The sequence below is a fragment of the Corapipo altera genome, unplaced genomic scaffold, assembly GCF_003945725.1.
Source record: "Corapipo altera isolate COAL_440 unplaced genomic scaffold, ASM394572v1 0, whole genome shotgun sequence".
NCBI classification, from domain to species: Eukaryota; Metazoa; Chordata; class Aves; order Passeriformes; family Pipridae; genus Corapipo; species Corapipo altera.
The window spans coordinates 75,456,040-75,574,109 of record NW_020884872.1 but is presented as its reverse complement, the minus strand read 5'-3'; the positions used below and the strand labels follow the sequence as shown (position 1 = coordinate 75,574,109).

Below are 118,070 nucleotides of genomic sequence, written 5' to 3'. Positions count from 1 at the left end.
CTATGTTTCTGCCTCATTTCATACACACCTAAGAACTTGGATTGCTATAGGTTATCTGATGCAAGACAAATACAGTGTTGTGAAGAATCATGCCCTTATTTTCTTCTCAAGAATTTTTGTTCATATTTAAAATGAACATACATGTCAACAACTATTCCTTTTTCAACATAAATCAGGTTTGCAGAAACAAATCAAACTTACAATAATTCCTCTAGCAAAACAGCACACAGTGCTTTGTTACAGGATAAACTCATTCACCACTGAGGAAAAGACTGAGTCTCAATAATGTGAGTTAGGTTGCAAGGTATCACTGAAGATGCTGGTGGCACAAAGCACAGTTGAAGACATGTCACTGGTGGAGTGCCCTAGGGACTGATACCGGGACTAATACTGTTTAACATCTTCATTAATGACCTGGATGATGGGGCATTTTTATTTTAGTTACTAATTACCACAATCTGCCTAACTCAGATCCTGGAGGGACAAGCATACCAGCAATTGAAAGAAATGCTTTTTCCATGACTTAGTATAGTGAGGCATTCTGCTTCATTTCTTTTTCTCTGAAGTGTCTGGTTAGCCTACTTCCAAAATAGAATGCAGAATCAGTTGGGTTGCAAGGTTATTTCTTTATGGCACGTTTTATACAAAGAAGGAAAAAGACATATGACTTTATGTATAGTTTCCACTAAAATGTAGCCTAGTTTATTCAGGTAGAAAAGAAACCAGTCATCCTACAGAGAGAAGAATAAAGAGAAAAGAAAGACACCAAAGGTTGATATGCAGCTCCAATTATTTATTAACAAGAGTGTGTAAATTTTGTACATGGTAAGCTTTAGTGGGACTACAGAAGGGAGCTTTACTCCTAAAATAGCTGACTCACATATTACTGAAACTGATATTTTCATTTTAAAAGCAGATGAAGAGCGAAGTGCAGAAAAACACATAAAGAAATCATAAAAAGTTTTTAAGTACTAGAAAGGAAAGCCATTAAATTATGCAGCATTTCATGGGCCACTAGCTTGTTTTACTACATCTGTGTTTTGATTGCCTGCACCTGAAAAGTGCATTTATGGCCTATTAGGAAAAGGTCCTGAAACTTGGGAGATACCTAACAGACTGTAATCCAATGCCTATGCCTGAAATATGTAGAAATGGCCCAAGTTTGACTGTCTCAATGGTTGAAATGTACACACTCCAACTTTTTACAGCATCATAATGCTCCAGGCAGTCCACTCTCCGGAAAGGTTTGTATTTTTCACATGATTAAAACCACTCTGAGAGCATCACAAAGGTATGCTGTAATGCAATAATCTAGAAATGCACTGCCTATGGAGTTACATCAATGTAGAAACAGAGTATCTGTGCCAGCCTCAGCCTTCTAAGTGAAACAGAAAGGATTAGAAAGCTTGAGGCTCTGAACTGAGGCAGAATACCAATATAGCTTTTATAAAATAAACTAAATTAACTTTTTTTTTTATTTATAAGTTCAACATAGGAACAGCTGTAAATTGGGGTCATCTACTGTTGCTGTGCTGCTCTGGATGCTCAGCACAGACACGTTAGAAAAATTAAATTTAGGATGGATAAACTGCACAGAAGATTAATTGCAACCCTTCTCCTAGAGAAACTCCATGAAAGAAATGGATGTTCCCATGTGCCACCTAGCACAGAGGTGTTGGCACTGTTAAAGACAACATGGCTGTTGAACTGAGGAGAATGTACTACCTCTGAGACAAGGTTAAGTGCCAAAGCCACATGAGGAAGTTCCCCCAGACTGGGAGATTTCAAAACAAAAGTAGTAAGAACTCTACTGCCACTGTGCAGCTACCACCCTCACAACTAATCCATGATATTCCTACTCTAGACTGGATGCTTTTGTGAATGGTGGATAAATACACCCACAGCCAAACTGAGAGAACTGGCAACACTGACCCCCCATTTTCAAGTGGCAAACAACACAGATGTGCCACTGCCACACATGATACTGAAAAACCTATCCTTCATTAGACTCACGCCTAGTCCCAGGAGCTCCACAATCACTACACAACTTGCAAGAAACTAGTAAGTCGATGCCAAAGATAAGACCAAAGATTCAAAAAGTATCAGTGCTCAGAATATCCATTCATGTTTGTCTCTCTGCCTAAAGAGTAAGATAGAGCGAAGCTGTTGTTTTGTAACAGGAGAATACTACCTGTAAGACAGATACAGATGCTAGTTCAGTGTTCTTCCATTTCCCTTTCCACGCTTTGTCTACATCATCTGCAAACATTGGAGGCTTATGAAATTAGAGCCCTCACCTAGCTCAGTAGGGCTCAGACTTTGACTGGATCTTCTACAAGTCAAACAACTACATTAGCCTACTGTAAATGTACTAAATACAATAATAATGGGAGGCTTACGAAGACCAGAGGGAACAGGGTATCTCGCAGGAAAAATGGAAGTAGAACATAAATAGGAGTGAAACATTTTCTAAGATAAAAACAAAATGAAGGAAGGTCAATGGAGAAATGGATGCTAAGATTTAAAAATAGTGATTTAAAAATCACTGATATCACTGGCAAATCTTCCACTGACAACACTGAACTGCAGTTACTTATTTAATTAGCATATCACATTACCTTACAAACTTGATATTAAACTAGGGTGAATGTGAACAGACACTATGGAAAATCAAATTAACTAGTATTAAACAATGTAAAAATGAAACTTCTCAGTAAAGCATCAAACCACATGCAAACATTAAAGTTTACCTCAGCTCCTAAACTGAGAGAAATTATTTCATCCTCAAAAGTAGAATGTGTATCAATATGAGGAGGAATTCCTGTACAAAAAAAACCCAAAAATATCAGTACAATAATAACAACAACAACAACAACAACAGTAATAGAGTGCTATTTCTGCTAGGAAGCTCTATTTCCATGGATGTCCATATGGAAAACTGGGATGTACGGTTGAACAAACAAAAGTTATCATAAAACAACAGAGTTGCCTTCCAAAAGAATTGAGAGCAATTGTCTGATTTACATGCCCGGATTAGATTGACACAGTTAACCTAAATGTCCTGTATAATCAGTGGAAATATCTAGAAGACAGGTCAGGGCATTTAAAGGCCTCACTCACCTCCTGATGACTCCAAATACTTTCCCTGCTGCAGGAAGTAGCTAAATGATTTTGCTACCCTTATAGGCAGTTTAGCCCTTAGCAATAGCAGTTATGGGACATTTGACAACTTTGGGTTTTAGTTCATCCACAACCATGTATTTCTCCCCCACTCTCTTCACATAGGAGTAATCCCAAATCCCTCTATTTGCTAAGCAAATGGCTGAGTTGAGGAATTAGGACCTACTACCACAAAGGCAGGCACTGTCAGGGTCAAGCCCTGCCTCTGCTTTGCAGTTCCTGGCAGAGCACACATCATTGCTAGGCTAAGCCCTGGGTAGTACATCTGTTGATGTGTGTCTGAGTAAACACACACTGTTAAGAACTGCCAAAAGGACAGTAATTTTTTGATTTTTTTTTTCCTTTCAGATCTTCTAATTGGAAAGAAACTGCCAATTCCTGCAGCTTGTGCTACATATTTTAACATCAAGTATTGAAACAGCAGAGTGTGTGCCACAGCAAAATCTAACCACATGGTGGGGAACGGCAGTCAGCAGTGGCGCAAGGCCAGCAGACAGCTTGGGAGAACTGCAACTACACCTTCCTCTGACTCCATAGCAGGCCCAGACAGATAGAGTGATTTCCTATTTGATCCAAACCAAAACAGTTTTATTTGTTTTTTAAAAACTCTTACCAGTGTCCTCTTTGGACACTAAAGAATTCCTGAGTTGAAAACAGTTTTTTCTAACAGTGTTGGTCAGCTCTATAAAGTATCCTTATTACATGCCAGATTTTACTTTCAGATGTAAATATTCTGAATTCCATACAAGTGTTTTATGAAGTCAGCATTTAATCTGATAGAAAATCAGTGGGACTTGAAAACCGAGGACAGATAAAGTTTGTTAGGCTCATAACTTTGCCTCTATAAAGCACTGAGGCTCTGCCTTCAGATGCACACTGCAGTCTGTGTACTTCACTGTGCAGCAGAACATCAACAGCTCTCTGCATCATTACTCACACAACTCAACTAAGAACACACTGACCTACCTGCCTGCTGTTTATACTCCATATATCCAGCACATAGAAGTAGAGTCACCTAAGCCAGCAGTGTGCCCTTGTGGCCAGGAGGGCCAATAGTATCCTGGGGTGCATCAGGAAGAGTGTGGCCAGCTGGCTGAGGGAGGTGATCCTGCCCCTCTGCTTGGCCCTAGTGAGACCACATCTGGAGTGCTGTGTCCAGTTCTGGGCTCCTCAGTACAAGAAAGACAAGGAGCTACTGGAGAGGGTCCAGTGGAGGACCATAAGGATGATCATGGGACTGGAGCATTTGTCTTATGAGGAGAGACTGCAGGAGCTGGGCCTGGTCAGTTCCAGAGAAGAGAGGACTGAAAGGGGGTCTCATCATTGCATATAAATATATCAAAGGCAGGGTCCAAGAGGATGGTGCCTGACTCTTCTTGGTGGTGCCAGTGACAGGATGAGGAGCAATGGCCATAAACTAAAACACAAGGAGCTTCACTTCAACATGTGGAAGAACTTCTTTACACTGAGGGTGGCAGAGCACTGGAACAGGCTGCTCAGGAAGGTTGAGGAATCTCCCTCTCTGGAGATATTCCTGTGTCACCTGCTCTAGGTCACCCTGCCTTCGCCGGGGGGTTGGACTGGATGACTTCTACACTAATAATTCTGTGAGCATTGAAAAGTATATGGTAACATCCAAGCATAAATCAACAACTTCAAATGTTATTCAGATCCTGAATGGAAAAAGTGTCCTCAAAAAGGAATTCATTTTAATGTGTCTTGTGTGTGGCCCCTATAGCTTAAATACCCAAAGCCATGAGTCGCTTTCTAAAGTTTCAAGTGTGATTTCCAGTGAAAATATGGCTCAGAACAAAAATACTGAAAGCATTAATCTGACTGCACTCTCTGCTCTTTCATATCCTAACAATTTGCGCTTAAGAAAGGATATTTTGCTTTGGGCTTGGTTTTCTGTTTGTTTGTTTTTAAAAAAAAACTGCTTCTATCCCCGACAGAAATCTACAATTCTAAATAGTCTCCTCTGGTGTCCCAGGCAGAAGTACATGACTGTATCAATTTAACAGACTGTCAGATACGCAAACAAATAGGATCAGCTTTTCAGACCCTTGTTGGGCAGACACTATAATAGCTGTCAGACACTAATTCTGAGAGTAAAGCCGTTGTCCTTTCTTCCTAAGGACAAATGAGATATTCAATCTAGAAAGCATGCCAGATATTTCGCCTTGATGACTGAGTTTAGCAAAAAGCACAGCATGTGATTTATTCCCTAGACGTGAGATTAGAAGCATATTTCTCTTCAGATGTCTCCAGTTTGGGAAACGTTACAGAAATACAGTAATTCCTTATTTCTAAGGTAATGGAACACTTCTTGCATCATACTTAAGAGTCCATATATCACATATACTCATTATATCACACTTATTTCCTGGAGACTGTATACACATTACAGGGAGAAAGATAAGTTTGGAGCGAAAAAATGCACTTGACTAAACAAAATATGACTATTCCCGTAACTTTTTATTTTCATGTCATGGGCCTGGACCCTGAAGCACCATCATTTTCTTTAACAGTGGTATCAAAAACTTCACTTCTAAAAACGAGCTTCCAGGTTCAGAAACCAGTATTAAGACTTTAGTTTTGATTCAAAGCATCTCTGGTCACGGAGGAAACACACTAAGCAGGCGGTTAAATCCTGTCCCTCCACCATGTCACATTTAGATGCTATACTCCTTCTGACTTTCAGTGAAATTGTACTGGTTTGGCTGGGATGGAGTTCATCTGCTCCACAGTTGCCTGTATGGTGCTATGTTTTGGATTTGTGATGAAAACAGTGTAGATAATATGTGGATGTTCTAGCTAGTTCTGAGGAATGCTTACACAGCATAAAGGTCCTTTATGGTTCTTACACTTCGCTGCCAGCAAGTCGGCTCGGGGGGCCACAAGAAGTTGGGAGGGGGCACAGCTGGGACAACCGACCCAAACTAAACAAAGGAATATTCCATATGACCATGTGACACGGTGATCAACAATAAAACTACAGTGAAGTTTACCAGGGATGTCACTACGCAGGGACTGGCTGGGCATTGACTGGCTGGTAGTGAGTAACTGTTTGGGCTTTTTTTGCATCACTTGTTTTTCTTTTTGTTTTATTTCAGTTTTTTTAACTTACTAAACTGTCTTGCTCTCAACCCATGAGTATTCACCCTTTTATCTTTCCAATTTTCTCCTCTATCTCAGTCAGGGGGAGTGAGCAAGTGGCTATGTGGTGCTTAGTTACCTACCTTACATTGTGGTTTAAACCTGGTAAAGAACTCAAAATTTTGGAAAGACAAATAAACTTACCTTGTCCAGGTTCATATTGATTTACAGTCAGTTGATCAGGTTTATGTTTGATATATCCCTGCTTTAAGCACTTCTCCAAGAATAGGTTGCAAATTTCAGGAAGACCTGGTTATACAAACAGAACTGTAAGCAAAACAGGATAGTTTTTACATTTTTATCCTTTCTTTTTACAATAAATATAACTGTAAAAGTACACAGAAACAGCTTTATATACATGTAAGTCCACTTGAATAATGATTACTAACATACATGTCAGAACTGGGGGTCTAATGTCCAAGTCCAATGTATTTAAAAGATCTCAAAATTAGAAAGGCCACTTCTCCAAGGTTCCTTACAATTAGAAATTCCAGTATCTCTACACATAAATAAAAGTACATTAAATCAGAGGTAAAGTTTTCACCAATTACAGTAAAAAAATTTCAGTCAAGAAGCAAAATTATTATGCAGAGAGTCAGAAGTTGTGCAGAGAGCTCTAAAAAAATTACTTCCTGAAAATTTGTTACTGAATTACATTGAATATGACCAAAAAACTCTGCTCAAGATAAGCTGATCTTGAAACAGGAAGGAAAGTTATAGTCCTTCAGTGAAGCTTTGGTTTCCTATTTTACCCAAGGACTTAACTGAAAAAGTCTGTTGCAGGTAACACCCACAAATGTTACTAACAGTCCTCCCATGAATCTACTGATTTTTATTTTTAGTTGTTTTCATGCAAGAAGTGTGTATGCTTTTCTCACACGTAAAATAGTCCAGCTGCAAGACTAGAAAACAATTCAAATACCAATGCTCTTATGATGGTACAGCTTCACTGTTAAAACCTAAATATAATCAGAATCTTTCAGCTAGATGCTACATCCATCCCAGTACATATGCATCACCTTAAACATGTTCAAGTTTTACAGGAATTTAACTCCCCTATTTTACTATTTTTAAATCTAAGACTGTAAGATGACTCACTTGCTTTGCTCTGACTCACAGCTTTCAACTCCAAACAAGAGTTACTAAAACCTTTTCAAAATTTCTTTCAGTCCAAAGGAAATTTTATTTTGGTATGCATCCAGCAAGCTTCAAGCTAATCGAGATAAATATATACAGCAATATACGTCACATCCCCCAAACAAATTAATATGCAATTTGTAACACATAATTGTTTCATGAAACAAAAAGCTAAAAAAGAATGACAATTACACTCCTAAAAGCCTTACTTGACTGGACCTCAACAAAGGGCAGCAACCTCTGGCTCCAAGCGATTGGAAAACAAGCTTAAAGCACTCACAATAATTTGGAATGGATCTCATTCAAAAGCACTGTTTGATGCGTACTTAAGATACAGTGAAGGCTGTCCAACTAGAATCTCACATCCATACCTCAGTGAGGCTTAAAGGTTTCACATAATGGTTCAAACATCAGTGCAAAATAAGTATGATTTAATAGGGAAGTTCTCACCTCCAGGTAAAGGTTTGTCTTTATCAACATTGTTGTTATCATAGCGAAACTCATATCCAAAATGTTTTACTCTTCTATGCTTTAAATTCTTCTGCGCTGTAAAAACACACAAGTTAAAAGTAAGATTAGACTACACAAAACAGTACAGGCAATTTGCTATGCTTCCCTATTTCTGTTAAGCCTAAACATTCTTCAATTAGCAGTCAAAACAATATATGTCACCCTTGTCCTTCATGGTACACACTTCTGCCCTATTATCTCTTGTATTTCATCAAGCATCACATTCACTGTTGTTTCGAGCCAAATGGATGGTGGGTTTGTATATGCAAGAAGTAGAGAGTACCAATTTTCTTGAGCCATGCTTAATCCATCTTTTTTCTTGTCCTGATCTCTGAACTCACTTACTTGATGAATATCCTATGGATATTTATACAAGACCAAGATCCTTCATATTCATCAATCACCACTTTACATGTTACCTAAGGTCAATATAACCCCTTGCATTGCTCCAAGGAACAAAATTTACCCTGAAACTTTGAAGCAAACGCCAAGAATTCATTTATTAAGGGATTTAACTCCACAGAACTCAAGTAAAAGCAAAAAAAGCATCCAGAATATGTGTCTCACTGAATTATTTTTTATTTAAAAGAACACACAGCTCCTCGGTCGGCCATCAAATTACAAGGGGAACCTCCACAGAACTGTCTTATGCTTGGCACAACACATAAAAAAAGACTTTAGTTAGTTTTGGATGCAGGTATGTTAATCAAGTAAATCCACTCTAGAACATCAATTCAGACCACTTGCCCCAAGGAGTCTATCACTTGCAGTATAAGACCCAATTTCTAAAATAGGAAGAACAAGTACACAATCATTTCAGACAACACATTTACCAAGACGCAGACTTCTTGTAAACTGAAACTGCAGGAAAAAACAGCATAAAAGATCTGGATTCCTATAGTTGTACCCACCACTTTGAGTATCTTCATCTCCTATCCACTTGATATTTTCCAACATCCTGCTTTCCTCCTCTGGAGAAATAATCTTTTCAATTACCATTAAGCCTGGAGGCAAGCTCGCAGGAACAGCATTTTGCAAGGAAACTAGGGTGTATGAAAAAAAAGAGAATACTGTCACTGTTTAGAGAAAATAAAACCATGTGTTCCCTGAAGGGATATTTATTTTGTATGAGAATATAGTACAGCTGTAGAAATATTTACTTTAACGACACAATATAGCCCTCATTGTGGTCTTATTTGGAAAAGGAATGATCCCTTTTTGTCATGATAACACAGGGTAAGGCTCAAGTTTTGCATCATGCAAAGCACTTCCTAAAAATTTTACTGCATAAGACCAACAAGACTCCACACTATCCAAACACAAAACCACTTGTGATTTTCCTGTCAAAATAATGGTAAGCAGAATTTCCCAGTCACTTCAAGGTTCTACCTGAATTTCATTTTAATTTTGTAGAACTTTGATGATGTATCATATCAGCAGATTGCTTCTGTAGACAGAGAATACTCTGTAATCAAATATGCACAAATATGGAGTAGCACAATGCAATCCCTAGGGGAACACAAGCGTTGATGATGTAGGGATGTTCAGTTTGCTATCCTAATAGCTAAAAATCTATTCACTGTCAGAATGTACAGACCAACACCAGGAACCCCTTTCCCTAGACATTTTAAAAGCTCATAGAAAGAGCAACAGTTCTTACAGTAAATAGCTTATAATCAGCCAAAAAAAAACCCCACAACTTGGGGGAAATGGGAAAAAAAGCCATAAAATTTATTGTGCATATTTTTCTTCTTGGAGTTGAGATACAAATTGCAAGACTAAGGTCACACAAGAAATCCAATGAACTGTTCAGAGATCTCCAGGCTCCTTAACTGCAAAACATTCACATGCAGTACTGAATGGTCAGAAAATTACTTAAATTTTTTTTTTTTGCCTCCAAGTAAAGGAGTTCAAATTATAGTATCCTATCATGAAATACAAGGAGCAAAGATTATTTTATGTCCTGAATCTTAGATTCTAGCTTTCATTCTCTGTGTCTACTTACAAAAACTAGTGGGTTTTTAGCTATATTTAGAACCCAGGAAGTAAATGCAAAGGAAAGCAATATGCAGGAAGTTAGATATACAGGAGAGCAGAAAAAACTATACCTTTTTCCACAAAATTAATATATAGAACAATGTTTTGGCCACAGTCTTCCAATGTTACTTCTTTTCCATTAAGGGCATCAAAGGCTTTCTTGGCTTCTTCTGTTGTCTCATATTTGACAAATGAATATGGTTTATTCGGTGGCATTAAGAGTGTTTCCACCTCTCCATATTCTTCTACTATCCTGAGCAGTTGGTTTCTACTCATCCCATTACCAAGACCAGCATTGGCAATAACCAGGTTCTAATTGAAAAGGAATTTTTAAAAAATTAAGAATTAGTGATTACTCTCGGTTCCTTTAAAACTAACACTCTACCAAGAGAGCAGCACCATAAAGAAAAATTAAGCCCATGAGCACTCTTTTTTGTAGTCCACATGGGATATTTACATTTCCATGACCTTGGTATGTGGCTCAGGCAACCTCTACTCGCCTAGCACACATTCTGGCAGAAAGGTTTGCAAGTTCTATCAGAAATACCCCCTCAGTTAATACATGCTTTGAATCAGCACACGTGCATCAAGTGTACTGCAGGCAAACAGTGACACTGGCACACACAACTTTGGAGGTATCTAAAACACAAAATTTTTCCAAAGACCTGTTAGCACTAACAAAAACAGATGGAAAATCCTTTAAAGACTGATTCCTTTTTTAAGACAGGTTTTCTCATCTTTGCCAAGAAGTCTCTCCAAGCATACAGATTGATATTCCCAGTCCCACCATAAGTCCTTCATACATCAGGTTCACCAAAAATAAGCAGCAACCTCTAGAAACATAGCATCTAGTTCTGCCCCAGCATTTTTATCTGAAAATTCTCTCTCTTGTTTTATAAACAGAAGGGATTTACGTCCTATCCTTAGCTAACACAGGCTACTTAAAGCATAATGCCTAATTGCTTAATTCTATGCTTTCATAGTGATTTATGTCCAAAACTACCATGGAACACCCAGTTTGTGAGGACTGTTGCTGGCTTGCCAAATATTAGAAGAAACAACAAAATAGCACTATTATTCAAGAAATATCTTTTGAAAATACATAGGCAGGCCTTTTCAAAATAAATAAACAAGTTCTTTTGACATCTGCATATCTACAAGCCATAACTGGATGCTCAATCTAATCATAGTGGTTGAAAGAAGTTTAAGACCCTTTTCAAGGGTAAATGTGACTCCAAACTGCCAGCAACAAATTGCTCAGATTAACTCCATGTAATACCTTTCCAGAAAGATTTCAGACAATCTTTTCCTTAAAAGTCTATAAATGTTCTATGACCTTTTCTGAAGGCAGCTGGGAAAGTGTTCAACTGTTTCAAATGACAGCATTTCACTTCTCTAAAAAACCACAAAACGAGGTTTAGCACTGAAGAGAAGGATTATTCAAAAAAAAAGTCATACAGTGAGTGCTGCTGTATTGCCCGTTGCAATGGCTCTGTTAACATCTGTTCCAAGCACTGCATCAGGCTGTCCATTACTGATCACCTTTTTCAAAGTTCACCTCATTATTAATTATTGTTGTTTTCTAGAATGTTATTAATGGAGAGGCCTACGTATGTGAAGGACATGCAGAGGCTCAAACCAGTGCTTTCACTTCATCTACACAGACCTACACTATGCAACAGCTGCAGCACATGCAGCAACTGATCATGTTCTTCTGACTGAGCAATCTGGAGATAATCAGAATTTTGCACAAAGCCTGAAATAATTTTCTGCATTCTTGACACAAATTTATCACTAGCACTATGATTTTGTTTCATATATCACTTATTCAAATGTTCTGCCACCAATAAGGATCTTCCTGGACCACAAAACTTCTCTTTGGATAGATTTGGATAATTTGGTACCTTGGACAGTTTGAAGGGGAACAAGTCCCAAATTACAGACCCATTTCCAAGCAACACTAGAAAAACACAGTCTTTCTTCCAAAAAGTTTACAATATATACAAGATTCCTGAGTCATTTTAACATCTGTCCATGTAGTGTGAAATCCAAGTAAAGACTAAATCAAACTTTGTTACAAAAATGTATAAAAATCTAACTGATGTTTCCACATATGAATGGGAAGAATTTGCAGGATCAGGATGAACAAGGACAGAGTAAATGATACTCCTCTACAGCGTTTCAAGCCGTTAGTATCCCTCCACAAATAACAGAGGGAAATTAGAAATTCTCTAACTTCTTCACTCTCTGTCTGCAAGTTTCTGTCATCTTTCCCTACACCAGTATCTGTGAAGTCACCTGATCTGCTATAACTCTATTGTGGGAGAAAATCAAAAAGCTGAGTAGTTTTCTGTTAGGTTAGGGAATAAAGTGGCTCATGATAAAGTTCATTAAGCATCACAAGAAAGCAGAATTCCTTCCTATCTTGTTCCCTTTTGTGCAAGGAAAGAGAAAGCTGTCCCCATTTCAACAGCAGTATGTCAGTCAATCAGTGCAAATCCCACAGAACCACAGTCTTAATTTATCTAGGTGAAGAAAATAAAGTGGAGAAGATTTCTAAAATAGATATATTTTTAATGGGAAGTTTAGATGAGACAAATTACACTTGATAAAAAAAAAAGTACAGAGGCAAGAAAGATACACAAGTTAAAAGCCTGAGGGAAAAAAAAATCACAGAGAAAGAGAAGAAAAGTTTATCTACTTCAATAACATTTCCCATGCTTCCTCCTTCTCCTCAACCCAAGGAACTACTGTTTCAGGTTAAAAAACCTCTTATCCAAAGCCCATCAAAGTCTCTCCGCGGACACTGAACTGCTGAAGTACAGTTCTGCTTTGAAATCAAAGATGCACAGAAAACCCTCAGTCTCAGGAAGTGCATTTTGGAGAACAGCATTTTAAACAAGGCATACATGAGAACAGAACAGAGATAAGCAGCATTTTTACACTACCATCAAAATCACAACTACCAGTCACCTGTGTGGCATGGGAGATGCACTCAATGCCTTCATGTCTCATCAATGTATGCTGAGCTCTGACCTGTTTCCTCAATACCTTCTTCTTCATTTTATGGACTTTCAGATGATCTCTGCTGGTTTTAGCTTCCATGCTGGTGATCTGAAAAGCAGAAGTAACAAGACATAGTAAGTGTCCTGCTTGAAAAATTAAGTACTTCAGTGTGCTCTAGAGTCTCCTGTGTCATCTCTACGACAGTAAAAGGAGTTCAGATAATTCCAGATTTTATAAATTATTTGGGGCTGACAAAACTAAGCCTGCAAAGTACGCTCTTCCTTAGTCAATTGAAGAGTTTTTCCCCGTCTCTGAAGTTCTGCTATTAAACTCTGCTTTATTAAGAGGATCTCTCCCAAAAATAAAGCCTTAAAAAGACTGTCATGATGTTTGATTTTATTTTCCAATTTTTCTCTTCCTCCTCACTCCTTTATTCACAATATCACTACAACCATTTGTGGGTTTTAACCTGTCTGCCTCTCCTGTTTTCACACAGTAGTTTCAACTTATTTCCTTCTCTCTACAGTCTCTCCAGAGTACAACATGAGAAAAAAGATATGTGTGAAACTGCCATGAGATTTGTATTAGTATTTGCTGCAACTTTGCATTGAATGAATTAGCAAAATTTTTCTTTTAAACAAACACCAGTATGCTAGTAAAATTGTTATAAAACATTAAAGTGTTGCATAGGAGCTGTGACTACGTATTCCCTGTGATTGCTGTAGCATCACCATCATCAACCTGCACAACTATTAACTGCACTGAAAGAGAAAAATCTTTAAGGGAATCAGAATGACAAAAGCACTCTGTGGAAATAACAGATTCTAGTTCTCCAAACAGGAGCAGAATAAATGCTGCCAAAAAAGACTCAGTCTTTTGCCACTCCTTTCCATTTGTTGGTTCCTCCTTCCACTGTTCTTCTTCCACTCCCAAACCCAATTTTACAGTGGTCTCAAATGAATTAAAACACTGTCAAGTCACTGGCATGGTAGGCTCCAACAATTCTATCCTGATATGGTTTCGGAGGCCTGCTGTCAAGTTTGAGACAGCACATGCATGGCCATAACAGGTTTGAACCCTGACCTCCTGGCATTGTTAAAGTTTCACACATATTTGACCACATAAAGATCACATTTATCTCTGAGTCTGACAAAAAATAAACTAATAAATTACTCAGCACCAAGATCCATCCTACCACCATTAGATACCTGACAGTTCCTAAGCTTTCTTACTCAGAGTGAATTCAAGCACAGCCGTGCTAACATGCAGTGGAGGCAAAACATATGAGAAGAAAATCTCACAAGTGACAAAACTCGGAAAGGGCAGAGTTTCAGAAAAAGGAGGAGACTACTGAAATCATTATTTCATGTGACTTCAGAAATATGAAGTGTAGAGGCTGAAAAGATCAATGGGTTATAGAATCAATCTTCATTTCTGTAAAATTATTTTTATTACAGATTTGATAGCAAATGTCTCCCATTTCCCTTCAAAGCAACAGTGCTCACTAAGGGTTTTTTGCTGATTTTATACTCTGATTAATGCTTTGGAACCAGGCAAATCTGGTTCAGATGGAAAAGTGTGGAGGAGACTATGCACATCACTCATACCAGTCAGACCACTGTCATGAAGCTCCTGCAGAACAGACTCAGCCAGAACACAAGGATTTCAAACTAAAAGGCTCAGGTCTTTCTCATAACATCTACTGGAAAACTTCATCTGATCTCTGGGGGAAGCAGTTCTGAAGTTTAGTCAGGCCTTTAGTCAGGTCCTCAAACTCCCACATTCTCCAGGCAAAAGGAGAGAAGTCATTGCCACAATATTTAACAAACTAGCAGAAAAACTGAAGCTGAAAGACTACTTCCTCATAACCTCTGAACTAAACAGCGGAACAAGGGACGGATGAGATGTGATTCAGCTGCCTAAACAGCACATAACACTGGCAGAGATGCCCTGCTCCACAATGCCCGTCCTTTCAGCTGCTGCTCAAGAAGCCGAAGACCTTCTTAACGTGCAGAGTCACCCTTGCCAGTATTGCCTCCAGCCCCTGAAGGCATCTCAAACAGTATTACCTGCATGGCTGAGACAGCAGAAGCTTCTCAGACAGCCTCAGCTTGGTCTCTGAACTGGGTCTAAATTCTCTGCCTTGTCTGTTGCATCATTACCCGAGGCTCAATTCTGCAGGCACAGAAACCAACAGTTTGCCTTGATTTCCGAGTAAAGGAATCACACTAAACTGCATGGAAGTGAGAAACTCATCTGGTAGGATCTCACACCTGTTTTACAAAGGCCAACAAAACTACAGAAGAAAAAGGGATAATCCACTGCTGCATGTATTACTCTTATCACCCCCTTTCACAAGTATTTTAAAAAAGTAGCTCCTGAAAATACACTGAAAGAGTTTGCCCTTGGAATGCGAGCTCAGGTTACAGCAGGTCACACAAATGGCCTGAAACTACTATAAAGGTAAACGTAAAGCTTTAGGCAGTGCGGGAACCTTATCTGCTGCAGAAGCCGTTTCTGAAAAGAAAAATGCTGGTGTCTGGGTGGAGCTGAGCGGCGGCCGTCGGCAGAGGGAGCGCCACGATCAGGGATAAGTTTGGGTTTATTACTCAGTTTTGGCTTGTTTTTGTGCCGTGGACACATCAACATAAACGTATACGGATGCTGCATACACATAGGCATCAAAATTCGCGAGGAAAAAAAAAACCAAAACAACAAAACAAAACCAAAAAACAACGAAATTCAGCAGCCCCGATGGGGAGTTTTAAGAGCTCCAACACGGGCCAAATACACCTGAAGGCGCTAGCACATTCCCGCGGCTTATCCCACCCCACCTGTGCCACGGACAGCCGGCACACAAACCTCCCACCGACAGCCCACAAACCCGAGGGCCCTGGGCACTCGTACAAACAACAACGATAATCGAATAACTACAGGAACGTGTCACAGAATCACAGAATGTTAAAGGCTTGGAAGGGGCCTTAAAGATCATCTAGTCCCAACACCCCCTTGTCATGGGCAGGGGCACCTCCCACTAGGCCAGGCTGTTCAAGGCCTTATCCAGCCTGGCTTTGAACACTTCCAGGGATGGGGCATCCACAACTTCTCTGGGCAATCTGTTCCAGTGCCTCAGCACCCTCACAGCAGTGTCCGTGCTGCTCTGCCCTGAGTAAACACGCGGTGGGGCTGTAAAAGCTGCAATGCAGACGCGGGGGCTGACTTGGCCTTATCCCCCTTACACCACCTCGTCCAGACGGGGTCAGAGAGAGAGAGTTGGGGCCGGGCCGCCGCGGGCTCAGCTCCCTGCACAGGGCGGTACAGCGGGGAAGGGAGCCCGCGGCAGAGGCCGCCCCCGCGGTGCCCCGCTGCTCGCCGTCCCCAGCCGGAGCAGAACGCGGCGGCCCCGACCTCGCGGTCGCGTTACCTGGCTGCAGGCGGCCATGTCGGGGCGGGCAGCCCGGCCGGCACCGCCCCCCCAACGCCGTCATGGCACCGCCCCGCCCCCGGCGGGCGGGTTCGCACCGACGGTGGGGCGACGGAGAGTGCAAACGTCTGTCCTTTATTATAGGTCGAGGAAGCCGAACTTTGAGGTTTAACGAGACCAAGTGCAGAGTTCTGCACTTGGGTCACACTGACCCTACGCAGCGCTACAGGCTGCGAGAAGAGTATATGGAAAGCTGCCCGCAGTAAAACGACTTCGGGGGTGCTGGTCGACGGAGGCTGAACATGAGCCAGCAGTGCTCCCAGGTGGCCAAGAAGGCCAGTGGCACAGTGGCTTGTATCAGCAATAGTGTGGCCAGCAGGAATAGGGAAGTCATTGTCCCCCTATAGTCAACACTGGTGAGGCCGCACCTCGAGTACTGTGTCCAGTTCTGGGCCCCTCAGTGCAAGAAAGACATTGAGGAGCTCAAGTGTGACCAGAGAAGGGCAGCAGAGGTGGTGAAGGGTCTGGAGCACAAGCCTTATGAGGAGTGTCTCAGGGAGCTGGGGTTGTTTAGCCTGTAGAAAAGGAGGCTCAGGGAGGATTTTACCACTGTCTGCAACTGCCTGAAAGGAGGTTGTAGCCAGGTGGGGTTTGGTCTCTTCTCCCAGGTAACAAGTGACAGGACAAGAGGACACAGTCTTAAGCTGTACTGGGGAGGGTTAGGTTTAGGTTGGACATTAGGAAGAATTTCTTCAGAGAAAGGGTGATTAGACAATGGAATGAACTGCCCAGGGAGGTAGTGGAGTCACCATCCCTGGAGGTGTTTAAATAAAGATTGGCCATGGTACTTTGTGCCATGGTCTAATTGACAGAGTAGTGTTCAGCCAAAGGCTGGACTCAATGATCTCAGTGGTCTTTTCCAATCTAATTGATTCTGTGATTCTTTGACAGCAGCCACTGCTCTGCACCAAGACTTCATGATGACCGCAGTGATGTTCTCCTGGGGCATGCGGCCACTGCTTAGGGGAGGAATATCCATGCCCAGAAGTCTGGGGCTCACAGCGCTGAGGGGAGCAGCTGGAGTGGCAAGGGGAAGGGCATGAGCAGTCCCCTACGACTGCCTGCCATGGACATATGCTTACTGTCACTGTGCCACCTCCTGTTCCTGCTCACTCCGTGCTGCCCAGTTCCGCTTGCCAGCAGGGCCTCTTTGTGCTACCTTTTCTCCAGGTAGAGCCAACTCCTTGTCCTCCTCCTCTCCTTCAATAGAGTCTCCCTCTGAGTCTGCACAGAACAAGTGCAATGCTTTAACCCCATGTGCAGAGGTGCACCATCCCTCAACCCCAGGCCTGCCTCTGCTCCTTCACTGACAGCAGGTTGGGGCAGAGCCTCATCCAGCATGAGGGATCCAAAACCAGCCAGTGGGAGGCACATCCACACTGCAGGTTAAAGACAGCTTCCCTCAGGCCAAGATGAACTAAAGGCAGCACCCCTCAGGCTGGGGTGCATTAAAGACAGCTTCCCTCAGGCCAAGGCGCTCCCTAGAAGAGACCATCACCTGGACAAGCCACCAGCACTGATCATGTTACCTTTGGCATGCTGCCACACTAGGGACAGAGGGAGACAAAACCATGCCCGTCCAGACAAAGCCACGTGAAGTCGAGCCTCTGGTTGTACATAAATATTTCACTGCTCCATCCTTGAGTTGGCTAGGAACCCCAGTAAGGCTGTAGAGTAAACCCACGCTATTGAGTGACCTGCCCAGCTGAAAGGGAGCAGAGCTCATGACTCCCTCTGTGAGAAAGTGGTCCCTTAAATCACAGATTCAGTGTGTAAGCCTTTCCTTCATTTTTCTTCATCATAGACTAATGGAGCCCTTAGGGGCACTACTGTGCCCCTAAACGTAGCCTTTCCCCCTTCTTTATCCAAAATACTGAAATTGAGGATTACCTATTTTTTCTATCTTCACCTGGCAAATATTCTACTTCTCGCTGTAGCTTATTACCAAAAGCCTAACTTTTTTCTAACTTTTTTTTTTCTTTCTCCATTTAAGTACCAAACTTATTTTTATTTTTCCTCCCTCAGTCTCCTCTGGGTATGTAACTTTCCTCAATATCAATTATGTGTGGGATTCCCAGGTGGGTGGTATGTAACGTGATTGATGAGCCTGTAAATCTGTAGACAAAAGCCAACTCCTCAAGTTTGTCCCAGATCCACACTCTGGAGTAATCTACCCATGGCCGTGCTTACCCAGAAAAAAACAAATAAATGAATGAACCATATGCTTCCCTTGGAGCATGTACCTTTCCCTGTGCCAGGCATACAGCTATTCTGTGTGCAGGAGGTACAAGTGCACTAAGGATGTGAGGCTGACAGGGCACTGAAGGTAGTATTTGGTCAGAAGGGTGGTTCCACTTCTGTCTTTCCTCCACAGTTTGTGGCATTACATCACTCTCTGTCTTTGACCCACACAGAGGGTAGCAAGGTCTTGTGATAGCACAGATCTTCTGCTTAAGTTTTCTTATACGTAAAGTGTGAACATTAACTGCCTACCTAATAAGAGTATAGCATATATCTTGTTAACCTTTGTGAACACTAAGCATTAGCATCATCTGTTCTTGTGAACCAAAATGAATGGGAAAGAACAACCAGGCCACATCAACATCTGCTGTCTCTATTAAAATATTCTCTGAGGCTCTCAGCCCTGGAAAACACCCAACCCTGAAAGCTACTGAAAAGATGATCCTAATGAAATCAATTTGTAATTCATTACCAATTTGTTCTGACAAGTGGAAAATACCTGCCCAAAGATTGTTTCTCTTAAGTGCCCACATTCCAGATTGTGTGGGCTCTCCATTCTTCTACTTGCATGTCCATGTGTGTTCTCTGGGCAAGAACAAACTCCCTGTGGGGTTGGGTTTTTTTAAGTATCTCTGTATGATTAGCATTGGTCAAGAATTTATCATGCATATGGCAACATCATTTCCACTGTAAATGCATCGAGATTTTGCTTCTATTAACAGCATTCTCACATAGGAAAATTCCACCACTTAAAGAGAAAACAGTTAAAGGCTGGTTAGAAGGGTTTTAATACAAACTTACTCTGGTCAAATCAGAACTATTATTCCCTCCATAATTTAGGCCCTGAAGCACTGCAGTTTTCTCCCAAGCTAGATCACATGGATACAGACTCCTTCTACAGATACCACAGTGCTTATTGACCACAAGTAAAAATACATCTCTATGTGATTAACATTATCACTGACTAACCCATGAAATAGTTCACAGAAGTGGGGATTCAAATACATTTACCTTTGATGTTAATATGATCTCTGATTTAAAGTGCTTTGGCAGAAATCTCAATATTTCTTTGTAAAAACCCAGTTTTTATGATGAATACTATTTTGGTTTTAAATGTTCTAGTTTGATATTAAGGTTTAATAGTTCTCTTAAGATGAAGTTTATATCAGAAAATCTGGCTCTATTTTTTTTCATTGATAATGAGGAAACGTCTTTTAAAGAAGAATATCACGCTCCCATTTACTCATAGGTGAAAAATAAAATGCTGCTCACTTTTCTCAGGAGCAAATTATAATATTTGCTATGCTGTTAGCTATTTTATCTTTACCACATTCCCAGGGAGAGTCAAGGTATTTGTCAGTTCCTGGGAATCAACTTCTATGATAACAAGTAAACACACTTTTGTTTCCTTCAACAAACAGGAGGTTACTGGTCCATATGTGGAAAACCAATTTTATTCCCTAGCAAACTAAGCCAAGCCATGCTTTAGCCTAATGTGATCATACTGGATTTCCATCACTTTCAAACCGAATTAAAAGAGAATCGCAAGAAGATAGTAGGATTTTCTGTATCAAATCTCTCGATTTAAGAAACTGCAGTTTAAGAATCATGACAAATAGGATATATTTCAGGATAACAGTTTGTTTCAGAAATAAGAAGAAACTTCTTAGCACAAAATCCAGCTCAAAATCATCCGCAACTAGTACTGCAGAGGAGTACCATAGTAAATGATGAGACACAAGATGAATTGTTTTAGGGTAGCATTCATGCAATAGTTAAGCACTTTGACAAATATATGTTGACCTAAATTCAAAATGTGCTACTGCTGCTGCTTGCGATAGTAAAACTCTCCATAACAAACCTCTGCAATGCCAAAGGCTTATATTTTTCAGGAAGACAGCAAGGCTGATTCTGTCATTCTGATTCTGCATTTGTGCTGTTCAATGCTAGATTTCATATTTCTTTCAAGAAAAAAAAAAACCTTAAGAAATTTTTTAGCAATTGCATGAGAATGGAAAAAGATGTGAAAAATCTAGGTCCTGGTAAAATCAGTAATAAAAAAACTCTTGTATTCTCAAGAGACTAAAAATGTCAAGTAATATCAGTACTCTTTCTGACTTCTAAGCTTTAGGCTATACCCTGTTCATACCTTCAAGCTTTTTTTCCACAAACTTAAGACTTTGGAGTACTTTCTTTTCCCCCTTTGCTTTAATAAAATCTGTAATTTTCCTGAAATCTCAAAACTCAGCATACTGTAACTTTAAGAAATACATTAAATAGCATAAGTGTCATGATAAAATTGTAAGATTTGGCAACACTGTGTTTGTGGCACAAATACATGATTATTTGCAGGTTCACTGCCCCCTTTAGAAGGTATGATGCTTTTGTAGGACAAGTTTCTTTAGTGTGACAACGCAATTTTTTTGGGGTAGGAAGATTCCAGTTCAGTACTGGGACAGCTACAGGTCCTGTCATATAGAGAACCAAACTGGTCAGTGAATGTTTAGGATTAGACAGAGGTTTGCTAAATTGACCACTTCTGCTATGCCATGAGATTGCATTAATGAAATGCAAGCCTGTCTATCAGAGCCAGGGAGGAACAACTTTAACCTCTGTTGTCAGAGACACAGCAAAGGTGTGCCTATATTGCTGGGAGCCTATATTGCTGACCATTAATATTGCACTAGGACTGGGAGCACAATCTGTAAGCTTCAATAAACAGAAAATCTTTGATCCTTTTCTGGTGAGTCCTCAGAAAATTCCTCTGAACTTTCAGGCATAAGACAGAAATTACTGTAATTACGATGTGCATGCTGCAAGTCTGAAGACATTTCATTATACATACTGCCAGTGCAAAGCATCAACTCTTGTGAGGTTCCTGCAACACGCGGACACATATGTCAAAAACTAGATAATTTCTTAATTTGATTAAGGAAGAATTTAAGAGATGTAAATTCCCTAGGCCCAACTACTGGAAAGCATAAATATCCATGAAGTTCAGATAAAAGTTCCCAGTGAAGATCCTGCCAGCTCTCAGTGAATAGTCTTCAGCCTTCAAAGTCCCACATGCCCCAATACTAAGCAAACCACACATCGCAGGAAATTGTTTTGTCCTCGGTTTTAATTTTCTAGTTTTTCTCTGGGCGTAAACAATCTTGGAGACTTGGGACTTTAAATCTTTCCAAAGCCATGCAGGCTTTGAAGAAGAGATGATAATTCTCTGCTGAATAAGAACTGTTGCTTTCACTGACCATGTGACTCTTTCTCTGCAGTTCAGGCAAAGTCTAGGGAAGATTTTTTGCCAATCTGACACACTTTTCAGGGTGTCAGAAAAGTAATATGAAGTACTGAAAGAAACATTCCAAATCAGTGAACACATGGTTTAGTTTAACCTTGAAAGCAATGTTGTTAGAAAGATTCAAACAAAATATTTCTGTTTTCTCTGACATGAAGACTGAAAATTATCAACTCTTCTTCAAAGTCTGCATGTACTTTACAGTTTCACTCTTTATGCCTGTTTTCCATAAAGAAATAGGAAATATATATTTTTTTTAATTACTGTTGGAATTATATTATACTCTTCTGGCCCTACAGTCAAAATCTTACACTAACCTGGCAAAATTCAGTTCTGTCACAAGCAATTAGGATTTGATAGGCATGCAGAAAGCGATGCGACCTTACACAGGGATCCTCCCTGATATCTACACTGGGCAGGCAGCCTGCTTTCCTGCATATCTTTGGAAACCATCATTTCTCACAGTTATAACTTCAGGGCACAAATGTATCATAAGGACAATAATGCAATATCAGGCACTAATACTGTCTACTTCATCAATCAATAAATTTTTAAGGATGTGGTGCTTGCAGCCTGGACACAATCTGTGAAGTTAAAGACATATTATTTTTTACATATAAAGAATTAAATATTTCATTTCCATCGTAAGTGAGATCCTTGGGGCCTCCAGTGAGACTGGAGAGAATATTGCAATGTATTCCTTAAACGAGAACTCCATCCTTTTGGTTCCATTCAGGCATCATCTCAGGAGGTCTTGTTAGCTGTTGCTCATGCAAAAGGTTTACCTTCTTCGTAAGAAGAATAGCTGTGCAACCCTAAGTTGAAATTTTCTACACAAAACATGGTTGGATACTTGGGTCACCCCACTTGCTGCTCTTGTAATCTGGTTTTCATTTACTTCTCTGGATCTATATGCACACTTGACATATCTGAAAAACAGAAGTTGTTAGTTTTTCAACTGAATAGGCAAACCCAAAGAAGATGCATCCTAACTTACTGAATTTTTTTTACAAACACCACTTCTCTGTGACTCAATTTGGCAATCTCGATGACATTTACATAAATATTTACCCAACTCACCAAGGTTGTGAATCTTCATGAATCATTGTTTGTGAAACACTTTGTAATCCTTGAATGAAATGTAGCACATGCATTCAGAGTATGGATCTGATGAATGGCAGAGGATAAATGAAAAGAATAGATGAAAAAATTATCACATCAGCTTTTTTCACTTGTTCAATAGTGGTTTAAAAAATTTCTCTTTTACAAATGCAAATCTTTCTTTTCCACACAGACATAGTATGGTTAGAACACATCTTGGTGAAGATTAGGACACAGTTACAGCATATTTGAGTGTGTTCACTTTTATAAAGATAAATAAGCAGGCATTGCTAGCATATAGTATTTGAAATTCATGTTTACATCACTCTATTTTACTCTTTCTATATAGAAATAGCAGTCAGAATTGTTTAAATTAAAATATTATTACATTAAATGCTCTTAACTCATACGTAGACAAAGTCCTTTATGGCAAAAGCTTTGCTTAAAGAGACGGGTGAACTAAATGAGCATACTGGCTGCTTCACTTAGCTGTCATCTCTCCAAAGGCTCTATGAGTAAGCCTGACAAACTCCATCTCTCATGTTTTCATCATCTACATGATTCTGTTAGTGTCTTCCACGTTAAACTTAATAGCATCTTTAGTCAAAGCAATACAAGTGAGGCAAAGCGTGGGACTGTAAATGAACAAAATAACAGGAAGATTGGTTTAAAAAATTATCATGAAGCTTGTGTACACACTGCTCTAGTTGCTGTGATATCACCATGAAAGCCATATAATTCACCATTGCAGGACAATCTGTATTTGATGCTTGTCCTAAGCTAGGCACAAAGAATTGACAGCTGTTCAATATTTCAAAGTAGAATGTAGATTTGAAATAGATGCTCAGACATGACAATAAAATAGTTTTTAATGTGAGGAATCAGATTTCTTAAGCAAGAAAATTATAGAAGTTAGAGTTTGGAAATATATTTTTTCACCCATCCTTCTCGTCACTGCAGCAGAATGGTTCTTTACAACATACTTCTATAGTGTTCTACAGCTCAGTTTGTAGGAATGCATTTTGGAGGTGAGGATATCTGCAAGGAAGTCAACAAAAACCTGCCAATTACACAGCACACTGTCCTAGAAATGGAATCACCACCTGCTTGAATGTGCATGGAGACCAAAGAGAGGAATCTATGACCGAATCACATAATTCAGGGTCATGCCCACTACCTGAGCACTGCTTGGAATGGGGAGGAATGAACTACAAACTCCAGATCCCACTCAGTAAATCTCAGTGCAGATATATGTGATTGTATAGAATAAACCATATGTTGTGCACTATCAAACATAAAACAGAAATGCTAACTCATGCTAACACGTGAGTATCCTCAGATGACAGGCTCCAAAAGAGCAATAATTCTTACCCATAAGCGAATCTACAGATGTTTAGTACTCTCTTTGTAGATTCTCATGGATACCCAAGAAAGCCTGTTTCCAAATATTTAATTTCTTTTAATTATGAGAAGTAAACTATAAAGTTCCATGTAGATATAGAAAAGTTCGTGGCTATGCTGGCACAGAAGTAAGAACTGTATTGGGAGCACCTGTCCAGCTGCATCCATAGTACAGTCCAGCAGCTGGAATTCAATTTACTATAAACACTTTTCATTCCAGAGCTTGCTATAGTTAGTGTATCTCTTACATGATTTCTGCTCCCACTGGCAGCCTCCAAGACTACAGATTCAAACCCTGCAATGATTCTTACTGGAGTTTTCTTCTTTTTTGGTCAGCAAGTACCTTACACCCCAAATGTGTAGAAACACTGAATGGTTTCAGTTAGAAGGGACCTTAAAAGATCACCTAGTTCAACCGCAAAGATCATGTAGCTTCCTTCCACTAGACCATGCTGCTCAGAGACCCATCCAACCTGGCCTTCCACACTTCCAGGGATGGGGCATCCATATCTTCTCAGGACAACCTGCTGCAGTTCCTCACCACCCTCACAATGAAGAATTTCTTCCTAATATTTAATCTAAATCTATCCTCTTTCAGTTTAATACCATTACCCCTCATCCTATCACTACACTCCCTGATAAAGAGGTCCTCCCCATCTTTCCTGTAGAGCCCTTTTAAGTGCTGAGAGGATGCTTTAAGGTCTCCCCAGAGCCTTCTCTTCTCTAGGCTAAACAACCTCAACTCTCTCAGCCTAATCCTCATATGGGGCATGATCCATGAGAGCAGAATGGTGACAAACTGTGCTCAGACAAGTGTTCTCCCATCTGCACCTTTACCTGAACATCCCACTAACTTGGACCATATAACACCTTCCAGAAGACTTCTGGAATTTAGCTTGATGATGTCCTACGCCTAAGGTAATTTGATCTTGATTCTGCTGTGAGCAAAAGCTGTAGCTCAGACTCACTGATGACAGCATTCTTTTGTCACCTGTTTGTTACTGGTTTTGAAAAGGCTCCATTTCACCATATACCAGTGTTTGGTCATTTCTTATAGAGGTCTAACACCAAGATCCCATACAGTTTCATAAAAACATGAGTTTCCAAATTACAAGAGTTGAGATGCCTTTTCCTATGGAGAGCAAATAGCTGTTTAAACTGAAACCTTACTCCATGTGCTCCAATAGGCAGGAATACTAGGAGAAAAGTATAACCTTTTTAATGCAAAGCTTTTCTCCACAAGCAAAAATATTTGATCATCTCAGTCAAAGTAATAAAGAAAAACAGCAGCTGGTCTTGCAGTACTTAATCCACTCTTGTTCCTTTGATATCACAAGTCTCATTATACTTAGCAGTATGCCTCCATTACAGCTATTTTCTTCTAAATGCACAGCACTGTCACCGGTTGCCTAATATACTATGGTCTCTTAAATCACACTTGGGTTGATTGAGCCCAAAGATCAAACACTAAGAAATAAAAAATAAAAATTTTCTGGTGATCTACAGGTCTCTGGAAAACTCCTGTCAGATTAAAGCCAAGGGTGTGATCCCTGATAACCTCCAGTTGACTAGAGTCCCCTCAAAAGAGGCAGGTGAGGAAGACTGAAAACAGCCTTAGAAATTTTTCATTTATGGTGAGAGTATCCTGTCTCATGCTGAGTAAAAACTAGAGAGATTGATAATCTGGACTATAGATTTTGAAAACTGAGGTAAGAAAGATCCTTATGTAAATAAGGAGATTTTTCTTATTCCTCCTTTATCTTTTTTCACTACGACTTTTTAGATTATTTCAGGAGTACTAGGATTGTTAGGATAAAATATATTTTTTTCTTGTCTGTTTTAAGTAAAAGTATACAAGTGTAGCTAAAATATTTTTGCCACCACTGTATTGTCACAAAATGAAAAATTACTTGTTAAAAAGAAAACAAAATAACACTATAAAACATTACCTAACTCCTTATGGTGCATTTAATAATGCTTGGGGGACACATTGAGAAAAGTGCTGGGTGGTGTCAAAATATGTTAGGTTCTTCACAAGGGCAGAGCACATGTCCTTGTTACAAATTCATCTTCAGCAGTAAATTGTGTAACAGCAAGAGCTTCTATCCAAAATAATGAGGGACTTGAGCTTTTGATTTTTCACCAATATCTGAGCAAGGAATGTTGCTATCTGGGTTTTTTGCTGCTTCTGTCACCTTCTTTCTAATGCTAAATTAATCATGCAGGTGACCTTGCTGGTTTTTATTAAGCACAGCAGGTTGTATGAGCTATTGCTGGAAAAGTGTGACATTGCTCAACTAGTGGGGTCCTACATCTATTTTTTCTAATGTGGTTTTCACTGTCACTTCCAAGTACGAGCTATATTTCTGCTGTCATGCACCGTTTCTCTCATTTGCCATAAATTAAAAATAATTATGCTGTTGGAAGGAAAGTAAAGCATAGTAAAATGTTCTGTAACAGCTTATAATCAAAAGACTTGGGGATATTTTATAAAATGCTGGTTTGCCTCAACTTTCCATTAGAACAATGATGCTGAACATAGGAGTCATAATAACCTGGGTAGCTTCCATCCTAAGATACTGAGTGAATGGGTACATCAAATTGAAATTTGGTAACACGTGTTTTTAAAAAATCCTGTCAAGTCTGAAATGGCACTTCATGACTACAGTATAGCCACCTGCCACTATGTGATTCCAGAGAACGGGCAGAATGCCATCTGGAAACTCCAAACCTCTTGTTCAGATCCCCTAAATTTGCCATAACAGTAAGGAAATAAGTCAATAAGTCTTTCCAGCTTACATTTTGAATTCCTTGGTATTTGTGAACAAGAGCATGTTGTCTGAGAAAGTAAGGCTACTTCTGTAGCAAGGATCCGGCTTTTCATGCTCATGATTCATCTTGCATAATTATGAATGAAATGTCTTACAAATCTCTGTTCCTAAACTTATTTTGGGAAGTGTAGCTGAACTCTGCTCCTGGAGCCCCTGAAAAGTTCCCCAACACTGGATTTGCTCTCTTCAGAGAGCTAGGGACTCCTAGCCTATAGTGGCTACTCTGGCCTAATGCTAGAGAAGTTTCTGACAGGCACAGGACCTGAGAGCAAGAATGTGTTGGGGGTGGAAATCAATTGATATAGTAATTAGAAAAACTGCTGCAATGTAGGAAACAGAAGAAAGAACTACTTTTCTAGTTGCATTGATGCATGGAATTAAACTTGTAAGATTACTTCAACATGCAAACCACGATGCAAATAAGAGCTGAGGCAATAAAGCTGAAGTCTAATACCAACTATTTTAGTTGTTCCTTTGAGCATCAGACCTTGTTTGCTCATGACCACACAGCTGTAGTGGAGGCTGCTGGGACCCCCTTTGTTCCTGCCATTTGATCAGCTCTGCAGATCACAGTATCTGCCAGCCAGGTGCATCAGGCACGCTCATGACAAGTGGAAGAGGGACTCTAGCTCTAGCTAGAAGGAGAATTAACTACCATTCTGCTTTGTCTTATAACATGAAGAGCATTTCCTAGTCATTAAATGTTTAACTCAATGACACTAAGGTTTTCACCATACTTCTTGAATGTGACAGTTGATTATGGGATCAAAATGACTGAAAAAGGAGATTCAGAAGAAATTAAACCATGTTCCTGTAACAGGCATGCAGAAAGCTATTTTCAAGTAAGGCATAGAAAATACTTTGAGAAGTAGGTTAATTAGCATTTTCAAAGGACTTCTGAAAACCCGAGACTATTGGACAATGTTGGGATGCCAATGTGGCCTGACAGCCTGCTTACATCTTCAAAGGAACATCTGGACAGATGCATGCAGCAGTATGGATGAACAAAACAGAGACTATTTGCCTACTGGCAGTAGTTACAGTACTGGACAACTTTAAATGATTCTGTGGATGCTCCAGACAACAGTCATTATTCTCTTGAGGGGGAGAGCCATATAAATATACTGACATGCTTGTGATCCTGGTTAGCAGACTTTAAACTTTGAAGATCAAAAGCCTTCAGGATATACTGCTGGGGAAGAAAGGACGCTGATCTCCTTGATAGATCGGTGGGATGGCATATGGAGGCAGAATGCTGACTCGCTGGATAATACCCTAGGTAGCCGGGACCTTAACTCCTTGGAGATGTTCCCCGCTTTCTTATAGGACCTTAACTATACTACTGTGCTGGATTCCCCTGAATCGCAGACAGGTATCGCCTTTCCTCGGCAAGCGTGGGGAGGGCGAGGGGGGAAGGTCTCGAAGTCCAGAGATGAGCGGTGCATTCTGCGCCGGGGGCCAGGTACCGCGATGGCAGGCGGCGCGCAGGGACCCAACGCGCCCGCGGACGCTCCCCGCGCACCGCCTGCTATCGGCCCCCGGCCCCTTCCCCTCCCTGCGGGGCGGGCTCGGGCCCCGCCGCAGCCTCCCCCCGCGCTCGCCGGTAGGCGGCACCGCCACCCGCCTTCCTCCGCCTCCTCCTCCTCCTCACCTTCGCCGGGCGCCGCGCCGGGTGACCCAGATCGCGGCGGCGGCAGCTCCGTGTCCCTCCCGGCGAGGCAGGACGGCTCGGGACGGCTCGGGAGGGCGGCTGCGCTGCGCCGCGGGGATGTAGCGGCGCGGAGCGGTGAGTGCGCGGCGGCAGTGGGCCCGGCGGCGGCCCCGCGGGTCGCTTAGCGACGGGAGGCGGCTCCGGGCATCGCATCGCAGCACCCTGCGCCGCTTCCCCCCCCCCCGCCTCATCTTACCTTCCCCGGCCGGCAGTGGGAGCGAAGTTTTGGCCCTTTGAATGCGGGACGCTTCCTGGGAAGACCTTGGGGCGTAAGGAAATTTGGAACCTCTGAGTGGTTTGCGTATTTAGGGTATTTTTAGCTGATTTTAAAAATTTTTAATTTAATTTTTTTTTTCTTTACTGCCCCATCCTTTGTAATTGGGCAGGAGGAGGGCGGCGCTGGGCGGCCGGCAGGCGTGCGGCTCTGCGGCTCCGCAGTGGGCTCCGCGCCCTGCCCTGCCTTGCCCCGCAGCCTGCCCTGCCCCGCAACCTGCCCTGCCCCGCAGCCCACCCTGCGCGACTCCACCGGCGTGGCTTGCCCCGCTGCACCTGCCCTGGAGTCTGTGCACCTCAGTGACACCAACATGTGCACACGATAATGATGACTTCTTTTTTTCATGGCATTCTCTTCTTCCCTGCCTCCCCTTCATCCCCCCGCATGGTCATGGTGTATTGAAGTTACGCTTGCTCCCGAGTTTAGTCCAGGATTGATGTCTGTAGTCTTTGATGTTTCCCTTTGTCCTTGCCGTTTCTGGTTTTCTTATAATTTCTTTTAAAATGGTAAAAGAGAGTAGCGAAAGTCTATGTCAGAGGGGGGGGGGCCGGGGGGGGGGGGGGGGGGGGGGCGACGCTGGAGAGGGAAGAACAACACCTTTGTCCCAATTCAGTCAACTCAACAGTCAGATCACAACAAGCTGGGGTTTTTGTGACAAAGGCATTTGAAACAAAGGAGCCATTTTTGAAGCTGGAAGAAATTTATTTTGTGGCTTGCATGCTTTAATAAATCCAGGGTTTCATTCTTTTCTTTTCTGCATCCCCATGCCCCACCATCCCACCCCTCCACTATTGTAATGTATCCTAAAATGACATAGAAGAAATAGCATCTCTAAAATCCTGCATCATCCCTATGCACTACAGCAAGCTTACGCATTGCCTTCTGTTTCAAACATTTCATTGCACGTTTTTAAAGAATGTTGTTTTGTACTGGTAGATCAATGAATAGTTGAATCAGTTGAGTGTGCTTGTGATAAAAACATCTTGTCTCCCAAAGAACAGAACAGCAAAAGACTCCTTATGTATTATAATTTGGTAGGTGTTGCATACTTACGTCTGTTTAGCAAAGTGCAAGTTCAGATGAGACTTGCTGATTCTTAGGAGACCCTGCTTTTCTCTGACTGTCTTAAAAAATGTGGGCTACCGCACTGCCAAACCAAACCAGTGGAGTCTAGAAATATCTTTTGACTTGTTCAATTCTCATAATTTGCATGTCATTTTAAGCAATCATTTCAACTAAAACAAATGCAAAACTACGTTGCTCTAGCAATTGACTTATCAAGGCTAATAGAAGCTCAGAGACAGGAAGCCTATGATTTTCAGGAGTGAAATCATGTGACAGCATCAGATGCTGTATGTGTCACTCTAAACAGAAAATGGACAGAAAATAATCCTGGGAAAGCACCAAACAATGGAAAAACTGTGCAACAGAATGAATTTGTTAACTTTCCTGCTGGTTCACTGATAATACAGTAAATCGTGTTCTGCTAGTGTAAAAACCTGCTACAGCTGAGCACATAAGAAAGTGCCTACGAATCCTTTGCCTGCTCAGCTCTTGAGACAGGGCTTTATTAACCATGGGACAGCATCATATTAGCTGCACTGACGCATGTGAACCCAAGAATTTCCTTTTATCGAACATCTTTTTGTTGCTCTTGACGAGGAATTACAACCCCTTCAGCTAAGCAGAGAACTTGTACTTGCAATTAATCTGTGATCAGCTATAAACCAATTTAAAAAAAAAATCTGTTCAGTTATACAGTTAGGGCATAAGAACTATATAGAGTCAGGTGAGCTGTATTTTTCCCAAGGGGTCATTTGAAGTCTTAGCAGAAAAATTGCAAGAAGAACAAGCTTGGGTTGCCTGGAGATCAAATCTTGTTGGATTTAATGCCCTCTGGCTCATGGGACTACTTTTTTTTTTTTTTTTTTTTAAATGAACATCTGCTCAGCCTTCTTGATTGGAAAACTTCTTTTATTTGCCATTTCTTTGAAATCCTTTGCTGGTAATGCAGGGCAAAGGACTGTGTGAAATATGTTACTCTCATTCAATGCAAACTTTGGGAAGGAGGTGTGAAGAGTAAACTCCAGAGTAAGGTTTACTGGAATACTGAGAAGGAAACCAGGTGGTAAGAAACCAAGCAGGAAAGAAGGATAAAGTAGAGAAAAATAAAATGAAAAATGAGCCTGATGTAAAGAGATGTGGATAATGTTTATGTTAGCGCAGGACTGTGGCTGTGGTTCAGGCTTAACATCCTCAGCATCCATCTAACATGATATGAGCTCGAGTATTGAGCAGTGCTATACTGTGGGATTTGCCAAGCCTGAGCCAGAGGTGGAAATGCTGCTTGTTCCTGCCAGGCAGTGGAAAGAGAAGTCTGACAGCAGAGGCTGCGGGAGCAGCTTCCCAAATCACTTCTTATGGTATGTGGGACTGCATGAGCACTCCTTTTCAAGGCAAAACAAGCATTTTGGTGGCAAACTGACCTGTTTGACTTTGCCTTGAGACAAACTATGAATATGCTTACACTAGTGATTTGGCTCACATCCAGCTTGAGTATCTGACACATTCCCTGAAAACCTTCTCCAGTTGCCTTGTGGTGGTTAAGGTCTCGGGGCAGTCTCACTACAAGAGACCCAAACTCTCCCATTGAAAATAAACCAGGACTTCCACTTTGGGAGCATTCCCATTCAGTTACTGAATCTTTCGTGAAAGACACTGGTTTCTTTAAAGTACCTCTCAGCTGTAATCGAGTGAGCAGTTCTCATCCACTTTAGCATAAAACCAGTGAAGAGCCCCACACCAGTTTTTTTAGCTTGAAGCATTTCTGGCAGTTTGTTCTGGGGTGCTGTGTCCTATTTCCCTGAAAAACGTGAGCAAACACTTCTCAGCTTTCTGTTACAGCTGAGAGGCCCTTCAAAAAGATAGTTTCTAGCATTACAGTAGGTATAGTACTTACTACATAGGAGTTAATATATATGAGTGAAACTAATCAATTGGGCATGGTGTTTTTTACATGTCCTAATCTGTCTGCAGATCCTCAGGCTGAGCACTCCATCTTGCTTCAGACGGATACAGTCACAAACATAAAAAGGAGCCTGGGGAATAGGAGAAATACAGGAGGTGCAAAGACTGGGATTGAAAACAATTGACAGTGTAAACATGTGAAATTGCAAATTGTTAGAGCAGATTTAGGAGGTGCAATATACTGTGGTCCTCATGACTATGTCTATAGGAAACTGTGTACCTGTGAGATCTCCCCTCTCTGGTGATATTGTACCTAGAATTACTTCACAGGCATTTTCAGTCCAGTTATCCCTGCCTTTTTGTTCTTCACCTCACTTCTTTTGCTTCTTGGAGCACCTGAGAATAAATAGGAGGAACTGTTTTGGGAGCACATCAACTGCAACCCAGCATTTAGTCCCAGGGACCAAATTGGAGCTACTCCAGCATCTGTATAGGGTGTTTTGTTTAAAAACAAGCAGCCTTTACCCAACCTATATGGTTTCAATTTCAAGTGCTTGGCAGGCCTTTTTTCCTTGGCAGAGGCACTTCTGTTGGTCTGTGCTCTGCACTGATGTAGCTGTACCTTCAGCAGTAGTTCTGTATTTTGCTTTTCTGGGGAAAGATACTGAGATGGAGAGATTAAAGGGCAGGACCAAACCCAAAAATATTATTTATACCAAGTCCTGTCTCCACAGCATTCTGTGTCATCCTGCTAACTCAATCATTGATGTCTTCTGATGGTACATAAGAAGGAAAGGCAGCTTCTGTAAAGAAGGCTTGTTCAGGACTGTGTGCAATCGGCTATCAGTTTCACAAACACAAGAGTTATTCCTTAGCATATGTACACCATCTGCCATGTGTGCCCATATTGTATGTCTATGTCTACCACGAGTGAACCAATAAGTTTCCTTGGACTCCAAAATCATAACACTGTTGGGGTCAGCATGTTGAGCAAGTGCTTCTGTGGCCAATTACAGATTGCACTGATAATGAACAGAAGTTTTCCGCTGTTTTTATATTCTTCTTTCTCTTTTTAGTCATCTTATATATTTGAAAAATAAAGATAAATCCCTACCTTTCATTGTCTTCCAGGATGACTTTGGTATTGAGATTTGTCCATGGTGTAGCAACACCATTTGTTACTACACTCATAATACTTGCACAATCATGTGGGTGTGCAGGTGATATGAATTGGGCGCCTTAGTACAACACTGTCCTGTGGTCATGGAAACGGTAGTCCTCCTCCATAGCTCTGGTAGGCAGTTATAAGAGCAAGTCTCTTATTCCCTCTCCCACTCTGATTTCACAAAGCCATATCCATATCAACATTGACTTGGATGTGTGCCATCAAACAGGTTGTGCCTCTGAAACACTAAGATCAGTGCGGAGTTTGTTAATTTTGGGCTTGCTAGGCCTTCATGCTGTCAGTGTTAAAGCAGCCTGAGGAGAACAGATGGGCTGAAGGAGGAAAAGAGGAGTTCTTCCTGAACCATGTGAAGAAGGGAGAGGAGTAGGAAAAGGAAAGGAATGGTGGTGCTCCCAGAAGACAACATGGAAAACAGGACATACCAGAGCGCAAATTAAGACAAGGCCACGCAATCTACTCCCTACTCTTTCATGCAGGCTACAACATTATCTCCAAGAATCTGAGACAGTCACATTCTTCTTTGAACCTCATTTGTCCTGACCAACATGTGCTGTATCATACAAGTTACTGCCTCATGGATAAGATCAATTCACGTTAATGAACTATTATATCTGCTGCAAGTATTCTGGAAACTTGTTTTATTTATTTTCTTTTAGAAGTTTTTCTATCTCTTTACACTTATGGGGTAAATGGTAGGACTATAAAAAAAAAAGTATGCTCACTTTTCTAAGAAGAGACACTGAAGGAAGAAGACTTTGTGTTGCATTTTGTTAAGAATAAACCCTTTATGGCAGTCCTGTCAATCATCCTGTCCTAGTTTGTATTTCTCCTGGCTCTGCTTTGTTTTCTTCCCCTGGGTGATGTTGTTACAGGAAGAGTTTCCAATGGTCTTCATATATCTTCTTTCTTTTTTATTTCCACGTTGTCTTCTCCTGCCTTTCCAGTTTGCTGCTATCAAATCTTTGCCAGTATTCTTTTCTGTTTGAGACTGGGCACCTAAAAGAAAGTAACCATTTGGTAGGACCAAGCAGGAAGTGGCAGAGGGAAGGAGAGCACCAGAGCACCTTGTACTTCCTTTGTCACTCACCTTTTCCCTACTTGTTGAGAAAGTACATTTTGTGCAATTACCACATAAAAATGGTTCCTGTACCATGCTTCAAAGTGTGCTTCATAGGTCTTGCTCACTAGCTGGTATAACTTCATTGACCTTCAGACCATTCTTTCCACCTTTACCTTTTGCAGATCTTCATCGCCTTTTTTCTTACTTAGTCATGTTAGTGGTGGTTGTGTTGCTGTATCCCTCCTTTCTACGAATCTCCCTGTCACCAAACTCTATCATAGCTTTCTTTCTCCAGTGCCTATAGAAGCAGCGCTTGATTTTGATACTACTTGGAGTTATCTTAAGCTACAGTAGGGTGAAGTGAGTCTTAATGCACTTTTACAGTTGTTCACAACTCTTGTTAATAGAAACTAAAATTTAGTAAGATACTTGTGAGTCTTCCAAGTTGAAGAGTCAACTGGTAGCTGCTGGTACATAGGCCTGTCTGGATAACAGATTTGGGAAGATACCCTAAAGTGATGTGGGGTTTATTTTACTATGTTGCCATTCAAAACTTTTCCTTAAAGAAGGGCTTAAATCTGTTTCAACCAAAACACGGAGTTTGCAGTATATATTGGAGAAACTTAAGAAAGATTTTCTGGTTTCCATGATAAAATAGATTATTTCTTCCCCTTCTCCTCACCCCAGACATTGGAAAAACCAGAACAATCTGCCCTGCATATGTCCTTCTGGGCAGAAAATGCATAACCAGAGATTCCAGCAAGGTCATGTACCTGGAGTTGTCCTGATTTCCTTCCTCCTGGGATGCAGAAGGTCTCACTGAGCAGCAAACAGGAGATGAAATAGTAGGCCATGAAGTTTGCAAAAAAACTACAGTGGGATTTTAGGTCCTTCTGTCCACTGATTAAGTATGTTGCTCATTTATTGTGGTCCCTCTGCAGACTGCAGGACTCCAGGCAGCTAACAGCTGGTGAATAACACTTGCTGTAGGATGCCCTTGGTTTCACAAATGTGATGCTTTGTGACATCATCTAACTGGCTTACTGCATGGGAGATCATCATTCTTGAATCCTGTGTTAGGGAACAGTTTGCCTGTAAAACTGCAGAAGGAAATGCAGAAACTCTCACTTGCCCTACTCTTGCATGACTGTCTCTCAGAGCTCTGTGGAAAAGTTGTCATTCCCATGCCAAAGTAATTTGGCACAATGTTGAGAAAATGGCACCACATGGAGTAATTTTTTGTTAGATCAGTATGAATTGTGTCTGATCTTCACCAGGTTCCTGGATAAATGAATTGCTTTATGCTCCTTTAGCCTGAAAGCTGAATTTGGCCTTAGACCTGAGACCTCTGGTGCCCTTGTCTTAACTTCTTTTTTTTTTTTTTTTTTTGAGTGGGGAGGGGTGTCAGTTAGCAAACTAAATCTCAAAGTCCTTAGTTTTACATGCTTTCAGGCTGATGCTTGGTGTGAGCTTATATTAATCTGGTGGCTGAGTTCACTCTGCTCGGTCCAAGCAAATGTAATGGTAGATGGAAAGGTAGGGAAAAGGATAGAGCAAGCATCTCTGGTGTGATTCCATTGGCATTGCAGATCTGCATGTGACCCATTGATAGAAAGATGTTCCTTCCCCACAAACTACTGTTTGTTAGGAATTGGTAGGGCTCTAAAGCAAATCTAGACTTCAGTTAATTTTGGTGGCAAGGGAATACATCCTTTTTGCCTTTTAACTTGTACTCTCTGCTCATCTTCAGGCAATGAGGTGGAAACCAAGAAGGGAAGGCAAATGCGCATCAGTCATTCACTTTTGAAAATAGTAATTTTGGGTTTTTTCCATGAAGCTTCTGCAGTAATTAGTCTGGGAGACTAGGCAGCATATTTAGATTTTATGCATCTAGCCTTGTAGGATTTATTCTAAACTTGACGGAATGTTGCTATGAAGTGTGATGTTTTATTTAGAACAGACTTCCTTGCAATTCAAGCTGTTGTCCAGTGTGTCTGGAAGCAGAGCAAGTGGGACAGAAACTTTTCACTGCAAACCATGTAGACATGTATGAGCCACCCAGATGATGCTGCTGTTCTCCTAGGTGAACTCAGTGGCCAAATGAAAGTTCATGAGAGGTGGCTAAAAATTATACCATTTTATAATATATGAAGGAGGGGGCGGAGGAAGTTGCTGTGGGTTGAAGGCTGTTTTCAAGTATGACACTTCATTTTTAGCTGATATGTCATCTACTCTGTTCTCTTCCATGTAAAATACACTTTCCTCAATATGTAAGGTGAGCTTGTTAAGAGTGGAAACACTATAGACGGAGACAACACTTGGATACTTTAATTCTGTTGAATTTAGGCATCTGACAACATTTCTAGAAGTTTACAGTTCTCTGGGGTGTGGAAAGCTTCCTGTGTTTTCTAACTTCGTATTTATTATTAGAAATAGAATGTACCCAGCAAAGTCTTCACTGGTAACCTGAAGTGACTTCATGTAGTTTTGTCCTCCATATCTTTCAACATTGTAATAGAGCAGAGCTAATAGAAATTGGTAAAACTATTACCACAGTTCTGCATGCAAAGTGTGTCTGTGTGCATGAACATCTCCTTTGTTGAATTTCTGAGATATAGTTTGGTTTGAACAGTCAGGTAGAGAGCCATAGCCTTCTCTTTTAAGGGGCAGAGATCAATAATAAAAGGTGGAGATGCTTCTACAACTCTGAATTCTGGTTTGATGTTATCTTCATTAAACTGTAGGTTATCACTGAGCAAAAATCTGTGGAGGAATTGCATTGTGTAGACTGAATTGGGTGGTGTTAGAGGTAAATTGCCATGTGAGACTTGATAAGTGAATTTTCTTGAAGCCAGATACAATCCTACGTGACTGCCTCTTACAGGTATTGCAAGACCCTCTTGATCCTTCATTGTTGTGTATCAAGGATGCTGTTTACCATTTTAAAGAGGCAGTAATGGTGCTAGGGTAGAACTACAAAATTAGAGACTTTCAAAGCGTTGTTCTGTAGCTTGAGAGAAAGTGGGGGTTTTGTGCTCTCCCACCCCCCAACTCTGCTTTTAAGCTTTTATTCAGGGCTCTTTTTATTGCTTAATTGTGTTGTATGTGCTCATGCTCACAGGACTAAAATTCAGTTAAGTTTTACTTCACATCTAGCCTTTCCTTCACTCTCCTAGTGAAATACTGAAATGAAAAATGTCAACCAGTGATGGAGATAAGGAGGGGAAAAAATTTTATTACCTGTGACAGTGTGACTGAAGTGAAGTCTTGGTTATTAACATCATCAATCAAGTGTGACATTTTGTTCCAAGTCTTTCTTCTAAAGAGTGTTTTATGTTGAATACAGCCTCATCGTGGGCACATGGAAATGAAAATATCCTTCTGTATTGAGATGAGAAACTAAGCTCACACAAAACAGGCATCCACTGTTGATCTTTGAGGTGAGTCCTAACAGTGGCTGCATCCACTGGTGTCAGGCAAAGCAGCTTCTGAGCCAAAACAAAGTCCTTTTGCACTCCATGGAACTGCCGTTTGAGGCAATCTGTTCTTGGGAGCTTTTTCAGCAATAGAGCCATTTCCCAGGATGCATTCTGAGTTGGAGATTTCTGAGCAGTGTTCTTGCTTTTATAGCATTCAAAGACCTATAAATGACTATGCCACAATTGAGATGGTTGAAGTTCCTCTGGTTTTACTAGTTTTTTTAATACACTTGAAGGGACTTCTATGCCGCCTTTGGGCATGAATGCAAGCTGGAAGATGCAGATAGGTATATATCTATTCCATGGATAGCCTGATAAACAATACTTGCTGAGAATTAGAATGGCTTACCAAACTGGAGTCCTAGAGTTATTGGGGATTTATTTGTGTCTGGGGGTTTTTTGTGCTACATTGATACCGGCAGGACTCTTGGAGACTCTCATTTTTGAGTTGTACAACCCTTATAATGATTTGTTTATGGTCAAATTGTATGGTGGAGGCTTCTGAGTGGGAGTGGAGGGGAGAGATAAGATAGAGCGAATGATTTCATTCCATCCTAAAGCTAAACTTGTTTCTTGGGAAACACTAGAAAGTATATAGGAATTTAGTGAGAAGTTGGTAGGTCTTAAACTGATAAAAGAGCAGGGACTTGGGAACCATATCTGTTGTATCTCTATAGCACTATAGTACTATGAGTAACCTGGGTATAACTCAGGTTATCTGAGATCTTCCCATAAAAGTGACCATGGGGAAAGCAGAGAATCAAAGGCTGAAAGAGACATTAGAGTATCTCCAGTCCAACCTCCTGCCCACATCAGGGTCAGCTCTGCGGTCAGGCTTCTCAGGCCTTCATTCAGCTGGGACTTGAAACCTCAAAGAACAGAGACTGTACAGTCTCACTGGAAAACCTGTGCCGCTGTCTGACTGTCCTATTCAGGAAAAATTTTTGCCTTGTATCCGGGCCAAACCTCTCCTATTTAGGTTTCTGCCTGTTGTTTTTCACCTTCCTGCCCTGCACTGCTATGAAGAATCCATCTAAGACTTCTCAATGATGTCCCTGTAGCACTGGAGGTGCTGTTACGTCCCTCCAGAGCTGTCTCTGCCTGGGGCTGAACAAGCCCATCTCCCCCCCCCGCCTCCCCTGCCATCTCAGTGGCCTCTGCTTAACTCTCTTCAATTTATTGGTGTCTTTTGTGTATTGCTGGAGCCTCAAACCAGACAGTGTCTAAATATGGCCCAGAGTGCTGAGCAGAGGAAGATAATCTCTTCCTTCAATCTACTTACTGGCTGTGTTTGTGTTCATGCAGCCCAGAGTGCTGTTGTCTGTCTTTGCATACTGCTGGCTTGCTGCCAGCTTGCTATCCTGCAGGACCCCAAGGGACATTTCATAATGTGTGTCAGCTATTCTTCCCCTTTCTAATTCTAGTTATCGCAGATTGGTGTTTAAGATATAGAAGCACTAACATTCCCTTCAGAAAAAAAAAAAGAGGAATATACAGAGGCAAACCTCTTTTGCTGACGTAAGGCTCAAGCCTGTTGTCCCTCACAGATTAATACATGCAGGTTTTTGAGGTAAATGAGGGATAGGTGGTGACCCAGGATACTGCTGGAAAGAAAAGTTGCAGCCTGAAATCAACATCATGATGGTGGCATTCAGAAAACCATACTTTGAAACTGTAACAACTAAACGTAAAAATAAATTACTGGGCTTTGGGGTTTTTTGGTAATCTAAGGATCCACATAAACAAAGTTCTATATTCAGCCTACTCGTATTAATGGTTCCAACAATCTTTCTCTTCAGCACAGATACTCTTTCTTTATAATTGGAATATAACCCTTCTAAGTGTTTGCAATATGCCAGCCTGAAAAACAAATATTGTGAAGGAAACTACCTTGGGTTTATATTTTACTCTGAAAATATGGTGATTTATATTACATAACACAACTTTTCTCTTCAGCTATATCTTCAGCTTTCTTGAAGACAAACAAAGCAAACTCTGAGCTTCAAATAAAGAGGTGACTTTTAAGGCTTACTCTTCATTTCTTTGAGCTTCCAGCAACTGTTAACCTTTCAGATTGATGCATGTTTTACTGTACTACCAAAAAGATCATAGAGTCACAAGAAATTCCAATAGTTGATGTTTATTTAAGGACAGCTTCAGTTATATTTTGAGGCAGAGTTTGCAATAGTTTTGCAGTTCTATGTGATTACAGTAGTACTGCTTCTCTTCCAAGAAAAGCTGTGGTTAGTTTTAGGAGGGAAAACTACTGTCTTGTTTAAAATAAACTGGATAAAACAACTGACAATGAATTGGTATGTGGATGTGGTGTTGGAGGGAGAAGGAAAATGCTTTGTAGAAGTGTGGTACAGGATAAAATCCTGCAAGCCGAGAACTTGAGCGTACGGGACATGGATCACTCTCTTCATGCTGAAGAGCAGACTTCAAACATTGAGTCAAGAGGTTTTCTGTAGTGGATCTGTATTGTTGGTGCAAGCTACTTCTAGAGAGTTAGTGGAAGATAGCTGACAAAGTCAGACCTACTTGTCTTTAGACTTACTTCAGCTGCATGACTTAAAATCAGAAAAAGCTGAAAATCTGACTACAAAAGGATAAGAAAAGTATCTTGTAGGTACCTTAGTGAGAAAATGTGTGCATAACATGACGCTGGAACATTTTCTTAAGCTCTAGAAAAACACGGCTAAAGTTCACACAAGTAAAACCATATAAAAGTGCAAATTTGGGCTCTGGGTGGTGAGTGGATGCTGTTTCCAAGAGGTTGCTCCCTACGGGGCACCTGCTGGCTCTGGGTGTCCCACTGAGAGTCTGGAACTTTTGACAAAAGTGATATTTGAGAAGTGCATGAAGGAGGCTGGAAGTCAGGTCCTTCTCCCTGACCAAAAATAGAGGGGTGGGAGAGGGAGGAGGAGACGGTTTGTTTGTTTTCTGTTGTCTTTTTACTAAACGCATCTAATACAATTGACTTTTTAGGTGAACTCTGAAGTGTTGATTGAACATGTTATCCTAAGCTATAGCTGCTCTTCCTGTTCACTGAGATGCTGGAAGTAAAGTTTCACTTACAAGAAATCTGTTACATTTTGAAATAAAGAGACTGACGGAAATTTGGTCTTGTGGCTCTATAAGTTTATGAATAGTTGAACTTAATCAGCTGTGAATTGTGGTAACAATCTTTCTAAAGAGTTTAAACACTGTTTTCTTCACAGAAAATCTTTGCTGAATTTCCCTAGAGAATCACTTATGGAGATATATGGATATAGGGAATCCTGCCCTCCAGTCCTACTTGTTTGAAGATGACTGTAAATTCTCATCTTCTCATTTGGCTTCCCAGTCTAGCCTGGATGCAAATAGCTTAGTGCCACATGTGTGTGTGTGTGTCCACAAAAGTGAATTGTTGCAAGAATTGCAGAGCACAGCACTGATTTTTTATCTCTACTTAGCAGATTACAGCATTTAGAAAGCTTGTCTACCACACATAAAAGGTAAACTTTTTACCTTATGAACCAAGACAGCAACATAGATTCTCTGTGCATCTGCTTGAGCTGGAAGTCTTGCCTCTAGGTCTTGAAGCCTTCTTGTTAACAGAGTCAGGTGGAATTTGATTGCGTTGAGCCCCAGTGGAAACTGCTTTTGAGGCCATGGCCTTCCTATGGACCTGGTTATTATCTGGGCCTGTGCTATAGGGAACTAACTGGCTGTTGAACATGCAGAGTGAACTGTTCCTCTCCAAATTGAAAGGCTTTGGTATTGATTTCTGTGCCATCAGGACTTCAGCTGTAAAGTTTCTTTCTCATGACTTTCCCACACACATTTTAATTAAAAGGGAGAGAGCAACAAAAATTATTCCTGTAATTCCAAAGATGTGCTTTTAAAGAGATCCAAAATTGTCACTTTTAACCATTTGTCATGCTTGTTTTGTCACTTAGTTTTTTGCTCTTTCTTTGCAACCAGTGACCTTCCTTTGAGTTTAGCTTTCTGGGAAGAAGACAAGGGTGTATGGACAGCTTTTCATTCACTCATGACTAGGCTTCGCGAATGAAGATTTGGGAAGGGCTCTACCCACATTTGTTACAGGCACGCTGGTGGCTAAAAAGGCAAATACGAGATAGACACATCCGGTTGCAAAAGGCACAGCAGAAAGACTATTTAGGTGATATATTCTGCAAGACACGATTCTTTCTGCTTTGTCTTTTCTCCTCGAGAGTGATCCTGCGTGCTTTCTCAAAAGCATCAGCAGCGTTATAGATGGTGTGTCTCCAGACCTCCCGATTGGAGGCCAGAGTAGACCAGTTATGTTGATCAATATGGCCAAGGCTGAGATGTTGTTTCAGGGAGTCCTTGTATCTTCTCTTTGGGGCTCCTCTCTTGCGGCAGCCAGTGGCAAGTTCACCATAGAGCAAGATCTTAGGGAGGTGGTGGTCCTTCATCCTTGAGACGCGCCCTGCCCAGTGCAGCTGTGTTCTCAGCAACATGGCCTCAATACTTGTGACTGCTGCTTGCTCTAGAACAGATGTATTGGTCACATAATCTGACCAGTGGATGTTTAGGATTGTACGGAGGCAGCGTTGATGGAAGTGTTCTAAGAGACACAAGTGGTGGCAGTAGAAGACCCATGATTCAGAACCATATAAAAGAGTAGACAACACCATGGCTCTGTAAACACTAATCTTTGTACTTTTCTTCAAGTGTTTATTTCGCCAGACTCTTTTATGGAGTCTTCCAAAAGCACTATATGCCTTTGCTAACCTGTTGTCTATCTCTCCTTCAATCTTACCATCCGAGGAGATGAGACTACCCAGGTAATTAAACAGCTACATTGACTTAAAATACAGTTTTTGAAACAGTCTAATTTTTAATGAGCATTCAAAATGAATTTATAATTGGCTGTAGCTGGTAACTGTTCTTGCAGGGAGGGTATCTAGAGGCTCCATGCCACACTTGGAAGAACTGATTCTGGAGTTCAAGCAAGTTGAACTTCTTTTCCCTTTAAAGCCATAGTAAAGCAGCATAATTTTCAGCAAGTACCTTGATCAGAATCAAGAGGGAGCTGACCTTGGAGGCTGAGGCCAGCTCACACTTTTAGAGGGGGTTGATCTGACAGCTCATGGCAATTCTGGCGTATCCTTTGTACTGATGCCCTTATGGGTCAAATTTTGTGTTGGAGCTTCCTTTGTTCAAGTTGATGCTAAACCACTGAGACTGAGCTGTGAGAATTTTTCACAAACTGTATCTTTTAAACAGCAACTTATTAGACTGGGGAAGGGGAGCAGGTTACATCCCCTCCAGTTTTTGCCTATCTGCTGCACTCCCTGTACTTTCTGCAATAGAAGACCTATCAAAAGCTCTATCAGGAAGTGTTAGGAGCCTGCCTACTGTGTTCATTAATGAACCGGAGTTTGATGTTAGCATCTCTCTACCTTTGCAAGCAGGTGTCACTGCAGCCAGCACCAATTACAGCCGTATTCAGGGGACAGCAACATGATTCAACCAGTCAAAACCAATATAAATGAATGAAGCTTTCACAGTTCAGGGATCATATATTTTTAGCAAGCTGTACGTGATGTAATCCAACAAGATAGCTGCATTTTTCTGAACTTAAATGCTTGTTCTGTTCCTGTCAGCAAGCAATAACAGAATGTGAAACTTACAAGTTACAAAGGGGAAAGTGTATGAGAACAAGGTAGGGCAAGAAGATTTTTATCCCACCAGTGCTGATAGGTCCTGGAGAAGAAAATAGATTTGAGGTTCTCTAGATCTATAACTTTGTGACAAAAGAGGTCAAATTTCTTAAGGCTTTCAGTACTTTTCAGCATGCTGCATGCAGTGCTAATGGAAAACAGGCTCTTAAATGATTTCTTCACAGCTTTTACTCAGGTCTTTGTGTGTGGTTTGTACTAGTACAGAGCTTGAAAGTGTGGTCTTGTTCCCTTTAAGTCTTGGATTAAGCTGTCCCAACAGCAGACACATGTAGCAGTACCTGTTTTCTGGCAAGTAAAGAAATTAAAAATGTTTTATTACCTTTTACAGGATATCAAGTACAGTAATCTGAGAAGTCTGCATCTTTTAGTCAAATATCACTTGTAAGTGAATACTTCATTTCAGAAACATGAAGTAAAGAAGTGGTGAGCAGGGAGAGTCTGCCGTACACAGGCAGGGTTGTATTTATAATATTTCTTCATTATGTCTTCCAGTTCTCCTCTACTGGGACTAACTGGTAATCATAATGAATATTAACTGTAGGACACCAAATCTCAGAACCGATGGGCAACCTGATCAACTCTATTTTAAGATCTCATATGTATCATTTAATATAGTTGGTCACCAGGAAAATTGATTACTCAATATCTCTTGTAGTGAATTAAATCAGGATCAGTAGTATCTCTTTGCTTACATTCTACTTTTACCCGAGGTCTCCAAGTGCTGTTGGAAATTCTGGCAAACAGAGGACTTTTAACAGCAGAGTGAACCGAGTGTTTCTTGAAACTGCCACTTGGAAACTGCTGTGAACCAAACAGGTATTTGAAGACCACAAGAAGCGTTTGAAATTGTCTGGATGTTTCTTCAAGCTTTCTCACCTTTTTCTGTATTCTCATTCAAGTTTTTTACTTCTCTGAAAAGAGACATGGGTAGTATAGTCTGGTCAAAGTATGTGCACAGGCTGAAGTGTGAACAAATTATGATTTTTCATTTTGTTTTTATTGACATGAGAGTTTTTTAACATCTTTCCCATGTATTTCCATAGATGTTTGTTTCAAGAGCCATTTAGACAACTGAAATATCACTTTTTTTTCTATTAGTAAATAAGTCTCAATTCTATTTCTACAGCACCAATATCCCCTTCAAAGAAGAGGTCATCAGTGATCAATAGATTACAGCTCTAGCAACACAAACCAAACCATCACTATGAAGCACTTCCTGAGGTAACTGTTCTGTATTTTTTCAGAAGTGTTGAATTATTCTGATTACTTTAATGCTGCAGTGAGTTAAGTGTTTTTACTGTTACAAGTATTACAGAAGGTGTAAACTAGTTCATACAAGATTGTTTTCTGTTCACCTAGATCTTGCTATTTAATTAAAGCTATTTTAATTTAAATTTTCCTTTCCAGTTTTTTATAGAAGAAAAGAATGTGTCAACTGTCTTGTGGGATTGGAGTAGTGATGTATCAAATATGTCAGGGGAAAATAGGGGAAATAGTAATGTAGAACAGTGCTTGAAAAATTATGGGCTTTTGCTTTCCCATTTTTGTCTACTGTCTGGATTTTTGGAGTGTTATTTGTGAAAGCAGAGAAGGGGAGATGCTTGGTGAAGAGGTGCAAGTGTTTTTGAAACTGATCATGCTCAGTTTGGGGGAGAAATGTCAATTACTTGCTCCTACATATGACTTGCAGTTGTTTCTCCATAAACCAGGGGTAGAGCGAAGGACTTGAGAGACAACAGCTATAGGTGCAGAAAGCCCATGTTGTCTTTGTTCTGTAGTCAATGAAGAGAATTGAGCACTTCTCAAAATTAATACAGATCAAGAGCCTAATTTGTGTATAAACCAAAGAAATCATAACCTGTCTGGATGAGAGAAACCTTTTCAAGAGAGCTAAAACATATGCTTCTGTATAGAGCATCTGTCACTATATTTTTCTCCCTTTTTAGACTGTTTACAGCAGAGAGCCTTATACACTATGGATATTAGCATCATTACTTCTAGGCTAATCATCTATAATGACTTTGCTGCCAAGCCAGACTTGGCTTAAGCATTTCTGTGGAGTGTTTGGGTCAGCTTCCTCAGGTATCCTGAGCCAGCTGCAAAAGGATGCTGTAAGCAGGACATATACAGGCCAAAAGTATAAAGCAAATATTTGTTTGCTAACATCCACAAAAGACAGATAAGATTGAATGAGCTAAAAATTAGTGTGCTTACTACCCTGATAGGCACCAGCCAGGAGGGAAAGAATTGGCCTTGCAAGTGGCCCATGTCTTGGGTGGTCCCAAGTCTTCCACCAGCTCCATTGGTATGGGTCCAGTGAGCTGACAGTTCACAACTAACCTGGATAACATCCCTGTGGTGCTTTTTCCCTTTATAATTTTATATCGTCTCATTCTGGAGCCTTCCTTCTGGGATCCTGCTAATTATTTCCATCTCAGCAGTCCTGCCTCAATAATTTTTACCTTTCTTTCTCTGTACAGACTTATTCAGCAGCCTGACCCAAGGTCACAAATTGGTACCATAAGGGATTTGGGTCATGAGTCCTGCATAAAGTGGACTCTACCATCCTATGAGTGGAGTGAGAGCCTCTGACTGGGGTCACAGAGGGTGTTACAGCTTGCTCCCATAGTGATCTGCGATTTCCTGAGCAAAAAATAATTTTGATCCCTCCTGATGGAGATGCTGAGCTACTGCCAACTTCTAAAACTGCTGTCTCTCCTCCTGTTAAACTACCTGTTCTGCTCACCTTTGTCTGTCCTGCCCCCTTGGTGAATTTTCCATGTTGGAGAAAGTGTCCTGTTTTGGATATGTGGGTTCCTGAGGCTGTCTTGAAGAAACTGCCTCCTGCTTCTCTTTATAGTATTTCTGAAGTCAGTTAATCCTAGAAGATTTGAGAAGTCTTGGTGCTGTTGGATTCTCTTAAGTGGTAAAAGTGGATATTTTGAAAAAAAATTGCTTGTCTAAATAGCATAGTCCAAGATTTTGTTGTGGAAAGTCCAGTATGCCAAATACTGTACAGGAAGTTGGATTAAGGAATGGGGAAGGGGGAGAATACAAAGCACCTAAAATAGGAAAATACTGTTGAAATAGGGAACCTATTTCTGTTTACTTACAAGCATCTGGATTTTCTTATTTTATGTTAATCCTTTGACATGAACTGATAAGAGTACTCTCCTCATAATTTGTCAGTACAGAAGAAAAACAGAGATTAAAATGTAAGCTGGGGTCATACTGGGGATAATGATTTTTGTTATATGTGTTGCAGCCTGTGGTTGCAGGTTCGTGATGAAGAATAAGGCAGTGAAGGGTGGAGCTGCAGGGACGTATACATGTGAGGCAAGGATATTAAGTCTCCCAGCTTGGAAATCAGCTGGAAAATAAACAAGTTAATATATATTGTGTCCCCTGATGTTTGTCCATTACCGCCAGCAGCAGCCACCTGAGAGTTTAAAGTGTTCTTAACTGTTTTTGAAGATCAAACGCAGGGCTGGGTGTTGTGTGCTGATGGCAAAGGCTGCTCAGTGGCACAGTATTTTCCTTGTTGCACAACATGGAGCAGACACTGGACTAGTATCAATCTCTGCTGATGGCAGAGATTATCTCTACATTTGAAACCAGTGAGCTTAGTTAAGTCTGCTCAAACTGCAAGTCATCTTGTTGATTGCAACATGGAAAATGCCATAAAACGGACGGAGGGAGGAACAGGGCTTTTATCTGTGAAGTTAAAATAACCTCAACTTCACTTTCTAAGTAGTGGCAGTACTTTCCCTGAAGCAACTTCATGTAGCGTGTATTTGCCTGGACACCCAAGGAGGACTTTGAACAGTGGCTTTCAAATCCAGCTTGTTGTAAGAGAAAGCTCTTTCTTACCTATAGGCAGACCTGCCACTCAGCTCTAAGTTTGTCAGCTGAAGACACACTGTAGTCTGGTTTTTACTGGAGCTGGTCTTCTAAACAAAACACTGCAGTTGTGAATACAGTAATTGCTCATGTAATGTATGTTGTTGTGAATAATGTAATTACTCATTAGTGTAATTTGCATGCTACTTTTGCTGTGCCTACTACTCATCTGTTGGACCTTTGACATGACTTTTTAGAATCAGCTTGACATCTCCTATTTCTCTTTTGACAGTCTGTTTTGTGTTTAATATTAGTGAATTGTATTTTTCTTCACCCCCCCCCCCAGCCTTTCAATTTAAGAAGACTTGTTTAGTGTTCTACCATTCTGTGTTTAGTGAGGTTGAAAGACACCTCTGGAAATCAAATCCTATTGCATTGCTCAAAGCAAGGTCAGCTATATCAAGTTACTTGAGGCTGCGTCCTGTCACATTTTAAGCATCTCCAAGGCTGGAGATTCTGCAGCCTCTCTGAACAACCTGTTCCTTTTGTTTAGAATCCTAGGTGTGTTATGATCAGGTTCTTCAAAATTATTAGAAATGCCTCTGCCCAAATTAAGGTGCAAACGAGACCATATACCAAAGTCAATAGTATGGATTTTTATTTAACATTAAATGTGAGGTAGAGATAGAAAGAAATAGGAAAAAGAGAGAGGCATGGTAGAGAAAGAGAGTGACAGAGAGACAGATTAAGTAAAAAAAAAAATATGACCACTCCATGGATTCTGACAGCATCCCGTTGATCCTCTTCTTATGGTCTTCTCAGGGGTGAGAGTCACAGTTTTGTCGAAGTGATGGTTGCAGTCTGGATCTCTCAAGGGAAACCCACGTTGGTGAGGGAAAAAGCCCCATGTGGTGATGGAAGAAGCCCCACATAGTGAGGGAAGAAACCCAAGTGTGGTTAGGGAGGAAACCTCTGGTGGTAGGGAAGTCCCATGTATTTATTATGCTTAGGATAGGTAGGAACATCCCTGGTACCTCCACTAGGACAGGAAGTTTTTCACTGGATGATGTAATACTGGATCACTGGATGTTTTCTGAGTTTTTGACACCTTCTAAGATGTTAGAGCTGCCTAATGTTACATCAGTGCATTGAGTAATGATTGAGTTGAGTCCATTATGGCCCATTATGGCCTGTCAGCAGAGATGAATATCTTCAGGCTACCTGTGAATTGTTGCAGTAGTTCCCCAGAGGGGAGTTATCATAGCTAAGTCATTTGTGTAAGGACAAAGAAACACTACTCTGCCTTGCAGGACTTACCTCTTTCCTTACCTTGTTCAACACACAGCTTGTAGCCTGAGGTGTCGAGTGTGCATGCCTGTAGCATCTGGGCGGTTGCTTCGAACAGCTTGCATCTTGGTTGTCTGAGCCATCAGCATTCCAGTCTCTCACACTTGTGGATATATTCTTCTCCTGGGATAACTGGACAATAGTACCACCTTTTTCTTATCTCAATCATTTATCTTATCATAGTACAAATTAGTAGGTGTGGGCTTTGGGTGAGCAGTTGCTTCTTTGCAGAATTTGCTACAATGTTTAAGCCATTAACCAATTTCAGTCTCTCAAAAGGTTGGAAAAGACTTTTAAGATCATGCAATCCAACCATTAACCCAGCACTGTCAAGTCTACCACTAAGCCATGTCCTTTAAGTGCCACATCTACGTGTCCTTTAAGTACCTCCAGGAATGGTGATTCCACCACTACCCTGGGCAGCCTGTTCCAATGCTTGACAATTCTTTTGGTGAAGAAATTTTTCATAATTTTCAATCTAAACATTACATGTTGCAACGTGGAGCCATTTCCTATTGTCCTGTCACTTGTTACTTGGGAGAAGAGAATGACTTCCACCTGGCTACAGCCTCCTTTCACACAGCTGTAGAGAGTGATGAGGTCTCCCCAGAGCCTCTTTTTCTCCAGGCTTAGCAACCCCAGCTCCCTCAGACACTCCTCACAGGGCTCGTACTCCAGACCCTTCACCAGCTTTGTTGCCCTCCTTTGAACATGCTCCAGTGCCTCTATGTCCTTCTTGTAGTGAGGTGCCCAAAACTGAACACAGGATTCAAGGCATGGCCTCAGCAGTGCCCAGTACAGGAGGACGATCACTACCCTGGTCCTGCTGGCCACACTATTGCTGATACAGGCCAGGATGCCATTGGCCTTCTTGGCCACCTGGGCACACTGCAGACTCAGGTTCAGCCACTGTCAGCCAAAACCCCCAGATCCTTTTCCATCAGGCAGCTTTCCAACCACTCTTCCTGCAGCCTGTAGCACTGCCTGGAACTGTTGTGACCCAAGCACAGGACTCAGTACTTGGTCTTGTTGAACATTATACAGTTGGCATCAGCTCATTGATCCAGCCTGTCTAGATACCTCTGCAGAACCTTCCTACGCTCTAGAAGATCAACATTCCCATCCAACTTGATTGGAAAAGGAGAAGCTTTTATTAAACAGACGGTCTAGTATTTGGAATAACTCTAAATCCTTGAATTTAGACTCTTGTGCTCATAGCCTAATTCAAGGTGATGGCCAAATGAAAAGAGCTGGTTTAGTTTCTTTTCTTTCTCAGCTTGCTCTGATATTAATTATTCCTGAAATCTGAAATATTACTTATGAAATATTAAAACTGTTTCTCCGTTAAATACTTTATCTTTCAGTGCTTTTTTTTGTAAAGGGATTTTGTGGAGTCTGTCAGTGACAATTCCACTTTGACTTTAATTTATCTTTAGCAACTGAAATAATAACAACTTGGAGAGCCAACTGTAGCAGACATTTAGATTTTCTTCAGTAAACCCTAGAAACTTGACACCCTCTCTTGATCTACTGCAAAAGAATCTGTAAGCACTAGCAGAATTTAAGCATAAGATCTGTTACTGGAGTCAGATCAGATAAAATGAAAATCAAATCACCAAACAGCAAGAGAAGCAAAGTGAGGAAAGCTGCTGTTAAAAACTATTCTTATGTCTTCCTTAGTTGCCACGGTGACTTACTTTCATGTCTAAATGAGGAGATAAGGTGGGTTTCAGTTGTCAAGTCTGCAAAGGCACAGAATGAAAACAATTTCTTGTGTTTTAAAGGAGGTGATAGCAGGTCTGCCTATGGCAGAAATGGTGATTGGTACATTACTTCTTGGTTGACCTTGTATATACACTGTAAGTTACGCACATAAACCAAAGACAGTCAAGGTAAATAAGCTCCTAACAGGCTAGTATCACTTGCTTACTCACCTAGTCAGACACCTTATCAGCCATAACTAGTTTGATTTCTCAAACTGTAATCAGAATTCTCAGAAAGGAAATACTCCTGTAATCCACTCTTTTCTGAGCTGAGTATGTCCTTCAGGAAAAATAGTTGTGTAAGAATCTTTACTATCTGTATGACCTGAAACAGGACACACAGGAAAGAAAATGATGTATAAGTAGATTCAGTGACTTTTTTTCATTCTTTTAAACTACTGGATTTGATGTTGGGGTATTTTTGGTTGGTTTTGGGGGTTTACTTGCTTCCCTCCCAATTTTAAGTCCAGTAGCTATCACAGAGTATCTAGCTGAAGTTTTCATTTTACCCTAAGTGTTTGTGTTTGTTACTGACTCTGAAAATATTAAGGTTCTGAAATTACTGGGGGAGGAAATAAGCACCTTCTATTTTATTAGTTTCAAAACTGTTGCACAGTAATTAATCTCTACTTTCCTTCAAGAGGTATTTCATGTTGCATTATACATACATCTTGTTATTTAGGTGAACAGATAACACAGGAAAGAGCTTCACAGAAAAACTAGGCAACTTTGGAAACCTTTGCTCAATTTTGCTTCTGCCTGAAATTTCAGTCACCCTGAAATAAAAAGACAGACTTCATGAAAATATGATGTCATAATGTCACTGGAGAGAGATGTGAATTCTAACAGCCATCGCATGTGCTGTTCCTGTCACAATGAAAACATCAGTCAAGGGCAAACGTTGAGAATGCCTTGTTGAGAACCACTTGTGTACTTCCCTTCACACCTTTAGGGTGTGAAACAAGAAGCTCAATGTTCTCTGCTTCTTGCTGCCTCGTGCTTTCTTTCCCCAGACAGATCAGCACGTGCTGTGGAGAATAGAAGCACTGTGACTGTAGCATCAGTACTCTTACTTTTTGACTCTAAATTTCTCCATGTCTTGCAAGGATCCTAACAATTGTAGAAACCCCTTTCTTCATCACCTTCCTTATGGAAGAGAGCTCTCCAGAACCTGTGCTGAGCCCCATTATTGCTGATTGGTTGCTTGATCGTTTTTTTTTGTACAGCATCCTTGGCAAGGGAGCTGGCTGTTCATTTGACCTGTGCACATCAGCATCTTATTGTGCAATTCTTTCTTTGTTTTACTTGAATAAATGTTCATATACTGTTGGAATGCAACTATGAATATACGTGGGTCTAAATAACAACTTGTAATACAGAGGAAGAAGGAGCTTGTATTGAAATGGGAAAGAGCAGAGTGTGAGTCTCTGAGGAATGCCTTAATTTCTATAATATTTCTGTTTTTAAACCTCACCTCAGGATCTGAAATCCTACCGTATATGACCACACAAACTGTTTTCTGTGCTGCAAGGGCAAGAGGGGGGAAAAAGCACAAACCAACCAACCAACAACAAAAACAACAAACAAGAACCACAGAAGAGATTGACTGGAGAGGAGTTTTGGAACTGGACACTAAAACAAACCAGAAGTTAATGCCACTGTGCCGTAGTCAAACACATGGCTCATGCTGTACTTTCATGGGAGTTCTTTTTCATGATACACTATGTTTTGTTTTATAGCTGCCAGTGTCTCAATTTTGCACGCACTGAAGTGCATAGTGGCTAGCAGAAAACTTGTCTTACCTAATCACTAGTGTACTTTTATTATAGGACTTCTGCAAGCAAGAGGTGCCTTTTATAAAGAACTTGTGTTACTTTTTATGCCTCTCATGTTGCAAATGGAAGATTTCAACTAGTGTAAGCCTGAGATGGATGAGTATTAGAAAACTGAAGGTACCCACAAAGGCTAACTTTCTTCTAGTCAAAACTAGTGTGTATTTGTTTGATTAGTAATAGCAGATAAGTATATTTTAGTGAATCATAGATGTAGTGTTTGTGTGCTGTAGTGTCATGCTTTTAATAGATGCATTTTTATTAACCTTTATGCAAACCACAGCCAAAGCAGAACTTTAGTGGAGAAAGTGGTTGCAACTATATGCTCACAACACTATCCCATCTGGAGTTTTTCCTTTGATTTGCAAATCTGTCATTGAGCCTAAGGCAGAAACACATAATTCAAATGCACTTAATACCTTCCCTCCTCACTCCCCCCCCAAAACTTATGCACATCACACAATACAGTACTCAAAACCTTGTTTTTAAATAAATGGGTTCAGTCCTGGAGGCAACTAAGTATAGGCATGAACTTTCTTAGAGGACATGGATTTTATGGGAGCTACCTAGCTCATTAGAAGGAAATCTTATTACATAGACTGTTGACATGAAGTTAAGTGACTCTGAGTCTTTCCTCTCATTTTTTCTTATAAATGAGATCTCTCTGTGGTTGCTCTAATAGAGACCTAACCTTTGTAAAGAAAGCAGACCTAAAGAAAATAACTTTAATTTCTACTACAAATATATGATGAAAACTCAGAACTTTGTTTTACCATACTCCACCTTTCAGCTTGGCATTTTTCTCTTGTGTTTGTTTTTCTGTGCCTTCAGCCTGACTACAGAGCTGACTTGTGTTGAGGAAGCCAAGGGATGGCTATTCTTCGAATTCTTCAGGGATGGTAGACTAGTCAAATCTATGAAGGTTGATATCAAACATCTGTTGGAAAACCGAAATGTCCAATGTTAACTTAGAGGGTTTTCTAAGCCACTATTAGTGGTTACAGTTGAAGATATTAGTTGACTTAATGTGAGATTGACTCTTTAACAGACATATATCCTAAGAACAGGTTGGATGGGGCTTTGAGCAGCTTGGTCTAGTGGAAGGTGTCCCTGCCTATGACATGGCTGTTGGAACGAGATATCTTTAAGGCCCTTTCCAACCCAAACCATTCTATGATGATTCTGTGATTCTACTTCTAACTATTGAAAACTTAAAGAATGGCTGTTGGTTGATGATGGCTTTGTCTCCTGGTAACCAGTCTTGTTCCTAATACTGAAGGCGATAACCTGCTGTAAAACACAAATTAACTCCTCACAGTAGTGTGTTCTGGCACATCGTGCAGGAGGGATGAGGGGATGTTTTGGTGTCAGCACCTGAAACTTTTTTTTTTGTCTAAAACTTGAATAAATCATGGGACTGATTTCTCATTCACTTTGTATCTAAAATAGTGGCTTCCCATTGCATAAAACCAAGGGGGTTTGCCTGCATGCAGGCATTTGGGAGTGCTAAGTGAATTAACTAAAAGTGTGAAGATAAAGTGGATGCTTTTAAAGCATGTTAAGTACTTGTGTTGATGCTTTCCATTTAATGTCCATTTCCATAAAATGTCTTTAGTTCCCTTAGCTTAATCCCTCTTCAAAGATGATTAAACTAAAGTTAATATAAAGCAGATTAAACTCCTGTGTAGACATTAACATGCATTAATTCATCTTCCCTTCCTTGAATGTCCTTCTACAGCATGCCCTTCAGGATGATTTTAGGAAGTGATCGAGCTCTTCAAGCTTTATTAAATCTATAACTGATTTGAGTATCTAAAATTCAGTAGTTTGAAATAACCACCGCACTTCATTGAAAAGGTTAATAGAGTTTGCAAACAAATAACCGTCCTTTGAAAACATCAACAGCAGAAAATAATGGGCTAATGATGAATATGCATACACACAGGCTTAGAACATAATGGCCCAAATTATTTTTGACTATTTATTGGCAAGCTATCATGTCAAAGCAGTATTGATGTTTTCCCATAATATAATAATGGAATATAATCACAGAGAGGTTGAGACTGGAAGAGACCCATGAAGGTCATGTGGTCCATCCCCACTGTTCTAGCAGAGCCATCTAGAGCCAGTTACCCAGGACCATGCCCAGATGCCAATGTTCCCACTGTCATATCTTTGCAACTTATCTTTTATGAGATGTGCCTCTGAACCCAGGGACCACGGGTGGATCCTCCCCCACCTTGTGCACCCTGTGAATCTGTGCCTTCATAACCATAGAAACAAGAAAGCTAAATTGTTTCCAAAAAAGTTTTTCCCCCTTAAATCTGGGTTTGGGGTGTGTTATGTAATTGTGGCAGTGTGTGGGCTTCAGTAGCAGCTGCAGTGCTAATAAGGTTTAAAATAGAGCATTTCTCATGTATGCAGCCTTTTTCAGGCTTTCATAGGATCACAAGATAGTTGAGCCTGGGAGGGACCTGAGCAGGTCTCTGGTCCAACCTCCTGCTCACAACAGTTAGCACTGACACCAGACTGGCCTGCTCAGGGCTTCTTCCAGTCAAGGCTTAAAAAACTCTGAAGAAGTAAACTGCACAGCCTCTCTGGGAAACCTATGCTACTACCTGACTGTCCCCATGGTGAAAAAACTTTTCCTCACAAGACTGATCATCTTGTGATCATACTTGCTGTCCCTTGTCTACTTGCCCTCCAGCACCGTGAAGAGCCCAGCTCTGTTTCCTTCATGATCTTCTCATAGGCACTGGGGGCTGTGGTTAGTTCCCCCTGGAGGTATCTCTACATCAAGTGGAACAAACCCAGCTCTCCCAGCCTCTTCTCACAGGGTTTGTTGTCCAGTCCTACCATCTCCACTGAAATACATCCTGTTTGTCAAAGTCTGTCTTCTGTTACCGGGGCTCAAAACTAGATGCAATAGCTAAATAAGGGATTTCTTGGCTTACTGTCAGTTCTGTACTTTGTGCAGCATCAGTGCTGTGTAACAGTTGATCTTGGAAGAGCTGGTGAACCTCAGGGTAGGTTCTTAAACACCCTTTCTGCTGAAGTGGAAGCTTTGATTTCCTTAATTTTAATTCTTAGGGACCTGACATGAATGCTGTCAGGATGTCAAGTTTGTCAGGATAACCAGCCAATCTATTTGGAGCAGCTGGTTGCAGAGGCAAAACTAAGCCAGGGTGTAATCACTCCCTGGATCCTCAGCATCCATTATATCAGGGTGAGCTGTACTCCCTTCTCATGTTTCCCCAAAGCATTTGTAGGAACTATACGGCTTTTTTTTTTTTTTTTTGAGGGGACAAAGACTTTTTATAAGTACTCTTCTGAGAACTCTGGAGTTGACTGTGCTTCCAGTTCTGGTGCTTTGTGCATGAGTTGTTTTGTTGGCTAAGACTAAAAAGCACAATTTAACATTTACCGGGATAAATGTTTGTAGTGTGATTGCTGCTTTTGCTTTAAAGGTTTCCTTAGGCAATGGGAATTTAGGATGAGGAAGTACTTTCTGTTTGGGTGGTGACAGCATTGAAACAAACTTTGCTCCAGACTCTTATTTTCAGACTTCTTCTTTTGCCAGGATGTTTGTCCAGGTATGCCTGTACTTCTACTGCAAATGCTTGTGGCGCTGCCTGAAATTCGTGGTCAGGAAACTAACAGGTCAATGTGAATTGCAAAGGATCTGTTACAATACCAAACCTGGAGCTGCCAGAACTATGAAAATAGGTAACTGCAAATACTTAGTTCTGCACGTGCTAAAAATAGTATGACATTATCATAAATAAACTGTTAAATGGGTCCAGTGTAAATTTAGCTTGTCTGACATGGTGCTTTCAAATACTGTTCTCTTACAGAGGCATCACTGAAAGGTTCAAAAAGTAAGGTAAGTGAAAGATCTCATCATTCACCTTTTCTATTGTGTCTCGTGTTGTTGGATTGTTCAGTTTGCTGTTTGCCCTCCCAAAAAATCACTTTAAGATTTTATATGATTTTACATTAAAACAATTTTCAACTGAAGACGGTCTTGTGGCTGCAATAGCAGGTGATCTTGCAAAGTCAGGTAGAGTGTCCTATGCTCCAGGGACAGGCACACTGTAGCAATGATGGAATCAAGGGGAAAACAAGCCATGGTGGAGAAGATGAGAATGATGTTTTGTAATTCAGGGTTTCTTGGCTTGATTCCTCATCCTGTCTTAGAATATCTGTAATCTGCAGTCAGTCACTTACACACTTACCAAAAAAAATCAGGTTTTTTGTCTGAAAAGCAACTTGCACAACTGGAAGAGCAACTTTACCAACTTTATTCTTTTCTTTTATTTTAAATACATTAATGGAGAAAAACCTCTGTCACTTCATCCTTTCACTGTGCCACTGGTTGTGCTAACCTAAGTTCTTCTCTAAGGCATTTGTGTATATGTTAAATACCATTCAGGCTTTGAATTCTCTGTCATGAAAATGAGTGATGTTGAAAAGCTTACCTCAGCATTAACAAAAATGATGTCATGTAGCTCTTAGTTCAGCATAGTGCTTCCAAATATATTTCTAGTACAAACAGAAAGGCAGAATCCTATTTAAAAGCTTGCATTTAAGCAACTGTGTAGTTTACAAATGAAGCATCAGAAAATTCAGATGACATGTTGGTTTTTGGATGCTGAACATCCAAGAGCATCTCTACAAAGTGCAATGACAAGTGAAACGAAAAATGTTGTGCTGTCTTACTGTAACATGTTGAGAGAGGGAATGTCAAATAAAGGCTAGCAATTCTGGTGGAATTAGGTGGATGGTCTGAAGCTCCTTCTTGATCTGCACTGAGGCCTTTGATCCTTCACTGACAGCTGCCACAGAAATGCAATACACTACAAGGGCATGGCAAAGCAACTCAAGTTTTTACAGGGGGAGTGTTTTGAAACTAGTCAGTAGGGTTGAATAGACTGGAAAGATGTGCATATATGTTGAGTTGGGTCTTCTGGACTCTTAATCTGGAAGCTTTTATGTATCACGTTTGCCATTGCTAAATTCTATTGAGTAATAGCTCTTATAAGAATTAATATCTGTTTAAAACTTCTTTTTAGCGACTGCAAACATCAGTAAATGTTCACCCTGATGCTATTGAAAAAACAATAGATGACATCATGGAGCTGAAAAGGATTAATCCAGATATAAATCCACAGTAAGTTCATGGTTTCCTTACAAAATAAATGGGAATTATTGATATCTTCAGTGCCTAGGTCCGTGGAGAGCTGGTTTTCCATAGTTCTTGTGGCACATGATTTGAAGATTAATTCTGTCTCTCAGCATACAATTCCAACTTCAGTTCTGCTGTCAAAAAAATTATGGAAAAATGAATGATCTTTTATGGTGACTGTAATAAGCAAGTTCTGTCTAGCTGCTTCCTGAATCACACTGTCTTAGTGTATTGTTGATGCATGGACTTATGGGGGTCACTTCCCCAGGGATACAATTCCACCAAAGCAGGGAGTCCTGGCAAGGACAGTGATGGCTTCTTAGCAAGGCTATATGTGACCTTTTGAACAGGGAAGAAATCATCCTATTGTAACTGATACAAACAGTATACTGGTTAATATTTTAAAACTGCCTTTAATTTTCCAAACACAAGTTTTAATGATACGACATAACTGATATTGGTAAGAAGAGATTAACAACCAACCATTACATTTACAAGTGTGTATTTCAAGAGTAAGCAGTAACACTTTTGTGGTTGCCTTACTTCACAGCCCCAACTTAAGGAACAATCAGCGGGAGAAGTGTTGAAAGCTGTATTATTCAGGCAATCAGTCTGAGGTTCACTCCTCTTCCCGAGCTTGAAGTAGATATACAAAATGGGCATCCATACATTGATAGCTACCTTTCTTTAAGTGATCAGCAGCATAAACAAGGTCTTGCTGCAACAACAAAACCCAAAAGACAAGTTGGTAAAATATCTCCTTAAAACAGTGAGGAATGGGGGCCTGAAAAGTGCAAGGTGATGCCACCTACATAGAAACATACCCTGCCACTAAATTACTCCTTATATTAAAGTAATCATAGTTCTTCTAAACTTTGGACACTGCACTGAAGTTTTACGTGTGAGCCATCTATTTTATACTGAAGTTTTCTGGAAAAATTTCATCAAAAGCAGGTCAGCTGTTTCTCTAGACATGATTAAAGAAAATCCAATGCCTTGTCTTCTCTTAAACAATTAAAACCTGCATCCAAACTGTCTTGTTCAGAAGCTCTCACCTTGCCTTGCATAGTAGACTTGAAATCTCCCAGGGTAAGGACAAGGGGGCATGTGTCATACTGTATGTGTTTCTGCAAATCTGTATGCAGTCATTTTTGTTAATGTAGCATCTTTGCAGAGCTGAACTAGCTCCCCAGGGGTGCTTGCACTGAGCTTTTCTTGAAGGCTGTGGGCTGCTGTGACCTGAAGAGGAGGAGGCAGGACACAGTAATTTTCCTTTGTCAATGCCTCTGAGATAAGCGCTTATATTTAGTGGTAGGAGCAAGTAGGTTGAATAACCAGGTGGTGACATGTGCGGTCTACACTAACTATGGAAGTAGACATAGAATCATAGAAAGTCTTGGGTTGGAAGGGAACATAACAATCATCTAGTTCCCATTCCCCTGCTCCACTTTTGGACTTGCCTCCATCTGGTGGAGCACCTGAAGATGAGTACAGTGGGGATGCATGCCCAGGTACATTGCTCCTGTGCTCTAAGAACTGCCACAGCCGGTACAAGGATGACAGCGAGGAGGCGTGGGACATCAGCAACTCACCAGCATTCCTGTGCTTGGCAAGCAGGAGAACAAAACCTTAATGAGAAGGAGAGTGGGGAAATTAATTCCACCCCCAAACCTCCACCCAAATAACATTGCACAGAGCTTTTGACTGTTTTTAGATAAAGTGGAAACATGGCTTACTTTGAATATGATCTGCAATGTGTATCTTAAATATATATATATATAAAATATAAAATTGTGTGTATATATGTGTGTGTATATATACGTATATATATATAAAATTGCTCTGCTTTGCCACATCCTGTGGTTTGCTTCTTTAAACTATTCTGAGGCTATAGAGTAGCTAAAAACATTATGGCTGTGGTTTAGTGATACACTACAGTATTTCACATGCAGTCTGTCTGGCATTTCAGCTTTTTTGAAGTGCAGTCTTTCTGTAAAATTGAAGGCTAGAGCAAATGAAGCATGTTAAAAAAAAAAAAAAGGACAAAGCCCCCCAAAATAAACAGATAAATAGCAAAGGAGGGAAAATGCTGCAGAAGTTTTTCTTAAAGGGTTATAGCCTCAAATAGCATACAATTGCAGCACTAGAAATGGCCTAATGCTGACATCTCTGTTTCTGTAGATTAACTGTGGAATCATTCAGATTGGAAAAGACCTTTAAAATCCTTAACCGAGCACTGCCAAGTGCACCACTGATCCATGCCCCTAAGTGCCACATCTGCATGTCTTTTAAATACCTCCAGGAATGGTGACTCCACCACTTCCTTGGGAAGCCTCCTCTAGGGCTTAATAACCCTTTTGGTGAAGAAATTTTTCCTAATATCTAATCTAATCCTCTCCTGGGGCAACTTGACGCCATTTTATCTTGTTCTGTTACTTGTCACTTGGGAGAAGAGACTGATGCCCACCTGGCTGCAACCTCCTTTCGGGTAATTGTAGAGAGCAATGAAGTCTCCCCTGAGCCTCCTTTTCTGTGGGCTGAACACCTCCAGCTCCCTCAGCTGCTCCTCATTAGACTTATGCTCCAGCCCCTTCCCCAGCTTTGTTGCCCTTCCCTGGGCATACTCCAGCACCTCAGTGTCTTTCTTGTATGAGGGGCCCAGTGCTTTACCTTGTTAAACCTCATACAATTGGCCTTGGTCCATCAATCCAGCCTGTCCAGATCCCTCTGCAGAGCCTTCCTACTCTGCAGCAGATCAACACTCCCGCTCAGCTTGGTGTCATCTGCAAGCTGACTGAGGATACACTTGATCTCCTCGTCCAGATCATTGGTAAAGAAAGTTATTAAACAGAACTGACCTTAAAACTAAGCCGTGGGGAACACCACTAGTGCCCAGCCCCCAGATGGGTGTAACTCCATTCACCACCACTCTCTGGGCCATCCAGTCAATTTTTTACCCAGCAAACAGTGCGCCCGCCCAAGCCATGACCAGCAAGTTTCTCCAGGAAAATTCTGTGTAAAGCCATGTTAAAGACCTTGCTAAAGTCCAGGCAGACAATATCCACAGCCTTTCCCTCATCCACTAAGCGGTTCACCTTGCCATAGAAGAAGATCAGTTTAGATAAGCAGGACCTGCCTCGAAAGATAAGCAGTGAAAATCCTTCTACTCAGAAAATTTAACAGTATTATGGAATAAACAATATGTTTCAGTATATCAGACAAGACAGATGAGGAACATGTACAGCTTAATATCAGTGCAACCTGCATGCCACAGAGGAATGAGGGTGCAGACTTAGCTATGCCCTCCAAATTCATACTAGATGTTCTGATAATTTCAGAATTCATTAAATATTAAAGAATTTATTCCCATATAGAAGTAAAAATTTCTATGAGCATGGCAGTTGTGTACTGCATAACTTGCATTTCATATTATAAAATCTTAACGTAAACTGAATAAGCTGCTGCTTGGTGCAGTTTTTTTTGTTGGGATTTGGGTTTTTTGGGGGGATGTTTTTTCATGTGTTTTGGTTTTGGGTTTTTTGATGATGCATCAGGAAATGTAAAAGGAAACACAAAATCTGCATTATAATGAAAAGAACCATTGTGACAATTCTCAACATGAGACCAAAAAAACCCTGCCTGGCGGCAGATCTCTGAAACTCTATTACTTCAGGGTTTTGGCTTCTTTATGCTAGCTTTTGTGGCATGGAAGCAAAATGAATATTTTTAGCTTTTTGCTGACTTTCGTCTCCCCCTCACCCCTTTTCAAATTCACATATCTGATCTTAGGGTATTGTTTGAGAAACTGTCGCTCGAATGAGGAGAAAGATTAAGTAATGTGCTTGTTGTAGACATTCGATGCTGCTGCGTATAGTTGTAATGGGATCTCAATGTGAAAATCACTGTTCAGTTTTTTTAAAAATCCCAAATATTATCATCTAAGAAAGGCACTAAATATGACTGTACATTTCACAAGGCCTTGTTTAATGTAATATTGATTTCTTGGAAATTTTCCCATTGCAATTAAAGTGTTAGACTATCAATTCATGGATGTAATGCTACTCATTAATTAAATGTGTATGTACATGGTAACCCTGTTTCATGGCTACGTATGATTGAGTTGGATTATGTTGCTCCCCCCCCTCAGATTGGGAGTATCTCTTCAGGCATGCCTGCTGCAGATTGTGGGGTACAGAAATCTTATTGCAGAGGTCGAAAAGCTGCGCAGAGAGCCGTATGATTCAGAGAATCCGCAACATGAAGAAATGCTTCTGAAGGTGAGTGCTTAAGAGGTACTTAGAGGGCATCCTTTGTTCATGTTAGCTCCAAACAGCCTGGTTTATAAACCTCTTTAAAACATTGAGAGGTATTGTCACCTTCCTCCATCGTGTACTTGTTTTAAGACAAAACTATACAGCATTATAATCAGGTCTGGGTATAATACCTGCCAAACAAGCAGCTCACTCCCTGGTTGATGAATGGATTTTCCTTGGCTGGACTATATGTGGGCATTGGATACGTAGTTCTTATAGTGCAGAGCTGTTACCTGCAGTGAGCTCTGGAAAAATAGCCCTAAGTCCTACTTCAGTACAGCTTTCTTCAATGTAAGAAGGGTATTTTTCTTAATTAACCAGAGTAAAAATTTTTTCTTCAGTTCCTTTTATCTTTGAAGACAATAGCTATGTATCCCAATGGCAAACATCTAGATTTTTATTGTGTGGAATGGAAGGATTAACATTTATAGTTACCAAATATGTTTTGAAATGAAAACAAAGTGAAACTGTTCTTTGGAAAATACAGGTAGAGTTATGAAAACCATACCAATTGGGTTTTACTTCCTTCATGCTTTCAGGAAAGCCTCACACTATAAAATAAAACAATAAAAGCATTTTTTATCTTGATACCATAAGCAGAGGAAGAGCTAGTGAATTCCTGTATTAGAAAGCAATTGACGAAAGAATAAAGGGTCTGGAAAATAGTCTAATAGCAAGCCCTGGTATTTCTTCCAATCCTGTTTCTGACCCTATTCCACACTTCAGAGAAATGATAATAAACATAGAATAAGTGATGGTGAGCTTATTATCTGAAAGCAAAATGCCTTCTTAGAGAATTTTCAGAATTCTTATAAAAACCTGTTTGGTTGTTGTTTGTTTTTTTCCACATATTTGAAACAAAAATATTGAAAACTTAAATACCACTACATCCAAACCACACTCTATCTTGCAGTGCAGTGCTTTACACAAATTACAGTGAGAGCTTTTGGAAATTTTACCGTAGTTACTCAGCCTTCCAGATACTTCCAAAAATCCCAGTAGGCATATTATATAGGCACTGTCGGATGCAAATAACTGTTTCTAAAAAATACCTCACATGCTCAGAGTCTGTGTAGGTGTCTAGAAAGCTGCTGTATTTAAGGTTGACCCTCCGAGAGGTGGGAGTCTCACCAAGGAGTTGTTAAAATCCAGAGTTGCCCTGAAGGAGGGCTCTAACCATCAAGCAGGCTTAGGCAGATGGACTCGTTCTGTTCAAGTCCAGCCCCAGTGCAGCCTAATGCACGAATTTCTGGGGGTAGAGTGAGTTTTAACTAAAAGGACACACAGATTTACCCATTGAGGAAGCCTGTGCCTTGGAGGTGAGCCTACATTGTTGGTCCCTGAAAATAACGCTGCTGGTTAATGAGTGCCTTTGGCTCCAAGAAAGCATTCCTAAATACACTGGGCATCTACACTGCCCAGAGAGCAAGAAGTGGGGTCTGAGGATGGGATCATAGGCGAGAAAGACCAAGGAGCTGGCTGTGGTCTCTTTCCAAGCCACTCAGCCTGTGAGGGCAAGGTCCTGAGAATCATGACAGCACTGATGTGTAGTCATGTAAATGCTTTAAAAACATAACTGCTTGAGCATAAAAGCAGAATGGAAACAGTATTTGTCTGAGGAAAGATTAAACAGTGCAGCTTATGCAACATTATGCAAACTCATACTGTTGAAAAAAGTATCAGTTTCACCTGAGTATTAGCACTTGTTTACAGCAGGTGTTTTGCTTTTGCAAATGTCAAATGGAAATATGTCCAAGGGTTTAATTCATTTTCCAACCCACACCGTGGAAGAATAGGCCAGTTGCTTTTCATTCCTTCTATGCACTCTGCCAAGTGATCTCTGCAATGGGTAATTCAAGTTCCTAATGAGTATCATTTATTCATGTTTACCAGGAGGGCACTTTATGAATGAGAGAGAGATTAACTTAATGTGATTGAACTAATGATTAATACTGTATTTACTGTTGATGGCTAAAAGATAGCAAATATGGTTTAAGCAATGATGCTTTACGCAGTCATTGCAAAGTGAAATCATTAAAGTTTTAACATTCCTAGGGCACTTAATTTTAAATTCAGCTAGGATTGCTAAAATTAAAACAATTTCTGTTTTTTACTGGGGAAATGTGTATACAGCTCTTTCCCTTGGATAGGCTTTGTCTAAGTGCATTTCTTGAGGCCTCACTCACCAACTCATGATTGGTTATTAATTCACTTTTTTTCTTAATTCTAAATACTGATTTCTTAATATACTTTGGAAAGAGTGAGTCTGAGATACGGCACATGAGGTTTGTATTTGACAGGCGTCAATTTAGGCTGCTTTTAGGTGCCCAGCAACATAGTATTTAGGCACTAAAGTCACTGGACCAGTGCAGCTGAGTGGATTTATTCCAGCTGGCGATCTGGCTTCTTAAATCATTTTCGCCTTTTTTTTAATGTGAGATCAATGAATGATTCTTCCCTTAGATAAATATGATGGTGGCACATGCTATTCTTGTATGGATTTTATTTTTTTGTGTGTATTCTCTGATTTGCTTTTCAGCACTGTTGTAGCCAAGTCAGCACTCTTGATTTATAACCTTTCCAGAGACTTGCAAAAGATGCCAGAGAAAAGATTGCTGCAGAGCCTCAGGGACTTGAGGGCTGATTGCCTGCTGCTCTGTCAGTGATTTACAACCAAATCCAGCCCATTCCTGTCTCTGTGCTTAGGGAGGCAGACACCACATTGATGAACAAAGCGTGAGCAACACAAGTCTTTGTGTGAGATGTTACAGCAGCTGTCAATAAGGTCGGAAGGGCCTTGTAGGGCTGAAACATCTGCAGTTCTTCAGAGCTGTTTGGGATTTCCCCCCACACACGCACACACAGAAGAATTTAATTTGATTTTGTGTTCCAGTTTCTGGGATAGCAATGCAGTGACATTACATCAGAACTTAGTTTAAAAAGAAAAAAAAAGCCATACTAATGTGTGGAAGTTTAATTATGTTTTACTTGTAATCTTCCTAGTTGTGGAAATGCTTGAAGCCCAATTCACCACTGAAAGCTCGGATTTCAAAGCAATGGTGTGAAATTGGTTTCCAAGGTGATGATCCTAAAACAGACTTTAGAGGGATGGGTCTCCTGGGCTTATATAACTTGGTGTAAGTACGTTCCTCTGTATATGGGTTTGTGTGTGTCTGAAGTCATGAAAAGCAGCATTACTTGCAGATTTTAGCAAGTCTGTGAGAATAACTTATAAAAGTGGCAGGGACTTCATATTAAACAAATGAAAGAATTTATTTGCTTGCCTAATTTTTGGAGGGTTTCTCTCTTCAAGGAATTCTCCTCTCTATCGGTATTCCTCATTCAACCTGGTAATACCACTTGCTAAGCCCTTTTTTTAGTTTCTCTGTGACACAGTGAGTTAGCATTCTCTTCCCACGAGAAGGAAACTGTAAAGCATATTTTCACCAGTATCTAGATCTCCTTCAACAAAATGCCCTGGAAGTATGTGGGTGGGAGGGTTATGTTACTGCTCAGCCACCTTCTTTGGGAATTTCGTGTTGAATCCTTAAGCAAAACACTTAAAATGCAACCACTGATGGCAGACTTCTGTGGTTTGACTGCTACTTCAATTTCTGTTGATACTCAAAATGAAGCATTGAGTTTACATCACTTCTTCCTTCCAACTCAGGAACACCAGGTGTTAGTACCATAGCTGTGCTTGGTAATTTGGGAATTGTCTAATGCCTGTTATTTTCTCCAGGTATTTACTGCAGGTAGTTATGTAATTCAGAAACATTTGATAAAATAACCTTTTCCTGTGAGGGGAAAAAGAAATATTTTCTGCTTTTACAGATTGAAGGACATAAAATCCACTGTCCGTATGTTCTTTTCTAGCAAAGCTCACTCAAGGATCTGGACTCTTGACTCCAGCTTTGAACTTCCATGGGAAATTAATCCCTACTGTGTTTTTAACTTCTTAATCTTCCGTGATGACTCTTATCTTGCATAATGAATCTGCCAGATCAAGAAGCCTGAACTGCTTTCTCTTGAGCTCAGCACCTGACATGCTCTAGCAATAAGCAACTGATTTTCTGTAGGATGGGTAGAGAAGGGACTCTGGTAATGCGCATTCACTAAACACTTACAGGATTGCACTTGTAGTTTGAGGCTGCTTTAATCTTTTATTTTGGAGATCTGAGTGGTAGCTCAAAGAGTTTAACATGTCACACACTCCTCATACTGTGTAACACATGCAGTGACCTTTAAAAGGGTGTGTATGAACAGCTCAGTATGTCTCAAGATGCTTTTTTTTGTTGTGTTTCTTTGACAACTCACCCTAAATACCCTATATATGTCTGCAGGTATTTTGCTGAATGGGACACTGAGGTAGCTCAGCAAGTTCTCTCTGATTCTCTTCACCCTAAATACAGGTAACGCTTGAAATAATAACTTGAGAGAGCACTGTTCTGGCTCTGTCTCAGAAATGGGGCTGGGTTTTCTTCTCTTTGTTGGGTGTATGCTTGGGTATTGCCACATGCTGTCTGTTTTCAAGTACTGATCCTGTAAACTGATCAAGTACAAGAGGTGAACTTGTATATTGAATCTTGGAAATAGTTAAATTTAGTGTTAAATGTTTTCACTTCTAATTTCAAGTGATTTTTGTATTTTTATTTACCTTTCTTTTAATTTGTTTGTGTTTTTTCATAATTAAAGAGAAGTCACTAAGAAGGAACTAAGGTATTTTTTTTCTTTTCTCTAAGTTTTCTGAGATGCTACATGTAAATAAACATCAAACCGTACTGCAATTTGGCATGTTATAAACTGAAAATCTTTGTTGCAACACCAAGAGATCCATATTCTTTTCTTCAAACTTGACTCAAACATAGCTGGTGGTGCAACACTGGGTGCATATGAGCATGTTAATATATCAAAAACTAAATTCACCTTGCTTGATGTAGCTGAAGTGACTGACTTGATAATCATAAGTAGTCTAGGCCAAAAATTTGTTAGCAGAGCTGAAAGGGCCCTTTATTTATAGTCATATAATCTGTCTACCTTCACTAATGATGATCCCAATCTGGTGAGTCCATTGTCTTGATTGTTGAGAGATCAGGTACTTTCAGATGTCAAAAGCTGTGTTATGGGCAATTTGGGAATATGAGATTTACTCCATAATTATTGGAGGGGTCCGGTAGCTCTTATCCAGTTACATAGAAATCAGTTGCCTTAAAAGGCATTTTTCTTCTGCCAGAAATGTTAGATGTCCAGACAGCTGGTCTACATCTGAATTCTGTGAAGCTTTTGATCTCCTTAGGGTTTTTTTTGTGATTGAGTTCCCAAGGTAATTCTATGACAGAAAGCCCATGGAACATATTAGTATTCCTCATTTGCATGTTTGATTACCAAGGGCAGTCTTGGAGTGCTGTGTGAGTATGTGCAATTTCTACGCCTTGACAGAGCATTCAGCAGAAGGATAGATGCTGCTGGGGGTGCCCATGGTGGTCTTCCTGATGCAGTTGCTTAGCAGCTGTGCTGTTTTCTGATAGGATCGTGATCAATGAATTTTCTGTCTTAGTTGAACTGTATTGCTTACCCACATCCTATGTGTGCCATCCTTATTATTCATCTTTACCTAGGGTTTTCTAAGTGTTGTTATGCCACATCCTGCAAAGATGGTTAAGATTTTAGAGAATGAGTGAAGAATAAGGTGTTCTGTATGCTAAGCCATTTAGAAGGTGAAGTTTTGTCCTTGTGCATGCCACGTAGTAACACTCAGGTGAGGATGGATATGAACCTATTAATATCTTAAATACTTAATGACTATAAATATACTATATTTACATGAAGCTCAGGGAATTGTTTTTAGTGTAATATGTACTTATTGTAGTTCAGGTATAGTCCAAGAACTACGCTTTCACACATGGTTGTCGATAAAGTGGGATCTAAAGCTTGCAAACTCTGACTTACTTAACCAAGGCAAAACTGCCACAGCCATGTCAAGGTTGTAGCCCACTGGTTAGGGTCAGTTCCATGCCTGCTTTTAGCTGGGTATAAATGCAGGCAATGATTTCTGCTAAACTTCCTCATTTGAATAGACTCAGACCTGGCTAGTGCAATATTGACTGACTGGTTGGATCACATGGCTTTTAAAAATCATTGAACAGCTGAAATTTAGTCTAAAATCAATCTGTTCCCTAGCTAATTTTATTTTAAGGGAGGTTTCTTCTGTGTCCTTGAAAATCTCCACATTATTATGCCAAATAATAGAAAATGCTGTTCCTTATTTTTGGCCGTTGAGTGGTTTCTAATTTGGATAGTCATAAAAACTGACAGTCAGAGGAGTATTTTTCAGGCTTGCTGCCTCAGGTGAATCATGCCTCCAGTGATGAGTCTAACCATCTTTGATTAGTTAAATGTAATTTCAACTTTTTGTATAGCTGAAACTTAACTGAAGTGGATCATCTTTGTGGTCAATATAGAAAAGAACTGGCTTTTACTGTGAGCATTGACATAGGTACCTATTTTATAACGGTGAGACAAGTTTATGGGCAATGATACAAAGCCAGTTACCCATTTCAAGTCTGTTTATATCAATCCATGCGGTCAGAAGCAGAGTTAAACATGCTTAGCCATGTCAATGGAAGTAAAATATCATGTTCAAATGTTATAATGTCAAAGAAACTGAAAGAAAATATTTGTCAGTTTGTAATTCATGGCAATATCTGAGTTTTAATTACTTTTTTTTCCTCAGCCAACTCAGCAAAGCTGAATGGGAGAAGAAAAAGTTTGATAAGGCAATTGGGTAAGTTTAAAGATCTTTTTAAAGTTGCAGGTAACAATGATGCTGTATATTTGAGCAGAAAAAGGTGTTCCCTGGCTACATTTTAAAGGAAATTTCTGGGAGCATCTATTGTCTTAACCACACCTTGGTGTTGATCAAAGATTACAGGAGAAACAGTTTGTTAAATTTAGAAAAAAATAACCCAAAAATTCTGTAGCAAGGAGAACCTTTCTCTGTATGCTATACGTGTAGTGCAGTGATGAATATGTTTAATTCTTCTTAACGTGTATAATGTGATCAAATGTCACTTCCTGCTGTCAAAGCCAGGTTCTGAACTGCTTTTAGGAAAACACAATAGGGAAAAAATTGTAATGACTTTTTTTCTTCTTAAGAAGTGGGTTTGGTGCAGCTGCATTATTCACGAGTATGGAACTGGATGTTCCTCCTGTGTGTGTCTGAAGATCTGTAATATATCCTACTGTCCATATTTCACTTCTCTGTGAAACACGCCTCTAGGTCTCATGCTGCAGTTGACTTCTAGACTAGTGTTTATTATTTTTTCCTCTTGAAATACAGCAAAGTTTGAAGAAAAGGAAAGTATTTTAGTTTACTTGATAGAGGCAGTTGAAAAAATACCCAGAACAGTCTACAGAAGACAGCTGTGTTTAGATGAGAAGAAAAAAACTGTCACTGAATATCCAAATATGTTTTCTTTTATCAATAAATGTCAGTGTGAGACTTTATGTGTTTTCTTGGGAAATAATCACTGCCAGAAATGTCAAGTTCTTTATGCACGCGTCTCACAAATAAACTTTCAGATTCTGGGTTCTGTTGTGCCTAAATATACTTCACTTGATATCTCTTAGCAGGACAGGAGTTTGCTTCATGAGTTTGATTTTTCTTGGGTTCGTATCCAGTATGCTTTGACTTAGGTTTTTGCCTGTTTTCTGGCCTGTGTATCTAGTTCACTTCTAGGAAGAAGTGTGAGGTGACTCAGATGGATCTTTTTCACAGGCTTTTTAGCCGTATGAATGTCTTTATAGGATGGATTGTTAAAATCTGATATTCCTAACTGTGGGTAATGAGTTCCCGTGGGGCAGATAGTTTAAAGTAGCAAATGGTGGGTCATCCTGCAGCCACAGCCACCGTGTGGAGTCCTTGCCCTGTTGCAGAGGTGAGCACAGGAGCACAGGGACATCTGTGCTTGTTTTTATTTCGTAGGAACTAATCAGTGCTGTTCCACTGAAAAGGCTTGCACAGTGATGAATCTCCTGTTTTCACTGTGTTCATGTATTTCCCAAGGAAAACCTGCTGGTAGAATGTACGAGGCATCCAGGATAAATGTTTTTCTTGCTTTCCACCCCATACGCACCTTGGAAACTCACAAAGGAGAAAATTAATATACCTCAGTAACACACGAAATCTGCAATGTCAGGGTCATCAGTGTTTCTTACAGTGTGCTGAAAGAAGGTGAACTCTCTACAAATGTTGCTGCTTTTTCTTACAGCTACTCTTTTGCTATTGTGGGCATTAACATAACAGACCTGGCATACAACCTGCTTGTGAGTGGAGCTCTGAAGACTCATTTCTACAACGTTGCTCCAGAAGCACCAACACTCACTCACTTTCAGCAGACATTCTGTAAGTGGGGGGGTGAAGGGGTGGGAGGTCAGGAAATACAAAATTTGTACTCTGCTAACCCGTTTTGTACTAGACATAGTTTAAAAAAAATAAATAATCTGCTGACACAACACAGAGACTGTAGTGCTAGTCTTGCTCTCCTGTCTTTAGGATGCTTGGATTCAGCTCTTAGTTGTGATAGATTCCACTACCAAACCAAGGGGTAAAATAAAACAAAAAACCAAAATCCCAGACCAAACAAAAAAACACAAATCAAAAAAACGCATTAAGTGCCTGAACATGTGACCTTCCTGTTTTTTAAAATAATAAGAAGAAAGTAAAGGGACTTTAAGGACTTTCTGGAATTTGCTTCCCCATAAATCCAACTGTCTTATGATACTTCCATCTACATTCAGATATTACTCTCCACACTTCAGCAGAGTTGCTCCCCTGCTAAACTAATGCTTTCCCAGCTCTTTCCCCTGTATTTGATCATCCCTTCTACAGCAGAGGCCTGCTGTGCACTTTGCACAGTGGGAGTAACACTATCTAAACTTAAAGTATTTGTCACTGTTTCCCACAGCATTTTCTTGGAGAAACTGGCTGTTCATGGCTTGGACAGGTGTTCTCTTTGCTGGCTATAAATCTGGCTGGATGGCCAGACCCAGATAGCTGGGGGCTGGTCACCAGTGGTGTTTCCCAGGGCTCCGTACTGGGGCCAGTCCTGTTTAATAACTTCATTGATGATATGGACGAGGGGATCAAGTGCCCTCTCAGCAAGGTCTCAGACAACACCAGGTTGGGTGGCAGTGTTGATCTGCTGGAGGGCAGGAAGATTCTGAAGAGGGATCTGGGACAGGCTGGATCAATGTGTTGAGGCCAAAGGTTCAGCAAGGTGAAGTCCTGGTTCCCTCACTACAGGAAGGATAGTGAGATGCTAGAGTGTGTCCGGGGAAGGGCAGTGGAGCTGAGGAAGGGCCTGGAGTACAAATCTTATGAGGAACAGCTGAGGGAGCTGAAGTTGTTTAGCCTGGAGAAAAGGAGGCTCAGGATGGACCTCATCACTCTCTGCAACTACCTGAAAGGAGGTTGGAGGTCGAGGTCAGTCTCTTCTCCCAAGTAACAAGTAACAGAACAAGAGGAAATGGCCTCAAGTTGCCCCAGGAGAGGTTTGGATTGAATATTAGGAAAAATTTCTTCACCAAAAGGGTTATCAAGCTCTGAAACAGGCTTCCCAGGGAAGTACTGGAGTTGTCATCGCTGAAGGTTTTTAAAAGACATGTAGATGTGGCACCACATGGCTTAGTGGTGAACTTGGAAGTGCTGGGGTAGTAGTTGGAATTGGTCTTAAAGGTCTTTTCCCACCCAAACAATGCTATGATTCTATATCCTATTCTTGATTTGTATTTCTTGCCATGTCTAAATCTCCCACCACTAAATCTGGGGGAAGAAGAGACATGTTTTAGTGCCTTTGCAGTGTCATGTTACCACCTATAAAAATTTGGCTGCAGGATGGACTGTTCTCTTAGTCAGGCCTGAGACTTTGCCCCACAACCAGTGTGTCTGCTGACCAGCATACCCAGTCCATTGGGATGACAGTGGAGGGAGTGCTGGTTTTGACAGTTCTTATCCATAAAGCACATGAATCTATGAGTTATGAAACTGGATTAAACTTCTGTGGTTTTGGTATAATGGACCAGTGAAGGTGGTGGATGTTCATATACGCCCCATCTGCCATCCTAGGAAAGACTACAGGTTATCCCATGAAAAACTTGAGGTTATCAAATGGATTTTATTGTAGAGAAACACCAACATATAAACTTCCCTGGAGCAAGGACAATTTGTCCAGAGTTTGTCTGTTTGTGTCTGATAAACCCCTATTCTTATGCTCTTAAAGTTTGTCTTCTCTCCCTACTGCAGTCATCCTATGTTTCCTTCAAGTTTCCTTCAATCCCAGATAACATTAGGCTTCATTAAATGTCTACGTGCTGCCTGACTGAACTGGAAAGTCAAAATTACGTTGACCAGGCAGCAACCTAGGGGGACACAGTGGTTGTACTGCATGGACTTCCTAAATGCTGAATCCACGTCACCTCATCTGCACCCTTCTGCTCCCTCAGGCTGTGGGGACACACGTTAGAAGCTGAGAACTGCACTTGGCTCACTGGTCTTGGCCTCTGTTTCCTTCTCTGACTGTACAAGCAGTGCATGAAACTGCATTGCTCCATGGCACACTTGGCATCATCACTGCTGAAGTACAGGAAGTGCCTCTTGGAAATCCCCTAAATTTTGGAGGGGGAAGATCTAACAATATTCTTCATTTTATATAGTGGGGTGTTTTTTAAAAGGGATTTTACAATTAGTGAATCCATATGTCAAGACAACTAGTGACTTCTTGTGTTTATGGTGAGAAGTTCTGCCAGTGTGTAATATTCATCCAATTTTTTGTCCAAAATACGTTTAGTCTTGTCCCTGCCCAGTGTCCTGAAGTGTCAGACTTCAGTGACCAGGATTCCCTGTGCAGATCATAATTATTAATTGCAGGCTTCTTTCTAATTTTTTATATCATCTTTACTTACTGTATTCATCTCTTCTCCCTTTTTATTATTTTGTAGGCTACTTAATGCATGAATTCCACAAATTCTGGATTGATGAGGATCCACTGGACATAATGGAGTTCAATCGTGTCAGAGAGAAATTTTACAAGCGAATCTTGAAACAGCTCCAGAACCCAGAGATGGCTCTGTGCCCTCATTTTGCTGCATCAGAAAGTTTAATCAATATGTAGTTACTCACTTGAATTTCTTTGGAAATACTGTCTCACTCTTGTGTTAGACCACTGTTAGACCATCACTAGCATACTGGATGACCATGGCAATTGTGTGCATGTTTTTGGCGCAGTATTCATCTATTTTTGTAACATGATCCCCTTATGCTTCTCTGGTGGGGGATTTTTCATTTTAAATGGGTGCTCATATTGCCTCATTATGCAGTGTTACCTTCTGAATTGATGTCCAGATATCAGAGTTTTTCTATTTTTTTAGACTTTCCTCATAATTCAGCATTGACAATTGAATTGTATTTCTCTAGCTGTGTTTTTGTATATGTGGAATAAGTAGCTGGATCTCGTATTGTGAAAGCTTTTTAGCTTCTCGATATGTTTTAAGGCTGGCATAACTACTGGCATTTCAAGCAAAATATATGTTTGGACCTCATCTAGAAGATAATATGTGTAATTTAATCTGATGCAGGCAAACACATTAAAGTCCAGTTTTCTCCGTACAGCCACTATATGCTTAATGCAAAATTAACGAGGCTTATGAGACACAAGTTTCAGTGAGAAGAGTTTGTGCAGAATTACGATCAGCTGCATGAATACCAAATGGTCTGGTGATGCTAATACAGTCACAGTGAACTGCAAACACATTCACAACTACCAGATACTGGCAGGGGCCAAAAATTATAACATCAGGCAGTTCTCACCAACACCACCATGCAAAGGCATGGTCTAAGTTCCTGCACATTCCTTTGAATATTCAGAAGTTAGTATTTCGTATCACATGCTGGAAGGCAACGTGATTTGGTCACGTGGTGCTTGGTGAATTCAGGGGGTCAAAAATCTAAATCTTCTGTTTGAACTACTGAAAATGTTGCTTTTGTTGTCAATTCAGTTCCTAAGATCTGGGAGAAATAATTGATCAGAAGGTTTAGAGCAAAACCTCTCCTCTTGAGTTTCCCAGACTACTTATAAAAAATAATTTAAAATGGCAAGCTGCCTTTTTTCTAAAACCATAAGTGAGTAAAAGTGTTTGACACTAAGATTGTGTAGTATATTGAACAACATCTACCATGGCATTTCATACCCATGGTATTTTTTACCTTCTAAGCAATCAATTTTAGTATTATATGTTTGTGTAAATCACTTGCATATGGAGATTAAACTGAGTAGTGTCCAACTACTTGTGAATTATATCAATAAATTATACATCATTCTAAACTGAAGCAATGTGGGTTTTATTTTTGAGATATGCAGTAATACAGATGAAAGCTGTTTTACTTTAATGGATCAGGTAAAATGGGAAGTAGCAGCTCTGTGGTATTCCCAAGTCTGAAGTGTGATCTCAGCTTCCCTAGATCAGGTGCTTTATATCATTTTAGTTACTGCTTGGGCCATGACTTTATAAGCAAAAAAAATAAAACAATAGGAATATTTAAACTTCTTGAGAAACTGCTTATTGGATTTAAGCTCTCTCATTTCTTTGCTGAAATGTAAGATAGGGTTCAAGGCTTCTCTGCAGGGATGGAAACTTGCACTCATTGTGGAGTTAATCAGCAAAATTCTATGGGTATTGCAATAATTAGTCTTCTCCAATGAATTTGGAAATAGGGAGCATTCACATATTTTGCATGAAAATACAAGGAATAAAACTCTGCATGTTTAACTTACTACCACTGATTTTGGAAAGTTGTTATTTATAGTCTTTAGGTCTCAAGGACTTTTTTGTGTCACTCTTAAAGCCTCTAAAATAAGTTTCTAGTAACAGTTTTCATAGTTTCAAGTGTTCGACTCTCACTTTCTTTCCTTGTCCCACTCTGACTGAAATACCTTCTGCAATTTGTTAGGTTACACTGGTTTATTTTTAATACTCAGCACTGGAGTTCATGGAGTTGAGGGAAGGGGAAGGAGGCACAAGTATTCCTGCTACCTTCTTACTGGTGTCATCCTCTCAGTTATGCTTTGTCTCAAGGTGTCAACTTCAAATAAAATCAGAAAATGTCATCTGACTCCATGTCAGATTGTATCATTATAATCTAACTGGTTTGGGTGATAAATTTTCCTGTCTTTCAGGGCAATGGATTTAATGAAGCTAAGTGTGATATTCCTTCTCCTGTGGAGCCCTTGCATGTGGGTGCCTTCACATCTTACCATCCTACCCTCTTGTGCTTCAGCTTTGTCCTAACATGCTTGTTCTCAAAATCCTTGCCAAACCTGCGGCAGAGAATGTCCCTGGTGAGTGCCTAACACTGGCTGTGTGCTGCTGAGGGAGGATGTTTGTCTGACATTGCCTTCCCTCCTCCCCAGGAATGACCCCCATGATGCAAACGTAAGATTTTCTTTAAGAAATCAGAATTTACACTGTCACTGACACAAATCCAAACTGACCTGTCAAAAACTGGGTCCTGCTGTCCCTAGGGAGAAGAAAATGAAGAAACGGGGAAAAAAAAGGTATAAAGGTTATTTCAAGAAAGTAGAACCAGTATTTATCAGCCACTGCAAGGTGCAGAATTTGGTTTAATTAAGAATAAAGAAGATTTCTGTTGGGTCTTTTGAAAAGCCTTCCACAGCCCCATGGTTACTGCACTTCACCAGATATCTCCTCTCCCACGGGTTCATGCCTGGCCATGTGCATCTTGGGAAGCAAGTGCTGCCTGCCCAGAATGTAAAGCAATTTTATACCTTTCTTTTTTAACAGGTAATTTTTGTCAGGCAAAAAATTTACATTGGCAGTGCCATGCAGCCCTGTGTAGTTTTAAAAAGTCAGCTGCTAATTTACTTTATAAAATACAAGACAGCATACTGAACCTATGCAGAATATCTTGCCTTGGGTGGGGAGATGAAAATATGAATGATGAAAACATAATATGGGGAAGTTGTATGTGATCTAAAATGCAGAAATGATTACCTTGATCTGTTTAAACCCAGAAAAAAGGTCCATGTAGTGTTGGAGTTCTTTAATTCTGTGTGTAGAATTATATAAGGGTGGTCCGTATTTCTCTGTTACAGATTCAGCCACTTCTCATGGCACAGCACTTCCTTATCCCAGTTAATGTGTATTTAAATTCATACCAGGGCTCCTTTAACAACGTTGGTGGATACCAACTTGCCTTCAGTAACCTTGGTTCTCCACCAGCATCTGTGGAGCTGGAGCTGTGAGAGCCAAGAGGATCTATGCCTGGGGGGTTTGACTACAGCCAGGAGGAGAGCAAGTGCTACTCCAGCTTCTGAAACTTTTTGGCTTGTAGCTTTTTTTTTTCCTTTGAGGGAGGGAGAAATATTTTTGCTATGATTTTAACTGTCTCTTTTTGAAGGTACTTCTGGTGCTGGTGGTATTTCTATGTACTATTTTTAGAAGCAAACAAGGTCCATCTTATCTGTGTGATTTGTCTTGGAGAATGGTATGTCCAGGCTGTTTCCTGGAGCAGCACCAAAGCTGGGTTGAAAAATTTACTGTCATGTACAGGGTAAAGGGGACTAATTTATGGTCGTTTTTAATGGAAGAGCAATCTTTAAAAGCACTTGTACCCACTGTGTGCACAACCAAGTGGTGATGACTTAGCAGGCCGAAATACTTTGCTGCAAGCAGGGCATTTTCAGCATGCCTCCGGTTGAAATAAGTGCTGTTAGACAGAGCAGGATGTATGTGAACGGAGTGCTCAGGTTCATGAACCCAGATCTGCTACTACTGACCCAAAGAATCATTGGCTTCTGTTATGTGAGATCATAATTTCCTCCTTAAATCCCTCCCTTCACAGGTTGTGGTTAGCTTTTAATGTGTCGTTTTCGTCAGAATGTGTCCAGAGGTTTTTGACTCTCCCACAGGGGTGACCAGTATTGCAGCTTTGTCCGCTAGTGGGGTGTTGCAGGTTGTAGTCATTCCTGCCTAAGCTCTAGAGGAAACCTCAATCCACAGCTCTACCACTTGGATGAATCTGACTGAGGTAGAAATCAGTTACAGCCTGAAATAGTAACTGGAGTGCAATTCTATAAATGCTAAGTCCATGTGTTTGACAAGTTGGGAAAACAGGGGAAACTCTGTATACAATGTAGGGAAATATGAGAATTCTGAATATATTTCCCTCTGTCCCCCAGTTGGCTCTTGACAAGCTTGGCATCATCAGCATATGAACATTTTGGCATCATAGCAAGAATCCTCTGGAATTATGATTTTCAGATAATTGTTCTATTTTGAATCTTGTTAACCAGCCTGATTTCCACCCCTCACTCCTCGCTTGGAACTTGGTCCAATGTGAACTCGAATTTTGCACTAATGAATCCTCCAGGCTACACTGAGAAAAACAGTAGGGTTCCCCTCTGTACTCTTGCATCTGCAGTACGGTGCAGCTAAAGATCACATGAATTATTAAAATAGATGTTTTGCAGAAAACAATCCTGAAACAGATAAGAAAATGAATTATTCATTGTTTTCCTTAGTTTGCGGCAGTGCAGGTTTTCTATAAGACTTGCCAAAGATTAGACAGGACTCTTCATACAAGATCCTATAGGAATAGAGCAGGACTGGCTTTGTGCTTTCCCCTGTGAACACTGCACATAGAAATCAGGTCATTACTTATTCTGGTAAAGAAAACTGTTCTTCTCTGTATAGTACTATAATTAGAAAAGAGATTTAGCTCTAAAACCTCTAAGCAAGAATCGGGTACAGCAGCTTAGCTCAAAATGAGCTGTGGGGAAGGGCAGAGGGCTGGTGACTTGTGTTGCTATGTTCTTAAGGCCTGGGCTCTGCTGTACTGGAGTACTGTAAAAACTTGTAACCACAGGTGGTGTATTCTCCAAAGAGCTTACAGCCTAAAACAAGGGAGGTGAGCAGTATGAGGTATTGGAACTAGATGATCTTTGAGGTCCCTTCCAATCCAGGCCATTCTATGATTTTATGATCCCTGGTGGATACAACATGGCTGAGAAGAAAGTCTGTGATCCTCAGCAGAGGCTAGTTAGGAAGTATCAACAAGATGTAGACATAACCTAGATGTAAAGCCTTGAACGGAGAGGAGGGCAAAAGTCAAGCCCTTGGTCATGGTCCATAGACAAGATGAGAGTATTCTCCAGAGCTGGAAAGTGCTTGTAGGCACATCAGGCTTAAGCTGGGGAGAGTTGTTAGGAAATGGTGAACAACCTGGGACTGTAATATGGATCAGGGTAGATGAATCCAAAGGGCACAATGCAGAAGATCCACAGACGCAGTTTGCTGTCTCTCTTTAACAGGGGTATTTGTAATGCTGATTTGACTCTGGCTGATCTCACATGTTCCTTTAAGCTGTTATGACTAAGCCATCATCTGCCTCTGTCGTTTCTCCCAGTTTCCATCCTCAGTGGCTGGTTGCTTTGAATGTAAGTCAGCTGACACACAGTCTGCCCCCAGTTTCCATGCCTCCGTCCCCACCGACCCTTCACACACATTTGTCAGCAAGCCATTTGGCAGGGAACATGAGTGTCACTACTCCATAGCCCTATGGCCAAAATAGAGCACAAAAAGAATGATGGGAGCAGAGGCCTGAGCAGGCACCAGCTGACCTGGTGAGCCCCCTCCTCCGGCTCTGCCCTGGCCCAGCTTGCAGGGGACCACTGTGACACCAGGAGTAGGATGGTTGCTCTAAGCTTGACCCTCTCAAGGCTACTGTCTCCAACTGCTTCAACTTCTTTGTGCCTTTCACGAGGGCTGTGGGAAAGGGACATGAGCATGTGTCTGCATGGACAACGCAAGGCTTGTCTAGCTCAGCTGCTAACTTTGTGCATGCAGTTGTTCTATGACTAAAGCACCCTCAACCTCCCACCAGGGTCTCTCCAGGGAGAATCAGTTTTTTCCGTCTTGCAGAATAGAATGGGGGGGTTTTGTTTGGGTTTTTTCTTCTTTTTTTTTGGTCCATGCCTGAGAGAGGCCTCAGTGTAAGTCATGCCTGTCTGCAGCGAAGGTGAGCAAATTAATACTGGTTCCAAGTCTGGCCAAAAGAAATCAATCCAGCAACTGCAAAGAACAGGGGATCGTGAGCCCAGGTGCGAAGTTATAATACTAGCACAGTTCTCTCTTCTGTTTGCTGGATAAAAAGGCAGGTCTGAGGGAGATGTGAACATCAACTATCCACTGAGTGGGTCAGAAAGTATTCCTTGATTGTTGGTATGAGTGCCCTTGTATTAAAAGGTAGACTAAACATTCATATCCTCAAAGACTATTTAAAAAGCTAGTTAATTAAATTTTTTTCTCATTATGTGAAGTATCAGTGCTTTTGGAGCACTAAACTAATTTCTAATTCCAGTTGAGATCTGAAAGCTACAGAGAGATGGTGCAGTGCATTTGGGACCCTGCATTTTGGAGCTGTCTGAACTGCAAGTCAGAGAGAGATGCTGGCACTTTAATGTTTTATTCTATATTCTTAATTTGCACCTATAAATGCAAATTCAACATTGATGTCTAGAAAAGTATCTTTTGTGATCCTCTTAAGTTTATTATAGATGTCTATAATCACTTCCTATAAGTCTCGTACATAACAGTAATTAACTTCTATGCCACAGTTCCATTATTTTTCAGGCACAGCAATGACAGCTCATGCACATATGAGTGATGGGAATTAGAGACTTTCTACCTTCCAGAGAGACAATTTTCTTTGGGGATAGAACACGTGGGAGGCAATGCAGCTTATGCCATTTGGGAGAGGTCACTCTGATGCTACTGAAAATTTAATCAATAATAGGACCCTTTAATCAAGTGCCTAAATTTCAGAGAGGGAGATAAGCACAAGCAAATATATTGAAGATGGTGAAGGGCCTTGAGGGGAAGCTTTATGAAGATGTCACTTGGTCTGTTCAGCCTGGAGAAGAGGAGACTGAGGGGAGACCTCATTGCAGTCTACAACTTCCTCATGAGGGGAAGAGGAGGGCCAGGCACTGATCTCTTCTCTATGGTGAATAGAGACAGGACCCAAGGAAATGGCATGAAACTGTGTCAGGGGAGGTTTAGGTTGGATATTAGAGAAAGGTCCTTTACCCAGAGGGTGGTTGGGCACTGGAACAGGCTCCCCTGGGAAGTGGTCACAGCACCAAGCCTGACAGAGTTCAAGAAGTGTTTGGATGATACTGTCAGGCACATGGTGTGATTCTTGGAGCTGTCCCATGCAGAGACAGAAGTTAGGTCATGGGTCTCTTACAACTTGGCATATTCTGTAATTCTATGTACCTGTCGAGGTAAAAAATAACTCTGAAATACCCATGGCAGCTGGGGACTATGGAGTGATGCATTACCTGAATAAGCAGTGGGACTTCTACATCAGTCTTGTATTGTGCCAGGAGTTAATTCCTCAGCTCACTGCTGCTCTTAGGATCAAAGCAGTTGTAATAATTTCATTTTCTTCATATTAAATTACCTGTAACAAACACCACAATGGGAAAAATACTCTGGTTTAGAGAGAGCAGTATTTTTTTATTAACAATCCCACCTAATATCAATGTATCTCAGAAAACTGCTGTAATATGACTGAGTCCCAACAGCTGTGCTCCAGACAGGACAAGGAATGCTTTGCACATCATAAGGAATTCAGTTTCACAAAATCCGTGTGCATGGACAAATAACACATCATATTTGGGGAAAATGAGTTTAAATGCAAAATAATCTAGGTTTTAATTATGCTAATGCAAGAGAGAGGCCTGAATTCCCATGCTGTCCCTCCTTGCTTCAACCATGCGAAAGCTTTCTCCAAAAGACAAGTAGGATACCCTTTGAGAATGAAATACCTTGGTTTATAGTTGGTGAATAAAAATGTTGGGTACAATCTCACTGTCTTGACTCAGGTACTGTAGCAGCCTCTTCTCTGACATGGCTGTATTTTTTATTATTCAATATATATGTATGCACTGATCATGGAAGACATTGTCTCATCTCATTTAAAGCTGTCACATCATCATTCTGCAACACTTGAAATCTGACCCTCAAGTGACATCTGTGCTGGTTTTGGCTGAGATAGAGTTAATTTTCTTCATAGTAGCTACTATGGGGCTATGGTTTGGATTTGTGCTGGAAATAGTGGTGGTAATTGACATGTCATACCACTGACATCTTTGGGGTTTGCCTTCTTGCCTGTTTTTTCACCTGCACTCTTATCTGCTCAAAACCAAAGTCTAACTCCCCCTTCAAAACTCTTCTTCTCACAAGGCACCTGCACCATTGATGTCTGGACAATGCTGTCAGGCACATAATGTGATTCCTGGGGCTGTCCTGTGCAGAGACGGGAGCTGGACTTCGATGATCCTTGTAGGTCTCTTCCAGCTCAGAATATTCTATGATTCTGTGATGAGTTGCCTTCCCGTTGACACCTCAGAGTTGTAACCAAAGCCGTTCTGGGGTAGAATCAAGATATCTCTGATCTTGTTCTAAAAAACACCCAGAGGTTTTGAACAACCCCGTTCCCCCGGTGCCAGGGTCCCCCCCGCGCCCGGCGCTGGCACCGCCCCCCGCCGGGCAGAGCCGCCCCGGCACCAGCGGAGGGTGAAAGCGGTGCTTCAGCACCCTGGACAGCGCCGGGCACGGCCGGGCAGCACAGGGCCAGCGCAGCGCCCAGGGCTGCTGGGTCCACTGGGCCTCTAAGGCAAATAAACAGCCCTCTCTCCTAGCTCCTTGTAATTCGTGCATCTACCCCCATGTTACAACCCTTTGGTACTTGTGAGTGCTGGAGAAATAGTCGGGATGCTTAGTAACTATCTCCAAGGAAGCCCTGTTAATCAAAATAGGTTAATTACACTTGAGTTTCTGGTGGAATTCAGAGTTTGGGAATCAAGTTGAGACCGTGCCCCTTCAGAGTTTTGAAACTGTCCTGGGGGATTTTTGCTCAGTTTGCCTGTCAGAGTTCAAGGAGCAGCTGGACAATGCTCTTGGCCATATTGTTTAGTTTTAGGTATTGCTGCAAGAAACCAGATGTTGGACTCCATGATCCTTATGGGTTCCCTTCAAATTTGAGATATTCTGTGATTCTATTCTATCATGTGTTGCCTGAATAGAAATTGGCTATTGTGAATACCCTCACCTTGGAGAAAGTCTGCCAAGGATCCTGCACTTCAAGGCCTGAGAGATCCCAAAGACATGGCATCAGCCTGTAGGAAATAAAATTGGTGTAGCATTTGTCTTCCCTCAGGCAAGCATTTTCCATGCTGGGAAACACTGCTCTAGGTCACTTAAACACTTTCTAAATTCCATCAAGGAAAGTGCCGATAGGCCTATTCACATGCTCCTTCTTCATTCCTGTAAGCAAATTACAGCAACTTTCTATCAGCATTTTTCTTCATTGTAAAATGTCCTCCACTGAGCCAGGCTGGGGAGGCTGAGGCCTCTTAAACATTGAAAGAACCCTTTGGTATTTGCTTTCATGGAAACTCCCCAGGAGATAGTATCCCTCTCCAAGGTAGGACAGTTGTTATAAACTATTTCTGATGGATTTTTGAAGTCATTCTTAAGAACCACTGACAGCATCTCTTGATATTGGCATCCCTGCACCTCTCTACAGTACAGCATAGTAATCAACTACACCATCCATTAGTTAGACTAAGAAAACTGCTCTGAAATCTCCTTTGCTAACATTCAAGCCCATTAGTTGGTGTGCAAGGAAAAGAGTTTATTGCTTTCTTTGCTACTTTGTACATATTTGAAGGCTGTTAACAATCTTTTGTCTTATTTGGCCCATCCCCATTCCCAGTGAGGTGCTTGGTGTGTGCTGCTGGGGCTGCCACTGGTTGCCTCTGGCTTGCCCTGCACAATGGCTGGGTGGCGGGATGGGTCTGTTCTTCCTTCTTTGGGAAGCCCCTGTCCACTGTGGTGCCCTGACAGTAAGTAAAACAAGGAGCAATAACTCTCCAGAATACCGCCTGAGATTTAGCAGTTTGTGGGTTAAGCTTCCTATGGAGACACCAAGTTTATCCTCATATTTGTAAGGACTCAGTGTGTTTTTTTCCTTCTGCAGATTTGTCTAAACATTTTTAAACACATCTGTTCTGTATTCTTTCAGAACATCTTGTACTTTTCAGTTTTACATTTCAGTTTTGCTCGGTAAAATGCCTTTTTTCATTTTATATGTTGCTGGATGGACTGAGAGAGTGTAAATAGCCAGTTCTTGTGCTCTTATTTGTTATTACTCATATCTTTTCTTTGGTTACCTTTTTTCAAGTTAAAGAGGTCTAATCTTAGTTTCTCCTCAAGTTGAAATTGTCACAACGTTGTTAATAATTTTATTGTCCCTCTTTGCAGTTTTTCCAACACTGATTATTATTATAACACATTCTTATATTATGCAATTTCACTGTTCACTTCCACTCTCTTTGTCTTTCATTAATTAAAGGGAGAACTCCTCTTTCTGTCCCATGACACTTTGTGGGTTTTAAAATTTATTGATCAGCTCACTTTTACTGACTGTTTTCAAATTGTAATAGATACCAAAAGCAGAATTTCCCTTTGCAGAAGCCTTGCTGATTTTTAACAGTTAGAATCATAGATTTTTAGAATTGTTTAGATTAGAAAAGACCTTTAAAATCGTCACCTCCAAGCATTAACCCAGCACTGCCAAGTCCACCACTAAACCATGTTGCTGAGTGCCACATCTACACATCTTTTTAAATACCACCAGGGATGGTGATTCCACTGCTTCCTTGGGCAGCCTGTTCCAATGCTTGACAACTCAAGGCATTTATACACCTTTGCATTCAGACTGTTTGATTTTCCGTGGTTTGGTTTTTTTCCAAAATGGAAATGGAACTTCCTGGTCTGTAACTGCCTGACTGTCCTCTGCAGTCCTCCTACAAACTGGTACTCTATCTGCCACCTCCTGTTCCTCTGGTACCAGTCTGATGTAAGCAATAAGTTACACTCCACAGTAACTTGGCAGGCAATTTCACATCAGAGCTCCTTTAAAATCACTGGATGAGCATCATCTGGTCCTGTTGATATATCACTGTTGATGCTATTGGCTTCTGGCCCTTCAGTTGAGACCATTTCTCATCACCTGCAGATAAAAGTTCTAGCCCTTCCACAGTGAGCACTGCTGCAGGTAATTAATATACCTTTCCTATACCAAACTTATATTCTCTGAGCACTCCTGTTCTGTATCTATCATGTGCAGACACTGCAGTTTCCTGACAGGTTGCCTGCTTCTAGTATGTTTTATTAGTAGTTTTTAATGCATCTGCCCTGGCGTTACTCAACCTTTTTTTCTTGCCCTCCTTACAACTTTTTATTTAACTTTTCTGACTTCTTTTCAGTTTTGCCAATATGGATACAGTTTCTGTGTTTTGAACAGTAGTATTTTATTTATAATTACTCCCTTAATGTTTTCTTTGCTAATTCTTCTTTTAGCCTTCCCATTCCCATAAGGATGTTTTGCTTATGCGCATTATGATTACTGTCACACCATCGTTTTCCAAAGGTAACATTTGATCTTCATCCTGTATTCTGCTAATGGCTGCACAGACTCTCCTTCTGTAACGTCTGTCCAGGGAACAGTAATTCAAGTTGTTAAAAAATGCAGCATTAATTAGAGCCCAGTATGACATTTTCCCACTTCATGGAGGCAATGTATAGCTGAAGTTTTCTGTGGCCACTGTGTTCTCTGCCTTACAGCCTTGCTGGTGTCCTGTAGCATGTATTATTCTAGTCAACACTTCAGTCCTAATTGCACTGTTCCTATTTTTGAAAAGTCAGGCTAGAGAGGCATTATATTATATTTTGCAACAGTTAGTTTATTTGTCTAGAGCTTTCTTTAATGTATGCTGCACTTTCCTTACTGATACTATCTTCTTTGTCTTTCTGATATTTGCTTTATCACCACATCCTAGTGGTTGTCTCCCACTTCACACCTTTCTCATGGGCCAGTCCTGATTAACAACCAGATGTTCCAATCTACCCAACTTCATTTTGTATAGTAGTATTTCCAAAAGAAAAATAATTTACAATATATTTAACTTTGGTCTTGGTCTGTTTCTGGCTAAATGGGCCTTTATTTGTTGAAACTGCTATTTGTTCTGTTTCCCATCTGAATTTCATTGATTTCCATCCTGTTCTATATCACAGGATGCAGTATGATGTGATTTTACGTATAGAAGCTGAGCACTATAGTTTTGGGGACTGGTTGTTTATGCAGACAAGCTTTCCCCAAGCCTGAAAGAGAGCTGGGAGTTTTCAGTAATTTCAGTTCTCAGCTGAGTACAGCCTCAGCAGAGAAAAGAGCCAAAACTCACAACCCAGACTGCAAAGGAAGTGTGACTCTGGTGCAACGGGTGTAAGTTCCCACTTATTAATCTCACAAGAGACTTTATTTAGCCTCATTATGAATGGAATTGATTGTGTCTCATGCAATAGTTTCAGTTTAACTGTTTTCTTGATAAACAAGTGAAAATGCAGAGGTATTGTTGAGTAGGGAAATATCCTAGGCTGAAGAAAAAAACCCAAAACAACCAAGGCTTAGTGTTTTCAATACTTGTTAGCTTCTGACTTCACTTAGATTTAAACCATTAAAAAAAATGAACTAGATTTAAAATTCTACTGGGGTTGTAAAAATAAATTTGTTGCAAAAGAAGTATATTTAATTCAGTGAATTCTTATTAATTATTTTGTTCCAAGCCCAGCAATTCTTAGAACTTAGCAATTCAAAAGTATAGTTTCAAATACAGGCATAGATTTAAAGTGTGAGGCTCAGTGTTTTCAAATCTTAGGTTTATTAAAGTATTGGTTAATACGGCTTAATACATATAAGATGTAAGATTGCTTATAGTGAAATTCTTCTATTCAAGACTGGGTTTAAGTGAAAAATCTGAAAGAGACCTTTGTGGAGGGAAGATCAGAACTGGAGAAACACAAAGGGGCAGATCCTTGTCTGGCATAACCAGGCCCAGCTCCATTGAAGTCCATTGGGGCAAATGACTTGCAGCATTCAGAAGAAGGTCCTTCCTAATATGGTAGCAAAGTTCAGGTTAATCCTACTGAAACTGGCAGTCACCAGTGAAACTGTGATGCAGGTATTAAAAAATTATGTCCCTGCTTTCAGCTATGCCAGCAGATGTCTGTGGACAAGAAGCTGAACAGCAAAAGGGTTGAATACTGCAGGGAAAAGAGGTACATGCAAAATCCATTTTGGATTATTTATTGCTCAGCGTGTCCCATAGTTTTGATTAAGGAATTAGGTCACTCCCGCTAGATGTTTTGGAGGATTCATCTAGGCCAGGCTGTCACAGTGATGTGCAAGCCCAAAGATATGCCAAGTGCATGCAGGAAGATTTCTACGAGCACAAGGTAGGATCTTCTCCAGGAGCCCTTCTCCCAAGGTATATCTCCATGAGAGATTAAGTCCCTCTAAGAAATTAGGTACCTGAGTCACTGTGAATGTCCTGGCCCCAACAATTTGATCTTCAAGTCCCCTGAGCCACGCTCATTTCAGGCCTTCATACACACAGCAGGGATGGCAGTGTAGAGCAGATATGAACAGGGCATGACATTATTGTGGTAGACTGTGCGCATCTCTGGCCATGAGGCTGAGAAATAAAAGCCACTGCTGCTTCCAAAGAGGAGAGAGGTGAAACATAAGGAAAACAGTAATTTGGAAAAGAGACAGCTCTGGCTGTTCTTCTGGGTACACAAGAGGTACATATGCAAAGCCAAAAGATTAAGGCACATCCAGGCACACCTTTCTGGAACCTGCCATACAAACTGTAGTATAAGGAAGCATGGGTCCGTATTTATCTGACAACTGCTGCCAAAATCAAACTATTACTCGTTTCCCTCATCCACCCACTACAGAGGAGAACTGACAAGTACAAGTGCAATACAACACACAACCAGCACAAGCTGACCATCTCCATTCATTCTGTATATGAATTTATGCTTTTTTTAATACTCCCTCACAGATCAGCCCAGTGTGAGTAGAGATTAGCATTGACTGATACGCATGATGGAGCCTGCGTGAAAATGCTGTCATCTCTCTTCAGAGGCTGACAGCTGAACTGTTAAGCTAAGAGGTCAGAGTTGATTGCCTTGTGCACCAGCTGTATTCGACACTGGGAAATGTGCCAAAGGCTTTTCCAGCTCAAACCTGTGAGACGCTAGTCTGTGAGTAAGCCATATGCACAAGGGGCAAAGCAGCTCAGCTGTGTAGGTGAAGAGTGATTTAGGAGCCCCAGCAACGGCAACTCAGGGTGTCAGCACCTGTCAGACTTCTTGATCCCTTCTAGCTCACTGCGCCAGCAAAATATAGATAATGATCGTGCCAAGTTCTTCTTAAATTGCAAGGGCATCTATTGCCTCTGGCACAATTCCAAATGCAGTTGCATAAATAGAACTGTGCTGGACTTGCTACGTAGTAAGGGAGTTATTTATGCTTCCCTTTTTTTTTTTTTTGGATCCAGAGAAATATTCTATGCATACACAGAAATGCTGTTTTCGTAAGACTGAGAACCTTGGTTTTTGTCTTTCCCCCTTCTTTTTTATGTCATCTGCTGAACACATACACGAAGTTTATACATTTCACATTACATGTTCACATCTGCTGAACACAGAGCTTACACAGTGTGCAATTTTTTTTCCACAGAAAACTGAGTTTTGAGTGAATCTTTGCAGACTAAAAAATGTCAGCAAGAAAATGTTTGTAATCAATCCATTCAGAAATGTAGCACATGCAGTTCTTTGATTTCAATCACTTTTTTCTCCGTACTTGCCTCTCTCTCATTGCATGGCAGTTTCCTACCTTGTGACTTGGAGGTAACACATCATGAGAGTGGTTGGTTAGGTCACACAGGATATAGAGCTGCCTGTCCTGGAGCCTGGACTACAAAGGAGAAAGAGGACACAAATCACACAGCCTACAGCAGCCATGACACATGAGTCAAAAGCAAACCGGACACAGTTGACTTTCGGGCATGACATTTGCCTTTGACAAATTTTAGTTTTCCTTGATAAAAACACTTTTCTTGGAAAAAAATTACAGAAACTGGTTTCAACTGAAAACACACTTGATGAGTAAAAACATTTTCGTAAACCCCAGAAAATAACTTTCTAGTGGTTAACCAAAGTTTCAAATCTTGGTGCCTAAAATTTTTTTGGGTTGGTATCCAGGTACATAAACTAGTGGTCTGATTTTTCCCAAAAGCATATTGAACACCCTATGTGTCTAGTTTCTGTGGAGTGAGGTGCTAAGGATTTAGCAATTCAAAATCACCAGGCCTAGAGCCAAACTTCTGAAATCTGAACATCTAAAATTAGGTAGCTACGGTCTGATCTAAAGCCCAGTAAAATACGTGGAAAGACCCCTGATGGACTTCTATTTCTGGGTGTGTCTATTTTATCTATATTTACATGTCAGAATGAAAATTAACTTGTTCAGGTCAGGTCAAAGTCATGAGCAACCACTCTTTTGCTCGTCGTGGGCAGTTCCTGCTACACGGAGTGCCTTCAACAAAGTAGGTGGGCTGGCAGAGGAAATGGAGTTAGTGCAGTGTCACCTTGGCAATCCCCTCCATGAGCAGGTACTGTGCTGCATTCATGCCCTGTGCACACTATGTGCAAAACCTCCAGAAGGTCAAATGTTGATAAACACATATGTATGTGGGGCCAAACAGCTGGAAAGCAGCTCTGCAGGGGACATGAGGTTCATCATGGACACCAAGCTGACCATGAGCCAAAAATAGGCCCCTGTGGCAGAAGCCAAACAGCTCCCCTGGCTCCATCAGGCAGAGCACTGCCAGCAGACCAAGGGAGGTGAGCCTTCTTCTCTGCTCAGCACTGGTGAGACACATCTGGAGTGCTGGGTCCAGTGTTGGACTTTGCAATACAAGAGAGACACAGAGAGACTCCAGCAAAGGGCCATGAAGATGATGAAGCACCTGACATATGAGAAAAGGCTGAGGGAGCTTAGACTCTTCTGCCTGAAGCAGAGAAGATTAGAAGAGATCTTATCAGTGTATGTAAATATCTGATGGGAGAGGATGAAGAAGACAGAGTCAGAATCTTCTCAGTGGTGCCCACTGACAAGACGAAAGGAAATGGGCACAAACTGAAATGCAGGAAACACATTTAAACATAAGAAAAACCCTTTTTTACTGTGAGGGTGGTCAAGCACTGGAACACTTTGCCCAGGGAGGCTGGAGGAGTTAGAGCAACTATTTACACAGAAGTATTGTTTTAATAAAAATTTTTCCAAAAATAATTTGACAGATAAGCTAAAGATAAATCATTGATAGTGCAGAAGTCCTTTGGGGTTCTCAATCTCCCTTACACTACAAAGGGCTGTAAAATGCTGATGATATACATCACCAGAGAGCCACCTCTCCTCCAGGGCTTCTTTGATGAGCAGGAAGATAACAGAGAGAGTCTGAGAGTTAAGGGTCAAACCAAACATCTGCATTAAGGTCCCTCAAGCTGGAAAATATTGTATTTATATGTTTGTATTTGGCTGAAGTTCTTTGGCATTAATGTGTCTGTGCACCTACATGATGCTGACTCTTCATGGCATCTGGCACTAAAAGTTGAATTGTCTTTTTCCTCAGTTTTAGGTAAATGACTTAGGCAAATAATTTATCTCATTCAAAGTCTGCTTAAAAACTAGAAATGCCTGAAAAGAGAACCACTTAGGCTGGTATTCAAGAACTTGCTCGGAGGTGATTTATCTTAATCATATTGTCAAAGTTAGATGTTTGTCTGCTCTCAAAAAGACTGGTGGCTAAAAGCTGTGGATGACACAAACTCTCCAGAACATTTTCTCAGCATCTCTCTCAAGCACAAACACAGGCTGTGTGGAGAATGGATTGACAGCAGCCCTGAGGAGAAGGACCTGGGGCATTGGGTAATGAGCACTCAACATAGCCCAGCAGTGTGCACTTGCAGCCCAGAAAGCCAGTTGTATCCTGGGCTACATCAAAAGCAGCATGGTCAGCAGGTCAAGGGCGGGGATTCTGCCCCTCTACTCCGCTCTGGTGAGACCTCACTTGGAGTGCTGTGTCTAGCTCTGGGGCCATCAACATAAGAAGGACACAGACCTATTGGAGTGAGTCCAGAGGAGGCTACAAAGATGATTAGAGGGCTGAAGCACCTCTCCTGTGAAGTCAGGCTGAGACAGTTGTGACTCTTCAGCCTGGAGAAGGGAAGGCTCTAGGAACACCTTCTAGCAGCCTTCCAGAACCTAAAGGGATCTGCAAGTGAGGTGGAGAAGAACTTTTTACAAGGGCATGTAGTGACAGAACAAGGGGCAATGGCTTACAACTGAAAGAGCGTAGGTTTAGATTAGATGTCAGGAAGAAATTCTTTATTGTGTGGATGGTGAGGCATTGGAACAAGTTGCCCAGAGAAGTTGTTGCCCTGTCCCTGGAAGCATTTAAGGCCAGGTTGGATGGGGCTCTGAGCAACCTGGTCTAGTGGAAGGTGTCCCTACCCACAGCAGGGGGGTTGGAACTAGATGATCTTGAAGGCCCCTTCCAACCCAAACCATTCTATGATTCTTACTCTCTGAAAGTAGCTGGGATCACCCTGAACTGTTGATGAACCACTTCTGCTTCAGATAGTGAAGCCCACACCTCTAGCTTTTCCATTGCTAGCCCAACATGAGCCCAAACATGTCAATTTACTCACAATATTGCTCTCCTCTGGGAGTTGCAGCGTGAAAGTTGAGAACTTTTCATACTGAATTATCAAGTATTCACAGTATTTAAAAATAGATTTTCCATGTCCTTCTCCAGCCATTGCTTGCATGTCTCAGTCAAGCTTATGAACACAAACTGACCATGTGAAATAGTGATAATATAGCAGCATCCGGGCTGCAGAGAAAGGCTGCATCCATTGATGACAAAAGTTCATTTCAATGTCTTGGCTTTCTTTTATTTTTTATTTTTTTTCAGAAAATTTGCCATCCCTAGAAATGCTGGAGGCAAGTTTGCTCTTTTGCAGCCAAGAGTAAACAGGAGGTAATTTTTTATCATTGCACTGGAGTGGGGATTTCTTGACTGGGAAGATGAGTAGCACAAGCTGCAGTGGGGTGACTGCAAACCTGGATGGACGGTACAAATGGCACAGGGCAAGGGGACATTTAGTAGCAATCTTTAAGCAACATACACCCTTAATAAGTGGTGCTACAATGATATTTTTGGTCTTTCCTTAAAGCCTGGCCTGTGTCTCCACTGTCAATTCCTAACCATCCCACAGACCAGCCCTGAGTAACTCAGCACAGTCCTGCAATGTTACCTGCTCCTTGCAGGCTCTCAGAGGACAAGGAAAGCTGTATCAGCAACACGGCACACATCTAACTGCCCTCCTACAGGAAGCTATATTTCGTAGAGGATACTGGTTCTCTGAAGCCATTAAAATAGCAGGTGGGGAATGCCTAGGAGGAGTTTGTCTACTGATTTCATATCCCAGGGATTGTGGGCCCTTCAAGCTGGCTCAAGACTTTTTAGCAGGTGACAACACTATCGCAGCAACCCAGACACAGTCACGCCTCAGCCTGCTGGGGCTGGGCACGGCTGTGCCACAGCACCTGCTGTGCCACGCTGGACCCGAGGGAATGCTGCCCCGGGCAAGGCTCCTGCAGGACTTGCGTGCCAGAGGGCATCTATGCCTGCAGCTGGCCCAGGCCCATCCCTCCAGGCACTGCTCCAAGCATACCTTGGCCAAAAATAGGACTGTGGGAATCCCTGTCCGAAATTCAGCTTCAGAAAACGCAATTATTGACAATGCCCCAGTGGGACAGAGGTTCTCTCTGAAGTCTGTGACCACAGGCACCAAGTGTGTAGGTCACTCTGGACAGAAGTGTCCCAAACAGGTCCATTCTACTGCATTTTTTTAAAAATGCAAATTAAAATGCAAGTGGGAGGAACAAGAAAACCACCACACTTGCATATCACACTGTACCACAGTTATCAATTCTCTCGGTTAACAGCAGTCAGGCTGGGAGAGGGAAAAGGAGTGCTCCAAAGAATGGGTTTACATGGACTTTATTTAAACAAAATGTGCGAGTGAAAGGAGAGGTTTCGCATTCCTTTCTGCTAAGCGAGTTTATGCCTCTTACACTGGTAAATACAGGCGCTTTCACTATGTACTGCAGTTTTACACCCTCGAGAACCTGACGCTGGTGTCAAACAAACCTGCATGGTGGGCAGGGGGATACAGCACTCACAGTAACTACTGGAGGAGAGAGACATGTTGAACACTGCCTAAGCATCTTACATTTTACATTTTACAGCTGGATCACTACACAATAAAATGACTACATAATCACAGACCCGTTACAAACATTAACACAGGCAACAGACAGGAGAGAGTAAAAAAAAGGTTCACAACATCCTCAACTTGCTGAAAGCTAATCACCGCAGCATGCTGTGGCTGTTACTTTTCTCTGGAGACACACACTTAAATCATCTCCCAAAGTTTCTGATTGTCTTTCAATCCTGGTAAGATTTCACAAGGAGCCACATGAGGATTACAGTAATCAGGACAATCATGAAGTTGAGGCAAATTTCTCGTGTGGATCGCTCCATTTTTAGGGAGTAATGAGGAGAGAGCAGAGGTCAGCAGGCAGAGCAAAGGAAAAACTTCAGCGACTTGCCTGGGTGTGTCCTTGAGCTCAACCTTCAGGGCATGGGCTCTTTTAAGAAAAGAGAAAAATATATGAAGAATAGATGCATGAAGATGGCAGGTTCAGCAAAGCTATTTATGTTGGTCTAAATAAATGTTTCAGTGGCTGGGATGCCAGGATGTCAGTAAGCACTGGGGTGCTAAGAAATAAAAGCCATCTTTGGCAGCTTATCACCTTCTTTGATTTACAGCACTTGACAAGAAGCATTCCAAGTGTCACCCCAAACTACAGTGCTACTGTGGAAATTAGTGCTACTTTGTGCAAGCATTTACAAATAAATAATATCCAAGCCCCATTTAATACTTTCAACAGATATACATTGTAAATATACTACTATTAAGAGTTTTAAAACTCCTATATTCATCTGCAGATTTTCTTTTTTTTTTTTTTTTTAAGAAACTGAGTGCAAACTATTCTTTTATGGAGAAGGACTAATAAATCTGAATTATTTCTGTTACCACTAAAAGTACAAGGAGAACCTAAGGTTAGACATTTTCATTTCTGAAGAACTTCACATATTTTGTGACTTAATCCCACAGATGAAATAGTATTTTCTAAGGAACCTTCTGCCTTTCCTGCAATTTCAGGATGCTAAAAATATCATACTTCAAAAATCCCATTCATATCGTACTCAAAAACTTTTCTGTTGGTTATTGCTTTTATTTACTTTATGACAGTAATTTTTGAATTTCATATGTTTTTGGAGTTCATGCAGAGAAATGAGAATGCTTTATCATGAATATCATGCACTAATCCCATCTGTATGCCATGTAAATAAAATAAAAACCTTTAAACAAATGAGGCATAAACTCTAGACAAAGAATTTCAGCTACAAAATCAGATTAGGCTGTAACATCTATGGTGCAAATGAGAAGCCCTGGGACCATCCCAGCATGAAGACAGAGAGTTTAAATTGAAACTGCTTTAGTTTGCAGATTAAATATTAAAAGCCCAGTGCATGCAGTTAACAAATTCCTACATTTTCAAGTTGTTTTATCAGCCTCCTGTGTCCTTGCATAAGAGAAAATCTGACCTAATAAGTAAGCCATTTCTTTTACCTTGAGTAGGTAAATGCAGTCCAGTGTTTCTGCCTCTGGACTTTGGGTCAGTGCAGATATTATTTCCCTTCTGCCTATCTCCCACTCGGTCTGGATGCTCTGTTCTTGTGTGGGAGCTAAAGTAGGCTGAGGGTGGAGACCAACAAGTGTGTTGGCAAGCCAGGTGCTGACATCACCTCCCCCCCCCAAATATTTTTAAAGGACTATGTTGTGCTGCAAATTTGGTCAAGGCTGTTTATGCAGTGGGCTCTGTGGGCTGATTTGCTCCTTTTTGTTCCTCTGTTGTGGTGCTGTGCTAAGAGCAAGACTTGTGTGCAGCCCTTGGGAGTTAATTGGATTTGACAGAGAATTTTATACAATCAGAATGGTTTGTGTTGGAAGGAACCTTAAAAGTCGTCTAGTTCCAACCCCCCTGCCATGGACAGGGGCACCTTCCACAAGACCAGGTTGCTCAGGGCCCCATCCAATCTGACCTTGAACACTTCCAGGGGTCATCCACAACTTCTCTGGGCAACTTGCTCCAGTGCCTCACTACCCTCACAGTAAAGAATTTCTTCCTAACTCTAAACCATCTCTCTTCAATTGGAAGCCTTTGCCCCTTGCTCTGTCACTACTTGCATTCCTTTGGCCTGTTGGTGTCTTCCCCAGTGTGGGTAAAAGGAAAGAAAGAGCCACTTGAAGAGTTCTGTGTGCAGAAATCTTAAGATATTTCCCAGATATGGAGACCTGTTTACATATTTACCTACTTAAGTACAATACAGCTTTTGCTGTTCCATGTGCCTGTAGTTTACATAGCTTCTAAAGTTTATATGCATTTAAAAGAAAGTGAATAGGAGCAAAATATTCTTTGCATTTGAATACAAATTACAGAAATCCAGAATCATTTGCTACGTAGAAAAGTTTAGGACTAGGAGGTCTGAAAAGCACAAACCATTGCTTTAAAAAGCTGCTGACTTCTTGCATGCTTTTCCCTCATCAATTTTCAGTGCTGGTATGAATGCTCCACCTGCTTGAGCACACAGACAAGTATTTTTGCCACCCTGCAGCATTTCACCCCAGAAAGCACACTGTTCTCTGGCCTGGAGAGCTGCAACTGCCACATCCCCTTATCTTTGCTCAAGGCACTGCTAGGACTTGCCATAAACACAAACAAAAAGAAATGGCTAATTCTTTCCTTTAAGTTGATACAGCTGAACCAGAGTCTCAGCAGACTGAGCTGTACTGAAGCAGAAGCACACCCCTGCACTGCCATGGGTTTCCCCCTACTTGGAAAATACAGGTATTTCCACTGAAGTCAGAGGGGTCACTTCTGCAACACAGTGCTGCCAGATAAGTGTGAGGATCCTGATCAGGTTCAAGTGTGTAAGGCTATCCACAACGCTGGCCTTATTCTCACTGCCAAGCACCACGTGATATATAGCATGCAGATTATTTATTGATTCTGATGCCTTTTGTATATTTATATTCAGGCATGCTGGGACATACTGTAGCTCAGAGTATCCAAGACTGTTTCACAATCCCCCTCCATAAGCTCCCAGGTTTCTCCCTTTGCACTGCTGCTGGCACTCACATCATGGTGAGATGCCCCGGTGAGGGAGGCCAGCTGGCTGGAAACCTATCCAATGGAAAACACAACAAAACAAATAGCTGTGGGTAACCATGGGGGTGGAGGGGAGTGTTGCTTGGGTTTTGCTGGATGATCTCCATAAATAGTCTTCCCACACAATCAGTGGAGGTAGGAAGGGGCCAGAACAGTAGAAACCTTCCCTTCCATTGGTTTGACTGCCTTGCCCCTGCCCTCCTACACAACCAGACAGCACTTTCAAAAAAGCCAATGTGCTGCATGGGAGTCCTGTGCTAAAATAAACAGCAAAGGTTTAACCCACCCCTCATTCAGGAGTTATACACCTAAGTAGGTTTGCAGGGCCCTATCACAATGAATGCTCTGCTGGGCCACCCCCTCAAGGAAAATTTGGGCAATCACCTCCCACACTTACAGAGGATTTGGGAAATCCAGATTCAAAATGCTCCCTTGTCAGCCAGAGAGAAGCAAGATGTATGACTGCCATGACCCTGCTCTAGTCTATTTCCTCCCCTAACATGTTCTGAAGCAGAAATCTCTGGATTTCTGATGCAATGGTTAATCTACTTCACCTTAAATCACATAAATATCCACTAGGAATACAGTAAAGCATTTGAATGCCATTGACCCTAATTATTAAATGTTGCACATCAGTGCCCAAATATTCCCCTTGGGCTGTGGAAACCTTGGGGTTAGTTTTACTCTCTGGCTACAGAAAACTCAAAAAATTTATGTTCTTACTTAGAACCCCTCAGCTCTGGTCCCCATGCCTGTATTTGCATTACCATACTGACAGAGACCCCCTTCAGGCTCCATCCTAGCTCATCTCCTTCTTTTTGGACGTCCTTCATGACAGCTAGAAAACTTTCCTTTTCAAAGCAGGGAAACAGCGCTATAAATGTCATTAGTCAGCACACACAACAAATGCCCTAACTTGTCTCTACAGACACAGATGTTTCTCTCAATTGTTGTTGTGGATCCTACAGGAGACCATGGATGAGCATACAGGATTGCAGGAATTCAATGATGAACCAGAACAAAGGTTCATCTAACCCAACATACAGACTGGTATATGGGGGGAAATTTGGGGAAAGCATATAGAAACACAGCAATGTAACATAACCTTTGCATATATATCCTCAAATGTCTGGCATTCAGTTTATGGGAATGCTAGATTGGGACTACAAACTGGGTTGAGTTTATGGCTCCCTCTTGCTCATACTGTCAAGGTGCCCACTCAACACAAGGATCTGTTCCTGCAGCTGTGGTGGCTCATTGCACGAACAATTCTAGATCAGGCAACTTGTTCATAGTTGAGCTTTCTGAACAACATCCTACATACTTTCAACACTACAAAAATGATATTGCAAATTAAAATATTCTGTAGAGCAGAGAAAGTAACTGTCCCCAACCAATCAGCAATTTGAAAGCAGCTCATTTGCTAGAACTGAGGGCATCTAGCTAAGAAACACTCTTTGATTGACAGAGCTAGCCCATAGCTTCTTTAGAAGAGCCAAATTATGTTACATTTACTTCTGATGTCATCTGACAGAATGTTTCTATATATCACATATGTGTATACACACACACAGAGACTTGTGGAAAAACAAAAGGGCTTAGCACTGAACAGGGGGTGCAATAAACACCCCTTAGCAGTGGAATGTGCCTGGATGTTAATTGCCAATCCAACCAGTGTCTGAACATCTGTTTTACACAAAACATAGATTAGAGTCGCCCACGGTTGAAACTTCTGCCCCCTCTCCTCACCCTCCAAAAAAACCCCACATACTCCTGCTGTTTATGAACAAAAAACACAAAGACCTTAAAGGCTGTATCTTTAAAAGGATGGTTTATTTACCCAAGTGGTTTAGTCCAGATTAGGAAAGCAGAAAGAAGAAAAAGAGAATTATAAACTTGTTCTACTTTAAATGCTAATCCAGAGGTTTAGCTACCATGTTGAATATTTTTCTCTTTAGCAGTTTTTCTTCTTTTTCTGACAGATATGGATGTTCTCAGCTTTCATATGGCCCATGCCAAAGCTCCCTCTTCATGCCTCGCATACTCAAACTTAAGGCTCTAGTCTATATTTAAAGTTGCTATAACTATCTCAGGTTCTTTCCAGCCTACTAAACAAGTATCACAGAATCTTTCAAAGCTCTTCTTACACAGTTAGAGTAGATTGTGTTCATTTTTGTTCTTAGCATTACCTTTCTCACTAAGTGCAGTACATTTATTTTTAAAAACTGCTATTAATTGGTTCATTTTTAAATTGGCACCTACTCTCTAGTGTAATCACAAGTATCTTCTTATTAACCACTTGAAACACTGATGTCTTATCTGTATGAAGTCAAGTTTGCAGAAATGTGCAGTGCTTGTAATCACAGCATGTATTTCACACACAGCTATCACATCTGTCTATAGGAACTGAACCCTGCTCAACAGATCTTAAATCTGATGATTTACAGGACTTGTAAACAGACCCCACCACTCCACAAAAAGGAACCTGAATATTGCAATGTCTTGTTTTTAGGCTCCTACATCAGGATCCTACCTGCCAGGAAGGTGTGAGACCTGTGGCTCTCAGCATGATGGCTGCATGACTACAGCACAGAGCCTCACAGAGAACCTGTCAGCATAGGCTGCCTTAAAAGACTTAGCAAAGGAAAACCAGGCTCTTAACACTTGCAAGTCGTCTGCCTGTTGTAGGTGTCTGCCGTAGGGTCAGCCTCCCTAAACTCCATCGATTACCTTCAAAGGGAGTTTGGGGGGACTAAGAAGACTGGACTTGGCCAGGTGGCAGAGGTCTATCTTTTTAGCAGATGAACCTACCTAATACCCCAAGAAAGGATTCACACCACTAACAGAGTGAGTAGGATACTATGAGTCAAAGCAAGTCTTAAGTGCTTTTATCATTTGAGAGCCAGGTACTTTTCCTGAGACTGCAGAGAGACGGTACAGTCTACTTAGAATAGGTGGCATTAGCCCAACTTTCAACCAAAATAGAATTGATTTAGATTAGATATAAGGAAGAAATTCTTCACTATAAGTGTAGTGAGGCACTGGAACAAGTTGCCCAGAGAAGTTGTGGATGCCTCATCCCTAGAAGTGTTCAAGGTCAGGTTGGATGGGGCCCTGAGCAACCTGGTCTTGTGGAAGGTGTTCTTGCCTGCAGCAGGGAGCTACATGATCTTTGAGGTTCCTTCCAACTCAAACCATTCTATGATTCTATGAAATCACTGAAAATATTGATGAATAAGACTTCCAAATTTTAATTATCACAGAACCCTCTCTTACAATCTGTCCAGCAGCACATTTCAAGCTGATGTGGAAGAGCATGGCCACAGTAACCTGCATCTCTGTGACCTTGATCCTGATTCCTGAAATTAGCTTTACAGGCATTTAAGCTCAAAACCCTCACCATATCTTCCACCAATACTGTCTGGACAAGGAAGTGTAGTGACAGCATAGCCCAGTGCATAACTGATTTCTGAGTGGAAGAGGAAATTTCTACTGGTGGTAGAGGGAAGACTTTGGTGCATGAGGGTCAGAGGCACAGGAGGAGAAGTCCAGCTTTCTGTACTCAGACCTTGATGTTCAGTGCTCTTTCATCAAGAATGACTGATGTCCTTGAAGCTGTCACCACGTCAAAAGTCTCCTGGAACACAGAGCAACGAGGGTGGCTGTGAACCTACAACCTGTTTGTTGCATCCTTGTAACTGATTGTATAAGAAAAGACAGGGTGCTTATCTCCAAAAAAAAGGCGGAAACTTACTTTAAATTTGCTTCTGAGTGGGAGTTTGGCCACGAGATTCCACTGATGTCAGGCAGGTTCTCTCCTTACTCTACCACAGAGTGAGGTATCTGTGCATTTACAGCCTGGTTTGATCTTTTCCATGGAAAGAAGTGAGTCTTCAATAAACTATGTCCTGGCACCATGTAGAAATATAATTTTTATCTCTGTGAACAACTATATCAGCACTATTGGTATGTGACAAGCTTTCAGCTTAACTCATACAGCTGTTGTGTGAGTTCTTGCATCTCTGAAGTAATTTACAGGGCAGTCTGTAACCCCTCCTGTGAGGAAGGTTTGTCTTTAGTTACTAGGTAGCCAACAGCAGTTGTGCCAACACACTCCAGTGTTTTCAGCCAGAAAAAAACACACAGTGTTTGTGTGGTTTTACAGGGCTATGGGCCAATGAACATCTCGCTGAAATTTCACAGCCCAACTCTGCTGAAATGTGCAAACGACACAGCTGCCCTCACCCCTGGTGTGGTGTGTGGTCCCTCCTCCTCTGTGGGAGAGGATGCTTCATATTTACCCCAGAATGACAAACACAAATGCCATGGAGCAGGTGCTGCATTTCAAGAAAGCAGCACTGTTTCTCCTCAAACAGACAGTATCCTGCCCAATTACTCATGAAAAAGCAGTGCACCCACAGAGAAGTGTTAAACATCCCTGGTTGGCTATAAAAATACAGAGGGGTATGCTCCAGAAGGGTGATGGGGGCTGTTCTTGAGGATAGGGGCTACTGAAAAGAGTGCTGCAGTGGAGCAGCCTGTGCATACACCATCTGAAAGGAGTGGAAAGGGGCCACCCTCTCTGTCTGCACCTGGGAAACCAATCCTTTGGCAGCTCCACCTGAGTCTGACAGACCCACCTGAATCCAACAAAGTAGAAACTCTGAAATTCTGGCTAAATTGGGCCCTCAAGTACTTTGTGAAGCCAAATGAGCAAGAAATTCTGAGTGATACTCTACCTGTGAGTATAAGCATTCATTCCCTCACATTCTCACTACTTTATAAATGGCAACAGCAAATTCTTTGACAAAACAGTGCTGCTTGGTTTAACAACAACAACACAAAACTACAAACAAACAAACAAACCCCCCAAAAACCAAACCAAGAAAACAAGAAACCCCAAAACCAAAACCAACCAAACAAAACATAGTGGGACGTCACCCTCTTATCCCAAAGATCATCAGGGAGTAACTACCAACAATGGAGAGTTTACATAGTCCAACATCCACAGTGAGAAGACAGAGAGCCCATTCCTGCAAACATGGAAAAGAATGGGTGTCCTTTCCTGGGGACACTCAGAGCAGCATGGGAACAGAACCAGCAAATCGAAGTCATAGCCTGGAACCTAGTCATAGTCAGGAGAGGGGGGGAAGAGAATAAAACCAAACCCAACACATAGAAAGCACCTGCCCTGCTTCTGGAATTATGGAGCTCAGAGGTGGATAGGAAGCAACGTACTTCCACCCAGGAAGTATGAGGGTCTGCAAAGGGGATGTGTAGTTTGAGCTCTGAGTCCAGTTCTTGACAGGTAGAGAGAAAAGCACAGTAAGCTGGGTGTCTATATCAGAACCATGGATATTGTTGAATTTAAACAAAAACAAAACACCCAAACAAACAAAAAAAAATGGGACTTATCTCTATAAATGCTTCATAACTCCTGGTGAGAGCATTGCTTAGCAGTCATCATCAATTACATACTGAGTTTTACAGTAGTCTGAGTTTCTGGATACTGTAGACAAGAACCGTAAGGTAATACCTGGAACAGGGGTAAGACAACCAGCTTTTGCAAGATTTAGATGTGCTCTACAAATGTAAATGGGTGTAAATGGGTGTAATGAACAGATAAACTGCCACTAAACAGTACCTAAAATATGTCTCTTCTGGCCAACCACTACCACAAAGACCCCTTGCAGAGAGAAGCTGTCACTAACATTTCTGTGTGATTTATTGAGAAAAATCCAAAGCCAATATTATTTTGCAAGGAAAGCTCATTAAGGATCTCATCCTTCTCTCATTGAATTTGAGAGAAATCTTGCTATGGGTTTTAACAAGGACTGAGCTTAGCCCTAAGCATATAGTGGCACTGCTTAGTGTTTGTTAGGACAAAAAGAGCTAATAAGGACTGGAGTGACATGATGGGAAGGGAAGGCAGGAGCAGATCCTCACTCAGCACCTTCATTTTTGAGGCGCTTGTACACAGCCAAAGAGAGTCAAGAGGTCTCTAATCAGAGCAGTCATTGACCTTTCGTGAGTGGAATGAAATCTGAAATTAATCTTGGCTCACCACAATGCAGATCAGAGTTTTGTATCCAACTAATGGAAAGAAATTGTTATTCTTTCTTGGAGCAATGTACTATTATGGAATAAATGAGAAGAAGTCAAACACAGATACTCTCAGCAATCCGGCAAACCCTGCTATGAAATGCAGCTGAAAAGTCTTTTGAGACTGTCAGGATCTATCCCAGAAAAACAGTTTGAACAGCCAAATTAGTGTAACAGCCCAAAACAGCACCCTCAGTCTCGTTCCCCCTGTGCTTCTTCTTTCCTCTTACTTAGTCAAAATCCACATTCATTATAATTAGACATGTGGAGGTTGGTCTCCCAGTCTGTTTTGCTAGACATACGTTTGGGGTCTTTGAAAGAGAAGTGTTAAGAGTGAACAATAACTTTTAACAGGGCAACTGGCCAGTAATGTATTGAGAGCAAAGTCTTTTAACACTAGGTAGCTAAAACACTAAGGTTAAGCTTCTTCTTCCATTTGTGGTAAATATTCCTTTTCCTCTTCTTGTCTTAGTAATCACAGTTTGTGCATCACTGATGAAGAGTTAAATCCACTTCTTACTTTCTACAAAATCAATTAACACATCTTGGCATGAGCAGATGGAGGCTTTGCTACCTGAGGGTATACAACTGCAGACAGACAGCAGCAAGTGAACAGTACAGACACCTACGCTCATGCCTACAGACTCAAATGTTATATGGCTAAGGGACAAAAAAAAGGAGATCCACTCCCTACTCAACTATCATACCTTTCCTTGGGAGAATCATGCCCTCTACTAACACATTATCTTTTATTCCCTTCTCTGAAACAGAAAATTACTTGTTTTACCCTCCTGGGGTTTGGTTAGGCAACTTCTAATATCAAACTTGGGCGCTACCAAACCAGCTGGTAGCATGACTGTCTCTGGATCAGGCCATGGACATAATCCTGCAGCAGTGAACAGCTGATCTGCCAGTGCACAGTCAGTGTTTATGGCAGCTGGAGCCAGGCACCTCACCTTCCCATCACCCTTGGGTGTGCTCCTCAGTGCTACTCATTTCACACAGTGCAAAGCTTGCGCAGGTGGTTACAAGATGCTCTGCATGAAAGTGCTGTGTTGAAAGTATTGGCTTAATGCACTTCTGGCATCTGCCCCTCTGAAATACCTTCCAATTCTTCTTTATAGGAAAACATGTTATCTGTCATCTTCCAGACCTTTCTGTGTCACAGGAAATGCTTTCCAGGTAGGTGGTCTGGCTAAACTACCATCAAGAATGAATTCCAACTCATTGTAGAACATGAGCTGACAGTGTACTTAGATGGCCAAGGAGGCCAATGGCATCCTGACCTGTATCAGCAATAGTGGGGCCAGCAGGACTAGGCAATATTGTTCTGGGCCCCTCAGTGCAAGAAAGACGTTGAGGTGCTGGAGTGTGTCCAGAGAAGGGCAATGGAGCTGGGGAAGGGAATATAGCACAGTTCTGTGCCACAGGAGTGGCTGAGGGAGTTGGGGGTGTTTAGCCTGCGGAAGAGGAGGCTCAGGAGGGACCTTATCACTCTGTGCAACAACCTGAAAGAAGGTTGTAGCGAGGAGGGTGTTGGCCTCTTCTCCCACGTAATAAGTGACACAACAAGAGGAAATGGCCTCAAGTTGTACCAGGGGAGGTTTAGACTGGATATTAGGAAAAATTTCTTCATTGAAAGGGTTGTCAAGCACTGGAACGGGCTGCCCAGGGAAGTGGTGGAGTCACCATCCCTGAAGATGCTTAAAAGCATGTAGATGTGTCACCAAGGGACAGTGTGACACGGTTTAGTGGTGAACACAGCAGTGCTGGGTTAACAAGCTGGACACAATGACCTTAGAGATCTTTTCCAACCTAAATGATTCTGTGGTTGTAACTCTTCCTTGCAAGGGAGGGTCAGAAATGCAGGTCAGTGCACTCTTTGGCTTGATTCAATAATATTAACAAAATCAGTACTTTGCCCATACCTAGCAACCACCTGACACCTAGCACATTGTCAGGCTGGATGACCTGTGTCAACCCTGGCTAGTAAAAGGATCTCTTAATCCAGCAGGAATAGCCAGGGAACCACACTCTGATCCTCTGCAGAGCTCCTGTGGGGTTCATTATGCTCTTGAAGAGGCAATCTGTACCAGGTCAGATAAGAAACTCATTATCCCAGGATATATTAGAGGGATGTTTCTTCATTAACTTGAGCTAAAGTACACTTTTTCCACCCTGACACACTGACAAGGGTTGAAGCTGTTGATGATTACCTGGGCAATAAGGTCATGAGAACCTTGCTAGCTTCTGTGGTTTTCTGTATGCAGTCCTCCTTGTAATAAGAAATTATTGGTTCTGTGCCAACTATTTTCTGAGGTTTGCCAGCTCGTGCCTTGGGTATGACTGGCCTGAAAGAACGGAAGGTGCTGGGGAAATGTCAGCCAAGGAGCAATGGAGAAGTGTGTCTGTATATACACCCTGGGGGGACAGGATGCATGGGATACTCTGAGCCAAGGAGACTGATTACTCCCCACCTCCCCCAGAGGCATGACTGTGCATGCCTTTACCTGCTTACTCTCTCCCAAGGCATTTGACTTGGAAGAAAAAGCAGGTCTTGCCCTGTGAGTGCCCTCAAGAAATACAGCCTACTAAACTTGGTTGTAAGGGAAAGTGACCAAGCAGAGGCCTATTCAAATTCAGGGAAACTGGTGACAGACAAGTCACAGTGTCTTAGAAAATGCTGTCAGGCTCCACGTACTTACAATGAGGTTAATAGGACTCAGAGACCATGTCCAGTTAGAACAGGCCTGAACATAGCTGGAGACAGATGTAGGGCACAGAGCTTTCTGCATCCAGCCACAAATATTTTTGAACAGGGTTGACCCCACCACCAATTTTCACTTGGTCAGCAGTGGCACCTAAAATGGGATTCACCGTTATTACTGGCCAAGGCTGGTGCTCTTGGCCGTACTAGACTAGCCAGGTATAACAGAGCCAATTTAGAAGTGTCAGGGAAATGCATTGTTTTGGGCAGAAAACTGCAAATCAAAACACGGTTGTATAAATAACTGGTTTTTACCAACTAAACTCAAAAATCCCTTCTTCAGAAGAAATTCAGACAATTACAGATTTAAAAACACAATGGCAAGAACACAAAAAGCCCACCCCAGTTTCAGTATGCAGAAACTGTTTCTAATATCAGGTTATTTGGGCTGCTTCCCTCCCTCAAAACAGTCCTCTGTTCTTCAGTTCATAAACACTAAGCCCAGATCCACATTATCTTAATTGTTCAAGCTATGAATTTCATGAACACCTTTGACACTTTAGCAGGCCCATGCCTGCAAAATAACTGCAATCTCAGTAAGGAATATTGCTGATCCCACCAACAAATCTAACCTTGGATTTGGGTTGCAACCTTGTTAGTGCTTGTCTTGTCCAAAGCACATCACAGAAGACATGCAGGAGGTGATGAGTTTTCTGACTGACCTTCTGAGTGCACAACAGAGACAAAAATTGCAGCCATCTGTCTGCAGCAGCCCCAGTGCCCCCCTGAGTTTCTCAATGATGTACTCGGTACCCACCGAGTCCTGTCCTCATGGAGGAAGGAAATTTGTTCTTCTGAAATCAGACTCAGTGCCCACCAGCTCTGCAATTCTACCAGATTTACTGCTCTGTATTTTGTATTCCCTTTCTTTTGTGTTTAATTTAGAAGCTTCAGATTCCCATCACAGGTTACACATGACATAGTGAGTGAGGAAAAAGGCGTGTTGTATTATTTGATCTCTCTCCCACCAGGTTTACCATAAGCCCAAAAGTATCCCCTGTAGAAGGTAAGCTCTTGGACTGAACAATGCACAGCTTGCCAAACCTGACCTTCATCTTCACACATGGTTAGGTGCAAATCCTCATTTACTAGGTTGCTGAAAATTTAGCTAAGCTCCAGTTCAAAAAAAAAAAAGAGGTGCAATGGGATTCACCCCCCCCCATACATTTATCAGGACTGTGTCTTTGCTGCTCCTTCTATTTTCAACAAAGTGTCCAGGCACACAGGGAGAAGTGGAGGGCTTGCTCCCCTCTAAAACCCTAGAGATTCCCTCCCTGCCGCACAGATCGCCCCTGCCTCTGTGCTTCTCACTAGTCCCAAAGGTACCATCCATACTAGTAACACTCAGGACACACATTTGGCTAAGCCCAAGCATGACTTCTGCAGTGTGACACTGGGACACTTCACTGGAGGCAGTCTGGATATGATCATCACATTTGAAGAGGGAAGAGAGCTATGGGCATGGCAGTTGGGCCAAGCCTTCCCTCAGGGCGAATTATGGCCCTGGTTTATTTTATTTAGCAGCACAGGCATAGCTGTGTGGGACTAACACCAGCCAGGCTGGTCAGACTCAGCACAACCTGAACTGCCTTCACTCCCATTCCTAGCCCAGCTCTCCAGGCCTCCTCCCCGGTACACCTTGTTGGACCTTTTTTGGGTGCATTTGGGCTGAGATACAAAGGACAGTGTTAAACTGAGCCTTGGAGAGGAGCAGCAGCAGCAGCTCTTCCATTGGTGATATAGGAGAGGGGCAGAGTTGAGGCAGCCACAGCAGAGGATGGGACTCTTGACAGAGGAGATCCATGCTATTAACAGTGTCACAAGGGAACAGCTGTCCCACTTACAGTCCATGAAATATTTATTAAATAAACTTCTGGAATGTGATAAGAAGGTTTAATAGGATGTCACCTCCTGAAATTAATGAGGCATTAGAAGAACTGTAAGGGCACATCCTGCGGCAAAGAGTGGCTGTGAATGAAAGCCACTGCTCTCCTCTGCTGCTTGGATTTGTAGTAGGCACGGAGTCAAAGAAGTCCCTTGTGCCAAGGGCCATTCAGGTACAGCATTAGCCATGACCACTTGTACAGTCCTGGGGAAAGAAGTGCCAAACCCAAGCAGGTCTCAGCACTCTGAAGGAAAGACAGAGGCTTGTTCTCTCTGGGGAATTCATTAGGGGCTTGAAAGGCCCTAGCTTCTGTACATACATGCAGGCTAGAAGAACACTTCCCTTCCTAAGCTGGACTATGGATTTGTCCAGCCTCCCATGTTGATGTTTAATATCCACTTTCCAGAGCAGGAGGAGACAAGACTCACAGCTGGGGCAGCCAGAGCAGCACAAGACAGAGCATGACTCGGCTCCAACACCCTCACAGCCAGTGCTGGTGCAGTGCAGGTGGGCAGAGAGCACCCCTGGGCTGAGCATAGACAGGAAGGCACTGCACTGATGCAGTGCCCACGCTGTGAACACACCATCCCAACAGAGGAAGGTGTTCAGTAACTCAAACATCATTGTACTGCCCTTTGGAAGCAGCATGCAAATGGGACCCTAGGGAATTGCCCAGTACCCTCAGAGTCTGTGCTATGATGTCATGGTGATGTAAAAGTCAGGCAAGTTCAGGAACCCAAACTATAGGAATCTTGTGGCATTTTCCTGCTTATAATGTAGATACACTAATCAATGAGTATCTGAGGAGGTAAATCACTAATAGCTACTCTCCTTATTTCAAGTGCTTCTAAAGGGTAGTGTGTTATACAGGTGGAAATTACTGATAGGAGGCACACAGATACTGCACCACAGGAATATCCTGGTTTCTACCACAGAAAGGTAATGCAAGCAGAGTGGTAGTTTATTTCTCACTATCTTTCCTGAGATCCATTCACTGAGGTGATGAATTTACATAAATTCATCTCATCTGTAAATACTGTACTATTTCTTAGTATTCCTACAATATGCTCCTGGGCTAATGTGAAAATTTCAGTAGAGAAGCAGTTAATGTTTACTGCTCAGGGAGAAACAGCACAGCTGGCAAAATAACCTCCCTCTAGGGCCTAATTTAACCTCAGGAAAGACAGAGAGACTCATCCATGGTTTTTATTTCAAGTAATACTTACTCTGTCCATCTTTTGGATCTCTTACACTCTTGTAAAAATTGGGTGGATCTGCAGGACAAGACATTGCAAAAAGATGGAAAACATTCTCAGGTCTACTTATTTCATTTGGACAAAAAATTCTTTGAAATAGTGTTGGATGCTTTATTGAAAAGAGACAGAAAGAGAAAAGCCTGAAACTATTACTTCTACGAAAAAAAGTTGTGGAGTTTTTTTTTCCACTCAAAAGCCTGTTATTTGTTTACTTTATAGACAGCAAGTTCTTTTCTTTGAATTTCAAAGCTTCTGAGGATCACTAAAGACCAAGCTATATTCTTTCCATTTATAAAGACCATACTGGAAAGCTGTTTGCCATAAGTAGTTCACGGACAATGAAACAGTTGCATTGACTCTGTTTTATTCCTAGATAATTCCAGAGGAGAGGACCAAGGGGGAAAAAAAAAAGGAAAAAAAAATAACATGAGAAAGACATATACAGAAAACCAGCATGATTTTTTTTTGCCCTGTACAATGAAGACTTAGGTGCATACAAAGCACATCTTCAGCCCAACAAGGCCAATCTTTCTGAGTTGCCCCAGCAATCAGTGGGATAAAGGCCTGATCCAGAGACTGTGGAGACCCTTCTGTAGGGTCTCAGCAGTGCAGGCTGCCAAAGACAGGGAGGTGTTGGGCAGAGGGGTAGTGCTAGGGCGGATGTCTGCCTTGGTCCCAACCACCCCTTGTTGGGAGGGTCTAGTCCACAGCCCCTCAGGAATGGGGATGGGGCTTCTCAAGCCAACCTCATCATATCTGGTGCCTGCCCAAGCCTTTAGCAGGAGCACAAGGATCCCCACATGTCCAGCACTTAAGGATGAGTCTTGCTGCAGTTTGGCTCTACACAGGACTGGGACAATTTTGGTGATATCTGCAGAGGCCAGAAAACCCAAGAAGAAATTCCTGAGAGTGCTGAAGGGCTGGGACAGCCTTTCCTTAATACAACTTGAGTTCTCCAACTTTCACAGGCTATCTGCTTCAGTCTTAGGTAGAGATGAATAGTGAAAAGGTAGCTGTGTGGGCATGTATGAGCCCAAGACATTTACATTTCTTTCTATTGTAGTCCAAACAAATAGACAAATATCTTCTCTTGCTGTTCTTGGAGACAGAGGAGAACAAGAAGGAATATTTTCATAATTGGACACCATCAAGAATGCCAAAAGAGCCCTCAGTTGCCTGTTATAAGCATTTTATTCCAATACAAACTTGCCCCCTGAGAACAAAAAGACCATGGCCATGGAGCAAGATGCTTTCAGCAACGAAAAGGTGTCTAGATAAGAAGCCTGGAGTTTATGTAGGATTCACCAACCCCTTTATTGCAACTGAAATAAATTTGCTTAAAAATTGCAATCCAAACCCAGCAGGGATCAGTCTCATTTGTCAAAGTTATAAATTAGAAAATATTTATATTTTGCATATACTTTATGTACTGTAAATTTCTTCTGTAACAATATAAGAAAGTTGGTTTTTTTAAAGTCCATTTCAAAAATTATTTCAAAAAAACCCCGTACCAACCACAAATTCCCTGCCCTTGCTCCAGGTAGCAACTTAGATTTCCCTGTTGGTACTGTGGTTCTTTTAAGATTGTGAATACGTGTCTTTTGTTGTCATTCCTATGGGTAGATAATCTGAAGCCCTTGGTGTTTATGGAGAGGCAAAGGACAGATTCTGATAATTTATAGAGGGTGGAAAGTTAATCTTCATCAATGCAGAATTCCAAGGAGAGTTTGCCTTTTCAATCATTAGTCCTTGCTATGGCAGCATCTGAAGAATTCTCTACAGCTTGCAGTTATATATATTCACACCAGCCTTGTTCCAATGTAGTCTTGAGGCCTGGCACGTTTCCCAGAACAAGTTGTGTGGTCTCAAACAACTAAGGCACAATGTACAGCTAGAGCCTGCTGTTGACAACGTGGCCAGGGAAACGTCATGCCGGTGCCGCCATGGGTCTGGGGCTTTGAAGTTCCCCCCATAGCTATTCCTGGAATGTGCATCTATCCCTGCCACAGGACACCTGTCAGAATCTCATTAGGGACCAGGCTTGGCATTATCTAATCCCAGAAGGACTTGTTTGGATGAATTATTTCTACAGTGAGGATCCTGCAGGATAATGTTTCAGCTAAAGTTTGGTGCTCTTACTCGTCCAGGTATGGAAATCAAGAGAACACAGGGAGGATTTGAGGGATTAGATAATTCTTCACCAAGGGCACTGGTTAGATAATCCACTGTCATGTTCAGCCCTTGTTTGACTACCAAGGGGCAACCCCAAAATGGGCACAGCTGATGAAGTCAAAGCAAACAAAAAATAACCCTGTAAGTGGTCTAGGCCTGTAAAAATACCTCTTCACATAAAAGCAAAGTATGTAAAAACATTTAAATAAGAACCTGAATTATACAGTGGAAGGAGTGTGGATGTGCAACTTACTGGGTGCTTGCAGCCCAGCAGACGCTAACAATTGCATTCAAGTGCTCCACAGGAGGAGACTTACATCTGAGTGTCTTCTGAGAGCTGCACACCTATTTGAAACTGGAGGAGCCAGGACAGGGAAGGAAAAGCTCACCAGTGCCAGTGGCTCTTAGATCCCATCCTCTTTTCTGCCTAGTGGCAAAAAAATAGTGATAATAAAATAAAGGTACAACTCGGGGAGGGTTTGTGGCCCTTCCCTGCACCCACAGCCTGGCTGGGCACCAAGCTACCCAGGGGCAAGGAGCCACTCTGCAGCATCCCAATAAGTGTTTAAGTGCATGTTTATCTGTACATGAGTCAGCTGCTGACTTCAGAATAGCTCTTCTCAATGAGAGTTGAGTGCACTTGAGGACCTTTGCTGAATTAGGCCACAGGCAAATTGTCACATAGGCATGTTATACTCAAATAGTGATGTCCTTAATGCAAAAATGGATCTATTCTTATTCTACCCACTTGAGATTTTGCCACTGGGCAATACAGGGGCTCTCTGTAGCCCGAAATATATCATGAAAATGCAAATACAGCTAAAGTGTAACCAGTTTCAACTTTGAATTTAGTGAGGACCCTGCCTCTGGAGGTGTGGGACACAGGTGCAGAGACCAATATATGGACCCCAAGACAACCAGGTAGGACCTCTGAAGACCTCCAAGTGAGATGCAGTGCTCCCTGTTCAGACTCTGCTCCCTGTTCAGACCCTAGAGCCAAATGTGGTGGTATGTGATGAGTGTGGGCAATGTATAGGAACATACTGTTGCTTGGCTTGGATCATTTGGAGGGATACCTTGGATCTGGAGTGACTCAGTTCTGTCTCAGTCCCTCTTCAAATCCCAATGATCATTTCCATAGCTAGCCTGCCATGTTTAATTTTGGGATCATTGACCATTTTCCCACAGATCTTCAGTGTCATTCTTTGCTCAGAGTGCAATTCTTTGCTCATTCTAGTGGCAGGTCAGTAAAGGAAGGTGTTGCCCTTTGGACCACTGCTTTGCCTGTTGTAGCATTCATACGTGCTGGAAACCTCAAGGAGGATTTCAGAAGTCAATCTGAGGACTAAGTGCTCCAAAAAGACATATAAAGAAAAGGCTTCCAGGAATCCCCACTAAGACTCAAAAGTCCTGCACCCAGGCTGGCCTTGCTAGAATTGGGAGGTTGAACATGCTACCAAAAAATTATGATAATGGTTTCTAATTTATTTAGCCCCTGCCATCTTTTTTTAATCTGGTTCTTTTGATTTTATTATGGTTTTGGTTTTTGGGGGTTTTTTTCAATTGCTGTGATATCTACTTCAGTGTCATGTTCTTTAACACCTCAGTTATAGAATTGCATGTCCTTGCAGATGGAGTATTGGTTGGGTCGCTCCATATCAGTACAGTGTAGCCAAAACAGGCCTAACACCTATAGAGGAGATGTGTACAAATCAGGAAAACATCAACATAACTTGCCTTCAGCCTGGATGCTAAAATAGAATTAACAACTTCATGCAAGTATTTTGTAACATTGTAATGGCATGGGTAAGCACAATTTTTCAAAAGTATGTAAACAGAGTAATCATAAAAGGGGCAAAGACAGCTGTAGTTGCACATCAAAAGCATTGAAGTAACAAAAGTTGCCAGAGAGAGGTGAAAAGAAGTTCAGGGTCATACGATTAGATGGGACAGGAAGAACTGATCATAAGACAAAAGAAAATAGTATAAGTGGCATCAGGAGCAGAGGACATCTTCTGCCTTTCTTTTGAGGGTGTCAGTTAGGCATAAACAAGGAAAATCGGAGAAGAAAGAGGCCACTTGGGCTCTGAGTTCTCTTAGCAATGAGCTCTCAGGACCTCAGTGATTATGAATGACCAAAACCGTAGCCAGCAGTGCAAACTGTTATCTCCATGGTATCACGTACTCACAGTTAATTTAGAGTACAACTGTTAGGCACTAAGACTCTTCTCTATGTAGTGACAGTGCTTAATATAGTGTAAGAAATACCCATTTGCAAGTGTGTTGCTAATGAATAAATTTAGCAGACAATTTAGTTTTAAATTGGTGTGATTTGCCAGCCTTTTAAACGCTGCCATCAGTGGTCTCTAGTAACTTGGCTGATATAATGAAAAATATATTCAGTTACATAAGCAGGACTTTCCCAAGCTGTAACTGTATCGTGTCAGCTATATGTAAGTACAATTTTATTCCCACATTAACAGCTGCAGTATAGCCAATGGCTACTTATGAACTTAACAGTGATATTGTGGCTGCCCTTTGAATTGGGACCTGGAAACCAGAACATTTGCTTGAAAGTTGAAACACAAATTGCTGGGGTAGGAGGTCATTTGCCTGATGATTTGCACGTCAGGACTCCTATTTTCAAGCATTTACAACTACAGTAGATGCATATTCACTTTTCAGTTAAAGTGGAGTATTCCTCTTTGTTAATATGCTTCCATGTGCTGGAGCTGCAAGGAGGACTTCAGAGACACTGTGAAAATCATTATAAAGCACAAGACTTGGCATGGCTATACCAATTAAAAATGCAAGTTCTCAAAGATTTAACCCAGCTGTTGATTGATAATGGAATCCCAAACATGTCAGAACTTTTAATCTGTTTTAACAAGGTCAAGGAATTAAATCAGTTCACTGACTTGGTTGCAGTTTTAGGGAAAGGATTCAGACTCACAATTAAGAGATCCCTCTTTCATGCCAGGTTCAGCTAAGCTTCGGTCTTTTATGCTGGGACCTCACTGATCAGTCTCCTGATGTTGCCCTGACTATCAGGCTTATCTGAAAACCTCCTTTTGGTGTATTCTCATCCTCCACAACTAAGTGCAGAACCTTTTCTCATTATCAGAATGAGCTCAGTGCTGCTAAAGATGTTCTGGTCTTGGTTCCTCCATCAGGATGGCTGTAAACAACTATAGCACATCCGCCTCTGTGATGAAAATGAGAGGAAGGAGCGTGATTTGGAAAAGATATTGTGTCTATTTACAAGGCCAGCAGAAGCTATAATTAGGCAGTGCTCAAATGGATGTGAAGGAGGTCCCTGAGCTGTAATGTAATACTTCTGTGGAATAGAGTAGAAACAAATTGGTAATGTCAGACCAAAAGAACAGATAAAATATGGAATAAAAACAGCCAGATTAAAAAAAAAAAAAGGCAGGATTAAAGTCTACACTGAATTTACTACCCACATTTTACGCCAAACCTTCTTTTTAGCCTACAAATTAACTCTCTTCATGTCTAAATATTTGCATCCCAGAAAGGGAGAGAGGCAAGAGCACAGAGAAGACAGCAGTGGCTTCGGGGAAGCTGGGACCCTGATGAGGTGTCCTGCAGCACCGCAGACACTGGTGGAGGCACAGGCACCCTCTGGAGGAGGCAGGACACTGACATAGCCCTCTCAGAGAGGCAGTGCCCTGTGGGACACCACCTCAGCTGCCCAGTCCCACCCACCTCTGCTGGTTCTCATCCCTTCCCTCAACCCAGTGCTGCTCAGTGTCTCGCCAACCAGATGTGAGTGGCTCCAAAACTCACACAGCCATTCAGAGGAGAGCAGCCATGGTAACTCCCCTAGGACACCTTGGGGAAGCCCTCCTCCACAGAACTCTGCCTCCTGCTGCACCTCTGGTCACCACTGATGCCCCACTCCCTGGGAAGCCCTTGGTGCAGCAAGTGAAGAATGAGGCCTGAAATGCATGTTCAGCCGATGTGGCCTGGAGGTGATCACTCTGACCTGCGTCCAGGGCTCGTGGCTGGCTGGCACTGGCCAAGGACAGGCATGAGCTGAAGAACTACATTTCCAAGAGTCAGACACCTGGGTGGATTGGCACAATCTGTGAATCCCTCTCAGGTCTGGCAAACAAGAGAGTGGCACTGTCACTGGAGTCAACAATGACACACACCATGTGTTTATTAGTGATAACTAAGCACTTAACAAGTTGCAACTTCTTTTTTAATCTCATCAACTATTTAGCTTTACCTCTGGATGTGTAAACTAAAAGCATCCCTAAACTGAACTGCTGTCTGTATCTGCTAGACCTTCAGGAAGGCTCGTGGTACCTACCTGACCAGGAAAAAGTCTCCAACCACTGAAAGCATATGGAGCAAACTCACATTTGGTAAAACTGGGGATGAACGTAAAGAAAAGGTATTTGGAGGCTGATCAACCCCATCTGTTTTATCTTGCTGAATCAACATACTACAAATTTCTGAGCTCATATTGATTTCTGATTTTAGTAGGGATGGTGTTTATAAGAACGTGACCTACTTAAACTTTCCTGGTCTAAGAATAGCATATTTGGGCTGCTGCTGCCTGCCAGGACTGGCAGTTGTGTCAGAGATCACTATCACACATACTTTAAAGGGTGTTTTCCACTTACGGAGATCTACAAGATGCCTTTTGCCTTTTTTAGGTTTCACTTATTGATAGGGGAGAAAAATACTAATTTCAAAGTAATTGTGACCTAAAAACAGTCTTGCAAGAAGCCATCCATCCTCTCCCTGCAGCAGCACTCGGCAGCAATCAGCACACCTCTTCATAGTGCTCAGAACTCAGCTCTTGCTTGTCCATTGCAAGCTGTACCAGGCCCTAATTTTACACCTGTCTTTGCATTATCCTTTTCTGGGTTTTTCCACTTCATTATAACATTTTTTCCAGAGATCAAATACACTCAGGGGTTTCTAGTGACAACTAAATATCTTTGATTTTTTTTTCTCCTCTTATTTCTAACTTTAATTTTTTCCTACTTTTAGGATTATACAGCACCTTCTGGGTAAGAGATGTCAGATTCTCTCCCTGAGAAACACTCGTGTTTTACAAAAAGTGAAACTGAAAAGTATTAGGAGTTGTGGAGGAGGCAGAGAGAGCATGGAATAAGGCTTGAATTTTTATTTTAAAGAAAGTGAAGGAGGAACCTCTGCTCCTTTTCCACTGAGTGGTGGTGAAGTCAATGCAAGTCCTTGGGCGCATTTCCCAGAGAGCGTGAGGGAGACAAGACAGCAGCAGGCAGTATGCCCCTGGCTCTGTGCCCTACCATGCTGGGGGGGCTGCAGTGCTGCCCTGGCTTGTGTCATGGCTGTAGCATCCAGGCTGTGGCCGGTTGGACTCTTGCCAAGTCACCCAGCCCAGGAATGCCCTCCTCAGGGCACCATGGACCACACAGGCACCTCGACTCTCCCTACACACCATAGGGACAACTCTGCACAGGGAGCTGAGCAGGAATGGCAGCAGCCAAGGCTGCTGGAGACTAATCCCCAGGAGGATTTATCACCAGGGCTTGCAAGGTGCAGACAGCCCCCTGCGGGAGTGCTAAGCTGTAGCCGTTTGCGGGTACAGGGGCTACAAGCCCCAGCAAGGGCAAGGCCAGGTATGAGGGCTGCAGCGATAAGCGGGCAACAGCTCCCCCAGAGGGTCACAGCATCCTCCCCCAGCGCCAGAGCCACAGCCAAGGTTGCCCTTTGGTGCTTCTGGGATGCTGAGTGCTAATTACACTGCACATTCCTCCCCACTGAGAGCAGCCAACAGGTCTCGGGGAAAAAACACGTGCTTCGGTGTTGCTGTTGGAGACACAAATGGTTCTTTGCTCAGGGAGCACTGGGGAGTAGTGTAAGGGAAATCACAAAGGAGTCCCAATGGGGGTCTTCACTGCATGGACATCCATGCTCTCAGCCTGAGAAAGATGCCCTGTGGTGCATTAGAGCAGAGCCCAGAGATCCCAGTGCCAGGCCAAGCTGAGTGAAGGGAAAGTGACTATCATGCTCTGGGAAGTCCTATGTGGGAGAGAAGAGCTATCCTTCTTGCCCAACCTGGGCAGACCTTCTTCCCCAGCTGGTCCTGTGCCAGGGCTGTCTCCCTCCCAGCTCCAGCATCACTCCTTCCCACAGGTTTGCCTGTGAGATGTTAGTTTTCCCTTTTCAAGCAGAGGATCAAGAAGGACTCTGGAGTGAGCCTGAGACCCCAGTTAATCAAATCTTGTTTTGATGTTGGCCAGCTTTTCACCATGGAGCATGGCTATGAGGCATCTTCTCCTCTGCACACCAAGCCCTTTCCCTTCTGGCCACTCAAACCACTACCCCACCATGCAGTCATCTACACTAAGTGCCAAACAGAAATTTAGAACTAACCTCTCCATTCCCCAAGCCTTCAGAGACCAAGGATAGGATTTATCCAACCCCATGCACAAAGCTCTCTTGCTTCTGCTGCTGTTCATGGAGTCTACATGTGGCCAAGGACATGCCATGGAAGGGCATGGCTGAAAACTGATCCTGACTCAGTCGAAACTTAGATGATTTAAGACCTATAGGCTTTCAGTCTTTGAGACAATGGCAAGAAAGACAGACTGTATGTAAAATATGAAGAGCTTCTCAGCAAAATATGGTGTTCATTAATGTGATATTTATTTGCATTAAAATCAGTGTTATTTATTGACACTTGCCACTCATAATGGACATGTTTTTTAGAAACATGTTTTGATCCATCATTCTTTGTCACCTGATAGCTGTTACTAACTGCCACAGCTTCATGATTTGCTGCTATAGAATATCATAGATCACTTGTCATCTTCCTGACTGAGCACTGTAGATTTGATGAACAGGGGTCCCCTTGTCTCCTTGAAAAATACGTGCAGATAAGTTCAAATTTTTAATGACTACCTCAAATTTATAGTCTATTAACCATTTGGTAAATAAAAGTGCTTGATAATACCTAAAAAGTAATTTCAGCAAGTGCCTTCCCAAAGGCACTATTATCATCATGTTTTATTATAATGGCAATGTTTAAAGATCAGACTTCCACCAGAATCCACCTAGCAGTTAAATAACAGTAATATCCTTAAAGAATTTATGTCTACACTCAACAGTATAAAGAGGTAGCTGAACATATGGGTTTTATTTGCATTTTCTGCAAATAAATGCATGAGAAAGCACAAGAAATCTAGCAATGCTAATAGGGGGAAAATCTTTTCTACTGACATAATCAAATATAATGTGCTTCATTCAAATTATCCAGCAGAGAAAACTTCTGCATTCAAATACCTGGAAAATTGTGTGGCTCACTTGTTTGGTACTCATAATAATGTTCTCCATGTTGGTTTTGTTCTGCTCCATTTACCCAGTCCTCATCTTCAAGATAGCCTCCTTTGTCCCACCAGAGCACTGGAGCAATCACCACCCTGCTGCTGTGATGCACAAGGAAACCAGGGCTGTGGACTGTAGCTTGGTCTGATGTGTCTAGGTAGTTGCTTCTTTTGATCCAAGGAATTGAACAAAATTGCAAACTGTTTCTACTAGGAAAAAAGACTGAGGAGTATATTATTTCTCAAGCATGTAAAGCACTTTTTTCCCCCCTGAGCATAGTAAGAGACCACCAGGAACATACATTGTCTCTGACTTTGACTCCTTCTGCACAAAGTTTCATGTTTGGTTTCTTTTTTTTTCTTATAGTTTCACAGAACCCATCTCTCTGTCCATAGAGCTGAACCTCGGTGGCTTCCCTCTTTCAAATATGCAGTAACTATCACACCTTTCCTTCCTCTTGAAGTTTTTCCATCAGAGCTTTAGAAAGGATCCTGGACCCCAGGGCCCAAATTCATCATTTCATCATAGAATAATAGAATGGTTTGGGTTATAAGGGACCTTTAAAAGTCTAGTCCAAGCCCTGACCATGAGCAGGGACATTTTTCACTAGATCAGATTGCTCAAAACCTTGTCCAACATGACTTTGAACACTACCAATGATGAGACATCCACAGCTTCCCTCAGCAACCTGTTCCAGTGTCTCACCACCCTCATCAAATATTTAAATATCATGAACCAGGTTCCCCAAATCCAAACAATTTTCTTTAAATGGCATCAGCTAAGGTGATCTCTTGACTTAAGCTGGTATTATTCTTTGGATTACATTTTCTCTGCAAGCACAAGGGCTAGAAACTTACTTTTTGTAAAAGGCAAGACCCAGAACTCTCAGGTCTAAAAGGTCCCAAGATGACTAAAAACATCACAGGCCTAAATAAATAAACTTGCCTTCAAATGCTTCTTTGGTTTCCATGTGCACTGACTTGGTACCTGGTCTTCTTTTCTTTTCTTCAGTGCTTTTTTGTTTCACATACAGAGAGGAAAACAGTGGTTTTTTAGAGGATAGTATGATAACA

At 41.5% G+C, this 118,070-nt stretch overlaps 3 protein-coding genes and 1 long non-coding RNA gene across 7 annotated transcripts in view; 1 reads left to right on the top strand and 3 right to left on the bottom strand.

The window, feature by feature from the left end:
• Positions 1-16,548, bottom strand: part of ALKBH8 (alkB homolog 8, tRNA methyltransferase) — a 46,295-nt gene extending 29,747 nt beyond the window's left edge. The window contains exons 1-8 of one of the 2 annotated variants that reach the window (XM_027661913.1): positions 16,451-16,479; positions 15,521-15,690; positions 12,994-13,134; positions 10,092-10,332; positions 8,895-9,026; positions 7,924-8,019; positions 6,481-6,585; positions 2,751-2,821 (exon numbers count right to left, since the gene is read on the bottom strand). In XM_027661913.1, the coding sequence (XP_027517714.1) occupies positions 2,751-2,821; positions 6,481-6,585; positions 7,924-8,019; positions 8,895-9,026; positions 10,092-10,332; positions 12,994-13,125 (777 nt within the window). In that variant the 5' untranslated portion in view covers positions 13,126-13,134; positions 15,521-15,690; positions 16,451-16,479. Of the gene's footprint in view, positions 1-2,750; positions 2,822-6,480; positions 6,586-7,923; positions 8,020-8,894; positions 9,027-10,091; positions 10,333-12,993; positions 13,135-15,520; positions 15,691-16,450 lie in introns of both variants that reach the window. The other variant, XM_027661061.1, reaches the window with a different exon arrangement.
• Positions 16,549-21,854: 5,306 nt separating this feature from the next.
• Positions 21,855-29,115, bottom strand: LOC113954904. The gene is made up of 2 exons (XR_003530421.1): positions 29,031-29,115; positions 21,855-22,975 (listed from the first exon to the last, which is right to left on the bottom strand). It is a non-coding gene; the product is annotated as an uncharacterized LOC113954904 (long non-coding RNA).
• On the top strand, positions 28,632-74,435 carry ELMOD1 (ELMO domain containing 1). 3 transcript variants are annotated; one of them, XM_027658142.1, is made up of 12 exons: positions 28,632-28,751; positions 44,481-44,586; positions 44,897-44,991; positions 56,133-56,278; positions 56,407-56,435; positions 57,625-57,722; positions 61,885-62,014; positions 65,054-65,187; positions 66,394-66,462; positions 68,784-68,834; positions 70,321-70,454; positions 73,049-74,435. In XM_027658142.1, exons 3-12 carry the CDS (start codon positions 44,975-44,977, stop codon positions 73,219-73,221), a joined length of 981 nt encoding a protein of 326 aa, XP_027513943.1. In that variant the 5' UTR covers positions 28,632-28,751; positions 44,481-44,586; positions 44,897-44,974; the 3' UTR covers positions 73,222-74,435. The 3 variants fall into 3 exon arrangements, with proteins under 3 accessions (XP_027513943.1, XP_027513099.1, XP_027514774.1); XM_027657298.1 differs by lacking the exon at positions 28,632-28,751 and adding an exon at positions 29,049-29,165; XM_027658973.1 differs by lacking the exon at positions 28,632-28,751 and adding an exon at positions 29,321-29,400.
• A 17,731-nt stretch (positions 74,436-92,166) lies between these two features.
• SLN (sarcolipin) lies at positions 92,167-92,816 on the bottom strand. Its single transcript, XM_027636666.1, has one exon. It carries the CDS (start codon positions 92,710-92,712, stop codon positions 92,617-92,619), a length of 96 nt encoding a protein of 31 aa, XP_027492467.1. The 5' UTR covers positions 92,713-92,816; the 3' UTR covers positions 92,167-92,616.
• Positions 92,817-118,070: the final 25,254 nt, after the last annotated feature.

Coding starts and splice junctions, on each gene's coding strand:
- ELMOD1 (XM_027658142.1), top strand. Junction 62,015..65,053: donor ATGAAGAAATGCTTCTGAAG/GTGAGTGCTTAA, acceptor TAATCTTCCTAG/TTGTGGAAATGCTTGAAGCC. Junction 65,188..66,393: donor CTGGGCTTATATAACTTGGT/GTAAGTACGTTC, acceptor ATATGTCTGCAG/GTATTTTGCTGAATGGGACA.
- SLN (XM_027636666.1), bottom strand. CDS start 92,712: ATGGAGCGATCCACACGAGAAATTTGCCTCAACTTCATGATTGTCCTG.